Genomic DNA, 144179 nt, shown 5'->3' with positions numbered 1-144179 from the left:
TATAACGCCCTGAAATATAAAGACCACAAGAAAAACTACGGCAATATGCTGAAAATTGTATTCGAGCGACTGGGCATTGGTTGACAAGCCAACGAGATAAACAAAAATCGTTTATTTAAGCGACACGACGCTTAAACAAAAACAATTGGGGAGAAGTACAATTTTACAGTTTCATATTACAATCTCTTATCCTCTGCTGGCAAAGAAGGCTATTTTGTTTATTGCACAGAAGAAGCCGAAGCCGAAAGCCAGTATCGCAGGGTTAAAGATATATTGTTTTCTTATACATTCATTTTATGACTGAGAAGGAAGTCTCATTTGTTTCCATGGAAGGGAACATACTTTTTTATTATTATTATTAATCTCAAGAAGGAAAGGAGGCTATGGAATTAGTAACTTAACATAAAATTCCTTCTTCACATTCCATGAAGATTTTTCTTTTACAATAAAAAAATAACAAACAAACAAAAATAATAATAATAACAGTTAAAAAACTAAACAGAAATTAAAAAAAATAATATACAGGTTCAGGGTCCACTACTTCCTACAACTTTATTATATATTACAAAGAAGTATGCTAGGTTGCCGAGAAGCAGTGGATGAAAAAAAAAAAAAAAAAAAAAAGCACTAAAGCTATAACCTTCAATCTCTATTGCCTCGGCATGACATAAATTTTTTGTTTCAAATGAAGCATCTTTTGGTTCAGGATTTCGAAGGCAAAACAGCATATATCTACGTATACACAAGATGTAAAATTTCTTATTGAAAACTATAACACGCGATCTAGTGTGCAACAGGACTGGGTGGAGTCATCGCGGCCAGGCCTCGAGATTTTGACCCCTGCCCGCTTTGCCTCCGCCTGCCTCATGCTGCCGCGTTCCTTACAAAAAAAAAAAAAATGGATAAGGCGTCGGACTTCGCGTCTGAAGATTGCAGGTTCGAATGCTGTCACGCTCGGTTTTTTTCCAGTTCTGAAAAAGAAACATACCGTTTTAATGTAGCAATTGAGCAGTACGAAGCCGTCTGAATGTTTCTGTTGACCATTTTCTGCTTGGTGATGCTCTTGAGCTTGAAACACACACAACAAGACCGGTGTTAACTAGCGAAATGGTCGGCAGAGTGCCGTCACCGCGAGTTTTGACTGGCACTTGCACATCTATAACAACGTCGGAAAGTAACTCGTTCGGCTTTTGAGTCACATCAAGTATGTGTGTTAATTTTGACGCCACTAGCTCTGCAGGTTGTCATGCAATTCCTTTACCTCTCAGAAATGATTATGAAATAAAACTGAAGTACGTGACGAGTGTGACGTTACTAAACCATTAGGGAGCATGGAGAGATTCTGTATGGGATCACCCAACCCAAATGAGTTCTGTGTGACGTGCTAACTCGCAGGTATTCTCCGAGGCAGCCGGCTAGCTCAGTCGGTAGAGCATGATATTCTTAATCCCATGGTCGAGTGTTCGAGCCCCACGCTGGGCGGAACGGAATTTTGTTCCGCTGCAGATGTAAATTACCGTTTTTCTGATTAACGTGATGTAATGGAAATAGCAACTTTTAACTTTGCCTACGTCTCTGTCAGTCGCAAGAAAACTGTATTTGAAGGTAAAGGTGATTTTTTAGACATGTATGAAAGACATGTTCTGAAATGCAAGTGTTGTTGTTTGGAGAGCACATCGGTTACGTGTCAGATGTGTAGCCAAGCAGTAATGGATCGCCATAGCTGCAAATAGTAGTCGCTAATATGAAGTGTTGTCAGCTCAAGTCTGATGACCCAGACGACCGTAAGGACGAAGTACGCAAGAGTACCGCTAGGCCGCGCCTCTTAGCTCAGTGGTAGAGCACTGGTCTAGTAAACCAGGGGTTGTGGGTTCCCATCCTCAGAGGAGGAAGACGAATTTTGGAAATCAGTTGCGCGTCGTGGCCGTATAGCAAACAGTATCTGTGATGACGAACAATTAGCGACAAGCGTTTTATTAAGAATTACGCTCAGATGTGATTAAGGCGAATGGCGCAGATAAAGCATTTGCCAAAGCGGTACAGCATAAGGTGGGACGAGGCAGTCTGAATTACATTTTATAGATGAATTTCTCACATATCTCAGAGCCTCTCGCGGTCGTCGTCGTGTCGTCGTCGCCGCCGCGGCTTCTGCAGAAGTAGCAAATGGCCATGGTAGCAAATGCGGCGAGGGACGCCCTGCTTTCGATTCCGAATGCACAAAGTGTGTGGTCTTGCTTCCCAGTCTACATTTGGTCGGTCTCGTAAGAGGTTGAATGTAACGTTTGGGTGGGAAAGAGCAAGGGGCAGCGGCTGTGTGGAATGAAAACACTATTCCTCAGGGGTGTGAGCGTTACGAGATAAGTCGTATACAAGTTATACTTGGTCGCTAGTGACCGTGTGGCCGAATGGATCAGTCGCCTGCAGCGGCGGTGGCGAGCGGTTCGTCGTGCTGTGCTTCGCTCTGCGGCTGGCTTTGTTTACATCCGCTGTGTAAGTCTGTGCGTTTTCGCCGGCGCATCGCAGTAGTTAGATATTCTGTCAACGTTCGAAAATGCAGTAATGGCTCAACTTAGTAGAAAGGACACTCTGAAATTTACCTTTGATCGACGTTTTGCTCGACCTAAATCTTTCGAAATTGAGGATTGGTTAGAGGAAGTTGTTCAAGTTCCGTTTGAAGATACTGTTGGTTTTCACTTGTCAATTGTGAGTAGTGTGATGTACTTGAAGCTGAAAAACCCTGAGTTATGCGAACGAGTTGTCAATAATACCGGTGGTAAGCTTAAGTTTAAACACAGTGATGGAAATATTGGCGAAGTTACTGTCGATCATGTGGGACTTGGTATTCGAACAATTCGAATTTTTGAGCTACCCTTTGAAGTTCCTACAGATGCGATCAATCTTGTTATTGCACCCTTTGGGAAGGTCCTCAGTAATTTTGCAGAAAAATGGTCCGGTGCTCACAAATATCCGGTTTTGAACGGTGTCAGGCAGTTGAAGGTGGACTTATTACGACATATTCCGTCTTACATTAACGTTTGCGGTTATCGAGGTATCGTCATTTATGATGGTCAACCACGAACGTGTGCAGCTTGCAATTCTCCAGGTCATATTCGTTCTGAATGTATTCAAAGACGTGTTGTGCAGCTGCCGACAGGTGAACCGGTGAAGTCCGCGGAGATGACTATTTTGTCCACCACTTACGCTTCGGTGGCTCGCGACCAACCGACCGACCAACTACCCATGGATACCGAAGTAGACATTCGCCCCCAACCAACCCTTCCTCCAACGGCCGAGCAACTTGTTGACATTTCTGAGCGACAAGAGCAACACCTGAGTGTGAGTGACGTGGTTGATTCCGTAGCGCAGTCCCCGACTCTGTCAACAGAACAAAATTCCACCTCCTCAGAGACGCAGGTCAGGACTGTGACTGCTGAATGTCGTTCCCCACAACCCCACCATGAAATCTCGGATTCCGATGAGCGTTGTCCACCTGCTAAATCCCCGCGGAAGAACAAGAAACGCAGAATCGCCCGCCAGGGTGCGGAAGAGGCGGCGGCGTCGTTGCGGGGAAAGGTGCAGCAAATCATGGACAAAGTCAGTGCAAAATCACCAGAATCCTCCCGACAACAGGCGCTAACTTCTGCACACCTGCGGGATGAAGATCGTGCAATCACGCTAACTGAGCCCTCTCGCGATGCTACCGGCCAGGTGTCTCCCATGTGCAGTGACGATGTTGATCATTGTTTAAAAGAACAACGACAACATCATCCTCTTGCGTCCAAGAACCCCAGCACTATAGACTGGGCGGCGGAACCAGAGGTCGAACACATGGACGCTGATGCAACTGATATTCCAGTCACTTCCCGATTTCCCGAACAGCCTTCTACGGCAGTAGAACCGGCACATGATGATAAGTTACTGGATCCACGGCAGGCAAACAAAGAAGAGGACTCTGACTTCTTTTAAAACGGCGCCGATTCCTTCTTACTCTCGTAAGAGCGTGAATGACTGATCAGCAGGCGTATAAAATTGGTACATTAAATATAAATAAAATCCGCAGTTCCCTCAAACTCGACAACATCGTAGACCTCTTATACGCCGCCGACATTGATATCCTCTTGCTTCAGGAGGTCGCCGACATTGCTTTGAACCACATTCCCGGTTATAATGTGACGGCCAATCCGGGACACGGTTCCGATTTAGGCACCGCTATTCTCACGAAAGAAGGAATTATCGTCCAGAATGTAGAACGACTCATAAGTTGTAGGGGAATTGGCGTGACTATCAATAATGTTAGACTCCTAAATCTGTATGCACCATCCGGCTCAACTAATAGGCGACGCCGAGCGGACTTTTTCAAGGAAGAAATACTTCCGCTTTTTGCAACACAATATGACCACCTAATATTGGCGGGAGATTTTAACTGTGTACTTAACGCCAAAGATCAGACGCCGCATTTCAATAAATCGATTGAATTAGAACAGATCGTCAAGGATTTACGTTTAGTCGATACGTGGGAGCACAAGTTTGGTACAACACCTGGTTTTACTCACGTCACGAATCATTCAGCGAGTAGATTGGACCGCATTTACGTATCGGACACTCTCAGACAGCGAATTTTACAAACTGAGGTCTGGCCAACCAGTTTCTCCGACCATGCGGCTTACATTTGCACGCTGAATTTGGGGAAACAGGAAACCTACCGAGGCAAAGGACTATGGAAACTAAATGTTGCACATTTAGACGATCCTGAATGCAGAGAAGCCTTCACTCGAGCGTGGAATGAAAGTGAAGCCAAATTCAGTACGTACGGCTCGGCATTGCAATGGTGGCTCGAATGCGCTAAACCGAAAATTCGTAAATCCATGATACAATATTCCCGGAATAAGAACTGGTGGTTTAAGAGAACGATGGAGTTTTATTATCAATGTCTTCGAGACTTATATACTCTTGATGCCACTGTGATTGACAACTACCCCCGCATTAAAAGACTGCAAGCAAAAATATTACTTTTGAAACGAAAACAGATGGAAGGTTACAAAATTAGAGGTCGGGTTTCGACTATGGCAAAAGGCGAACAGCCATCCATTTATCACCTGATACGTGAAACTAAACGAGCACGGACAAAGATCTTAACTGAACTACAATCCGAAGACGGCACGATTCTAACTCGGCAACACGATATCAGAGACGCCGTTCAAACTTATTACACTGACTTGATGTCCAATAAACCTACCGACGACGAAGCCCTTGCAGAGTTCCGGAGCAGCTTAACGCACAGGCTTCGCCCTGCGGATGTAGCCGAACTCGTCACCGATGTAACGGAAGATGAACTGGAAGATGTGGTGTTCCACAGTCCAAAAAACAAATCTCCCGGATGTGACGGTCTCCCGGTGGAACTTTATCAAGTCTTCTGGCCACAACTGAAGACAAAGCTGACGGTGCTCTGCAACGAACTTCTCCAACCGGACATGCCCATTCCTCCGCCATTCAGTGAAGGACTTGTGGTCTTACTCCCGAAACGGACGAGCAATAACACCGTCGCAACTTTGCGACCCATTACGTTGCTCAACAGCGACTACAAAATTTTTGCTCGCATTCTCGCAACGAGAATGAAAACTGTGATGCATACCGTCATTGGATCACATCAAACGAGTGTTGGAAAGGACAGAGCTATATATCAGACATTATCAGACTATCGAGATGTGATTTCTGTTGCGGATGCTTGCAAAATCCGATGTGCTATCGTAACTTTAGATTTCGCACAGGCTTTCGACAGAGTGAACCATCCTTACCTTTTCCAGATAATGCAGACTCTGGGTTTTCCTCCGCAGTTCATCAGCATCATACAGAAATTGTTACGGAATAGTACATCCAAACTTGTCGTTAACGGTCAGCCAAGTCGCGCCGTCCCGATAAACAGTTCTGTTAGGCAGGGCTGCCCTATGTCGATGGCGCTGTTTGCCATTGCGATCGAACCGCTGCTAGTCACCTTGACGGAACGTTTACAAGGACTCCACATACACGGGCAGAAGATAGTGTGCCGAGCTTACGCTGATGATGTTACCTTCCTAGCTATGAATGTCAATGAGGTCGAGAGGGGTCTCCTGATCATCTCACAATATGAAAAGGCATCTGGTGCGAAACTGCATTGGACGAAATCAGGGATCATGAACGTTGGGCAAGGCATAGGCGCGATCGGTCATGGCCAGCTTAAAGAGATCACTAGGATGACGTGTCTCGGTGTCGATTTTCGGAACACCATCCGCCACACCATTGCCGCCAATTATAAGCAATTGCTCAACAAAATTCGTGCTTGTGCGAAGTTACATAGCGTCAGGAAATTGGACGAGCTTCAAAAGGTTGAATTGGCCAATATTTATATCACTGCCAAAATCAATTATGTGGCTCAAGTTTTGCCCATCCCCACCGATATAGCCAAATGCATGCTGTCCGCGCTTGGACACTTTGTATGTCGTGGCCAGATCTTTAAAGTTCGATATGACACCTTGACACTCCCAACGCGAGATGGCGGACTCAGTCTCACCGATGTACACAAAAAAGCGAAAGCTCTTTATTTCTGCAAAACTTACAAGCTATGGAAACAGTCACCGACCAGTCTGACCGCTCTTGTCCTGAATGAAATCGCACCGACTGATCTTCAACCGCCAATTGATGTGCACCATATACCGACTGCGCTCTACCACTTCAAGAGTTTTCTCTTAGAGTATAGTTATGTCCATACAACAGTCTCTGAAAAGAATTTGACGACAGTTAAGGCAATCTACAACTCCTTTGTGGCAACTAAATCACGGAATGTTATCGAAAAAAAATTTCCAAACTACAACTGGGACGCGACGTGGCAAAACATCCACAGCCCCTACTTACCTTCGCAAGTAAAGGCGACGTGGTACGCTGCCGTCAATAGAAAAATCCCGACGCAGTCCAGGCTTCATGCAATTCATTTGCAGGACTCGCCAATGTGTGTCACGTGTAATCTCATAGACAGCGAAGAACACCGTTTCGTCTGTGGTACCACGAAAGATATATGGGGTTACGCCCGACAGAAACTGTCGAGCATCAAGAGGACCTCACCATCTGCGATAACGCCAGCTGACTTTCTCAACCCTGAAGCAATCCCATTTCCCAGGACAAAGCGGAATGCTGTCAACTGGATAATAGGTCACACAGTGCACTATATTTTTAGTACTGGCGATAAGAACAAAGACGATTTCGTTCTATACCTGACCCTGCAGCACAGCATGATCGCACGCGAACGTAACTACAAGGCGACCTTTGCCAACTTTTTAAGCAAGACCATTGTGTGATATGCGATTCGACACTCGACCCGTCAGTCTTGCCATGACGGGAAACGTAATATTTAAAGAACGCCCGAAACTATACCACGAGACATGAATGCATGTTTAACCTTCTTTCGAAGTAAGGCGAAACCGACTATTCGCTACATCATTGAGGAGCAGCAGAGGACAATAACAGACGAAAGATGTGAAGACAACACTAGAGAAAAAAACAAACACTTTTCGTTTTCTCATATTTTGCACCAACAAAGGAGAAGATTCCTTTTTAATCACTTATTTCTTATTTATTTATTTATTAATCCTAACCAGAAAAGGTACTTTAGTTCGACACTGCTTAACATAGTTGATAGTGTCATCATTTTTTTTTTTTTTTGCCGTTAACGCCTCACTCACCTAGAAGAAATGGATTGAGTTCTGGTGGAAGAATGGATCCCTTCTGGAAGATCCTCATAAAAAAAAAAAAAAAAAAAAAAAAAGAGGAAAAAAAAAGTGGTTCAAACAAAATTATAAATAAAAAATAAAAAAATAAAAAAAATTAAAAAAATTTCACATATACAAATGGGTGACTGGTATGGGGGCGACATCGAGGCCAGGCCTCAGGATTCTTGACCCCTGCCCTCTTTGCCGCCGCCTGCCTGCCACTACTTCATTAAAAAAAAAAAAAAAAAAAAAAAAAAAAAAAAAAAAAAAAAAAAAAAAAAAAAAAGTGGCTAGGATACCTGGCTCAAAAAAAAAAAAAAAAAAAAAAAAAAAAAAAAAAAAAAAAAAAAAAAAAAAATGGATAAGGCGTAAACAAAAAAAAAAAAAAAAAAAGTCGGTAGAGCATTAGGCTTTTAACCTAAGGGTCCAGGGTTCAAGTCCCTGTTCGGGCGGAAATTTTAATACTTTGGTAGCGATTCCTCTGGTAGCGGTGGAAACACTACGGAAAAGAATGCAGCTAAAAAAAAAAAAAAAAAAAAAGATAAAAAAAAACAAAAAAAAAAAAAAAAAAAAAAAAATGGATAAGTCGTCGGACTTCGGATCTGAAGATTACAGGTTCGAATGCTGTCACGCTAGGTTTTTTTCCAGTTCTGAAAAAGAAACATACCGTTTTAATGTAGCAATTGAGCAGTACGAAACCGTCTGAATGTTTCTGTTGACCATTTTCTGCTTGGAGATGCTCTTGAGCTTGAAACACACACAACAAGACCGGTGTTAACTAGCGAAATGGTCGGCAGAGTGCCGTCACCGCGAGTTTTGACTGGCACTTGCACATCTAAAACAACGTCGGAAAGTAACTCGTTCGGCTTTTGAGTCACATCAAGTATGTGTGTTAATTTTGACGCCACTGGCTCTGCAGGTTGTCATGCAATTCCTTTACCTCTCAGAAATGATTATGAAATAAAACTGAAGTACGTGACGAGTGTAACGTTACTAAAACATTAGGGAGCATGGAGAGATTCTGTATGGGACCACCCAACCCAAACGAGTTCTGTGTGACGTGCGAACTCGCAGGTATTCTCCGAGGCAGCCGGCTAGCACAGTCGGTGGAGCATGATATTCTTAATCCCATGGTCGGGGGTTCGAGCCCCACGCTGGGCGGAACGGAATTTTGTTCGGCTGCAGATATAAATTACCGTTTTTCTGATTAACGTGATGTAATGGAAATAGCAACTTTTAACTTTGCCTACGTCTCTGTCAGTCGCAAGAAAACTGTATTTGAAGGTAAAGGTGATTTTTTAGACATGTATGAAAGACATGTTCTGAAATGCAAGTGTTGTTGTTTGGAGAGCACATCGGTTACGTGTCAGATGTGTAGCCAAGCAGTAATGGATCGCCATAGCTGCAAATAGTAGTCGCTAATATGAAGTGTTGTCAGCTCAAGTCTGATGACCCAGACGACCGTAAGGACGAAGTACGCAAGAGTACCGCTAGGCCGCGCCTCTTAGCTCAGTGGTAGAGCACTGGTCTAGTAAACCAGGGGTTGTGGGTTCCCATCCTCAGAGGAGGAAGACGAATTTTGGAAATCAGTTGCGCGTCGTGGCCGTATAGCAAACAGTATCTGTGATGACGAACAATTAGCGACAAGCGTTTTATGAAGAATTACGCTCAGATGTGATTAAGGCGAATGGCGCAGATAAAGCATTTGCCAAAGCGGTACAGCATAAGGTGGGACGAGGCAGTCTGAATTACATTTTATAGATGAATTTCTCACATATCTCAGAGCCTCTCGCGGTCGTCGTCGTCGTCGTCGTCGTCGTCGTCGTCGTCATCGTCGTCGCCGCCGCCGCCGCTTCTGCAGAAGTAGCAAATGGCCTCGGTAGCAAATGCGGCGAGTGACGCCCTGCCTTCGATTCCGAATGCACAAAGTGTGTGGTCTTGTTTCCCAGTCTATATTTGGTCGGTCTCGTAAGAGGTTGAATGTAACGTTTGGGTGGGAAAGAGCAAGGGGCAGAGGCTGTGTGGAACGAAAACACTATTCCTCAGGGGTGTGAGCGTTACGAGATGAGTCGTATACAAGTTATACTTGGTCGCTAGTGACCGTGTGGCCGAATGGATAAGGCGTCGGACTTCGCGTCTGAGGATTGCAGGTTCGAATGCTGTCACGCTCGGTTTTTTTCCAGTTCTGAAAAAGAAACATACCGTTTTAATGTAGCAATTGAGCAGTACGAAGCCGTCTGAATGTTTCTGTTGACCATTTTCTGCTTGGTGATGCTCTTGAGCTTGAAACACACACAACAAGACCGGTGTTAACTAGCGAAATGGTCGGCAGAGTGCCGTCACCGCGAGTTTTGACTGGCACTTGCACATCTATAACAACGTCGGAAAGTAACTCGTTCGGCTTTTGAGTCACATCAAGTATGTGTGTTAATTTTGACGCCACTAGCTCTGCAGGTTGTCATGCAATTCCTTTACCTCTCAGAAATGATTATGAAATAAAACTGAAGTACGTGACGAGTGTGACGTTACTAAACCATTAGGGAGCATGGAGAGATTCTGTATGGGATAACCCAACCCAAATGAGTTCTGTGTGACGTGCTAACTCGCAGGTATTCTCCGAGGCAGCCGGCTAGCTCAGTCGGTAGAGCATGATATTCTTAATCCCATGGTCGAGTGTTCGAGCCCCACGCTGGGCGGAACGGAATTTTGTTCCGCTGCAGATGTAAATTACCGTTTTTCTGATTAACGTGATGTAATGGAAATAGCAACTTTTAACTTTGCCTACGTCTCTGTCAGTCGCAAGAAAACTGTATTTGAAGGTAAAGGTGATTTTTTAGACATGTATGAAAGACATGTTCTGAAATGCAAGTGTTGTTGTTTGGAGAGCACATCGGTTACGTGTCAGATGTGTAGCCAAGCAGTAATGGATCGCCATAGCTGCAAATAGTAGTCGCTAGTATGAAGTGTTGTCAGCTCAAGTCTGAAGACCCAGACGACCGTAAGGACGAAGTACGCAAGAGTACCGCTAGGCCGCGCCTCTTAGCTCAGTGGTAGAGCACTGGTCTAGTAGACCAGGGGTTGTGGGTTCCCATCCTCAGAGGAGGAAGACGAATTTTGGAAATCAGTTGCGCGTCGTGGCCGTATAGCAAACAGTATCTGTGATGACGAACAATTAGCGACAAGCGTTTTATGAAGAATTACGCTCAGATGTGATTAAGGCGAATGGCGCAGATAAAGCATTTGCCAAAGCGGTACAGCATAAGGTGGGACGAGGCAGTCTGAATTACATTTTATAGATGAATTTCTCACATATCTCAGAGCCTCTCGCGGTCGTCGTCGTGTCGTCGTCGCCGCCGCCGCCGCTTCTGCAGAAGTAGCAAATGGCCATGGTAGCAAATGCGGCGAGGGACGCCCTGCCTTCGATTCCGAATGCACAAAGTGTGTGGTCTTGTTTCCCAGTCTATATTTGGTCGGTCTCGTAAGAGGTTGAATGTAACGTTTGGGTGGGAAAGAGCAAGGGGCAGCGGCTGTGTGGAACGAAAACACTATTCCTCAGGGGTGTGAGCGTTACGAGATAAGTCGTATACAAGTTATACTTGGTCGCTAGTGACCGTGTGGCCGAATGGATAAGTCGTCGGACTTCGGATCTGAAGATTACAGGTTCGAATGCTGTCACGCTCGGTTTTTATCCAGTTCTGAAAAAGAAACATACCGTTTTAATGTAGCAATTGAGCAGTACGAAACCGTCTGAATGTTTCTGTTGACCATTTTCTGCTTGGTGATGCTCTTGAGCTTGAAACACACACAACAAGACCGGTGTTAACTAGCGAAATGGTCGGCAGAGTGCCGTCACCGCGAGTTTTGACTGGCACTTGCACATCTATAACAACGTCGGAAAGTAACTCGTTCGGCTTTTGAGTCACATCAAGTATGTGTGTTAATTTTGACGCCACTAGCTCTGCAGGTTGTCATGCAATTCCTTTACCTCTCAGAAATGATTATGAAATAAAACTGAAGTACGTGACGAGTGTGACGTTACTAAACCATTAGGGAGCATGGAGAGATTCTGTATGGGATAACCCAACCCAAATGAGTTCTGTGTGACGTGCTAACTCGCAGGTATTCTCCGAGGCAGCCGGCTAGCACAGTCGGTAGAGCATGATATTCTTAATCCCATGGTCGGGGGTTCGAGCCCCACGCTGGGCGGAACGGAATTTTGTTCGGCTCCAGATGCAAATTACCGTTTTTCTGATTAACGTGATGTAATGGAAATAGCAACTTTTAACTTTGCCTACGTCTCTGTCAGTCGCAAGAAAACTGTATTTGAAGGTAAAGGTGATTTTTTAGACATGTATGAAAGACATGTTCTGAAATGCAAGTGTTGTTGTTTGGAGAGCACATCGGTTACGTGTCAGATGTGTAGCCAAGCAGTAATGGATCGCCATAGCTGCAAATAGTAGTCGCTAATATGAAGTGTTGTCAGCTCAAGTCTGATGACCCAGACGACCGTAAGGACGAAGTACGCAAGAGTACCGCTAGGCCGCGCCTCTTAGCTCAGTGGTAGAGCACTGGTCTAGTAAACCAGGGGTTGTGGGTTCCCATCCTCAGAGGAGGAAGACGAATTTTGGAAATCAGTTGCGCGTCGTGGCCGTATAGCAAACAGTATCTGTGATGACGAACAATTAGCGACAAGCGTTTTATGAAGAATTACGCTCAGATATGATTAAGGCGAATGGCGCAGATAAAGCATTTGCCAAAGCGGTACAGCATAAGGTGGGACGAGGCAGTCTGAATTACATTTTATAGATGAATTTCTCACATATCTCAGAGCCTCTCGCGGTCGTCGTTGTCGTCGTCGTCGTCGTCGTCGTCGTCGTCGTCGTCGTCGCCGCCGCCGCCGCCGCTTCTGCAGAAGCAGCAAATGGCCATGGTAGCAAATGCGGCGAGTGACGCCCTGCCTTCGATTCCGAATGCACAAAGTGTGTGGTCTTGTTTCCCAGTCTATATTTGGTCGGTCTCGTAAGAGGTTGAATGTAACGTTTGGGTGGGAAAGAGCAAGGGGCAGAGGCTGTGTGGAACGAAAACACTATTCCTCAGGGGTGTGAGCGTTACGAGATGAGTCGTATACAAGTTATGCTTGGTCGCTAGTGACCGTGTGGCCGAATGGATAAGGCGTCGGACTTCGCGTCTGAAGATTGCAGGTTCGAATGCTGTCACGCTCGGTTTTTTTCCAGTTCTGAAAAAGAAACATACCGTTTTAATGTAGCAATTGAGCAGTACGAAGCCGTCTGAATGTTTCTGTTGACCATTTTCTGCTTGGTGATGCTCTTGAGCTTGAAACACACACAACAAGACCGGTGTTAACTAGCGAAATGGTCGGCAGAGTGCCGTCACCGCGAGTTTTGACTGGCACTTGCACATCTATAACACCGTCGGAAAGTAACTCGTTCGGCTTTTGAGTCACATCAAGTATGTGTGTTAATTTTGACGCCACTAGCTCTGCAGGTTGTCATGCAATTCCTTTACCTCTCAGAAATGATTATGAAATAAAACTGAAGTACGTGACGAGTGTGACGTTACTAAACCATTAGGGAGCATGGAGAGATTCTGTATGGGATCACCCAACCCAAATGAGTTCTGTGTGACGTGCTAACTCGCAGGTATTCTCCGAGGCAGCCGGCTAGCTCAGTCGGTAGAGCATGATATTCTTAATCCCATGGTCGAGTGTTCGAGCCCCACGCTGGGCGGAACGGAATTTTGTTCCGCTGCAGATGTAAATTACCGTTTTTCTGATTAACGTGATGTAATGGAAATAGCAACTTTTAACTTTGCCTACGTCTCTGTCAGTCGCAAGAAAACTGTATTTGAAGGTAAAGGTGATTTTGTAGACATGTATGAAAGACATGTTCTGAAATGCAAGTGTTGTTGTTTGGAGAGCACATCGGTTACGTGTCAGATGTGTAGCCAAGCAGTAATGGATCGCCATAGCTGCAAATAGTAGTCGCTAATATGAAGTGTTGTCAGCTCAAGTCTGATGACCCAGACGACCGTAAGGACGAAGTACGCAAGAGTACCGCTAGGCCGCGCCTCTTAGCTCAGTGGTAGAGCACTGGTCTAGTAAACCAGGGGTTGTGGGTTCCCATCCTCAGAGGAGGAAGACGAATTTTGGAAATCAGTTGCGCGTCGTGGCCGTATAGCAAACAGTATCTGTGATGACGAACAATTAGCGACAAGCGTTTTATTAAGAATTACGCTCAGATGTGATTAAGGCGAATGGCGCAGATAAAGCATTTGCCAAAGCGGTACAGCATAAGGTCGGACGAGGCAGTCTGAATTACATTTTATAGATGAATTTCTCACATATCTCAGAGCCTCTCGCGGTCGTCGTCGTGTCGTCGTCGCCGCCGCGGCTTCTGCAGAAGTAGCAAATGGCCATGGTAGCAAATGCGGCGAGGGACGCCCTGCCTTCGATTCCGAATGCACAAAGTGTGTGGTCTTGTTTCCCAGTCTACATTTGGTCGGTCTCGTAAGAGGTTGAATGTAACGTTTGGGTGGGAAAGAGCAAGGGGCAGCGGCTGTGTGGAACGAAAACACTATTCCTCAGGGGTGTGAGCGTTACGAGATGAGTCGTATACAAGTTATACTTGGTCGCTAGTGACCGTGTGGCCGAATGGATAGGGCGTCGGACTTCGCGTCTGAAGATTGCAGGTTCGAATGCTGTCACGCTCGGTTTTTTTCCAGTTCTGAAAAAGAAACATACCGTTTTAATGTAGCAATTGAGCAGTACGAAGCCGTCTGAATGTTTCTGTTGACCATTTTCTGCTTGGTGATGCTCTTGAGCTTGAAACACACACAACAAGACCGGTGTTAACTAGCGAAATGGTCGGCAGAGTGCCGTCACCGCGAGTTTTGACTGGCACTTGCACATCTATAACACCGTCGGAAAGTAACTCGTTCGGCTTTTGAGTCACATCAAGTATGTGTGTTAATTTTGACGCCACTAGCTCTGCAGGTTGTCATGCAATTCCTTTACCTCTCAGAAATGATTATGAAATAAAACTGAAGTACGTGACGAGTGTGACGTTACTAAACCATTAGGGAGCATGGAGAGATTCTGTATGGGATCACCCAACCCAAATGAGTTCTGTGTGACGTGCTAACTCGCAGGTATTCTCCGAGGCAGCCGGCTAGCTCAGTCGGTAGAGCATGATATTCTTAATCCCATGGTCGAGTGTTCGAGCCCCACGCTGGGCGGAACGGAATTTTGTTCCGCTGCAGATGTAAATTACCGTTTTTCTGATTAACGTGATGTAATGGAAATAGCAACTTTTAACTTTGCCTACGTCTCTGTCAGTCGCAAGAAAACTGTATTTGAAGGTAAAGGTGATTTTGTAGACATGTATGAAAGACATGTTCTGAAATGCAAGTGTTGTTGTTTGGAGAGCACATCGGTTACGTGTCAGATGTGTAGCCAAGCAGTAATGGATCGCCATAGCTGCAAATAGTAGTCGCTAATATGAAGTGTTGTCAGCTCAAGTCTGATGACCCAGACGACCGTAAGGACGAAGTACGCAAGAGTACCGCTAGGCCGCGCCTCTTAGCTCAGTGGTAGAGCACTGGTCTAGTAAACCAGGGGTTGTGGGTTCCCATCCTCAGAGGAGGAAGACGAATTTTGGAAATCAGTTGCGCGTCGTGGCCGTATAGCAAACAGTATCTGTGATGACGAACAATTAGCGACAAGCGTTTTATTAAGAATTACGCTCAGATGTGATTAAGGCGAATGGCGCAGATAAAGCATTTGCCAAAGCGGTACAGCATAAGGTCGGACGAGGCAGTCTGAATTACATTTTATAGATGAATTTCTCACATATCTCAGAGCCTCTCGCGGTCGTCGTCGTGTCGTCGTCGCCGCCGCGGCTTCTGCAGAAGTAGCAAATGGCCATGGTAGCAAATGCGGCGAGGGACGCCCTGCCTTCGATTCCGAATGCACAAAGTGTGTGGTCTTGTTTCCCAGTCTACATTTGGTCGGTCTCGTAAGAGGTTGAATGTAACGTTTGGGTGGGAAAGAGCAAGGGGCAGCGGCTGTGTGGAACGAAAACACTATTCCTCAGGGGTGTGAGCGTTACGAGATAAGTCGTATACAAGTTATACTTGGTCGCTAGTGACCGTGTGGCCGAATGGATAAGTCGTCGGACTTCGGATCTGAAGATTACAGGTTCGAATGCTGTCACGCTCGGTTTTTTTCCAGTTCTGAAAAAGAAACATACCGTTTTAATGTAGCAATTGAGCAGTACGAAACCGTCTGAATGTTTCTGTTGACCATTTTCTGCTTGGAGATGCTCTTGAGCTTGAAACACACACAACAAGACCGGTGTTAACTAGCGAAATGGTCGGCAGAGTGCCGTCACCGCGAGTTTTGACTGGCACTTGCACATCTAAAACAACGTCGGAAAGTAACTCGTTCGGCTTTTGAGTCACATCAAGTATGTGTGTTAATTTTGACGCCACTGGCTCTGCAGGTTGTCATGCAATTCCTTTACCTCTCAGAAATGATTATGAAATAAAACTGAAGTACGTGACGAGTGTAACGTTACTAAAACATTAGGGAGCATGGAGAGATTCTGTATGGGACCACCCAACCCAAACGAGTTCTGTGTGACGTGCGAACTCGCAGGTATTCTCCGAGGCAGCCGGCTAGCACAGTCGGTGGAGCATGATATTCTTAATCCCATGGTCGGGGGTTCGAGCCCCACGCTGGGCGGAACGGAATTTTGTTCGGCTGCAGATGTAAATTACCGTTTTTCTGATTAACGTGATGTAATGGAAATAGCAACTTTTAACTTTGCCTACGTCTCTGTCAGTCGCAAGAAAACTGTATTTGAAGGTAAAGGTGATTTTTTAGACATGTATGAAAGACATGTTCTGAAATGCAAGTGTTGTTGTTTGGAGAGCACATCGGTTACGTGTCAGATGTGTAGCCAAGCAGTAATGGATCGCCATAGCTGCAAATAGTAGTCGCTAATATGAAGTGTTGTCAGCTCAAGTCTGATGACCCAGACGACCGTAAGGACGAAGTACGCAAGAGTACCGCTAGGCCGCGCCTCTTAGCTCAGTGGTAGAACACTGGTCTAGTAAACCAGGGGTTGTGGGTTCCCATCCTCAGAGGAGGAAGACGAATTTTGGAAATCAGTTGCGCGTCGTGGCCGTATAGCAAACAGTATCTGTGATGACGAACAATTAGCGACAAGCGTTTTATGAAGAATTACGCTCAGATGTGATTAAGGCGAATGGCGCAGATAAAGCATTTGCCAAAGCGGTACAGCATAAGGTGGGACGAGGCAGTCTGAATTACATTTTATAGATGAATTTCTCACATATCTCAGAGCCTCTCGCGGTCGTCGTCGTCGTCGTCGTCGTCGTCGTCGTCGTCGTCGTCGTCGCCGCCGCTTCTGCAGAAGTAGCAAATGGCCTCGGTAGCAAATGCGGCGAGTGACGCCCTGCCTTCGATTCCGAATGCACAAAGTGTGTGGTCTTGTTTCCCAGTCTATATTTGGTCGGTCTCGTAAGAGGTTGAATGTAACGTTTGGGTGGGAAAGAGCAAGGGGCAGAGGCTGTGTGGAACGAAAACACTATTCCTCAGGGGTGTGAGCGTTACGAGATGAGTCGTATACAAGTTATGCTTGGTCGCTAGTGACCGTGTGGCCGAATGGATAAGGCGTCGGACTTCGCGTCTGAAGATTGCAGGTTCGAATGCTGTCACGCTCGGTTTTTTTCCAGTTCTGAAAAAGAAACATACCGTTTTAATGTAGCAATTGAGCAGTACGAAGCCGTCTGAATGTTTCTGTTGACCATTTTCTGCTTGGTGATGCTCTTGAGCTTGAAACACACACAACAAGACCGGTGTTAACTAGCGAAATGGTCGGCAGAGTGCCGTCACCGCGAGTTTTGACTGGCACTTGCACATCTATAACACCGTCGGAAAGTAACTCGTTCGGCTTTTGAGTCACATCAAGTATGTGTGTTAATTTTGACGCCACTAGCTCTGCAGGTTGTCATGCAATTCCTTTACCTCTCAGAAATGATTATGAAATAAAACTGAAGTACGTGACGAGTGTGACGTTACTAAACCATTAGGGAGCATGGAGAGATTCTGTATGGGATCACCCAACCCAAATGAGTTCTGTGTGACGTGCTAACTCGCAGGTATTCTCCGAGGCAGCCAGCTAGCTCAGTCGGTAGAGCATGATATTCTTAATCCCATGGTCGAGTGTTCGAGCCCCACGCTGGGCGGAACGGAATTTTGTTCCGCTGCAGATGTAAATTACCGTTTTTCTGATTAACGTGATGTAATGGAAATAGCAACTTTTAACTTTGCCTACGTCTCTGTCAGTCGCAAGAAAACTGTATTTGAAGGTAAAGGTGATTTTGTAGACATGTATGAAAGACATGTTCTGAAATGCAAGTGTTGTTGTTTGGAGAGCACATCGGTTACGTGTCAGATGTGTAGCCAAGCAGTAATGGATCGCCATAGCTGCAAATAGTAGTCGCTAATATGAAGTGTTGTCAGCTCAAGTCTGATGACCCAGACGACCGTAAGGACGAAGTACGCAAGAGTACCGCTAGGCCGCGCCTCTTAGCTCAGTGGTAGAGCACTGGTCTAGTAAACCAGGGGTTGTGGGTTCCCATCCTCAGAGGAGGAAGACGAATTTTGGAAATCAGTTGCGCGTCGTGGCCGTATAGCAAACAGTATCTGTGATGACGAACAATTAGCGACAAGCGTTTTATTAAGAATTACGCTCAGATGTGATTAAGGCGAATGGCGCAGATAAAGCATTTGCCAAAGCGGTACAGCATAAGGTCGGACGAGGCAGTCTGAATTACATTTTATAGATGAATTTCTCACATATCTCAGAGCCTCTCGCGGTCGTCGTCGTGTCGTCGTCGCCGCCGCGGCTTCTGCAGAAGTAGCAAATGGCCATGGTAGCAAATGAGGCGAGGGACGCCCTGCCTTCGATTCCGAATGCACAAAGTGTGTGGTCTTGTTTCCCAGTCTACATTTGGTCGGTCTCGTAAGAGGTTGAATGTAACGTTTGGGTGGGAAAGAGCAAGGGGCAGCGGCTGTGTGGAACGAAAACACTATTCCTCAGGGGTGTGAGCGTTACGAGATGAGTCGTATACAAGTTATGCTTGGTCGCTAGTGACCGTGTGGCCGAAGGGATAAGGCGTCGGACTTCGCGTCTGAAGATTGCAGGTTCGAATGCTGTCACGCTCGGTTTTTTTCCAGTTCTGAAAAAGAAACATACCGTTTTAATGTAGCAATTGAGCAGTACGAAGCCGTCTGAATGTTTCTGTTGACCATTTTCTGCTTGGTGATGCTCTTGAGCTTGAAACACACACAACAAGACCGGTGTTAACTAGCGAAATGGTCGGCAGAGTGCCGTCACCGCGAGTTTTGACTGGCACTTGCACATCTATAACACCGTCGGAAAGTAACTCGTTCGGCTTTTGAGTCACATCAAGTATGTGTGTTAATTTTGACGCCACTAGCTCTGCAGGTTGTCATGCAATTCCTTTACCTCTCAGAAATGATTATGAAATAAAACTGAAGTACGTGACGAGTGTGACGTTACTAAACCATTAGGGAGCATGGCGAGATTCTGTATGGGATCACCCAACCCAAATGAGTTCTGTGTGACGTGCTAACTCGCAGGTATTCTCCGAGGCAGCCGGCTAGCTCAGTCGGTAGAGCATGATATTCTTAATCCCATGGTCGAGTGTTCGAGCCCCACGCTGGGCGGAACGGAATTTTGTTCCGCTGCAGATGTAAATTACCGTTTTTCTGATTAACGTGATGTAATGGAAATAGCAACTTTTAACTTTGCCTACGTCTCTGTCAGTCGCAAGAAAACTGTATTTGAAGGTAAAGGTGATTTTGTAGACATGTATGAAAGACATGTTCTGAAATGCAAGTGTTGTTGTTTGGAGAGCACATCGGTTACGTGTCAGATGTGTAGCCAAGCAGTAATGGATCGCCATAGCTGCAAATAGTAGTCGCTAATATGAAGTGTTGTCAGCTCAAGTCTGATGACCCAGACGACCGTAAGGACGAAGTACGCAAGAGTACCGCTAGGCCGCGCCTCTTAGCTCAGTGGTAGAGCACTGGTCTAGTAAACCAGGGGTTGTGGGTTCCCATCCTCAGAGGAGGAAGACGAATTTTGGAAATCAGTTGCGCGTCGTGGCCGTATAGCAAACAGTATCTGTGATGACGAACAATTAGCGACAAGCGTTTTATTAAGAATTACGCTCAGATGTGATTAAGGCGAATGGCGCAGATAAAGCATTTGCCAAAGCGGTACAGCATAAGGTCGGACGAGGCAGTCTGAATTACATTTTATAGATGAATTTCTCACATATCTCAGAGCCTCTCGCGGTCGTCGTCGTGTCGTCGTCGCCGCCGCGGCTTCTGCAGAAGTAGCAAATGGCCATGGTAGCAAATGCGGCGAGGGACGCCCTGCCTTCGATTCCGAATGCACAAAGTGTGTGGTCTTGTTTCCCAGTCTACATTTGGTCGGTCTCGTAAGAGGTTGAATGTAACGTTTGGGTGGGAAAGAGCAAGGGGCAGCGGCTGTGTGGAACGAAAACACTATTCCTCAGGGGTGTGAGCGTTACGAGATAAGTCGTATACAAGTTATACTTGGTCGCTAGTGACCGTGTGGCCGAATGGATAAGTCGTCGGACTTCGGATCTGAAGATTACAGGTTCGAATGCTGTCACGCTCGGTTTTTTTCCAGTTCTGAAAAAGAAACATACCGTTTTAATGTAGCAATTGAGCAGTACGAAACCGTCTGAATGTTTCTGTTGACCATTTTCTGCTTGGAGATGCTCTTGAGCTTGAAACACACACAACAAGACCGGTGTTAACTAGCGAAATGGTCGGCAGAGTGCCGTCACCGCGAGTTTTGACTGGCACTTGCACATCTAAAACTACGTCGGAAAGTAACTCGTTCGGCTTTTGAGTCACATCAAGTATGTGTGTTAATTTTGACGCCACTGGCTCTGCAGGTTGTCATGCAATTCCTTTACCTCTCAGAAATGATTATGAAATAAAACTGAAGTACGTGACGAGTGTAACGTTACTAAAACATTAGGGAGCATGGAGAGATTCTGTATGGGACCACCCAACCCAAACGAGTTCTGTGTGACGTGCGAACTCGCAGGTATTCTCCGAGGCAGCCGGCTAGCACAGTCGGTGGAGCATGATATTCTTAATCCCATGGTCGGGGGTTCGAGCCCCACGCTGGGCGGAACGGAATTTTGTTCGGCTGCAGATGTAAATTACCGTTTTTCTGATTAACGTGATGTAATGGAAATAGCAACTTTTAACTTTGCCTACGTCTCTGTCAGTCGCAAGAAAACTGTATTTGAAGGTAAAGGTGATTTTTTAGACATGTATGAAAGACATGTTCTGAAATGCAAGTGTTGTTGTTTGGAGAGCACATCGGTTACGTGTCAGATGTGTAGCCAAGCAGTAATGGATCGCCATAGCTGCAAATAGTAGTCGCTAATGTGAAGTGTTGTCAGCTCAAGTCTGATGACCCAGACGACCGTAAGGACGAAGTACGCAAGAGTACCGCTAGGCCGCGCCTCTTAGCTCAGTGGTAGAGCACTGGTCTAGTAAACCAGGGGTTGTGGGTTCCCATCCTCAGAGGAGGAAGACGAATTTTGGAAATCAGTTGCGCGTCGTGGCCGTATAGCAAACAGTATCTGTGATGACGAACAATTAGCGACAAGCGTTTTATGAAGAATTACGCTCAGATGTGATTAAGGCGAATGGCGCAGATAAAGCATTTGCCAAAGCGGTACAGCATAAGGTGGGACGAGGCAGTCTGAATTACATTTTATAGATGAATTTCTCACATATCTCAGAGCCTCTCGCGGTCGTCGTCGTCGTCGTCGTCGTCGTCGTCGTCGTCGTCGTCGTCGTCGTCGTCGTCGTCGTCGCCGCCGCCGCTTCTGCAGAAGTAGCAAATGGCCTCGGTAGCAAATGCGGCGAGTGACGCCCTGCCTTCGATTCCGAATGCACAAAGTGTGTGGTCTTGTTTCCCAGTCTATATTTGGTCGGTCTCGTAAGAGGTTGAATGTAACGTTTGGGTGGGAAAGAGCAAGGGGCAGAGGCTGTGTGGAACGAAAACACTATTCCTCAGGGGTGTGAGCGTTACGAGATGAGTCGTATACAAGTTATGCTTGGTCGCTAGTGACCGTGTGGCCGAATGGATAAGGCGTCGGACTTCGCGTCTGAAGATTGCAGGTTCGAATGCTGTCACTCTCGGTTTTTTTCCAGTTCTGAAAAAGAAACATACCGTTTTAATGTAGCAATTGAGCAGTACGAAGCCGTCTGAATGTTTCTGTTGACCATTTTCTGCTTGGTGATGCTCTTGAGCTTGAAACACACACAACAAGACCGGTGTTAACTAGCGAAATGGTCGGCAGAGTGCCGTCACCGCGAGTTTTGACTGGCACTTGCACATCTATAACAACGTCGGAAAGTAACTCGTTCGGCTTTTGAGTCACATCAAGTATGTGTGTTAATTTTGACGCCACTAGCTCTGCAGGTTGTCATGCAATTCCTTTACCTCTCAGAAATGATTATGAAATAAAACTGAAGTACGTGACGAGTGTGACGTTACTAAACCATTAGGGAGCATGGAGAGATTCTGTATGGGATCACCCAACCCAAATGAGTTCTGTGTGACGTGCTAACTCGCAGGTATTCTCCGAGGCAGCCGGCTAGCTCAGTCGGTAGAGCATGATATTCTTAATCCCATGGTCGAGTGTTCGAGCCCCACGCTGGGCGGAACGGAATTTTGTTCCGCTGCAGATGTAAATTACCGTTTTTCTGATTAACGTGATGTAATGGAAATAGCAACTTTTAACTTTGCCTACGTCTCTGTCAGTCGCAAGAAAACTGTATTTGAAGGTAAAGGTGATTTTTTAGACATGTATGAAAGACATGTTCTGAAATGCAAGTGTTGTTGTTTGGAGAGCACATCGGTTACGTGTCAGATGTGTAGCCAAGCAGTAATGGATCGCCATAGCTGCAAATAGTAGTCGCTAATATGAAGTGTTGTCAGCTCAAGTCTGATGACCCAGACGACCGTAAGGACGAAGTACGCAAGAGTACCGCTAGGCCGCGCCTCTTAGCTCAGTGGTAGAGCACTGGTCTAGTAAACCAGGGGTTGTGGGTTCCCATCCTCAGAGGAGGAAGACGAATTTTGGAAATCAGTTGCGCGTCGTGGCCGTATAGCAAACAGTATCTGTGATGACGAACAATTAGCGACAAGCGTTTTATTAAGAATTACGCTCAGATGTGATTAAGGCGAATGGCGCAGATAAAGCATTTGCCAAAGCGGTACAGCATAAGGTGGGACGAGGCAGTCTGAATTACATTTTATAGATGAATTTCTCACATATCTCAGAGCCTCTCGCGGTCGTCGTCGTGTCGTCGTCGTCGTCGTCGTCGTCGTCGTCGTCGCCGCCGCCGCTTCTGCAGAAGTAGCAAATGGCCATGGTAGCAAATGCGGCGAGGGACGCCCTGCCTTCGATTCCGAATGCACAAAGTGTGTGGTCTTGTTTCCCAGTCTATATTTGGTCGGTCTCGTAAGAGGTTGAATGTAACGTTTGGGTGGGAAAGAGCAAGGGGCAGCGGCTGTGTGGAACGAAAACACTATTCCTCAGGGGTGTGAGCGTTACGAGATAAGTCGTATACAAGTTATACTTGGTCGCTAGTGACCGTGTGGCCGAATGGATAAGTCTTCGGACTTCGGATCTGAAGATTACAGGTTCGAATGCTGTCACGCTCGGTTTTTTTCCAGTTCTGAAAAAGAAACATACCGTTTTAATGTAGCAATTGAGCAGTACGAAACCGTCTGAATGTTTCTGTTGACCATTTTCTGCTTGGAGATGCTCTTGAGCTTGAAACACACACAACAAGACCGGTGTTAACTAGCGAAATGGTCGGCAGAGTGCCGTCACCGCGAGTTTTGACTGGCACTTGCACATCTAAAACAACGTCGGAAAGTAACTCGTTCGGCTTTTGAGTCACATCAAGTATGTGTGTTAATTTTGACGCCACTGGCTCTGCAGGTTGTCATGCAATTCCTTTACCTCTCAGGAATGATTATGAAATAAAACTGAAGTACGTGACGAGTGTAACGTTACTAAAACATTAGGGAGCATGGAGAGATTCTGTATGGGACCACCCAACCCAAACGAGTTCTGTGTGACGTGCGAACCTGCAGGTATTCTCCGAGGCAGCCGGCTAGCACAGTCGGTAGAGCATGATATTCTTAATCCCATGGTCGGGGGTTCGAGCCCCACGCTGGGCGGAACGGAATTTTGTTCGGCTGCAGATGCAAATTACCGTTTTTCTGATTAACGTGATGTAATGGAAATAGCAACTTTTAACTTTGCCTACGTCTCTGTCAGTCGCAAGAAAACTGTATTTGAAGGTAAAGGTGATTTTTTAGACATGTATGAAAGACATGTTCTGAAATGCAAGTGTTGTTGTTTGGAGAGCACATCGGTTACGTGTCAGATGTGTAGCCAAGCAGTAATGGATCGCCATAGCTGCAAATAGTAGTCGCTAATATGAAGTGTTGTCAGCTCAAGTCTGATGACCCAGACGACCGTAAGGACGAAGTACGCAAGAGTACCGCTAGGCCGCGCCTCTTAGCTCAGTGGTAGAGCACTGGTCTAGTAAACCAGGGGTTGTGGGTTCCCATCCTCAGAGGAGGAAGACGAATTTTGGAAATCAGTTGCGCGTCGTGGCCGTATAGCAAACAGTATCTGTGATGACGAACAATTAGCGACAAGCGTTTTATGAAGAATTACGCTCAGATATGATTAAGGCGAATGGCGCAGATAAAGCATATGCCAAAGCGGTACAGCATAAGGTGGGACGAGGCAGTCTGAATTACATTTTATAGATGAATTTCTCACATATCTCAGAGCCTCTCGCGGTCGTCGTCGTCGTCGTCGTCGTCGCCGCCGCCGCCGCTTCTGCAGAAGTAGCAAATGGCCATGGTAGCAAATGCGGCGAGTGACGCCCTGCCTTCGATTCCGAATGCACAAAGTGTGTGGTCTTGTTTCCCAGTCTATATTTGGTCGGTCTCGTAAGAGGTTGAATGTAACGTTTGGGTGGGAAAGAGCAAGGGGCAGAGGCTGTGTGGAACGAAAACACTATTCCTCAGGGGTGTGAGCGTTACGAGATGAGTCGTATACAAGTTATGCTTGGTCGCTAGTGACCGTGTGGCCGAATGGATAAGGCGTCGGACTTCGCGTCTGAAGATTGCAGGTTCGAATGCTGTCACGCTCGGTTTTTTTCCAGTTCTGAAAAAGAAACATACCGTTTTAATGTAGCAATTGAGCAGTACGAAGCCGTCTGAATGTTTCTGTTGACCATTTTCTGCTTGGTGATGCTCTTGAGCTTGAAACACACACAACAAGACCGGTGTTAACTAGCGAAATGGTCGGCAGAGTGCCGTCACCGCGAGTTTTGCCTGGCACTTGCACATCTATAACAACGTCGGAAAGTAACTCGTTTGGCTTTTGAGTCACATCAAGTATGTGTGTTAATTTTGACGCCACTAGCTCTGCAGGTTGTCATGCAATTCCTTTACCTCTCAGAAATGATTATGAAATAAAACTGAAGTACGTGACGAGTGTGACGTTACTAAAACATTAGGGAGCATGGAGAGATTCTGTATGGGACCACCCAACCCAAACGAGTTCTGTGTGACGTGCTAACCCGCAGGTATTCACTGAGGCAGCCGGCTAGCTCAGTCTGTACAGCATGATAATCTTAATCCCAGGGTCGAGGGTTCGAGCCCCACGCTGGGCGGAACGGAATTTTGTTCCGCTGCAGATGTAAATTACCGTTTTTCTGATTAACGTGATGTAATGGAAATAGCAACTTTTAACTTTGCCTACGTCTCTGTCAGTCGCAAGAAAACTGTATTTGAAGGTAAAGGTGATTTTGTAGACATGTATGAAAGACATGTTCTGAAATGCAAGTGTTGTTGTTTGGAGAGCACATCGGTTACGTGTCAGATGTGTAGCCAAGCAGTAATGGATCGCCATAGCTGCAAATAGTAGTCGCTAATATGAAGTGTTGTCAGCTCAAGTCTGATGACCCAGACGACCGTAAGGACCAAGTACGCAAGAGTACCGCTAGGCCGCGCCTCTTTAGCCCAGTGGTAGAGCACTGGTCTAGTAAACCAGGGGTTGTGAGTTCCCATCCTCAGAGGAGGAAGACGAATTTTGGAAATCAGTTGCGCGTCGTGGCCGTATAGCAAACAGTATCTGTGATGACGAACAATTAGCGACAAGCGTTTTATTAAGAATTACGCTCAGATGTGATTAAGGCGAATGGCGCAGATAAAGCATTTGCCAAAGCGGTACAGCATAAGGTGGGACGAGGCAGTCTGAATTACATTTTATAGATGAATTTCTCACATATCTCAGAGCCTCTCGCGGTCGTCGTCGTGTCGTCGTCGCCGACCGCCGCTTCTGCAGAAGTAGCAAATGGCCATGGTAGCAAATGCGGCGAGGGACGCCCTGCCTTCGATTCCGAATGCACAAAGTGTGTGGTCTTGTTTCCCAGTCTATATTTGGTCTGTCTCGTAAGAGGTTGAATGTAACGTTTGGGTGGGAAAGAGCAAGGGGCAGCGGCTGTGTGGAACGAAAACACTATTCCTCAGGGGTGTGAGCGTTACGAGATGAGTCGTATACAAGTTATACTTGGTCGCTAGTGACCGTGTGGCCGAATGGATATGCATTCTGGCTTTAGCCGTCGCCGCGGTCGGACGTGCTTGTTGTTTACTCCGCGTACGTTAGCGCTATCGCCGGTGTTTGGTGTTTACGTGAAGTTAGCTGTAAATTTTCGCTGTTATTTTTTGAGTGGTGTCTCTGATAAGTGTTTTTATAGTGCTTTCGTCCGTTCCACGTCTCGTGCTTCGCCGCAATTTCGGTTGTTGCCGGAATTTCGTCGGAACCGACGACCATGTCTGACACCGTCAGGAAGAATACTTTAGTCTTCTCGTTCGAGAAAGAAACACGGCCGGTCCAACCCACTGCGCTGGAAATCCACGATTGGCTGACTGAGGTAATCGGTATAAATTCTGACTCTGTTCATACCACGCAATTAGATGCTGAAAAATACTGTGTTTTTGTTAAATTTCTGAACTCAGTGACAGTCGATAAGTTGCTTGCAAAATGGGGTAATTCCGTCGAATTTGTTCACCGAGACGGTTCAAAAAGTAATGTCTCTGTACGAAAAGCTGATATCATGTACACCAATGTCAGGATTTTGAATGTTCCAATTGAAATTGATAATCAGTTGATCAAGGACGCTCTATCTAAATATGGCGAAATTAAATCTATCTATAACGAAAGATGGTCGAAGCTATACAAGATACAGTGTTTTAATGGCATTAGATCCGTTGAAATGGAGGTGAAAGCCAACATTCCGTCTCATATATCCGTTGCAGGCCATAAAGCACATGTTGTGTATTCTGGTCAGGAGCGCACGTGCAATATTTGCAATGAGACAGGTCATTTCCGACAAGATTGTCTGCGCCGTGGTTTTGTTCTTCGGAACAATCTAACACAGCGTCAAAAACTGACCCTCAGCGATGTCTTACCAAATAGCACTTCCCTTCTTTCGGTTAACGATAGTGGTGCATGTACTTCTGCAGTGCCCGCCATAACTACTACGGAGTTCCCTCCCCTGAGCGTCATTACATCACACCCTTCTGTTCCCGATTGCGATCTCCAGAATAAGAAGCGACCGTTGGAAATGACCGATGACGGCTCGGACGGCGAGTCCGCCCGTAATTCGCCTTCCACCCGCAAGCAGAAGCAGTGTAATGCGGATGTGCTCGAGGAAACAAACAGTACATGTATTGACGTGACGACAGCCGCTAAGGCAACCCGGCCGCTGTCGGCGGCTGAACAGGTACAAACGGTCCACGGAGGGGACGCAGTAACGATTGTCGCGGAGACGGAAGAGGCGCACTCCGAAGCACAAGAGGTGACGGAGCGGAACCCAACTCAAGAATTTACAGACCCACAAACCGCCGACTCAGTCAGTGCTCTGGAGCTAGTGACGGAAGAACAAGGAAATGGCACTCGTAAAAAGGACGCTGTTGAGGCAGCTTCGGTCACAACGGTGGTAAAGATAGACAATCCGAATGACGGCGCGTTGAACCAAGATGTCCGAAGACGCCGACTCAAACCGCAACCTAATCTCAAAGCTTCCCGTAACCAAAGCAAACAACAACCAGCACAAGAGGAAGCGACGGCCAAGAACGTCTTGTATGAAATCATCACGGAAAGACCTAAGGAGGTACCTTCAAGTGACATTAGTGATGCAAAGCCCCTCGGTAAAACTAAAACCCGAGATGTTCGGAATCCTGCACCAAAATGAGGCTGTAAGATGAAAAAAAAAAAAAAACAAAGGACTTTGTTGAACCAGTTTCATTTCTAATTGTACTACTGTCTTAGTCATATTTCAGAGGAACCAGATGAAGTGTTTACCGAGCTTCAAATACTGACTATTTTTTTAGATGTTTGTTTAAGCAGAGTCGTTTCTCCCTTCTAGGAGCTGCACATCTCTTTTTTTTTATTAATATTTTGTTATCTTTTTAATCACTTATTTACTTTTTATGCAAACTAAATGTCCCAGGCATATACAATTACGACTATCAATATTAACAGGATTACATCCGTGACTAAAGTTACAGCGCTCAAGGATTATTTATATGAGTCAGGGACGGACATTGCTTTCCTACAGGAAGTAGTGCTGACTAATCTTACAGTGCCTGGATATTTGGCGATTTTAAATGTCTCACTTGACACCAACGTCGGTACAGCAATTTTAGTCAGGGAGGGGATTCCTGTCTCGGATATCGAGAGGTTGGACTCCGGCAGAGCGATAGGTATAAAAGTCTTTGGTTCTACCCTTATCAATCTATATGCCCCTTCTGGCACATCCAATAGAATGGAAAGAGCACAGTTCTATAAAGAAGAAATCATTTATTTATTACGGAAAAACCCAAAAGATCTTATAATAGGCGGTGATTTTAATTGTGTGATAAATAAGAAAGACCAGGTTCCGAATTTTAATACCTGCAGTGAACTGAAGCGTTTCGTCACTGTTTTACAGCTTAAAGATGCTTGGGAAATAATGTATCCCACATTTGTGGCATTTACATTCCTAGGTCCTCACTCACGTAGCAGGATCGACAGACTCTACATATCGCAGAGTCTAGTTAGCTCCTTCATTAAAGCAGAGACGATTCCAGTTTACTTTTCTGATCATAGCTCCGTGCTAGCTTCCATCCACCTTACTGCGCAACCCACTCGCCGTTTTAGAAGTTCATGGCACCTTAATACGTCACTGATGCAGGACGACGGATTAGAAGAAAGTTTGACAGAAGCGTGGGCATTGTGCCTCCGCTCTGCAGATAGACACGTCTCAGTACTAGACTGGTGGTGCAACAGGGCAAAGCCTAAACTGAGAAAAGTTCTCATCCAGTATAGTGTACAACGATCGAAAGACTTGAAAAATTCCATAGAATTTTATTATACCATGCTGCGAAATTTATATGAGCAGGCAAACACTTCCAACGTCCGTCTGGCAGATATCAAGCAAACTAAGGCCAAATTGCTCAGTCTTAAAAGACAGCAGATGGAGGGTCTGAAATTAAAATCCAAGGCTAAGACAGTCGTGGAGGATGAACACGCTTCCTTGTACCATCTACTGAAGCACGAAAGAAACAGGAGACGCACCTTCATTGATGGACTTCAGTCTGAAACTGGCGAGACACTCACGACTCAGAGAGACATCGTCAATGCAGTGCACAAATATTACGAAGACCTATACACTGCCAACCCGGTATGTGAAGAGTCCTTCGATGAGTTCCTTAGTTACATAGCTCCACAGGTCTCGGACGAGGAAAACGAAGACCTTCTCGTTGAGTGTACTAACGAAGATATCCACAGAATCATCTGCAAATCTCCTCTGAGGAAATCGCCGGGACCGGATGGTTTGCCTGTTGAATTTTATAAACGATACTGGCCACTGATTGGTGACATGTTTACCCGAATGACGAACGAGGTGCTTCAGGGAAAGCATTTACCTGCTGTTTTTAAAGAGAGCACAATAGTACTAATCCCAAAAAATGCTGCAAAAAGAAACCTCAACAACTTTCGTCCTATCTCCCTGTTAAACTCCGATTATAAAATCATCGGCAGAATTTTAAACAACAGACTCTCACAGTTGGCCAAAAAGATAGTAAGTCCATACCAGTCCTGTGTGCCTACCAAGAGCATTTTCAAAAGCATAGCTGAATATAGAGATATAATTGCAATCACTGCTGTGACCACCATAAAATGTGCTATCATGTTTATTGACTTCCAGAAAGCATTTGATCGTGTGGATCATAGATTCCTTAGTGCCACACTGAACAAAATAGGTTTTAATGAGCGAGTCGTAAGTGTGATCAGAAATGTTGCAACAGGCATCAGCGCTTGTATATCAGTTAACTGCCAGAGGACAAAGCAGATTCAGATCAGGCGCGGCGTTCCTCAAGGAAGCCCCCTTTCCATGTTCCTATTCGTGCTTTCATTAGAACCTTTCCTCCGCAGTGTTCATGCCACTCTAACTGGCATCACATTATCTGGTCACCGAACAGTCATAAACGCCTATGCCGATGATGTCGGAGTCGTCCTGCGAAATCCCGACGACATTTTGAAATTGGAAACGCTAATTAAAAAGTACTGTAGCGTCTCCGGAGCAGGTGTCAACGCAAACAAAAGCAAACTCCTAAACCTGCGGGGTTTTCAACATACCACCTTAGCCTGGGCCACAATGGTCACCCAATGCAAAGCACTAGGAATAACACTGACACCTTGTCCGTTAAAAATGGCAGCTATCAATTGGAGAAATACGTCGGGACAACTTCTTGGAACAACAAGGGAAAACCTCCACCGTAACATGAACCAAGTTCAGAGGGTGATTTTCATTAACCACTGCATTCTCTCCAGGAGTTACTTTACAGCACAGATCTTCCCACTACCGAAAATGATTGGAAAAAAGATAATGTCTACCATTGCCAGCTATCTTTGGAGAGGGGATATATTCAGAGTCGACGCAAAAACTGCGACCTTAGATCCCAGGAATGGAGGTTTGGGGTTAGTTGACATCAGAAATAAGGCGTCTGCGCTTTTTATAAAAAGGACCGCCACTATCCTTAGCGACCACGCTGATAGCATTACAACTAAATTATTTGAAGTTGTCAGGCCTGCCAGTTTACAGGCGCCGGTGAATGTGCAAAAAATAAATAACCGGCTCCAGTACGTTCGTGTATATTTTGTGGAATTCAGCTATCTCGGCGGTGTCATCATCAACTCACGACGGATCACGGCCCGCGATATTCTGTGCCATCGAAAGAAAATGGAGGGGAGAAACAAATTGGAATGTAAATACCCACACACTGATTGGGACGCCATATGGAAAAATATTAATATGCGTGGTCTACCATCGGACGTCAAGTCAGCGTGGTATAAAACAGTGAATGAGACCGTAAGCACCAATGAAAGGTTACATGCAATCGGCGTTAGCGACACGAACCTATGTCTCAAATGTAAATTGATCGACACGTTAGTGCACAGATTCACGTGCGGTGGCAATCTACAACTCTGTAATTGGATTAGGGAACAACTGGCTTTTCTTACGAGATCTTCGGTGGAAAATTTTCCCCCTGTTACATTCCTCAGGCCTCAGACTTGCTATTTTCCAGCAGCAAAAAACAACTCGGTCCATTGGTTAATGGGACACTATGTGAATTACGTAATTAATCACCTGGGAAATGGCAATTCCACTGATTTTTACATGTACTTGAAGTGTGCTTTTTATAACGCCCTGAAATATAAAGACCACAAGAAAAACTACGGCAATATGCTTAAAATTGTATTCGAGCGACTGGGCATTGGTTGACAAGCCAACGAGATAAACAAAAATCGTTTATTTAAGCGAAACGACGCTTAAACAAAAACAATTGGGGAGAAGTACAATTTTACAGTTTCATATTACAATCACTTATCCTCTGCTGGCAAAGAAGGCTATTTTGTTTATTGCACAGAAGAAGCCGAAGCCGAAAGCCAGTATCGCAGGGTTAAAGATAAATTGTTTTCTTATACATTCATTTTATGACTGAGAAGGAAGTCTCATTTGTTTCCATGGAAGGGAACATACTTTTTTATTATTATTATTAATCTCAAGAAGGAAAGCAGGCTATGGAATTAGTGCCTTAACATAAAATTCCTTCTTCACATTCCATGAAGATTTTTCTTTTACAATAAAAAAAATAACAAACAAACAAAAATAATAATAATAACAATAAAAAAACTAAACAGAAATTTAAAAAAATAATATACAGGTTCAGGGTCCACTACTTCCTACAACTTTATTATATATTACAAAGAAGTATGCTAGGTTGCCGAGAAGCAGTGGATGAGGGAAAAAAAAAAAAAAAAAAAAAAAAAAAGCACTAAAGCTATAACCTTCAATCTCTATTGCCTCGGCATGACATAAATTTTTTGTTTCAAATGAAGCTTTTTTTAGGTTCAGGATTTCGAAGGCAAAACAGCATATATCTACGTATACACAAGATGTAAAATTTCTTATTGAAAACTATGATAAAGACACGCCTCAGCAACAGGACTGGGTGGAGACATCGCGGCCAGGCCTCGAGATTTTGACCCCTGCCCGCTTTGCCTCCGCCTGCCTCATGCTGCTTATATTAAAAAAAAAAAAAAAAAAAAAAAAGTGGTTAAGGCGTTGGACTGCTAATCCAATGTAAAAAAAAAAAAAAAAATGGATAAGGCGTCGGACTTCGGGTCTGAAGATTACAGGTTCGAATGCTGTCACACTCGGTTTTTTCCAGTTCTGAAAAAGGAAACATACCGTTTTAATGTAGCAATTGAGCAGTACGAAACCGTCTGAATGTTTCTGTTGACCATTTTCTGCTTGGAGATGCTCTTGAGCTTGAAACACACACAACAAGACCGGTGTTAACTAGCGAAATGGTCGGCAGAGTGCCGTCACCGCGAGTTTTGACTGGCACTTGCACATCTAAAACAACGTCGGAAAGTAACTCGTTCGGCTTTTGAGTCACATCAAGTATGTGTGTTAATTTTGACGCCACTAGCTCTGCAGGTTGTCATGCAATTCCTTTACCTCTCAGAAATGATTATGAAATAAAACTGAAGTACGTGACGAGTGTGACGTTACTAAAACATTAGGGAGCATGGAGAGATTCTGTATGGGACCAACCAACCCAAACGAGTTCTGTGTGACGTGCTAACCCGCAGGTATTCACTGAGGCAGCCGGCTAGCTCAGTCTTTACAGCATGATAATCTTAATCCCAGGGTCGAGGGTTCGAGCCCCACGCTGGGCGGAACTGAATTTTGTTCCGTTGCAGATGTAAATTACCGTTTTTCTGATTAACGTGATGTAATGGAAATAGCAACTTTTAACTTTGCCTACGCCTCTGTCAGTCAAAAGGAAACTGTATTTGGAGGTAAAGGTGATTTTGTAGACATGTGTGAAAGACATGTTCTGTAAAGCAAGTGTTCTTGTTTGGAGAGCACATCGGTTACGTGTCAGATGTGTAGCCAAGCAGTAATGGATCGCCATAGCTGCAAATAGTAGTCGGTAATATGAAGTGTTGTCAGCTCAAGTCTGATGACCCAGACGACCGTTAGGACGAAGTACGCAAGAGTAACGCTAGGCCGCGTCTCTTAGCTCAGTGGTAGAGCACTGGTCTAGTAAACCAGTGGTTGTGGGTTCCCATCCTCAGAGGAGGAAGACGAATTTTGGAAATCCGTTGCGCGTCGTGGCCGTATCTCAAACAGTATCTGTGATGACGAACACTTAGCGACAAGCGTTTTATTAAGAATTACGCTCAGATGTGATTAAGGCGAATGGCGCAGATAAAGCATTTGCCAAAGCGGTACAGCATAAGGTGGGACGAGGCAGTCTGAATTACATTTTATAGATGAATTTCTCACATATCTCAGAGCCTCTCGCAGTCGTCGTCGTCGTCGTCGTCGTCGTCGTCGTCGTCGCCGCCGCCGCCGCCGCCGCATCTGCAGAAGTAGCAAATGGCCATGGTAGCAAATGCGGCGAGGGACGCCCTGCCTTCGATTCCGAATGCACAAAGTGTGTGGTCTTGTTTCCCAGTCTATATTTGGTCTGTCTCGTAAAAGGTTGAATGTAACGTTTGGGTGGGAAAGAGCAAGGGGCAGCGGCTGTGTGGAACGAAAACACTATTCCTCAGGGGGTGTGAGCGTTACGAGATGAGTCGTATACAAGTTATACTTGGTCGCTTGTGACCGTGTGGCCGAATGAATAATGCGTCGGACTTCGGATCTGAAGATTACAGGTTCGAATGCTGTCACGCTCGGTTTTTTTCCAGTTCTGAAAAAGAAACATACCGTTTTAATGTAGCAATTGAGCAGTACGAAACCGTCTGAATGTTTCTGTTGACCATTTTCTGCTTGGAGATGCTCTTGAGCTTGAAACACACACAACAAGACCGGTGTTAACTAGCGAAATGGTCGGCAGACTGCCGTCACCGCGAGTTTTGACTGGCACTTGCACATCTAAAACAACGTCGGAAAGTAACTCGTTCGGCTTTTGAGTCACATCAAGTATGTGTGTTAATTTTGACGCCACTAGCTCTGCAGGTTGTCATGCAATTCCTTTACGTCTCAGAAATGATTATGAAATAAAACTGAAGTACGTGACGAGTGTGACGTTACTAAAACATTAGGGAGCATGGAGAGATTCTGTATGGGACCACCCAACCCAAACGAGTTCAGTGTGACGTGCTAACTCGCAGATATTCTCCGAGGCAGCCGGCTTGCTCAGTCGGTAGAGCATGATATTCTTAATCCCAGGGTCGAGGGTTCGAGCCCCACGCTGGGCGGAACGGAATTTTGTTCCGCTGCAGATGTAAATTACCGTTTTTCTGATTAACGTGATGTAATGGAAATAGCAACTTTTAACTTTGCCTACGTCTCTGTCAGTCGCAAGAAAACTGTATTTGAAGGTAAAGGTGATTTTGTAGACATGTGTGAAAGACATGTTCTGAAATGCAAGTGTTGTTGTTTGGAGAGCACATCGGTTACGTGTCAGATGTGTAGCCAAGCAGTAATGGATCGCCATAGCTGCAAATAGTAGTCGGTAATATGAAGTGTTGTCAGCTCAAGTCTGATGACCCAGACGACCGTAAGGACGAAGTACGCAACAGTACCGCTAGGCCGCGATCCTTAGCTCAGTGGTAGAGCACTGGTCTAGTAAACCAGGGATTGTGAGTTCCCTTCCTCAGAGGAGGAAGACGAATTTTGGAAATCAGTTGCGCGTCGTGGCCGTATAGCAAACAGTATCTGTGATGACGAACAATTAGCGACAAGCGTTTTATTAAGAATTACGCTCAGATGTGATTAAGGCGAATGGCGCAGATAAAGCATTTGCCAAAGCGGTACAGCATAAGGTGGGACGAGGCAGTCTGAATTACATTTTATAGATGAATTTCTCACATATCTCAGAGCCTCTCGCGGTCGTCGTCGTCGTCGTCGTCGTCGTCGCCGCCGCTGCCGCTTCTGCAGAAGTAGCAAATGGCCATGGTAGCAAATGCGGCGAGGGACGCCCTGCCTTCGATTCCGAATGCACAAAGTGTGTGGTCTTGTTTCCCAGTCTATATTTGGTCTGTCTCGTAAAAGGTTGAATGTAACGTTTGGGTGGGAAAGAGCAAGGGGCAGCGGCTGTGTGGAACGAAAACACTATTCCTCAGGGGGTGTGAGCGTTACGAGATGAGTCGTATACAAGTTATACTTGGTCGCTTGTGACCGTGTGGCCGAATGAATAATGCGTCGGACTTCGGATCTGAAGATTACAGGTTCGAATGCTGTCACGCTCGGTTTTTTTCCAGTTCTGAAAAAGAAACATACCGTTTTAATGTAGCAATTGAGCAGTACGAAACCGTCTGAATGTTTCTGTTGACCATTTTCTGCTTGGAGATGCTCTTGAGCTTGAAACACACACAACAAGACCGGTGTTAACTAGCGAAATGGTCGGCAGACTGCCGTCACCGCGAGTTTTGACTGGCACTTGCACATCTAAAACAACGTCGGAAAGTAACTCGTTCGGCTTTTGAGTCACATCAAGTATGTGTGTTAATTTTGACGCCACTAGCTCTGCAGGTTGTCATGCAATTCCTTTACGTCTCAGAAATGATTATGAAATAAAACTGAAGTACGTGACGAGTGTGACGTTACTAAAACATTAGGGAGCATGGAGAGATTCTGTATGGGACCACCCAACCCAAACGAGTTCAGTGTGACGTGCTAACTCGCAGATATTCTCCGAGGCAGCCGGCTTGCTCAGTCGGTAGAGCATGATATTCTTAATCCCAGGGTCGAGGGTTCGAGCCCCACGCTGGGCGGAACGGAATTTTGTTCCGCTGCAGATGTAAATTACCGTTTTTCTGATTAACGTGATGTAATGGAAATAGCAACTTTTAACTTTGCCTACGTCTCTGTCAGTCGCAAGAAAACTGTATTTGAAGGTAAAGGTGATTTTGTAGACATGTGTGAAAGACATGTTCTGAAATGCAAGTGTTGTTGTTTGGAGAGCACATCGGTTACGTGTCAGATGTGTAGCCAAGCAGTAATGGATCGCCATAGCTGCAAATAGTAGTCGGTAATATGAAGTGTTGTCAGCTCAAGTCTGATGACCCAGACGACCGTAAGGACGAAGTACGCAACAGTACCGCTAGGCCGCGATCCTTAGCTCAGTGGTAGAGCACTGGTCTAGTAAACCAGGGATTGTGAGTTCCCTTCCTCAGAGGAGGAAGACGAATTTTGGAAATCAGTTGCGCGTCGTGGCCGTATAGCAAACAGTATCTGTGATGACGAACAATTAGCGACAAGCGTTTTATTAAGAATTACGCTCAGATGTGATTAAGGCGAATGGCGCAGATAAAGCATTTGCCAAAGCGGTACAGCATAAGGTGGGACGAGGCAGTCTGAATTACATTTTATAGATGAATTTCTCACATATCTCAGAGCCTCTCGCGGTCGTCGTCGTCGTCGTCGTCGTCGTCGCCGCCGCTGCCGCTTCTGCAGAAGTAGCAAATGGCCATGGTAGCAAATGCGGCGAGGGACGCCCTGCCTTCGATTCCGAATGCACAAAGTGTGTGGTCTTGTTTCCCAGTCTATATTTGGTCGGTCTCGTAAGAGGTTGAATGTAACGTTTGGGTGGGAATGAGCAAGGGGCAGCGGCTGTGTGGAACGAAAACACTATTCCTCAGGGGTGTGAGCGTTACGAGATGAGTCGTATACAAGTTATACTTGGTCGCTTGTGACCGTGTGGCCGAATGAATAAGGCGTCGGACTTCGGATCTGAAGATTACAGGTTCGAATGCTGTCACGCTCGGTTTTTTTCCAGTTCTGAAAAAGAAACATACCGTTTTAATGTAGCAATTGAGCAGTACGCAACCGTCTGAATGTTTCTGTTGACCATTTTCTGCTTGGAGATGCTCTTGAGCTTGAAACACACACAACAAGACCGGTGTTAACTAGCGAAATGGTCGGCAGAGTGCCGTCACCGCGAGTTTTGACTGGCACTTGCACATCTAAAACAACGTCGGAAAGTAACTCGTTCGGCTTTTGAGTCACATCAAGTATGTGTGTTAATTTTGACGCCACTAGCTCTGCAGGTTGTCATGCAATTCCTTTACCTCTCAGAAATGATTATGAAATAGAACTGAAGTACGTGACGAGTGTGACGTTAGGAAAACATTAGGCAGCATGGAGAGATTCAGTATGGGACCACCCAACCCAAACGAGTACTGTGTGACGTGCTAACCCGCAAGTATTCTCCGAGGCAGCCGGCTAGCTCAGTCGGTAGAGCATGATATGCTTAATCTCAGGGTCGAGGGTTCGAGCCCCACGCCCGGCGGAACGGAATTTTGTTCCGCTGCACATGTAAATTACCGTTTTTCTGATTAACGTGATGTAATGGAAATAGCAACTTTTAACTTTGCCTACGTCTCTGTCACTCGCAAGAAACCTGTATTTGAAGGTAAAGGTGATTTTGTAGACATGTGTGAAAGACATGTTCTGAAATGCAAGTGTAGTTGTTTGGAGAGCACATCGGTTACGTGTCAGATGTGTAGCTAAGCAAGAATGGATCGCCATAGCTGCAAATAGTAGTCGGTAATATGAAGTGTTGTCAGCTCAAGTCTGATGACCCAGACGACCGTAAGAACGAGGTACGCAAATGTACCGCTAGGCCGCGCCTCTTTAGCTCAGTTGTAGAGCACTGGTCTAGTGAACCAGGGGTCGTGAGTTCCCATCCTCAGAGGAGGAAGACGATTTTTGGAAATCAGTTGCGCGTCGTGGCCGTATAGCAAACAGTATCTGTGATGACGAACAATTAGCGACAAGCGTTTTATTAAGAATTACGCTCAGATGTGATTAAGGCGAATGGCGCAGATAAAGCATTTGCCAAAGCGGTACAGCATAAGGTGGGACGAGGCAGTCTGAATTACATTTTATAGATGAATTTCTCACATATCTCAGAGCCTCTCGCGGTCGTCGTCGTCGTCGTCGTCGTCGTCGTCGTCGTCGCCGCCGCCGCATCTGCAGAAGTAGCAAATGGCCATGGTAGCAAATGCGGCGAGGGACGCCCTGCCTTCGATTCCGAATGCACAAAGTGTGTGGTCTTGTTTCCCAGTCTATATTTGGTCGGTCTCGTAAGAGGTTGAATGTAACGTTTGGGTGGGAATGAGCAAGGGGCAGCGGCTGTGTGGAACGAAAACACTATTCCTCAGGGGTGTGAGCGTTACGAGATGAGTCGTATACAAGTTATACTTAGTCGCTAGTGACCGTGTGGCCGAATGAATACAGTCTGCCTGCGGCAGCGGTGGTGAGCGGACCTCCAGGGCCAGCGCGCTGCGGCAGGAAGTGTTTACGTCAGGCGGTGAGTCGCGTGCTTACAGCGTCTGCTTATTAGTATTCGTTCCGTTCTGTAGGATCTGATATGGAATTATGAATCCGACTAACAGGAAAGATACCTTGAAGTTTACCTTTGATAGGAACTTTTCGAAACCAAATTCGTTTGAAGTTGAAGCATGGTTAGAGGAAACAGCTAAGATTACTTTTGATGACATTGTAGGGATAAATTTCTCTATCGTGACTAGTGTTGTTTATGTGAAATTAACGTCCTCTGAACTGTGTGATAGAATTGTGGAGTCCAGTGGAGGTGTACTGAAGTTTAAACATAGCGATGGTACCGTCAGTGACGTCAGCATTACGCATGCTGGACTGGGCATCCGAACGGCACGTATTTTCGAACTCCCGTTTGAAATAACAGCCGCGCAAATAAATTCTGCATTGACACCTTACGGGAGGGTCATTAACAATTTTGCGGAGCGTTGGTCCAAAGCCCACAAATTTCCGGTGCTTAACGGCGTCAGGCAGGTTAAGATCGATATACAGAAGCACATACCTTCATATATTTACGTAGGTGGACATCGCGGAATTGTCATATATGATGGGCAGCCAAAAACGTGTGCCGGCTGTGGTGCGCCCGGCCACGTGCGCTCTGAATGTATACAAAGACGGGTGACGCAGATACCTGTCGGTGAAGCCGCTAGCCCCCCTGTGACGACGGCACTGCCACTGACATACGCTGTCGCGGCTTCTGGTCTTCCACCCGCGACCCCGCCTGTAGATGCCCCTCGTTTGAATGATGTTTTGGCCGATAACGTCAAAGAACCGAGTGCTGCCGCGGCACCGCCGCTACCACACTCAGAGATGGAGGTAACGACGGATGACTCCCCAGTGGTTGATGCCACTGGTACTGAGGATGAAGCAGACGCTGTGTTCCCGGAGGATCAACCCCAGAGTCAACAGTCCACTTCGGATGTTGATGATACTGCGAACCCTAACAGGAAGCCTTCCAAAAAGAAGCGGAGACTTGCACATCAAGGAGCCAATCAGCTCGCCCCACAGCTCCGCGACAAAGCGAAACGAATAAGCAGCCAAATGTGTCAGAACACTTCTGAACCCTCTGAAGTTGGTCTCCCTGCGTCTGGTCGAATGGACATTGATCCTGTAGTGTCTCCCCCTGTGAATCCACGACGGGTGGAAGATAGTGATACCTCGAGTAGAGTCGTTTTGCCGGATACCCACGCTCAAGGAAACGCAGGATCGCTTTTGTCAGAGGCCACTCTCACTGGGAATTGGGCACAGGAAATGGAAGTATTGGATGCGAGCAATGATGCGGCTGTCATGCGGACCATTGAGACGGAATCTTCGGCACCCCCCACAGAGCAGCATACACCAACCGTACCGGGAACTACAGGAACTCCGACTGACGCGCTTGGCCTCAATTTCGTTAGCCATCCTTCTAAGACTGTTTAATTAATAGTATGTGCCTTCTCCCATGAACGAGCCCCAAGCCTATAAAATTGCCACGTTAAACATCAATAAGATACAGTCGTACTGGCGGCTCCGTAATTTACAAGATTTTGTATACGCAGCGGATATCGATATTCTGTTACTTCAAGAAGTCGCTGCGATTGAACTTGACCGAATAACTGGTTATACTACTCTCTCCAATTCCGGGAGCGGTGCGAATTTAGGGACAGCGATTCTGTTAAAAGAAGGGATTGTAGCGACCGACGCAGAAAAACTGCCTGATCATAGAGGGATCGCTGTCACTTTCCATCGGACACGCATAATCAATGTTCACGCCCCGTCCGGCAGTAGCAATAGGCGTGCTAGGGCTGAGTTCTTCACAAGCGCCATAGTCCCACTTTTTAGGGGAACCTACGATCGTATAATTTTTGCGGGTGACTTCAATTGTGTCTTAAGTCCAAAAGACCAGACGCCTAATTTTAACAAATCTGGAGAACTAGAACTTATCGTCCAAGAAATGAACCTCATTGACACATGGGAGCATACGCACGGAGCGGCACCTGGGTTCACTCATGTCACGAACCACTCTGCAAGCCGGCTAGACAGAATCTATGTATCGGCGTGTATGAAGACTCAAGTCCTCCAATCCGAAGTTTGGCCCACAATTTTTTCCGATCATGCCGCATATATTTGTACTGTTAACATGGTCAAGCAAGGCACATTTCGCGGCAGAGGTTTCTGGAAACTTAACAATGCTCTCCTTAACGATGTTGACTGTCACCGTGTCTTTAACGAAACATGGGAGGCATGTGAACGACGGGTTGCACAGTATGCCTCCGTTACTGAATGGTGGATAACACATGCCAAACCAACTTTATCAAAAATGTTTAAACGCTACGCTCGGGACAAATCCTGGTGGCAACGGCAAACGTCTGAGTTTTATTTTACTTGTCTCAGGGAGCTTTACCAGTCCGATGTGACTGTACCTGAAAATTTTATGCAGATTAAAAAAATTAAGGCAAAATTATTAAAACTTCAGCGGCAGCAGGCAGAAGGCTTTCAAGTAAGGTCCAGGCCCCAGAATGTGATAGACGACGAAATGACATCCATGTTCCACGTCATTCGTGAAAATAAGAGGGGGCGGCGGAGATTAATAACTCGTCTTCAGTTGAGTGAAGGCGTTGCGCTCACGCGGCAACAAGACATACGGAACGCACTTCACAATCACTTGGCAGGTCTCCTGACAACGACACATACCGACGATGGAACTCACGATGAATTACTCAATAACTTGCAAAGGACTTTGGGTGCTGCTGAAGTCGAAACTCTCATGCGAGAAATTGATGAAGACGAATTGGATTCTGCGCTATCACGAAGTCCGAAAAATAAATCGCCGGGACCCGACGGTCTCACTGCCGAATTTTATCTTACTTTCTGCGACAAATTAAAGCCCAAGTTGTTGAGTATGTTTAATGAAATTTTACGGCCAGATTTTAATGTTCCTCAGGCTCTCGTGGAAGGCATCGTGGTTTTAATCCCTAAACGCCCAATGTGCAGTTCTGTTGACGATTTTCGGCCGCTTACTTTACTGAACAGTGACTACAAAATTTTAGCACGTATTATTTCTAATAGATTGAAAATGTTGATGAATACTGTCATTGGTCAGTACCAGACCAGTGTAGGTGTCGGTAGGACGATCTTCCAAAATTTGTCTCAATACAGGGACGTTATAGCCATTGCAGATGCGTGTAAGATACGGTGTGCGCTAGTTTCCCTTGACTTTTCAAAGGCATTCGACAGAGTAAACCATCAGTTTCTCATCCGGACGATGCATGCCATGGGATTTCCACTACGTTTTATCAATCTTATACATGAGCTCCTTCGTAAAGGAGTAACTCGACTCATGGTGAATGGCCAGCTGAGCGCATCAATTAATATTACTAATTCAGTGCGACAGGGATGCCCTATGTCGATGGCCTTGTTTGCCATTGCCATTGAGCCTTTGCTTGTCACCTTGACACAGCGTCTACAAGGATTAACCATCCACGGCATTAAGATTGTTTGTACTGCATATGCGGATGACGTCGGATTTTTGGTCATGGACGAAGGTGAAGTCAAGGAAGCCCTTCAGATCGTCAAAAACTACGAACTTGTTGCGGGTGCGAAGTTGAATGCCAGGAAATCTGGCATTATGAACATAGGACGCGGCATCTCGCTGCACCATCACGGTCAGTTGCAACTAATTTCTAAAATGAAATGCCTTGGTATTGAGTACAGGAGCAACATACAGCACACAATTGCGGTGAACTATAGGAATCTCCTGGCAAGTATGCGTGCTTGCATGCAGACCCACTACCTAAGAAGCCTTGATGAACTGCAGAAAGTCACCTTCGCTAATGTCTACCTCACCTCAAAGATTAACTACGTTGCACAAGTACTGCCCATGCCACAGGAGACAGCGAAGCGTATGATGTCCGCTCTAGGACATTTTGTCACACGTGGACACATTTTTAAAGTCAAGTACGATACGCTCACTCTCTCCACGACCGATGGAGGCTTAAATTTAACAGATGTTCGTTCCAAGTCACGAGCTTTGTACGTATGCACCACCTACAAACGGTGGAGGTCGTTACCGAACAGTCTAACGGCTCACTTGTTAACCGAAATAGCGCCGGCCTGCCTGCAGCCTCCTGTCTCTGTTCAACATATTCCGCCTGCGCTGACTCACTTTAAGAGCTTTTTCATTGAGTTCAGTTACGTACGGTCAACTCTCCCAGAAAATGAGCTTTCCGTGGTGAAGTTAGTTTATAATAAACTACTGGCAACCAAGAACAGGAACAACATCGAACACAAATACCCCAATCATCGCTGGCCAGTGATATGGAAAAACATACATAGCCGTGATTTACCAACGTCAGTGAAAGCCTCTTGGTACAGGGTCGTGAACCGTAAAATAAGTACCAATTCACGACTTCATGCTCTACATTTGGCTGACTCACCTTTGTGCCTAACGTGCAACTTGCCTGATACTGATGAACATCGTTTTCTGTGCACCACTGTCCAAACAGTTTGGCCATGCATTCGCCGAAAACTGGCTACGATTATGAGGACTTCCCAGCTTTGTATTAAACCTGAAGATTTCCTGTATCCGGATTCAGTGCCGTACCCGAACACCAAACGGAACTCTGTCAATTGGTTGAAGGGTCATTATGTTCATTATTTACAGACGCAAGAACCCAAGAGTGAGGCGGCGTTCTGTCTTTACCTGGCATTACAGTTTCACATAATTTCACAGACGAGACATTACAGGAAACGATATGCGAATTTTTTAGAAGTCGTTCTTCGATGAAAGAAGTATTTTTTTCTTTCCTTCATTCTACATTGCTTTGTTTTTTCTCTTTTCTTCTTCAAATGTCACAGTGACGTATACTGAACAGTGTTACGACAAGGACTATTTTATTTTTTATTTTCTTCTGTTTTTCTAGCGGACCAGAGTTCCTTTTTCATTTTCTATTAAAAAAAAAAAAAAAAAAATATTCTACTTTGTCACCATTGCGGGACTATGCAATAGGTTTAGAAGTATCTTTGGTTTGGAAATCGGAATAGTTCAGAAGAATAAGTAATTCAGAAATCATGGCAGATGAAGCCGACGCCGACGAAGGCGATTTATGGCGAGCGCAAGGCGGGGCTGAAGGGGAGGAAGGAGGCCCTAAAAAAAAAAAAAAAAAAAAAAAAAAAAAAAAAAAAAAAAAAAAAAAAAAAATGAATAAGGCGTTGGACTTCGGATCTGAAGATTACAGGTTCGAATGCTGTCACGCTCGGTTTTTTTCCAGTTCTGAAAAAGAAACATACCGTTTTAATGTAGCAATTGAGCAGTACGAAACCGTCTGAATGTTTCTGTTGACCATTTTCTGCTTGGAGATGCTCTTGAGCTTGAAACACACACAACAAGACCGGTGTTAACTAGCGAAATGGTCGGCAGAGTGCCGTCACCGCGAGTTTTGACTGGCACTTGCACATCTAAAACAACGTCGGAAAGTAACTCGTTCGGCTTTTGAGTCACATCAAGTATGTGTGTTAATTTTGACGCCACTAGCTCTGCAGGTTGTCGTGCAATTCCTTTACGTCTCAGAAATGATTATGAAATAAAACTGAAGTACGTGACGAGTGTGACGTTACTAAAACATTAGGGAGCATGGAGAGATTCTGTATGGGACCACCCAACCCAAACGAGTTCTGTGTGACGTGCTAACTCGCAGATATTCTCCGAGGCAGCCGGCTAGCTCAGTCGGTAGAGCATGATATTCTTAATCCCAGGGTCGAGGGTTCGAGCCCCACGCTGGGCGGAACGGAATTTTGTTCCGCTGCAGATGTAAATTACCGTTTTTCTGATTACCGTGATGTAATGGAAATAGCAACTTTTAACTTTGCCTACGTCTCTGTCAGTCGCAAGAAAACTGTATTTGAAGGTAAAGGTGATTTTGTAGACATGTGTGAAAGACATGTTCTGAAATGCAAGTGTTGTTGTTTGGAGAGCACATCGGTTACGTGTCAGATGTGTAGCCAAGCAGTAATGGATCGCCATAGCTGCAAATAGTAGTCGGTAATATGAAGTGTTGTCAGCTCAAGTCTGATGACCCAGACGACCGTAAGGACGAAGTACGCAAGAGTACCGCTAGGCCGCGACTCTTAGCTCAGTGGTAGAGCACTGGTCTAGTAAACCAGGGATTGTGAGTTCCCTTCCTCCGAGGAGGAAGACGAATTTTGGAAATCAGTTGCGCGTCGTGGCCGTATATCAAACAGTATCTGTGATGACGAACAATTAGCGACAAGCGTTTTATTAAGAATTACGCTCAGATGTGATTAAGGCGAATGGCGCAGATAAAGCATTTGCCAAAGCGGTACAGCATAAGGTGGGACGAGGCAGTCTGAATTACATTTTATAGATGAATTTCTCACATATCTCAGAGCCTCTCGCGGTCGTCGTCGTCGTCGTCGTCGTCGTCGCCGCCGCTGCCGCTTCTGCTGAAGTAGCAAATGGCCATGGTAGCAAATGCGGCGAGGGACGCCCTGCCTTCGATTCCGAATGCACAAAGTGTGTGGTCTTGTTTCCCAGTCTATATTTGGTCGGTCTCGTAAGAGGTTGAATGTAACGTTTGGGTGGGAAAGAGCAAGGGGCAGCGGCTGTGTGGAACGAAAACACTATTCCTCAGGGGTGTGAGCGTTACGAGATGAGTCGTATACAAGTTATACTTGGTCGCTTGTGATCGTGTGGCCGAATGAATAATGCGTCGGACTTCGGATCTGAAGATTACAGTTTCGAATGCTGTCACGCTCGGTTTTTTTCCAGTTCTGAAAAAGAAACATACCGTTTTAATGTAGCAATTGAGCAGTACGAAACCGTCTGAATGTTTCTGTTGAGCATTTTCTGCTTGGAGATGCTCTTGAGCTTGAAACACACACAACAAGACCGGTGTTAACTAGCGAAATGGTCGGCAGAGTGCCGTCACCGCGAGTTTTGACTGGCACTTGCACATCTAAAACAACGTCGGAAAGTAACTCGTTCGGCTTTTGAGTCACATCAAGTATGTGTGTTAATTTTGACGCCACTAGCTCTGCAGGTTGTCATGCAATTCCTTTACCTCTCAGAAATGATTATGAAATAAAAGTGAAGTACGTGACGAGTGTGTCGTTAGGAAAACATTAGGCATCATGGAGAGATTCTGTATGGGACCACCCAACCCAAACGAGTACTGTGTGACGTGCTAACTCGCAGATATTCTCCGAGGCAGCCGGCTAGCTCATTCGGTAGAGCATGATATTCTTAGTCCCAGGGTCGAGGGTTCGAGCCCCACGCTGGGCGGAACGGAATTTTGTTCCGCTGCAGATGTAAATTACCGTTTTTCTGATTAACGTGATGTAATGGAAATAGCAACTTTTAACTTTGCCTACGTCTCTGTCAGTCGCAAGAAAACTGTATTTTAAGGTAAAGGTGATTTTGTAGCCTTGTGTGAAAGACATGTTCTCAAATGCAAGTGTTGTTGTTTGGAGAGCACATCGGTTACGTGTCAGATGTGTAGCCAAGCAGTAATGGATCGCCATAGCTGCAAATAGTAGTCGGTAATAGGAAGTGTTGTCAGCTCAAGTCTGATGACCCAGACGACCGTAAGGACGAAGTACGCAAGAGTACCGCTAGGCCGCGACTCTTAGCTCAGTGGTAGAGCACTGGTCTAGTAAACCAGGGATTGTGAGTTCCCATCCTCAGAGGAGGAAGACGAGTTTTGGAAATCAGTTGCGCGTCGTGGCCGTATATCAAACAGTATCTGTGATGACGAACAATTAGCGACAAGCGTTTTATTAAGAATTACGCTCAGATGTGATTAAGGCGAATGGCGCAGATAAAGCATTTGCCAAAGCGGTACAGCATAAGGTGGGACGAGGCAGTCTCAATTACATTTTATAGATGAATTTCTCACATATCTCAGAGCCTCTCGCGGTCGTCGTCGTCGTCGTCGTCGTCGTCGTCGTCGTCGTCGTCGTCGTCGTCGCCGTCGCCGCCGCCGCTTCTGCAGAAGTAGCAAATGGCCATGGTAGCAAATGCGGCGAGGGACGCCCTGCCTTCGATTCCGAATGCACAAAGTGTGTGGTCTTGTTTCCCAGTCTATATTTGGTCGGTCTCGTAAGAGGTTGAATGTAACGTTAGGGTGGGAAAGAGCAAGGGGCAGCGGCTGTGTGGAACGAAAACACTATTCCTCAGGGTTGTGAGCGTTACGAGATGAGTCGTATACAAGTTATACTTGGTCGCTTGTGACCGAGTGGCCAAATGGATAAGGCGTCGGACTTCGGATCTGAAGATTACAGTTTCGAATGCTGTCACGCTCGGTTTTTTTCCAGTTCTGAAAAAGGAAACATACCGTTTTAATGTAGCAATTGAGCAGTACGAAACCGTCTGAATGTTTCTGTTGACCATTTTCTGCTTGGAGATGCTCTTGAGCTTGAAACACACACAACAAGACCGGTGTTAACTAGCGAAATGGTCGGCAGAGTGCCGTCACCGCGAGTTTTGACTGGCACTTGCACATCTAAAACAACGTCGGAAAGTAACTCGTTCGGCTTTTGAGTCACATCAAGTATGTGTGTTAATTTTGACGCCACTAGCTCTGCAGGTTGTCATGCAATTCCTTTACCTCTCAGAAATGATTATGAAATAAAACTGAAGTACGTGACGAGTGCGACGTTAGGAAAACATTAGGCAGCATGGAGAGATTCTGTATGGGACCACCCAACCCAAACGAGTACTGTGTGACGTGCTAACCCGCAGGTATTTTCCGAGGCAGCCGGCTAGCTCAGTCGTTAGAGCATGATATGCTTAACCTCAGGGTCGAGGGTTCGAGCCCCACGCTGGGCGGAACGGAATTTTGTTCCGCTGCAGATGTAAATTACCGTTTTTCTGATTAACGTGATGTAATGAAAATGGCAACTTTTAACTTTGCCTACGTCTCTGTCACTCGCAAGAAACCTGTATTTGAAGGTAAAGGTGATTTTGTAGACATGTGTGAAAGACATGTTCTGAAATGCAAGTGTTGTTGTTTGCAGAGCACATCGGTTACGTGTCAGATGTGTAGCCAAGCAATAATGGATCGCCATAGCTGCAAATAGTAGTCGGTAATATGAAGTGTTGTCAGCTCAAGTCTGATGACCCAGACGACCGTAAGAACGAAGTACGCAAGTGTACCGCTAGGCCGCGCCTCTTTAGCTCAGTGGTACAGCACTGGTCTAGTGAACCAGGGGTCGTGAGTTCCCATCCTCAGAGGAGGAAGACGATTTTTGGAAATCAGTTGCGCGTCGTGGCCGTATCTCAAACAGTATCTGTGATGACGAACAATTAGCGACAAGCGTTTTATTAAGAATTACGCTCAGATGTGATTAAGGCGAATGGCGCAGATAAAGCATTTGCCAAAGCGGTACAGCATAAGGTGGGACGAGGCAGTCTGAATTACATTTTATAGATGAATTTCTCACATATCTCAGAGCCTCTCGCGGTCGTCGTCGTCGTCGTCGTCGTCGTCGTCGTCGCCGCCGCCGCTTCTTCAGAAGTAGCAAATGGCCATGGTAGCAAATGCGGCGAGGGACGCCCTGCCTTCGATTCCGAATGCACAAAGTGTGTGGTCTTGTTTCCCAGTCTATATTTGGTCGGTCTCGTAAGAGGTTGAATGTAACGTATGGGTGGGAAAGAGCAAGGGGCAGCGGCTGTGTGGAACGAAAACACTATTCTTCAGGGGTGTGAGCGTTACGGGATGAGTCGTATACAAGTTATACTTGGTCGCTTGTGACCGTGTGGCCGAATGGATAAGGCGTCGGACTTCGGATCTGAAGATTACAGTTTCGAATGCTGTCACGCTCGGTTTTTTTCCAGTTCTGAAAAAGGAAACATACCGTTTTAATGTAGCAATTGAGCAGTACGAAACCGTCTGAATGTTTCTGTTGACCATTTTCTGCTTGGAGATGCTCTTGAGCTTGAAACACACACAACAAGACCGGTGTTAACTAGCGAAATGGTCGGCAGAGTGCCGTCACCGCGAGTTTTGACTGGCACTTGCACATCTAAAACAACGTCGGAAAGTAACTCGTTCGGCTTTTGAGTCACATCAAGTATGTGTGTTAATTTTGACGCCACTAGCTCTGCAGGCTGTCATGCAATTCCTTTACCTCTCAGAAATGATTATGAAATAAAACTGAAGTACGTGACGAGTGTGACGTTAGGAAAACATTAGGCAGCATGGAGAGATTCTGTATGGGACCACCCAACCCAAACGATTACTGTGTGACGTGCTAACCCGCAGGTATTCTCCGAGGCAGCCGGCTAGCTCAGTCGGTAGAGCATGATATGCTTAATCTCAGGGTCGAGGGTTCGAGCCCCACGCCGGGCGGAACGGAATTTTGTTCCGCTGCAGATGTAAATTACCGTTTTTCTGATTAACGTGATGTAATGGAAATAGCAACTTTAAACTTTGCCTACGTCTCTGTCACTCGCAAGAAACCTGTATTTGAAGGTAAAGGTGATTTTGTAGACATGTGTGAAAGACATGTTCTGAAATGCAAGTGTTGTTGTTTGGAGAGCACATCGGTTACGTGTCAGATGTGTAGCCAAGCAATAATGGATCGCCATAGCTGCAAATAGTAGTCGGTAATATGAAGTGTTGTCAGCTCAAGTCTGATGACCCAGACGACCGTAAGAACGAAGTACGCAAGTGTACCGCTAGGCCGTGCCTCTTTAGCTCAGTGGTAGAGCCCTGGTCTAGTGAACCAGGGGTTGTGAGTTCCCATCCTCAGAGGAGGAAGACGAGTTTTGGAAATCAGTTGCGCGTCGTGGCCGTATAGCAAACAGTATCTGTGATGACGAACAATTAGCGACAAGCGTTTTATTAAGAATTACGCTCAGATGTGATTAAGGCGAATGGCGCAGATAAAGCATTTGCCAAAGCGGTACAGCATAAGGTGGGACGAGGCAGTCTGAATTAGATTTTATAGATGAATTTCTCACATATCTCAGAGCCTCTCGCGGTCGTCGTCGTCGTCGTCGTCGTCGTCGTCGTCGCCGCCGCCGCTTCTGCAGAAGTAGCAAATGGCCATGGTAGCAAATGCGGCGAGGGACGCCCTGCCTTCGATTCCGAATGCACAAAGTGTGTGGTCTTGTTTCCCAGTCTATATTTGGTCGGTCTCGTAAGAGGTTGAATGTAACGTTTGGGTGGGAAAGAGCAAGGGGCAGCGGCTGTGTGGAACGAAAACACTATTCTTCAGGGGTGTGAGCGTTACGGGATGAGTCGTATACAAGTTATACTTGGTCGCTTGTGACCGTGTGGCCGAATGGATAAGGCGTCGGACTTCGGATCTGAAGATTACAGTTTCGAATGCTGTCACGCTCGGTTTTTTTCCAGTTCTGAAAAAGGAAACATACCGTTTTAATGTAGCAATTGAGCAGTACGAAACCGTCTGAATGTTTCTATTGACCATTTTCTGCTTGGAGATGCTCTTGAGCTTGAAACACACACAACAAGACCGGTGTTAACTAGCGAAATGGTCGGCAGAGTGCCGTCACCGCGAGTTTTGACTGGCACTTGCACATCTAAAACAACGTCGGAAAGTAACTCGTTCGGCTTTTGAGTCACATCAAGTATGTGTGTTAATTTTGACGCCACTAGCTCTGCAGGTTGTCATGCAATTCCTTTACCTCTCAGAAATGATTATGAAATAAAACTGAAGTACGTGACGAGTGTGACGTTAGGAAAACATTAGGCAGCATGGAGAGATTCTGTATGGGACCACCCAACCCAAACGAGTACTGTGTGACGTGCTAACCCGCAGGTATTCTCCGAGGCAGCCGGCTAGCTCAGTCGTTAGAGCATGATGTGCTTAACCTCAGGGTCGAGGGTTCGAGCCCCACGCTGGGCGGAACGGAATTTTGTTCCGCTGCAGATGTAAATTACCGTTTTTCTGATTAACGTGATGTAATGAAAATGGCAACTTTTAACTTTGCCTACGTCTCTGTCAGTCGCAAGAAAACTGTATTTGAAGGTAAAGGTGATTTTGTAGACATGTGTGAAAGACATGTTCTGAAATGCAAGTGTTGTTGTTTGGAGAGCACATCGGTTATATGTCAGATGTGTAGCCAAGCAGTAATGGATCGCCATAGCTGCAAATAGTAGTCGGTAATATGAAGTGTTGTCAGCTCAAGTCTGATGATCCAGACGACCGTAAGGACGAAGTACGCAAGAGTACCGCTAGACCGCGCCTCTTTAGCTCAGTGGTAGAGCACTGGTCTAGTAAACCAGCGGTCGTGAGTTCCCATCCTCAGAGGAGGAAGACGAATTTTGGAAATCAGTTGCGCGTCGTGGCCGTATAGCAAACAGTATCTGTGATGACGAACAATTAGCGACAAGCGTTTTATTAAGAATTACGCTCAGATGTGATTAAGGCGAATGGCGCAGATAAAGCATTTGCCAAAGCGGTACAGCATAAGGTGGGACGAGGCAGTCTGAATTACATTTTATAGATGAATTTCTCACATATCTCAGAGCCTCTCGCGGTCGTCGTCGTCGTCGTCGTCGTCGTCGTCGCCGCCGCTGCCGCTTCTGCTGAAGTAGCAAATGGCCATGGTAGCAAATGCGGCGAGGGACGCCCTGCCTTCGATTCCGAATGCACAAAGTGTGTGGTCTTGTTTCCCAGTCTATATTTGGTCGGTCTCGTAAGAGGTTGAATGTAACGTTTGGGTGGGAAAGAGCAAGGGGCAGCGGCTGTGTGGAACGAAAACACTATTCCTCAGGGGTGTGAGCGTTACGAGATGAGTCGTATACAAGTTATACTTGGTCGCTTGTGATCGTGTGGCCGAATGAATAATGCGTCGGACTTCGGATCTGAAGATTACAGTTTCGAATGCTGTCACGCTCGGTTTTTTTCCAGTTCTGAAAAAGAAACATACCGTTTTAATGTAGCAATTGAGCAGTACGAAACCGTCTGAATGTTTCTGTTGAGCATTTTCTGCTTGGAGATGCTCTTGAGCTTGAAACACACACAACAAGACCGGTGTTAACTAGCGAAATGGTCGGCAGAGTGCCGTCACCGCGAGTTTTGACTGGCACTTGCACATCTAAAACAACGTCGGAAAGTAACTCGTTCGGCTTTTGAGTCACATCAAGTATGTGTGTTAATTTTGACGCCACTAGCTCTGCAGGTTGTCATGCAATTCCTTTACCTCTCAGAAATGATTATGAAATAAAAGTGAAGTACGTGACGAGTGTGTCGTTAGGAAAACATTAGGCATCATGGAGAGATTCTGTATGGGACCACCCAACCCAAACGAGTACTGTGTGACGTGCTAACTCGCAGATATTCTCCGAGGCAGCCGGCTAGCTCATTCGGTAGAGCATGATATTCTTAGTCCCAGGGTCGAGGGTTCGAGCCCCACGCTGGGCGGAACGGAATTTTGTTCCGCTGCAGATGTAAATTACCGTTTTTCTGATTAACGTGATGTAATGGAAATAGCAACTTTTAACTTTGCCTACGTCTCTGTCAGTCGCAAGAAAACTGTATTTTAAGGTAAAGGTGATTTTGTAGCCTTGTGTGAAAGACATGTTCTCAAATGCAAGTGTTGTTGTTTGGAGAGCACATCGGTTACGTGTCAGATGTGTAGCCAAGCAGTAATGGATCGCCATAGCTGCAAATAGTAGTCGGTAATAGGAAGTGTTGTCAGCTCAAGTCTGATGACCCAGACGACCGTAAGGACGAAGTACGCAAGAGTACCGCTAGGCCGCGACTCTTAGCTCAGTGGTAGAGCACTGGTCTAGTAAACCAGGGATTGTGAGTTCCCATCCTCAGAGGAGGAAGACGAGTTTTGGAAATCAGTTGCGCGTCGTGGCCGTATATCAAACAGTATCTGTGATGACGAACAATTAGCGACAAGCGTTTTATTAAGAATTACGCTCAGATGTGATTAAGGCGAATGGCGCAGATAAAGCATTTGCCAAAGCGGTACAGCATAAGGTGGGACGAGGCAGTCTGAATTACATTTTATAGATGAATTTCTCACATATCTCAGAGCCTCTCGCGGTCGTCGTCGTCGTCGTCGTCGTCGTCGTCGTCGTCGTCGTCGTCGTCGTCGTCGTCGCCGCCGCCGCCGCCGCTTCTGCAGAAGTAGCAAATGGCCATGGTAGCAAATGCGGCGAGGGACGCCCTGCCTTCGATTCCGAATGCACAAAGTGTGTGGTCTTGTTTCCCAGTCTATATTTGGTCGGTCTCGTAAGAGGTTGAATGTAACGTTAGGGTGGGAAAGAGCAAGGGGCAGCGGCTGTGTGGAACGAAAACACTATTCCTCAGGGTTGTGAGCGTTACGAGATGAGTCGTATACAAGTTATACTTGGTCGCTTGTGACCGAGTGGCCAAATGGATAAGGCGTCGGACTTCGGATCTGAAGATTACAGTTTCGAATGCTGTCACGCTCGGTTTTTTTCCAGTTCTGAAAAAGGAAACATACCGTTTTAATGTAGCAATTGAGCAGTACGAAACCGTCTGAATGTTTCTGTTGACCATTTTCTGCTTGGAGATGCTCTTGAGCTTGAAACACACACAACAAGACCGGTGTTAACTAGCGAAATGGTCGGCAGAGTGCCGTCACCGCGAGTTTTGACTGGCACTTGCACATCTAAAACAACGTCGGAAAGTAACTCGTTCGGCTTTTGAGTCACATCAAGTATGTGTGTTAATTTTGACGCCACTAGCTCTGCAGGTTGTCATGCAATTCCTTTACCTCTCAGAAATGATTATGAAATAAAACTGAAGTACGTGACGAGTGCGACGTTAGGAAAACATTAGGCAGCATGGAGAGATTCTGTATGGGACCACCCAACCCAAACGAGTACTGTGTGACGTGCTAACCCGCAGGTATTTTCCGAGGCAGCCGGCTAGCTCAGTCGTTAGAGCATGATATGCTTAACCTCAGGGTCGAGGGTTCGAGCCCCACGCTGGGCGGAACGGAATTTTGTTCCGCTGCAGATGTAAATTACCGTTTTTCTGATTAACGTGATGTAATGAAAATGGCAACTTTTAACTTTGCCTACGTCTCTGTCACTCGCAAGAAACCTGTATTTGAAGGTAAAGGTGATTTTGTAGACATGTGTGAAAGACATGTTCTGAAATGCAAGTGTTGTTGTTTGCAGAGCACATCGGTTACGTGTCAGATGTGTAGCCAAGCAATAATGGATCGCCATAGCTGCAAATAGTAGTCGGTAATATGAAGTGTTGTCAGCTCAAGTCTGATGACCCAGACGACCGTAAGAACGAAGTACGCAAGTGTACCGCTAGGCCGCGCCTCTTTAGCTCAGTGGTACAGCACTGGTCTAGTGAACCAGGGGTCGTGAGTTCCCATCCTCAGAGGAGGAAGACGATTTTTGGAAATCAGTTGCGCGTCGTGGCCGTATCTCAAACAGTATCTGTGATGACGAACAATTAGCGACAAGCGTTTTATTAAGAATTACGCTCAGATGTGATTAAGGCGAATGGCGCAGATAAAGCATTTGCCAAAGCGGTACAGCATAAGGTGGGACGAGGCAGTCTGAATTACATTTTATAGATGAATTTCTCACATATCTCAGAGCCTCTCGCGGTCGTCGTCGTCGTCGTCGTCGTCGTCGTCGTCGTCGTCGCCGCCGCCGCTTCTTCAGAAGTAGCAAATGGCCATGGTAGCAAATGCGGCGAGGGACGCCCTGCCTTCGATTCCGAATGCACAAAGTGTGTGGTCTTGTTTCCCAGTCTATATTTGGTCGGTCTCGTAAGAGGTTGAATGTAACGTATGGGTGGGAAAGAGCAAGGGGCAGCGGCTGTGTGGAACGAAAACACTATTCTTCAGGGGTGTGAGCGTTACGGGATGAGTCGTATACAAGTTATACTTGGTCGCTTGTGACCGTGTGGCCGAATGGATAAGGCGTCGGACTTCGGATCTGAAGATTACAGTTTCGAATGCTGTCACGCTCGGTTTTTTTCCAGTTCTGAAAAAGGAAACATACCGTTTTAATGTAGCAATTGAGCAGTACGAAACCGTCTGAATGTTTCTGTTGACCATTTTCTGCTTGGAGATGCTCTTGAGCTTGAAACACACACAACAAGACCGGTGTTAACTAGCGAAATGGTCGGCAGAGTGCCGTCACCGCGAGTTTTGACTGGCACTTGCACATCTAAAACAACGTCGGAAAGTAACTCGTTCGGCTTTTGAGTCACATCAAGTATGTGTGTTAATTTTGACGCCACTAGCTCTGCAGGCTGTCATGCAATTCCTTTACCTCTCAGAAATGATTATGAAATAAAACTGAAGTACGTGACGAGTGTGACGTTAGGAAAACATTAGGCAGCATGGAGAGATTCTGTATGGGACCACCCAACCCAAACGATTACTGTGTGACGTGCTAACCCGCAGGTATTCTCCGAGGCAGCCGGCTAGCTCAGTCGGTAGAGCATGATATGCTTAATCTCAGGGTCGAGGGTTCGAGCCCCACGCCGGGCGGAACGGAATTTTGTTCCGCTGCAGATGTAAATTACCGTTTTTCTGATTAACGTGATGTAATGGAAATAGCAACTTTAAACTTTGCCTACGTCTCTGTCACTCGCAAGAAACCTGTATTTGAAGGTAAAGGTGATTTTGTAGACATGTGTGAAAGACATGTTCTGAAATGCAAGTGTTGTTGTTTGGAGAGCACATCGGTTACGTGTCAGATGTGTAGCCAAGCAATAATGGATCGCCATAGCTGCAAATAGTAGTCGGTAATATGAAGTGTTGTCAGCTCAAGTCTGATGACCCAGACGACCGTAAGAACGAAGTACGCAAGTGTACCGCTAGGCCGTGCCTCTTTAGCTCAGTGGTAGAGCCCTGGTCTAGTGAATCAGGGGTTGTGAGTTCCCATCCTCAGAGGAGGAAGACGAGTTTTGGAAATCAGTTGCGCGTCGTGGCCGTATAGCAAACAGTATCTGTGATGACGAACAATTAGCGACAAGCGTTTTATTAAGAATTACGCTCAGATGTGATTAAGGCGAATGGCGCAGATAAAGCATTTGCCAAAGCGGTACAGCATAAGGTGGGACGAGGCAGTCTGAATTAGATTTTATAGATGAATTTCTCACATATCTCAGAGCCTCTCGCGGTCGTCGTCGTCGTCGTCGTCGTCGTCGTCGTCGCCGCCGCCGCTTCTGCAGAAGTAGCAAATGGCCATGGTAGCAAATGCGGCGAGGGACGCCCTGCCTTCGATTCCGAATGCACAAAGTGTGTGGTCTTGTTTCCCAGTCTATATTTGGTCGGTCTCGTAAGAGGTTGAATGTAACGTTTGGGTGGGAAAGAGCAAGGGGCAGCGGCTGTGTGGAACGAAAACACTATTCTTCAGGGGTGTGAGCGTTACGGGATGAGTCGTATACAAGTTATACTTGGTCGCTTGTGACCGTGTGGCCGAATGGATAAGGCGTCGGACTTCGGATCTGAAGATTACAGTTTCGAATGCTGTCACGCTCGGTTTTTTTCCAGTTCTGAAAAAGGAAACATACCGTTTTAATGTAGCAATTGAGCAGTACGAAACCGTCTGAATGTTTCTATTGACCATTTTCTGCTTGGAGATGCTCTTGAGCTTGAAACACACACAACAAGACCGGTGTTAACTAGCGAAATGGTCGGCAGAGTGCCGTCACCGCGAGTTTTGACTGGCACTTGCACATCTAAAACAACGTCGGAAAGTAACTCGTTCGGCTTTTGAGTCACATCAAGTATGTGTGTTAATTTTGACGCCACTAGCTCTGCAGGTTGTCATGCAATTCCTTTACCTCTCAGAAATGATTATGAAATAAAACTGAAGTACGTGACGAGTGTGACGTTAGGAAAACATTAGGCAGCATGGAGAGATTCTGTATGGGACCACCCAACCCAAACGAGTACTGTGTGACGTGCTAACCCGCAGGTATTCTCCGAGGCAGCCGGCTAGCTCAGTCGTTAGAGCATGATGTGCTTAACCTCAGGGTCGAGGGTTCGAGCCCCACGCTGGGCGGAACGGAATTTTGTTCCGCTGCAGATGTAAATTACCGTTTTTCTGATTAACGTGATGTAATGAAAATGGCAACTTTTAACTTTGCCTACGTCTCTGTCAGTCGCAAGAAAACTGTATTTGAAGGTAAAGGTGATTTTGTAGACATGTGTGAAAGACATGTTCTGAAATGCAAGTGTTGTTGTTTGGAGAGCACATCGGTTATATGTCAGATGTGTAGCCAAGCAGTAATGGATCGCCATAGCTGCAAATAGTAGTCGGTAATATGAAGTGTTGTCAGCTCAAGTCTGATGATCCAGACGACCGTAAGGACGAAGTACGCAAGAGTACCGCTAGACCGCGCCTCTTTAGCTCAGTGGTAGAGCACTGGTCTAGTAAACCAGCGGTCGTGAGTTCCCATCCTCAGAGGAGGAAGACGAATTTTGGAAATCAGTTGCGCGTCGTGGCCGTATAGCAAACAGTATCTGTGATGACGAACAATTAGCGAGAAGCTTTTTATTAAGAATTACGCTCAGATGTGATTAAGGCGAATGGCGCAGATAAAGCATTTGCCAAAGCGGTACAGCATAAGGTGGGACGAGGCAGTCTGAATTAGATTTTATAGATGAATTTCTCACATATCTCAGAGCCTCTCGCGGTCGTCGTCGTCGTCGTCGTCGCCGCCGCTTCTTCAGAAGTAGCAAATGGCCATGGTAGCAAATGCGGCGAGGGACGCCCTGCCTTCGATTCCGAATGCACAAAGTGTGTGGTCTTGTTTCCCAGTCTATATTTGGTCGGTCTCGTAAGAGGTTGAATGTAACGTTTGGGTGGGAAAGAGCAAGGGGCAGCGGCTGTGTGGAACGAAAACACTATTCTTCAGGGGTGTGAGCGTTACGGGATGAGTCGTATACAAGTTATACTTGGTCGCTTGTGACCGTGTGGCCGAATGGATAAGGCGTCGGACTTCGGATCTGAAGATTACAGTTTCGAATGCTGTCACGCTCGGTTTTTTTCCAGTTCTGAAAAAGAAACATACCGTTTTAATGTAGCAATTGAGCAGTACGAAGCCGTCTGAATGTTTCTGTTGACCATTTTCTGCTTGGAGATGCTCTTGAGCTTGAAACACACACAACAAGACCGGTGTTAACTAGCGAAATGGTCGGCAGAGTGCCGTCACCGCGAGTTTTGACTGGCACTTGCACATCTAAAACAACGTCGGAAAGTAACTCGTTCGGCTTTTGAGTCACATCAAGTATGTGTGTTAATTTTGACGCCACTAGCTCTGCAGGTTGTCATGCAATTCCTTTACCTCTCAGAAATGATTATGAAATAAAACTGAAGTACGTGACGAGTGCGACGTTAGGAAAACATTAGGCAGCATGGAGAGATTCTGTATGGGACCACCCAACCCAAACGAGTACTGTGTGACGTGCTAACCCGCAGGTATTTTCCGAGGCAGCCGGCTAGCTCAGTCGTTAGAGCATGATATGCTTAACCTCAGGGTCGAGGGTTCGAGCCCCACGCTGGGCGGAACGGAATTTTGTTCCGCTGCAGATGTAAATTACCGTTTTTCTGATTAACGTGATGTAATGAAAATGGCAACTTTTAACTTTGCCTACGTCTCTGTCACTCGCAAGAAACCTGTATTTGAAGGTAAAGGTGATTTTGTAGACATGTGTGAAAGACATGTTCTGAAATGCAAGTGTTGTTGTTTGCAGAGCACATCGGTTACGTGTCAGATGTGTAGCCAAGCAATAATGGATCGCCATAGCTGCAAATAGTAGTCGGTAATATGAAGTGTTGTCAGCTCAAGTCTGATGACCCAGACGACCGTAAGAACGAAGTACGCAAGTGTACCGCTAGGCCGCGCCTCTTTAGCTCAGTGGTACAGCACTGGTCTAGTGAACCAGGGGTCGTGAGTTCCCATCCTCAGAGGAGGAAGACGATTTTTGGAAATCAGTTGCGCGTCGTGGCCGTATCTCAAACAGTATCTGTGATGACGAACAATTAGCGACAAGCGTTTTATTAAGAATTACGCTCAGATGTGATTAAGGCGAATGGCGCAGATAAAGCATTTGCCAAAGCGGTACAGCATAAGGTGGGACGAGGCAGTCTGAATTACATTTTATAGATGAATTTCTCACATATCTCAGAGCCTCTCGCGGTCGTCGTCGTCGTCGTCGTCGTCGTCGTCGTCGTCGTCGCCGCCGCCGCTTCTTCAGAAGTAGCAAATGGCCATGGTAGCAAATGCGGCGAGGGACGCCCTGCCTTCGATTCCGAATGCACAAAGTGTGTGGTCTTGTTTCCCAGTCTATATTTGGTCGGTCTCGTAAGAGGTTGAATGTAACGTATGGGTGGGAAAGAGCAAGGGGCAGCGGCTGTGTGGAACGAAAACACTATTCTTCAGGGGTGTGAGCGTTACGGGATGAGTCGTATACAAGTTATACTTGGTCGCTTGTGACCGTGTGGCCGAATGGATAAGGCGTCGGACTTCGGATCTGAAGATTACAGTTTCGAATGCTGTCACGCTCGGTTTTTTTCCAGTTCTGAAAAAGGAAACATACCGTTTTAATGTAGCAATTGAGCAGTACGAAACCGTCTGAATGTTTCTGTTGACCATTTTCTGCTTGGAGATGCTCTTGAGCTTGAAACACACACAACAAGACCGGTGTTAACTAGCGAAATGGTCGGCAGAGTGCCGTCACCGCGAGTTTTGACTGGCACTTGCACATCTAAAACAACGTCGGAAAGTAACTCGTTCGGCTTTTGAGTCACATCAAGTATGTGTGTTAATTTTGACGCCACTAGCTCTGCAGGCTGTCATGCAATTCCTTTACCTCTCAGAAATGATTATGAAATAAAACTGAAGTACGTGACGAGTGTGACGTTAGGAAAACATTAGGCAGCATGGAGAGATTCTGTATGGGACCACCCAACCCAAACGATTACTGTGTGACGTGCTAACCCGCAGGTATTCTCCGAGGCAGCCGGCTAGCTCAGTCGGTAGAGCATGATATGCTTAATCTCAGGGTCGAGGGTTCGAGCCCCACGCCGGGCGGAACGGAATTTTGTTCCGCTGCAGATGTAAATTACCGTTTTTCTGATTAACGTGATGTAATGGAAATAGCAACTTTAAACTTTGCCTACGTCTCTGTCACTCGCAAGAAACCTGTATTTGAAGGTAAAGGTGATTTTGTAGACATGTGTGAAAGACATGTTCTGAAATGCAAGTGTTGTTGTTTGGAGAGCACATCGGTTACGTGTCAGATGTGTAGCCAAGCAATAATGGATCGCCATAGCTGCAAATAGTAGTCGGTAATATGAAGTGTTGTCAGCTCAAGTCTGATGACCCAGACGACCGTAAGAACGAAGTACGCAAGTGTACCGCTAGGCCGTGCCTCTTTAGCTCAGTGGTAGAGCCCTGGTCTAGTGAATCAGGGGTTGTGAGTTCCCATCCTCAGAGGAGGAAGACGAGTTTTGGAAATCAGTTGCGCGTCGTGGCCGTATAGCAAACAGTATCTGTGATGACGAACAATTAGCGACAAGCGTTTTATTAAGAATTACGCTCAGATGTGATTAAGGCGAATGGCGCAGATAAAGCATTTGCCAAAGCGGTACAGCATAAGGTGGGACGAGGCAGTCTGAATTAGATTTTATAGATGAATTTCTCACATATCTCAGAGCCTCTCGCGGTCGTCGTCGTCGTCGTCGTCGTCGTCGTCGTCGTCGCCGCCGCCGCTTCTGCAGAAGTAGCAAATGGCCATGGTAGCAAATGCGGCGAGGGACGCCCTGCCTTCGATTCCGAATGCACAAAGTGTGTGGTCTTGTTTCCCAGTCTATATTTGGTCGGTCTCGTAAGAGGTTGAATGTAACGTTTGGGTGGGAAAGAGCAAGGGGCAGCGGCTGTGTGGAACGAAAACACTATTCTTCAGGGGTGTGAGCGTTACGGGATGAGTCGTATACAAGTTATACTTGGTCGCTTGTGACCGTGTGGCCGAATGGATAAGGCGTCGGACTTCGGATCTGAAGATTACAGTTTCGAATGCTGTCACGCTCGGTTTTTTTCCAGTTCTGAAAAAGGAAACATACCGTTTTAATGTAGCAATTGAGCAGTACGAAACCGTCTGAATGTTTCTATTGACCATTTTCTGCTTGGAGATGCTCTTGAGCTTGAAACACACACAACAAGACCGGTGTTAACTAGCGAAATGGTCGGCAGAGTGCCGTCACCGCGAGTTTTGACTGGCACTTGCACATCTAAAACAACGTCGGAAAGTAACTCGTTCGGCTTTTGAGTCACATCAAGTATGTGTGTTAATTTTGACGCCACTAGCTCTGCAGGTTGTCATGCAATTCCTTTACCTCTCAGAAATGATTATGAAATAAAACTGAAGTACGTGACGAGTGTGACGTTAGGAAAACATTAGGCAGCATGGAGAGATTCTGTATGGGACCACCCAACCCAAACGAGTACTGTGTGACGTGCTAACCCGCAGGTATTCTCCGAGGCAGCCGGCTAGCTCAGTCGTTAGAGCATGATGTGCTTAACCTCAGGGTCGAGGGTTCGAGCCCCACGCTGGGCGGAACGGAATTTTGTTCCGCTGCAGATGTAAATTACCGTTTTTCTGATTAACGTGATGTAATGAAAATGGCAACTTTTAACTTTGCCTACGTCTCTGTCAGTCGCAAGAAAACTGTATTTGAAGGTAAAGGTGATTTTGTAGACATGTGTGAAAGACATGTTCTGAAATGCAAGTGTTGTTGTTTGGAGAGCACATCGGTTATATGTCAGATGTGTAGCCAAGCAGTAATGGATCGCCATAGCTGCAAATAGTAGTCGGTAATATGAAGTGTTGTCAGCTCAAGTCTGATGATCCAGACGACCGTAAGGACGAAGTACGCAAGAGTACCGCTAGACCGCGCCTCTTTAGCTCAGTGGTAGAGCACTGGTCTAGTAAACCAGCGGTCGTGAGTTCCCATCCTCAGAGGAGGAAGACGAATTTTGGAAATCAGTTGCGCGTCGTGGCCGTATAGCAAACAGTATCTGTGATGACGAACAATTAGCGAGAAGCTTTTTATTAAGAATTACGCTCAGATGTGATTAAGGCGAATGGCGCAGATAAAGCATTTGCCAAAGCGGTACAGCATAAGGTGGGACGAGGCAGTCTGAATTAGATTTTATAGATGAATTTCTCACATATCTCAGAGCCTCTCGCGGTCGTCGTCGTCGTCGTCGTCGCCGCCGCTTCTTCAGAAGTAGCAAATGGCCATGGTAGCAAATGCGGCGAGGGACGCCCTGCCTTCGATTCCGAATGCACAAAGTGTGTGGTCTTGTTTCCCAGTCTATATTTGGTCGGTCTCGTAAGAGGTTGAATGTAACGTTTGGGTGGGAAAGAGCAAGGGGCAGCGGCTGTGTGGAACGAAAACACTATTCTTCAGGGGTGTGAGCGTTACGGGATGAGTCGTATACAAGTTATACTTGGTCGCTTGTGACCGTGTGGCCGAATGGATAAGGCGTCGGACTTCGGATCTGAAGATTACAGTATCGAAAGCTTTCACGCTCGGTTTTTTTCCAGTTCTGAAAAAGGAAACATACCGTTTTAATGTAGCAATTGAGCAGTACGAAACCGTCTGAATGTTTCTATTGACCATTTTCTGCTTGGAGATGCTCTTGAGCTTGAAACACACACAACAAGACCGGTGTTAACTAGCGAAATGGTCGGCAGAGTGCCGTCACCGCGAGTTTTGACTGGCACTTGCACATCTAAAACAACGTCGGAAAGTAACTCGTTCGGCTTTTGAGTCACATCAAGTATGTGTGTTAATTTTGACGCCACTAGCTCTGCAGGTTGTCATGCAATTCCTTTACCTCTCAGAAATGATTATGAAATAAAACTGAAGTACGTGACGAGTGTGACGTTAGGAAAACATTAGGCAGCATGGAGAGATTCTGTATGGGACCACCCAACCCAAACGAGTACTGTGTGACGTGCTAACCCGCAGGTATTCTCCGAGGCAGCCGGCTAGCTCAGTCGTTAGAGCATGAGGTGCTTAACCTCAGGGTCGAGGGTTCGAGCCCCACGCTGGGCGGAACGGAATTTTGTTCCGCTGCAGATGTAAATTACCGTTTTTCTGATTAACGTGATGTAATGAAAATGGCAACTTTTAACTTTGCCTACGTCTCTGTCAGTCGCAAGAAAACTGTATTTGAAGGTAAAGGTGATTTTGTAGACATGTGTGAAAGACATGTTCTGAAATGCAAGTGTTGTTGTTTGGAGAGCACATCGGTTATATGTCAGATGTGTAGCCAAGCAGTAATGGATCGCCATAGCTGCAAATAGTAGTCGGTAATATGAAGTGTTGTCAGCTCAAGTCTGATGATCCAGACGACCGTAAGGACGAAGTACGCAAGAGTACCGCTAGACCGCGCCTCTTTAGCTCAGTGGTAGAGCACTGGTCTAGTAAACCAGCGGTCGTGAGTTCCCATCCTCAGAGGAGGAAGACGAATTTTGGAAATCAGTTGCGCGTCGTGGCCGTATAGCAAACAGTATCTGTGATGACGAACAATTAGCGACAAGCGTTTTATTAAGAATTACGCTCAGATGTGATTAAGGCGAATGGCGCAGATAAAGCATTTGCCAAAGCGGTACAGCATAAGGTGGGACGAGGCAGTCTGAATTACATTTTATAGATGAATTTCTCACATATCTCAGAGCCTCCCGCGGTCGTCGTCGTCGTCGTCGTCGTCGTCGTCGCCGCCGCTTCTGCAGAAGTAGCAAATGGCCATGGTAGCAAATGCGGCGAGGGACGCCCTGCCTTCGATTCCGAATGCACAAAGTGTGTGGTCTTGTTTCCCAGTCTATATTTGGTCGGTCTCGTAAGAGGTTGAATGTAACGTATGGGTGGGAAAGAGCAAGGGGCAGCGGCTGTGTGGAACGAAAACACTATTCTTCAGGGGTGTGAGCGTTACGGGATGAGTCGTATACAAGTTATACTTGGTCGCTTGTGACCGTGTGGCCGAATGGATAAGGCGTCGGACTTCGGATCTGAAGATTACAGTTTCGAATGCTGTCACGCTCGGTTTTTTTCCAGTTCTGAAAAAGGAAACATACCGTTTTAATGTAGCAATTGAGCAGTACGAAACCGTCTGAATGTTTCTGTTGACCATTTTCTGCTTGGAGATGCTCTTGAGCTAGAAACACACACAACAAGACCGGTGTTAACTAGCGAAATGGTCGGCAGAGTGCCGTCACCGCGAGTTTTGACTGGCACTTGCACATCTAAAACAACGTCGGAAAGTAACTCGTTCGGCTTTTGAGTCACATCAAGTATGTGTGTTAATTTTGACGCCACTAGCTCTGCAGGCTGTCATGCAATTCCTTTACCTCTCAGAAATGATTATGAAATAAAACTGAAGTACGTGACGAGTGTGACGTTAGGAAAACATTAGGCAGCATGGAGAGATTCAGTATGGGACCACCCAACCCAAACGAGTACTGTGTGACGTGCTAACCCGCAGGTATTCTCCGAGGCAGCCGGCTAGCTCAGTCGGTAGAGCATGATATGCTTAATCTCAGGGTCGAGGGTTCGAGCGCCACGCCGGGCGGAACGGAATTTTGTTCCGCTGCAGATGTAAATTACCGTTTTTCTGATTAACGTGATGTAATGGAAATAGCAACTTTAAACTTTGCCTACGTCTCTGTCACTCGCAAGAAACCTGTATTTGAAGGTAAAGGTGATTTTGTAGACATGTGTGAAAGACATGTTCTGAAATGCAAGTGTTGTTGTTTGGAGAGCACATCGGTTACGTGTCAGATGTGTAGCCAAGCAATAATGGATCGCCATAGCTGCAAATAGTAGTCGGTAATATGAAGTGTTGTCAGCTCAAGTCTGATGACCCAGACGACCGTAAGAACGAAGTACGCAAGTGTACCGCTAGGCCGTGCCTCTTTAGCTCAGTGGTAGAGCCCTGGTCTAGTGAACCAGGGGTTGTGAGTTCCCATCCTCAGAGGAGGAAGACGAGTTTTGGAAATCAGTTGCGCGTCGTGGCCGTATAGCAAACAGTATCTGTGATGACGAACAATTAGCGACAAGCGTTTTATTAAGAATTACGCTCAGATGTGATTAAGGCGAATGGCGCAGATAAAGCATTTGCCAAAGCGTTACAGCATAAGGTGGGACGAGGCAGTCTGAATTAGATTTTATAGATGAATTTCTCACATATCTCAGAGCCTCTCGCGGTCGTCGTCGTCGTCGTCGTCGTCGTCGTCGTCGCCGCCGACGCCACTTCTTCAGAAGTAGCAAATGGCCATGGTAGCAAATGCGGCGAGGGACGCCCAGCCTTCGATTCCGAATGCACAAAGTGTGTGGTCTTGTTTCCCAGTCTATATTTGGTCGGTCTCGTAAGAGGTTGAATGTAACGTTTGGGTGGGAAAGAGCAAGGGGCAGCGGCTGTGTGGAACGAAAACACTATTCTTCAGGGGTGTGAGCTTTACGGGATGAGTCGTATACAAGTTATACTTGGTCGCTTGTGACCGTGTGGCCGAATGGATAAGGCGTCGGACTTCGGATCTGAAGATTACAGTTTCGAAAGCTTTCACGCTCGGTTTTTTTCCAGTTCTGAAAAAGGAAACATACCGTTTTAATGTAGCAATTGAGCAGTACGAAACCGTCTGAATGTTTCTATTGACCATTTTCTGCTTGGAGATGCTCTTGAGCTTGAAACACACACAACAAGACCGGTGTTAACTAGCGAAATGGTCGGCAGAGTGCCGTCACCGCGAGTTTTGACTGGCACTAGCACATCTAAAACAACGTCGGAAAGTAACTCGTTCGGCTTTTGAGTCACATCAAGTATGTGTGTTAATTTTGACGCCACTAGCTCTGCAGGTTGTCATGCAATTCCTTTACCTCTCAGAAATGATTATGAAATAAAACTGAAGTACGTGACGAGTGTGACGTTAGGAAAACATTAGGCAGCATGGAGAGATTCTGTATGGGACCACCCAACCCAAACGAGTACTGTGTGACGTGCTAACCCGCAGGTATTTTCCGAGGCAGCCGGCTAGCTCAGTCGTTAGAGCATGATATGCTTAACCTCAGGGTCGAGGGTTCGAGCCCCACGCTGGGCGGAACGGAATTTTGTTCCGCTGCAGATGTAAATTACCGTTTTTCTGATTAACGTGATGTAATGAAAATGGCAACTTTTAACTTTGCCTACGTCTCTGTCAGTCGCAAGAAAACTGTATTTGAAGGTAAAGGTGATTTTGTAGACATGTGTGAAAGACATGTTCTGAAATACAAGTGTTGTTGTTTGGAGAGCACATCGGTTACGTGTCAGATGTGTAGCCAAGCAGTAATGGATCGCCATAGCTGCAAATAGTAGTCGGTAATATGAAGTGTTGTCAGCTAAAGTCTGATGACCCAGACGACCGTAAGAACGAAGTACGCAAGTGTACCGCTAGGCTGTGCCTCTTTAGCTCAGTGGTAGAGCCCTGGTCTAGTGAACCAGGGGTTGTGAGTTCCCATCCTCAGAGGAGGAAGACGAATTTTGGAAATCAGTTGCGCGTCGTGGCCGTATAGCAAACAGTATCTGTGATGACGAACAATTAGCGACAAGCGTTTTATTAAGAATTACGCTCAGATGTGATTAAGGCGAATGGCGCAGATAAAGCATTTGCCAAAGCGGTACAGCATAAGGTGGGACGAGGCAGTCTGAATTACATTTTATAGATGAATTTCTCACATATCTCAGAGCCTCTCGCGGTCGTCGTCGTCGTCGTCGTCGTCGTCGTCGTCGTCGTCGCCGCCGCCGCTTCTGCAGAAGTAGCAAATGGCCATGGTAGCAAATGCGGCGAGGGACGCCCTGCCTTCGATTCCGAATGCACAAATTGTGTGGTCTTGTTTCCCAGTCTATATTTGGTCGGTCTCGTAAGAGGTTGAATGTAACGTTTGGGTGGGAAAGAGCAAGGGGCAGCGGCTGTGTGGAACGAAAACACTATTCTTCAGGGGTGTGAGCGTTACGGGATGAGTCGTATACAAGTTATACTTGGTCGCTTGTGACCGTGTGGCCGAATGGATAAGGCGTCGGACTTCGGATCTGAAGATTACAGTTTCGAATGCTGTCACGCTCGGTTTTTTTCCAGTTCTGAAAAAGGAAACATACCGTTTTAATGTAGCAATTGAGCAGTACGAAACCGTCTGAATGTTTCTATTGACCATTTTCTGCTTGGAGATGCTCTTGAGCTTGAAACACACACAACAAGACCGGTGTTAACTAGCGAAATGGTCGGCAGAGTGCCGTCACCGCGAGTTTTGACTGGCACTTGCACATCTAAAACAACGTCGGAAAGTAACTCGTTCGGCTTTTGAGTCACATCAAGTATGTGTGTTAATTTTGACGCCACTAGCTCTGCAGGTTGTCATGCAATTCCTTTACCTCTCAGAAATGATTATGAAATAAAACTGAAGTACGTGACGAGTGTGACGTTAGGAAAACATTAGGCAGCATGGAGAGATTCTGTATGGGACCACCCAACCCAAACGAGTACTGTGTGAGGTGCTAACCCGCAGGTATTCTCCGAGGCAGCCGGCTAGCTCAGTCGTTAGAGCATGATATGCTTAACCTCAGGGTTGAGGGTTCGAGCCCCACGCTGGGCGGAACGGAATTTTGTTCCGCTGCAGATGTAAATTACCGTTTTTCTGATTAACGTGATGTAATGAAAATGGCAACTTTTAACTTTGCCTACGTCTCTGTCAGTCGCAAGAAAACTGTATTTGAAGGTAAAGGTGATTTTGTAGACATGTGTGAAAGACATGTTCTGAAATACAAGTGTTGTTGTTTGGAGAGCACATCGGTTACGTGTCAGATGTGTAGCCAAGCAGTAATGGATCGCCATAGCTGCAAATAGTAGTCGGTAATATGAAGTGTTGTCAGCTAAAGTCTGATGACCCAGACGACCGTAAGAACGAAGTACTCAAGAGTACCGCTAGGCCGCGCCTCTTTAGCTCAGTGGTAGAGCACTGGTCTAGTAAACCAGGGGTCGTGAGTTCCCATCCTCAGAGGAGGAAGACGAATTTTGGAAATCAGTTGCGCGTCGTGGCCGTATAGCAAACAGTATCTGTGATGACGAACAATTAGCGAGAAGCTTTTTATTAAGAATTACGCTCAGATGTGATTAAGGCGAATGGCGCAGATAAAGCATTTGCCAAAGCGGTACAGCATAAGGTGGGACGAGGCAGTCTGAATTACATTTTATAGATGAATTTCTCACATATCTCAGAGCCTCTCGCGGTTGTCGTCGTCGTCGTCGCCGCCGACGCCACTTCTGCAGAAGTAGCAAATGGCCATGGTAGCAAATGCGGCGAGGGACGCCCTGCCTTCGATTCCGAATGCACAAAGTGTGTGGTCTTGTTTCCCAGTCTATATTTGGTCGGTCTCGTAAGAGGTTGAATGTAACGTATGGGTGGGAAAGAGCAAGGGGCAGCGGCTGTGTGGAACAAAACACTATTCCTCAGGGGTGTGAGCGTTACGAGATGAGTCGTATACAAGTTATACTTGGTTGCTAGTGACCGTGTGGCCGAATCGATAAGGCGTCGGACTTCGGATCTGAAGATTACAGGTTCGAATGCTGTCACGCTCGGTTTTTTTCCAGTTCTGAAAAAGAAACATACCGTTTTAATGTAGCAATTGAGCAGTACGAAACCGTCTGAATGTTTCTGTTGACCATTTTCTGCTTGGAGATGCTCTTGAGCTTGAAACACACACAACAAGACCGGTGTTAACTAGCGAAATGGTCGGCAGAGTGCCGTCACCGCGAGTTTTGACTGGCACTTGCACATCTAAAACAACGTCGGAAAGTAACTCGTTCGGCTTTTGAGTCACATCAAGTATGTGTGTTAATTTTGACGCCACTAGCTCTGCAGGTTGTCATGCAATTCCTTTACCTCTCAGAAATGATTATGAAATAAAACTGAAGTACGTGACGAGTGTGACGTTAGGAAAACATTAGGCAGCATGGAGAGATTCTGTATGGGACCACCCAACCCAAACGAGTACTGTGTGACGTGCTAACCCGCAGGTATTTTCCGAGGCAGCCGGCTAGCTCAGTCGTTAGAGCATGATATGCTTAACCTCAGGGTCGAGGGTTCGAGCCCCACGCTGGGCGGAACGGAATTTTGTTCCGCTGCAGATGTAAATTACCGTTTTTCTGATTAACGTGATGTAATGAAAATGGCAACTTTTAACTTTGCCTACGTCTCTGTCAGTCGCAAGAAAACTGTATTTGAAGGTAAAGGTGATTTTGTAGACATGTGTGAAAGACATGTTCTGAAATACAAGTGTTGTTGTTTGGAGAGCACATCGGTTACGTGTCAGATGTGTAGCCAAGCAGTAATGGATCGCCATAGCTGCAAATAGTAGTCGGTAATATGAAGTGTTGTCAGCTAAAGTCTGATGACCCAGACGACCGTAAGAACGAAGTACGCAAGTGTACCGCTAGGCTGTGCCTCTTTAGCTCAGTGGTAGAGCCCTGGTCTAGTGAACCTGGGGTTGTGAGTTCCCATCCTCAGAGGAGGAAGACGAATTTTGGAAATCAGTTGCGCGTCGTGGCCGTATAGCAAACAGTATCTGTGATGACGAACAATTAGCGACAAGCGTTTTATTAAGAATTACGCTCAGATGTGATTAAGGCGAATGGCGCAGATAAAGCATTTGCCAAAGCGGTACAGCATAAGGTGGGACGAGGCAGTCTGAATTACATTTTATAGATGAATTTCTCACATATCTCAGAGCCTCTCGCGGTTGTCGTCGTCGTCGTCGCCGCCGACGCCACTTCTGCAGAAGTAGCAAATGGCCATGGTAGCAAATGCGGCGAGGGACGCCCTGCCTTCGATTCCGAATGCACAAAGTGTGTGGTCTTGTTTCCCAGTCTATATTTGGTCGGTCTCGTAAGAGGTTGAATGTAACGTATGGGTGGGAAAGAGCAAGGGGCAGAGGCTGTGTGGAACAAAACACTATTCCTCAGGGGTGTGAGCGTTACGAGATGAGTCGTATACAAGTTATACTTGGTTGCTAGTGACCGTGTGGCCGAATCGATAAGGCGTCGGACTTCGGATCTGAAGATTACAGGTTCGAATGCTGTCACGCTCGGTTTTTTTCCAGTTCTGAAAAAGAAACATACCGTTTTAATGTAGCAATTGAGCAGTACGAAACCGTCTGAATGTTTCTGTTGAGCATTTTCTGCTTGGAGATGCTCTTGAGCTTGAAACACACACAACAAGACCGGTGTTAACTAGCGAAATGGTCGGCAGAGTGCCGTCACCGCGAGTTTTGACTGGCACTTGCACATCTAAAACAACGTCGGAAAGTAACTCGTTCGGCTTTTGAGTCACATCAAGTATGTGTGTTAATTTTGACGCCCCTAGCTCTGCAGGTTGTCATGCAATTCCTTTACCTCTCAGAAATGATTATGAAATAAAACTGAAGTACGTGACGAGTGTGACGTTACTAAAACATTAGGCAGCATGGAGAGATTCTGTATGGGACCACCCAACCCAAACGAGTTCTGTGTGACGTGCTAACCCGCAGGTATTCACTGAGGCAGCCGGCTAGCTCAGTCGGTAGAGCATGATATTCTTAATCTCAGGGTCGAGGGTTCGAGCCCCACGCTGGGAGGAACGGAATTTTGTTCCGCTGCAGATGTAAATTACCGTTTTTCTGATTAACGTGATGTAATGGAAATAGCAACTTTTAACTGTGCCTACGTCTCTGTCAGTCGCAAGAAAACTGTATTTGAAGGTAAAGGTGATTTTGTAGACATGTGTGAAAGACATGTTCTGAAATGCAAGTGTTGTTGTTTGGAGAGCACATCGGTTATATGTCAGATGTGTAGCCAAGCAGTAATGGATCGCCATAGCTGCAAATAGTAGTCGGTAATATGAAGTGTTGTCAGCTCAAGTCTGATGATCCAGACGACCGTAAGGACGAAGTACGCAAGAGTACCGCTAGACCGCGCCTCTTTAGCTCAGTGGTAGAGCACTGGTCTAGTAAACCAGCGGTCGTGAGTTCCCATCCTCAGAGGAGGAAGACGAATTTTGGAAATCAGTTGCGCGTCGTGGCCGTATAGCAAACAGTATCTGTGATGACGAACAATTAGCGACAAGCGTTTTATTAAGAATTACGCTCAGATGTGATTAAGGCGAATGGCGCAGATAAAGCATTTGCCAAAGCGGTACAGCATAAGGTGGGACGAGGCAGTCTGAATTACATTTTATAGATGAATTTCTCACATATCTCAGAGCCTCTCGCGGTCGTCGTCGTCGTCGTCGTCGTCGTCGTCGTCGCCGCCGCTTCTGCAGAAGTAGCAAATGGCCATGGTAGCAAATGCGGCGAGGGACGCCCTGCCTTCGATTCCGAATGCACAAAGTGTGTGGTCTTGTTTCCCAGTCTATATTTGGTCGGTCTCGTAAGAGGTTGAATGTAACGTATGGGTGGGAAAGAGCAAGGGGCAGCGGCTGTGTGGAACGAAAACACTATTCTTCAGGGGTGTGAGCGTTACGGGATGAGTCGTATACAAGTTATACTTGGTCGCTTGTGACCGTGTGGCCGAATGGATAAGGCGTCGGACTTCGGATCTGAAGATTACAGTTTCGAATGCTGTCACGCTCGGTTTTTTTCCAGTTCTGAAAAAGGAAACATACCGTTTTAATGTAGCAATTGAGCAGTACGAAACCGTCTGAATGTTTCTGTTGACCATTTTCTGCTTGGAGATGCTCTTGAGCTTGAAACACACACAACAAGACCGGTGTTAACTAGCGAAATGGTCGGCAGAGTGCCGTCACCGCGAGTTTTGACTGGCACTTGCACATCTAAAACAACGTCGGAAAGTAACTCGTTCGGCTTTTGAGTCACATCAAGTATGTGTGTTAATTTTGACGCCACTAGCTCTGCAGGTTGTCATGCAATTCCTTTACCTCTCAGAAATGATTATGAAATAAAACTGAAGTACGTGACGAGTGTGACGTTAGGAAAACATTAGGCAGCATGGAGAGATTCTGTATGGGACCACCCAACCCAAACGAGTACTGTGTGACGTGCTAACCCGCAGGTATTCTCCGAGGCAGCCGGCTAGCTCAGTCGGTAGAGCGTGATATGCTTAATCTCAGGGTCGAGGGTTCGAGCCCCACGCCCGGCGGAACGGAATTTTGTTCCGCTGCAGATGTAAATTACCGTTTTTCTGATTAACGTGATGTAATGAAAATGGCAACTTTTAACTTTGCCTACGTCTCTGTCAGTCGCAAGAAAACTGTATTTGAAGGTAAAGGTGATTTTGTAGACATGTGTGAAAGACATGTTCTGAAATACAAGTGTTTTTGTTTGGAGAGCACATCGGTTACGTGTCAGATGTGTAGCCAAGCAGTAATGGATCGCCATAGCTGCAAATAGTAGTCGGTAATATGAAGTGTTGTCAGCTCAAGTCTGATGACCCAGACGACCGTAAGAACGAAGTACGCAAGAGTACCACTTGGCCGCGCCTCTTTAGCACAGTAGTAGAGCACTGGTCTAGTAAACCAGGGGTCGTCAGTTCCCATCCTCAGAGGAGGAAGACGAATTTTGGAAATCAGTTGCGCGTCGTGGCCGTATAGCAAACAGTATCTGTGATGACGAACAATTAGCGACAAGCGTTTTATTAAGAATTACGCTCAGATGTGATTAAGGCGAATGGCGCAGATAAAGCATTTGCCAAAGCGGTACAGCATAAGGTGGGACGAGGCAGTCTGAATTACATTTTATAGATGAATTTCTCACATATCTCAGAGCCTCTCGCGGTCGTCGTCGTCGTCGTCGTCGTCGTCGCCGCCGCCGCTTCTGCAGAAGTAGCAAATGGCCATGGTAGCAAATGCGGCGAGGGACGCCCTGCCTTCGATTCCGAATGCACAAAGTGTGTGGTCTTGTTTCCCAGTCTATATTTGGTCGGTCTCGTAAGAGGTTGAATGTAACGTTTGGGTGGGAAAGAGCAAGGGGCAGCGGCTGTGTGGAACGAAAACACTATTCCTCAGGGGTGTGAGCGTTACGAGATGAGTCGTATACAAGTTATACTTGGTCGCTTGTGACCGAGTGGCCAAATGGATAAGGCGTCGGACTTCGGATCTGAAGATTACAGTTTCGAATGCTGTCACGCTCGGTTTTTTTCCAGTTCTGAAAAAGGAAACATACCGTATTAATGTAGCAATTGAGCAGTACGAAACCGTCTGAATGTTTCTGTTGACCATTTTCTGCTTGGAGATGCTCTTGAGCTTGAAACACACACAACAAGACCGGTGTTAACTAGCGAAATGGTCGGCAGAGTGCCGTCACCGCGAGTTTTGACTGGCACTTGCACATCTAAAACAACGTCGGAAAGTAACTCGTTCGGCTTTTGAGTCACATCAAGTATGTGTGTTAATTTTGACGCCACTAGCTCTGCAGGTTGTCATGCAATTCCTTTACCTCTCAGAAATGATTATGAAATAAAACTGAAGTACGTGACGAGTGTGACGTTAGGAAAACATTAGGCAGCATGGAGAGATTCTGTATGGGACCACCCAACCCAAACGAGTACTGTGTGACGTGCTAACCCGCAGGTATTCTCCGAGGCAGCCGGCTAGCTCAGTCGGTAGAGCATGATATGCTTAATCTCAGGGTCGAGGGTTCGAGCCCCACGCCCGGCGGAACGGAATTTTGTTCCGCTGCAGATGTAAATTACCGTTTTTCTGATTAACGTGATGTAATGGAAATAGCAACTTTAAACTTTGCCTACGTCTCTGTCACTCGCAAGAAACCTGTATTTGAAGGTAAAGGTGATTTTGCAGACATGTGTGAAAGACATGTTCTGAAATGCAAGTGTTGTTGTTTGGAGAGCACATCGGTTACGTGTCAGATGTGTAGCCAAGCAATAATGGATCGCCATAGCTGCAAATAGTAGTCGGTAATATGAAGTGTTGTCAGCTCAAGTCTGATGACCCAGACGACCGTAAGAACGAAGTACGCAAGTGTACCGCTAGGCTGCGCCTCTTTAGCTCAGTGGTAGAGCCCTGGTCTAGTGAACCAGGGGTTGTGAGTTCCCATCCTCAGAGGAGGAAGACGAATTTTGGAAATCAGTTGCGCGTCGTGGCCGTATAGCAAACAGTATCTGTGATGACGAACAATTAGCGAGAAGCGTTTTATTAAGAATTACGCTCAGATGTGATTAAGGCGAATGGCGCAGATAAAGCATTTGCCAAAGCGGTACAGCATAAGGTGGGACGAGGCAGTCTGAATTACATTTTATAGATGAATTTCTCACATATCTCAGAGCCTCTCACGGTCGTCGTCGTCGTCGTCGTCGTCGTCGTCGTCGTCGCCGCCGCCGCCGCTTCTGCAGAAGTAGCAAATGGCCATGGTAGCAAATGCGGCGAGGGACGCCCTGCCTTCGATTCCGAATGCACAAAGTGTGTGGTCTTGTTTCCCAGTCTATATTTGGTCGGTCTCGTAAGAGGTTGAATGTAACGTATGGGTGGGAAAGAGCAAGGGGCAGCGGCTGTGTGGAAGAAAACACTATTCTTCAGGGGTGTGAGCGTTACGGGATGCGTCGTACACAAGTTATACTTGGTCGCTTGTGACCGTGTGGCCGAATGGATAAGGCGTCGGACTTCGGATCTGAAGATTACAGTTTCGAATGCTGTCACGCTCGGTTTTTTTCCAGTTCTGAAAAAGGAAACATACCGTTTTAATGTAGCAATTGAGCAGTACGAAACCGTCTGAATGTTTCTGTTGACCATTTTCTGCTTGGAGATGCTCTTGAGCTTGAAACACACACAACAAGACCGGTGTTAACTAGCGAAATGGTCGGCAGAGTGCCGTCACCGCGAGTTTTGACTGGCACTTGCACATCTAAAACAACGTCGGAAAGTAACTCGTTCGGCTTTTGAGTCACATCAAGTATGTGTGTTACTTTTGACGCCACTAGCTCTGCAGGTTGTCATGCAATTCCTTTACCTCTCAGAAATGATTATGAAATAAAACTGAAGTACGTGACGAGGGTGACGTTAGGAAAACATTAGGCAGCATGGAGAGATTCTGTATGGGACCACCCAACCCAAACGAGTACTGTGTGACGTGCTAACCCGCAGGTATTCTCCGAGGCAACCGGCTAGCTCAGTCGGTAGAGCATGATATGCTTAACCTCAGGGTCGAGGGTTCGAGCCCCACGCTGGGCGGAACGGAATTTTGTTCCGCTGCAGATGTAAATTACCGTTTTTCTGATTAACGTGATGTAATGAAAATGGCAACTTTTAACTTTGCCTACGTCTCTGTCAGTCGCAAGAAAACTGTATTTGAAGGTAAAGGTGATTTTGTAGACATGTGTGAAAGACATGTTCTGAAATACAAGTGTTGTTGTTTGGAGAGCACATCGGTTACGTGTCAGATGTGTAGCCAAGCAGTAATGGATCGCCATAGCTGCAAATAGTAGTTGGTAATATGAAGTGTTGTCAGCTCAAGTCTGATGACCCAGACGACCGTAAGAACGAAGTACGCAAGAGTACCGCTAGGCCGCGCCTCTTTAGCTCAGTGGTAGAGCACTGGTCTAGTAAACCAGGGGTCGTGAGTTCCCATCCTCAGAGGAGGAAGACGAATTTTGGAAATCAGTTGCGCGTCGTGGCCGTATAGCAAACAGTATCTGTGATGACGAACAATTAGCGAGAAGCTTTTTATTAAGAATTACGCTCAGATGTGATTAAGGCGAATGGCGCAGATAAAGCATTTGCCAAAGCGGTACAGCATAAGGTGGGACGAGGCAGTCTGAATTACATTTTATAGATGAATTTCTCACATATCTCAGAGCCTCTCGCGGTTGTCGTCGTCGTCGTCGCCGCCGACGCCACTTCTGCAGAAGTAGCAAATGGCCATGGTAGCAAATGCGGCGAGGGATGCCCTGCCTTCGATTCCGAATGCACAAAGTGTGTGGTCTTGTTTCCCAGTCTATATTTGGTCGGTCTCGTAAGAGGTTGAATGTAACGTATGGGTGGGAAAGAGCAAGGGGCAGCGGCTGTGTGGAACAAAACACTATTCCTCAGGGGTGTGAGCGTTACGAGATGAGTCGTATACAAGTTATACTTGGTTGCTAGTGACCGTGTGGCCGAATCGATAAGGCGTCGGAATTCGGATCTGAAGATTACAGGTTCGAATGCTGTCACGCTCGGTTTTTTTCCAGTTCTGAAAAAGAAACATACCGTTTTAATGTAGCAATTGAGCAGTACGAAACCGTCTGAATGTTTCTGTTGACCATTTTCTGCTTGGAGATGCTCTTGAGCTTGAAACACACACAACAAGACCGGTGTTAACTAGCGAAATGGTCGGCAGAGTGCCGTCACCGCGAGTTTTGACTGGCACTTGCACATCTAAAACAACGTCGGAAAGTAACTCGTTCGGCTTTTGAGTCACATCAAGTATGTGTGTTACTTTTGACGCCACTAGCTCTGCAGGTTGTCATGCAATTCCTTTACCTCTCAGAAATGATTATGAAATAAAACTGAAGTACGTGACGAGTGTGACGTTAGGAAAACATTAGGCAGCATGGAGAGATTCTGTATGGGACCACCCAACCCAAACGAGTACTGTGTGACGTGCTAACCCGCAGGTATTCTCCGAGGCAGCCGGCTAGCTCAGTCGGTAGAGCGTGATATGCTAAATCTCAGGGTCGAGGGTTCGAGCCCCACGCCCGGCGGAACGGAATTTTGTTCCGCTGCAGATGTAAATTACCGTTTTTCTGATTAACGTGATGTAATGGAAATAGCAACTTTAAACTTTGCCTACGTCTCTGTCACTCGCAAGAAACCTGTATTTGAAGGTAAAGGTGATTTTGTAGACATGTGTGAAAGACATGTTCTGAAATGCAAGTGTTGTTGTTTGGAGAGCACATCGGTTACGTGTCAGATGTGTAGCCAAGCAATAATGGATCGCCATAGCTGCAAATAGTAGTCGGTAATATGAAGTGTTGTCAGCTCAAGTCTGATGACCCAGACGACCGTAAGAACGAAGTACGCAAGTGTACCGCTAGGCCGCGCCTCTTTAGCTCAGTGGTAGAGCACTGGTCTAGTGAACCAGGGGTCGTGAGTTCCCATCCTCAGGGGAGGAAGACGATTTTTGGAAATCAGTTGCGCGTCGTGGCCGTATATCAAACAGTATCTGTGATGACGAACAATTAGCGACAAGCGTTTTATTAAGAATTACGCTCAGATGTGATTAAGGCGAATGGCGCAGATAAAGCATTTGCCAAAGCGGTACAGCATAAGGTGGGACGAGGCAGTCTGAATTACATTTTATAGATGAATTTCTCACATATCTCAGAGCCTCTCGCGGTCGTCGTCGTCGTCGTCGTCGCCGCCGCCGCTTCTGCAGAAGTAGCAAATGGCCATGGTAGCAAATGCGGCGAGGGACGCCCTGCCTTCGATTCCGAATGCACAAAGTGTGTGGTCTTGTTTCCCAGTCTATATTTGGTCGGTCTCGTAAGAGGTTGAATGTAACGTATGGGTGGGAAAGAGCAAGGGGCAGCGGCTGTGTGGAAGAAAACACTATTCTTCAGGGGTGTGAGCGTTACGGGATGAGTCGTACACAAGTTATACTTGGTCGCTTGTGACCGTGTGGCCGAATGGATAAGGCGTCGGACTTCGGATCTGAAGATTACAGTTTCGAATGCTGTCACGCTCGGTTTTTTTCCAGTTCTGAAAAAGGAAACATACCGTTTTAATGTAGCAATTGAGCAGTACGAAACCGTCTGAATGTTTCTGTTGACCATTTTCTGCTTGGAGATGCTCTTGAGCTTGAAACACACACAACAAGACCGGTGTTAACTAGCGAAATGGTCGGCAGAGTGCCGTCACCGCGAGTTTTGACTGGCACTTGCACATCTAAAACAACGTCGGAAAGTAACTCGTTCGGCTTTTGAGTCACATCAAGTATGTGTGTTACTTTTGACGCCACTAGCTCTGCAGGTTGTCATGCAATTCCTTTACCTCTCAGAAATGATTATGAAATAAAACTGAAGTACGTGACGAGGGTGACGTTAGGAAAACATTAGGCAGCATGGAGAGATTCTGTATGGGACCACCCAACCCAAACGAGTACTGTGTGACGTGCTAACCCGCAGGTATTCTCCGAGGCAACCGGCTAGCTCAGTCGGTAGAGCATGATATGCTTAACCTCAGGGTCGAGGGTTCGAGCCCCACGCTGGGCGGAACGGAATTTTGTTCCGCTGCAGATGTAAATTACCGTTTTTCTGATTAACGTGATGTAATGAAAATGGCAACTTTTAACTTTGCCTACGTCTCTGTCAGTCGCAAGAAAACTGTATTTGAAGGTAAAGGTGATTTTGTAGACATGTGTGAAAGACATGTTCTGAAATACAAGTGTTGTTGTTTGGAGAGCACATCGGTTACGTGTCAGATGTGTAGCCAAGCAGTAATGGATCGCCATAGCTGCAAATAGTAGTTGGTAATATGAAGTGTTGTCAGCTCAAGTCTGATGACCCAGACGACCGTAAGAACGAAGTACGCAAGAGTACCGCTAGGCCGCGCCTCTTTAGCTCAGTGGTAGAGCACTGGTCTAGTAAACCAGGGGTCGTGAGTTCCCATCCTCAGAGGAGGAAGACGAATTTTGGAAATCAGTTGCGCGTCGTGGCCGTATAGCAAACAGTATCTGCGATGACGAACAATTAGCGAGAAGCTTTTTATTAAGAATTACGCTCAGATGTGATTAAGGCGAATGGCGCAGATAAAGCATTTGCCAAAGCGGTACAACATAAGGTGGGACGAGGCAGTCTGAATTACATTTTATAGATGAATTTCTCACATATCTCAGAGCCTCTCGCGGTTGTCGTCGTCGTCGTCGCCGCCGACGCCACTTCTGCAGAAGTAGCAAATGGCCATGGTAGCAAATGCGGCGAGGGACGCCCTGCCTTCGATTCCGAATGCACAAAGTGTGTGGTCTTGTTTCCCAGTCTATATTTGGTCGGTCTCGTAAGAGGTTGAATGTAACGTATGGGTGGGAAAGAGCAAGGGGCAGCGGCTGTGTGGAACGAAAACACTATTCTTCAGGGGTGTGAGCGTTACGGGATGAGTCGTATACAAGTTATACTTGATCGCTTGTGACCGTGTGGCCGAATGGATAAGGCGTCGGACTTCGGATCTGAAGATTACAGTTTCGAATGCTGTCACGCTCGGTTTTTTTCCAGTTCTGAAAAAGGAAACATACCGTTTTAATGTAGCAATTGAGCAGTACGAAACTGTCTGAATGTTTCTGTTGACCATTTTCTGCTTGGAGATGCTCTTGAGCTTGAAACACACACAACAAGACCGGTGTTAACTAGCGAAATGGTCGGCAGAGTGCCGTCACCGCGAGTTTTGACTGGCACTTGCACATCTAAAACAACGTCGGAAAGTAACTCGTTCGGCTTTTGAGTCACATCAAGTATGTGTGTTAATTTTGACGCCACTAGCTCTGCAGGTTGTCATGCAATTCCTTTACCTCTCAGAAATGATTATGAAATAAAACTGAAGTACGTGACGAGTGTGACGTTACAAAAACATTAGGCAGCATGGAGAGATTCTGTATGGGACCACCCAACCCAAACGAGTACTGTGTGACGTGCTAACCCGCAGGTATTCTCCGAGGCAGCCGGCTAGCTCAGTCGGTAGAGCATGATATGCTTAACCTCAGGGTCGAGGGTTCGAGCCCCATGCTGGGCGGAACGGAATTTTGTTCCGCTGCAGATGTAAATTACCGTTTTTCTGATTAACGTGATGTAATGAAAATGGCAACTTTTAACTTTGTCTACGTCTCTGTCAGTCGCAAGAAAACTGTATTTGAAGGTAAAGGTGATTTTGTAGACATGTGTGAAAGACATGTTCTGAAATACAAGTGTTTTTGTTTGGAGAGCACATCGGTTACGTGTCAGATGTGTAGCCAAGCAGTAATGGATCGCCATAGCTGCAAATAGTAGTCGCTAATATGAAGTGTTGTCAGCTCAAGTCTGATGACCCAGACGACCGTAAGGACGAAGTACGCAAGAGTACCACTAGGCCGCGCCTCTTTAGCACAGTAGTAGAGCACTGGTCTAGTAAACCAGGGGTCGTCAGTTCCCATCCTCAGAGGAGGAAGACGAATTTTGGAAATCAGTTGCGCGTCGTGGCCGTATAGCAAACAGTATCTGTGATGACGAACAATTAGCGACAAGCGTTTTATTAAGAATTACGCTCAGATGTGATTAAGGCGAATGGCGCAGATAAAGCATTTGCCAAAGTGGTACAGCATAAGGTGGGACGAGGCAGTCTGAATTACATTTTATAGATGAATTTCTCACATATCTCAGAGCCTCTCGCGGTCGTCGTCGTCGTCGTCGTCGTCGCCGCCGCCGCTTCTGCAGAAGTAGCAAATGGCCATGGTAGCAAATGCGGCGAGGGACGCCCTGCCTTCGATTCCGAATGCACAAAGTGTGTGGTCTTGTTTCCCAGTCTATATTTGGTCGGTCTCGTAAGATGTTGAATGTAACGTTTGGGTGGGAAAGAGCAAGGGGCAGCGGCTGTGTGGAACGAAAACACTATTCCTCAGGGGTGTGAGCGTTACGAGATGAGTCGTATACAAGTTATACTTGGTCGCTTGTGACCGAGTGGCCAAATGGATAAGGCGTCGGACTTCGGATCTGAAGATTACAGTTTCGAATGCTGTCACGCTCGGTTTTTTTCCAGTTCTGAAAAAGGAAACATACCGTATTAATGTAGCAATTGAGCAGTACGAAACCGTCTGAATGTTTCTGTTGACCATTTTCTGCTTGGAGATGCTCTTGAGCTTGAAACACACACAACAAGACCGGTGTTAACTAGCGAAATGGTCGGCAGAGTGCCGTCACCGCGAGTTTTGACTGGCACTTGCACATCTAAAACAACGTCGGAAAGTAACTCGTTCGGCTTTTGAGTCACATCAAGTATGTGTGTTACTTTTGACGCCACTAGCTCTGCAGGTTGTCATGCAATTCCTTTACCTCTCAGAAATGATTATGAAATAAAACTGAAGTACGTGACGAGTGTGACGTTAGGAAAACATTAGGCAGCATGGAGAGATTCTGTATGGGACCACCCAACCCAAACGAGTACTGTGTGACGTGCTAACCCGCAGGTATTCTCCGAGGCAGCCGGCTAGCTCAGTCGGTAGAGCGTGATATGCTTAATCTCAGGATCGAGGGTTCGAGCCCCACGCCCGGCGGAACGGAATTTTGTTCCGCTGCAGATGTAAATTACCGTTTTTCTGATTAACGTGATGTAATGGAAATAGCAACTTTAAACTTTGCCTACGTCTCTGTCACTCGCAAGAAACCTGTATTTGAAGGTAAAGGTGATTTTGTAGACATGTGTGAAAGACATGTTCTGAAATGCAAGTGTTGTTGTTTGGAGAGCACATCGGTTACGTGTCAGATGTGTAGCCAAGCAATAATGGATCGCCATAGCTGCAAATAGTAGTCGGTAATATGAAGTGTTGTCAGCTCAAGTCTGATGACCCAGACGACCGTAAGAACGAAGTACGCAAGTGTACCGCTAGGCCGCGCCTCTTTAGCTCAGTGGTAGAGCACTGGTCTAGTGAACCAGGGGTCGTGAGTTCCCATCCTCAGGGGAGGAAGACGATTTTTGGAAATCAGTTGCGCGTCGTGGCCGTATATCAAACAGTATCTGTGATGACGAACAATTAGCGAGAAGCGTTTTATTAAGAATTACGCTCAGATGTGATTAAGGCGAATGGCGCAGATAAAGCATTTGCCAAAGCGGTACAGCATAAGGTGGGACGAGGCAGTCTGAATTACATTTTATAGATGAATTTCTCACATATCTCAGAGCCTCTCGCGGTCGTCGTCGTCGTCGTCGCCGCCGCCGCTTCTGCAGAAGTAGCAAATGGCCATGGTAGCAAATGCGGCGAGGGACGCCCTGCCTTCGATTCCGAATGCACAAAGTGTGTGGTCTTGTTTCCCAGTCTATATTTGGTCGGTCTCGTAAGAGGTTGAATGTAACGTTTGGGTGGGAAAGAGCAAGGAGCAGCGGCTGTGTGGAACGAAAACACTATTCCTCAGGGGTGTGAGCGTTACGAGATGAGTCGTATACAAGTTATACTTGGTCGCTTGTGACCGTGTGGCCAAATGGATAAGGCGTCGGACTTCGGATCTGAAGATTACAATTTCGAATGCTGTCACGCTCGGTTTTTTTCCAGTTCTGAAAAAGGAAACATACCGTTTTAATGTAGCAATTGAGCAGTACGAAACCGTCTGAATGTTTCTGTTGACCATTTTCTGCTTGGAGATGCTCTTGAGCTTGAAACACACACAACAAGACCGGTGTTAACTAGCGAAATGGTCGGCAGAGTGCCGTCACCGCGAGTTTTGACTGGCACTTGCACATCTAAAACAACGTCGGAAAGTAACTCGTTCGGCTTTTGAGTCACATCAAGTATGTGTGTTAATTTTGACGCCACTAGCTCTGCAGGTTGTCATGCAATTCCTTTACCTCTCAGAAATGATTATGAAATAAAACTGAAGTACGTGACGAGTGTGACGTTAGGAAAACATTAGGCAGCATGGAGAGATTCAGTATGGGACCACCCAACCCAAACGAGTACTGTGTGACGTGCTAACCCGCAGGTATTCTGCGAGGCAGCCGGCTAGCTCAGTCGGTAGAGCATGATATGCTTAATCTCAGGGTCGAGGGTTCGAGCCCCACGCCCGGCGGAACGGAATTTTGTTCCGCTGCAGATGTAAATTACCGTTTTTCTGATTAACGTGATGTAATGGAAATAGCAACTTTAAACTTTGCCTACGTCTCTGTCACTCGCAAGAAACCTGTATTTGAAGGTAAAGGTGATTTTGCAGACATGTGTGAAAGACATGTTCTGAAATGCAAGTGTTGTTGTTTGGAGAGCACATCGGTTACGTGTCAGATGTGTAGCCAAGCAATAATGGATCGCCATAGCTGCAAATAGTAGTCGGTAATATGAAGTGTTGTCAGCTCAAGTCTGATGACCCAGACGACCGTAAGAACGAAGTACGCAAGTGTACCGCTAGGCTGCGCCTCTTTAGCTCAGTGGTAGAGCCCTGGTCTAGTGAACCAGGGGTTGTGAGTTCCCATCCTCAGAGGAGGAAGACGAATTTTGGAAATCAGTTGCGCGTCGTGGCCGTATAGCAAACAGTATCTGTGATGACGAACAATTAGCGACAAGCGTTTTATTAAGAATTACGCTCAGATGTGATTAAGGCGAATGGCGCAGATAAAGCATTTGCCAAAGCGGTACAGCATAAGGTGGGACGAGGCAGTCTGAATTAGATTTTATAGATGAATTTCTCACATATCTCAGAGCCTCTCACGGTCGTCGTCGTCGTCGTCGTCGTCGTCGTCGTCGTCGTCGTCGTCGTCGCCGCCGCCGCTTCTGCAGAAGTAGCAAATGGCCATGGTAGCAAATGCGGCGAGGGACGCCCTGCCTTCGATTCCGAATGCACAAAGTGTGTGGTCTTGTTTCCCAGTCTATATTTGGTCGGTCTCGTAAGAGGTTGAATGTAACGTATGGGTGGGAAAGAGCAAGGGGCAGCGGCTGTGTGGAAGAAAACACTATTCTTCAGGGGTGTGAGCGTTACGGGATGAGTCGTACACAAGTTATACTTGGTCGCTTGTGACCGTGTGGCCGAATGGATAAGGCGTCGGACTTCGGATCTGAAGATTACAGTTTCGAATGCTGTCACGCTCGGTTTTTTTCCAGTTCTGAAAAAGGAAACATACCGTTTTAATGTAGCAATTGAGCAGTACGAAACCGTCTGAATGTTTCTGTTGACCATTTTCTGCTTGGAGATGCTCTTGAGCTTGAAACACACACAACAAGACCGGTGTTAACTAGCGAAATGGTCGGCAGAGTGCCGTCACCGCGAGTTTTGACTGGCACTTGCACATCTAAAACAACGTCGGAAAGTAACTCGTTCGGCTTTTGAGTCACATCAAGTATGTGTGTTACTTTTGACGCCACTAGCTCTGCAGGTTGTCATGCAATTCCTTTACCTCTCAGAAATGATTATGAAATAAAACTGAAGTACGTGACGAGGGTGACGTTAGGAAAACATTAGGCAGCATGGAGAGATTCTGTATGGGACCACCCAACCCAAACGAGTACTGTGTGACGTGCTAACCCGCAGGTATTCTCCGAGGCAACCGGCTAGCTCAGTCGGTAGAGCATGATATGCTTAACCTCAGGGTCGAGGGTTCGAGCCCCACGCTGGGCGGAACGGAATTTTGTTCCGCTGCAGATGTAAATTACCGTTTTTCTGATTAACGTGATGTAATGAAAATGGCAACTTTTAACTTTGCCTACGTCTCTGTCAGTCGCAAGAAAACTGTATTTGAAGGTAAAGGTGATTTTGTAGACATGTGTGAAAGACATGTTCTGAAATACAAGTGTTGTTGTATGGAGAGCACATCGGTTACGTGTCAGATGTGTAGCCAAGCAGTAATGGATCGCCATAGCTGCAAATAGTAGTTGGTAATATGAAGTGTTGTCAGCTCAAGTCTGATGACCCAGACGACCGTAAGAACGAAGTACGCAAGAGTACCGCTAGGCCGCGCCTCTTTAGCTCAGTGGTAGAGCACTGGTCTAGTAAACCAGGGGTCGTGAGTTCCCATCCTCAGAGGAGGAAGACGAATTTTGGAAATCATTGCGCGTCGTGGCCGTATAGCAAACAGTATCTGTGATGACGAACAATTAGCGAGAAGCGTTTTATTAAGAATTACGCTCAGATGTGATTAAGGCGAATGGCGCAGATAAAGCATTTGCCAAAGCGGTACAGCATAAGGTGGGACGAGGCAGTCTGAATTACATTTTATAGATGAATTTCTCACATATCTCAGAGCCTCTCGCGGTTGTCGTCGTCGTCGTCGCCGCCGACGCCACTTCTGCAGAAGTAGCAAATGGCCATGGTAGCAAATGCGGCGAGGGACGCCCTGCCTTCGATTCCGAATGCACAAAGTGTGTGGTCTTGTTTCCCAGTCTATATTTGGTCGGTCTCGTAAGAGGTTGAATGTAACGTATGGGTGGGAAAGAGCAAGGGGCAGCGGCTGTGTGGAACAAAACACTATTCCTCAGGGGTGTGAGCGTTACGAGATGAGTCGTATACAAGTTATACTTGGTTGCTAGTGACCGTGTGGCCGAATCGATAAGGCGTCGGACTTCGGATCTGAAGATTACAGGTTCGAATGCTGTCACGCTCGGTTTTTTTCCAGTTCTGAAAAAGAAACATACCGTTTTAATGTAGCAATTGAGCAGTACGAAACCGTCTGAATGTTTCTGTTGACCATTTTCTGCTTGGAGATGCTCTTGAGCTTGAAACACACACAACAAGACCGGTGTTAACTAGCGAAATGGTCGGCAGAGTGCCGTCACCGCGAGTTTTGACTGGCACTTGCACATCTAAAACAACGTCGGAAAGTAACTCGTTCGGCTTTTGAGTCACATCAAGTATGTGTGTTACTTTTGACGCCACTAGCTCTGCAGGTTGTCATGCAATTCCTTTACCTCTCAGAAATGATTATGAAATAAAACTGAAGTACGTGACGAGTGTGACGTTAGGAAAACATTAGGCAGCATGGAGAGATTCTGTATGGGACCACCCAACCCAAACGAGTACTGTGTGACGTGCTAACCCGCAGGTATTCTCCGAGGCAGCCGGCTAGCTCAGTCGGTAGAGCGTGATATGCTTAATCTCAGGGTCGAGGGTTCGAGCCCCACGCCCGGCGGAACGGAATTTTGTTCCGCTGCAGATGTAAATTACCGTTTTTCTGATTAACGTGATGTAATGGAAATAGCAACTTTAAACTTTGCCTACGTCTCTGTCACTCGCAAGAAACCTGTATTTGAAGGTAAAGGTGATTTTGTAGACATGTGTGAAAGACATGTTCTGAAATGCAAGTGTTGTTGTTTGGAGAGCACATCGGTTACGTGTCAGATGTGTAGCCAAGCAATAATGGATCGCCATAGCTGCAAATAGTAGTCGGTAATATGAAGTGTTGTCAGCTCAAGTCTGATGACCCAGACGACCGTAAGAACGAAGTACGCAAGTGTACCGCTAGGCCGCGCCTCTTTAGCTCAGTGGTAGAGCACTGGTCTAGTGAACCAGGGGTCGTGAGTTCCCATCCTCAGGGGAGGAAGACGATTTTTGGAAATCAGTTGCGCGTCGTGGCCGTATATCAAACAGTATCTGTGATGACGAACAATTAGCGACAAGCGTTTTATTAAGAATTACGCTCAGATGTGATTAAGGCGAATGGCGCAGATAAAGCATTTGCCAAAGCGGTACAGCATAAGGTGGGACGAGGCAGTCTGAATTACATTTTATAGATGAATTTCTCACATATCTCAGAGCCTCTCGCGGTCGTCGTCGTCGTCGTCGCCGCCGCCGCTTCTGCAGAAGTAGCAAATGGCCATGGTAGCAAATGCGGCGAGGGACGCCCTGCCTTCGATTCCGAATGCACAAAGTGTGTGGTCTTGTTTCCCAGTCTATATTTGGTCGGTCTCGTAAGAGGTTGAATGTAACGTTTGGGTGGGAAAGAGCAAGGAGCAGCGGCTGTGTGGAACGAAAACACTATTCCTCAGGGGTGTGAGCGTTACGAGATGAGTCGTATACAAGTTATACTTGGTCGCTTGTGACCGTGTGGCCAAATGGATAAGGCGTCGGACTTCGGATCTGAAGATTACAATTTCGAATGCTGTCACGCTCGGTTTTTTTCCAGTTCTGAAAAAGGAAACATACCGTTTTAATGTAGCAATTGAGCAGTACGAAACCGTCTGAATGTTTCTGTTGACCATTTTCTGCTTGGAGATGCTCTTGAGCCTTAAACACACACAACAAGACCGGTGTTAACTAGCGAAATGGTCGGCAGAGTGCCGTCACCGCGAGTTTTGACTGGCACTTGCACATCTAAAACAACGTCGGAAAGTAACTCGTTCGGCTTTTGAGTCACATCAAGTATGTGTGTTAATTTTGACGCCACTAGCTCTGCAGGTTGTCATGCAATTCCTTTACCTCTCAGAAATGATTATGAAATAAAACTGAAGTACGTGACGAGTGTGACGTTAGGAAAACATTAGGCAGCATGGAGAGATTCTGTATGGGACCACCCAACCCAAACGAGTACTGTGTGACGTGCTAACCCGCAGGTATTCTCCGAGGCAGCCGGCTAGCTCAGTCGGTAGAGCATGATATGCTTAATCTCAGGGTCGAGGGTTCGAGCCTCACGCCCGGCGGAACGGAATTTTGTTCCGCTGCAGATGTAAATTACCGTTTTTCTGATTAACGTGATGTAATGGAAATAGCAACTTTAAACTTTGCCTACGTCTCTGTCACTCGCAAGAAACCTGTATTTGAAGGTAAAGGTGATTTTGCAGACATGTGTGAAAGACATGTTCTGAAATGCAAGTGTTGTTGTTTGGAGAGCACATCGGTTACGTGTCAGATGTGTAGCCAAGCAATAATGGATCGCCATAGCTGCAAATAGTAGTCGGTAATATGAAGTGTTGTCAGCTCAAGTCTGATGACCCAGACGACCGTAAGAACGAAGTACGCAAGTGTACCGCTAGGCTGCGCCTCTTTAGCTCAGTGGTAGAGCCCTGGTCTAGTGAACCAGGGGTTGTGAGTTCCCATCCTCAGAGGAGGAAGACGAATTTTGGAAATCAGTTGCGCGTCGTGGCCGTATATCAAACAGTATCTGTGATGACGAACAATTAGCGACAAGCGTTTTATTAAGAATTACGCTCAGATGTGATTAAGGCGAATGGCGCAGATAAAGCATTTGCCAAAGCGGTACAGCATAAGGTGGGACGAGGCAGTCTGAATTAGATTTTATAGATGAATTTCTCACATATCTCAGAGCCTCTCACGGTCGTCGTCGTCGTCGTCGTCGTCGTCGTCGTCGTCGTCGTCGTCGTCGTCGCCGCCGCCGCCGCTTCTGCAGAAGTAGCAAATGGCCATGGTAGCAAATGCGGCGAGGGACGCCCTGCCTTCGATTCCGAATGCACAAAGTGTGTGGTCTTGTTTCCCAGTCTATATTTGGTCGGTCTCGTAAGAGGTTGAATGTAACGTATGGGTGGGAAAGAGCAAGGGGCAGCGGCTGTGTGGAAGAAAACACTATTCTTCAGGGGTGTGAGCGTTACGGGATGAGTCGTACACAAGTTATACTTGGTCGCTTGTGACCGTGTGGCCGAATGGATAAGGCGTCGGACTTCGGATCTGAAGATTACAGTTTCGAATGCTGTCACGCTCGGTTTTTTTCCAGTTCTGAAAAAGGAAACATACCGTTTTAATGTAGCAATTGAGCAGTACGAAACCGTCTGAATGTTTCTGTTGACCATTTTCTGCTTGGAGATGCTCTTGAGCTTGAAACACACACAACAAGACCGGTGTTAACTAGCGAAATGGTCGGCAGAGTGCCGTCACCGCGAGTTTTGACTGGCACTTGCACATCTAAAACAACGTCGGAAAGTAACTCGTTCGGCTTTTGAGTCACATCAAGTATGTGTGTTACTTTTGACGCCACTAGCTCTGCAGGTTGTCATGCAATTCCTTTACCTCTCAGAAATGATTATGAAATAAAACTAAAGTACGTGACGAGGGTGACGTTAGGAAAACATTAGGCAGCATGGAGAGATTCTGTATGGGACCACCCAACCCAAACGAGTACTGTGTGACGTGCTAACCCGCAGGTATTCTCCGAGGCAACCGGCTAGCTCAGTCGGTAGAGCATGATATGCTTAACCTCAGGGTCGAGGGTTCGAGCCCCACGCTGGGCGGAACGGAATTTTGTTCCGCTGCAGATGTAAATTACCGTTTTTCTGATTAACGTGATGTAATGAAAATGGCAACTTTTAACTTTGCCTACGTCTCTGTCAGTCGCAAGAAAACTGTATTTGAAGGTAAAGGTGATTTTGTAGACATGTGTGAAAGACATGTTCTGAAATACAAGTGTTGTTTGGAGAGCACATCGGTTACGTGTCAGATGTGTAGCCAAGCAGTAATGGATCGCCATAGCTGCAAATAGTAGTTGGTAATATGAAGTGTTGTCAGCTCAAGTCTGATGACCCAGACGACCGTAAGAACGAAGTACGCAAGAGTACCGCTAGGCCGCGCCTCTTTAGCTCAGTGGTAGAGCACTGGTCTAGTAAACCAGGGGTCGTGAGTTCCCATCCTCAGAGGAGGAAGACGAATTTTGGAAATCAGTTGCGCGTCGTGGCCGTATAGCAAACAGTATCTGTGATGACGAACAATTAGCGACAAGCGTTTTATTAAGAATTACGCTCAGATGTGATTAAGGCGAATGGCGCAGATAAAGCATTTGCCAAAGCGGTACAGCATAAGGTGGGACGAGGCAGTCTGAATTACATTTTATAGATGAATTTCTCACATATCTCAGAGCCTCTCGCGGTCGTCGTCGTCGTCGTCGTCGCCGCCGCCGCTTCTGCAGAAGTAGCAAATGGCCATGGTAGCAAATGCGGCGAGGGACGCCCTGCCTTCGATTCCGAATGCACAAAGTGTGTGGTCTTGTTTCCCAGTCTATATTTGGTCGGTCTCGTAAGAGGTTGAATGTAACGTTTGGGTGGGAAAGAGCAAGGAGCAGCGGCTGTGTGGAACGAAAACACTATTCCTCAGGGGTGTGAGCGTTACGAGATGAGTCGTATACAAGTTATACTTGGTCGCTTGTGACCGTGTGGCCAAATGGATAAGGCGTCGGACTTCGGATCTGAAGATTACAATTTCGAATGCTGTCACGCTCGGTTTTTTTCCAGTTCTGAAAAAGGAAACATACCGTTTTAATGTAGCAATTGAGCAGTACGAAACCGTCTGAATGTTTCTGTTGACCATTTTCTGCTTGGAGATGCTCTTGAGCTTGAAACACACACAACAAGACCGGTGTTAACTAGCGAAATGGTCGGCAGAGTGCCGTCACCGCGAGTTTTGACTGGCACTTGCACATCTAAAACAACGTCGGAAAGTAACTCGTTCGGCTTTTGAGTCACATCAAGTATGTGTGTTAATTTTGACGCCACTAGCTCTGCAGGTTGTCATGCAATTCCTTTACCTCTCAGAAATGATTATGAAATAAAACTGAAGTACGTGACGAGTGTGACGTTAGGAAAACATTAGGCAGCATGGAGAGATTCTGTATGGGACCACCCAACCCAAACGAGTACTGTGTGACGTGCTAACCCGCAGGTATTCTCCGAGGCAGCCGGCTAGCTCAGTCGGTAGAGCATGATATGCTTAATCTCAGGGTCGAGGGTTCGAGCCCCACGCCCGGCGGAACGGAATTTTGTTCCGCTGCAGATGTAAATTACCGTTTTTCTGATTAACGTGATGTAATGGAAATAGCAACTTTAAACTTTGCCTACGTCTCTGTCACTCGCAAGAAACCTGTATTTGAAGGTAAAGGTGATTTTGCAGACATGTGTGAAAGACATGTTCTGAAATGCAAGTGTTGTTGTTTGGAGAGCACATCGGTTACGTGTCAGATGTGTAGCCAAGCAATAATGGATCGCCATAGCTGCAAATAGTAGTCGGTAATATGAAGTGTTGTCAGCTCAAGTCTGATGACCCAGACGACCGTAAGAACGAAGTACGCAAGTGTACCGCTAGGCTGCGCCTCTTTAGCTCAGTGGTAGAGCCCTGGTCTAGTGAACCAGGGGTTGTGAGTTCCCATCCTCAGAGGAGGAAGACGAATTTTGGAAATCAGTTGCGCGTCGTGGCCGTATAGCAAACAGTATCTGTGATGACGAACAATTAGCGACAAGCGTTTTATTAAGAATTACGCTCAGATGTGATTAAGGCGAATGGCGCAGATAAAGCATTTGCCAAAGCGGTACAGCATAAGGTGGGACGAGGCAGTCTGAATTAGATTTTATAGATGAATTTCTCACATATCTCAGAGCCTCTCACGGTCGTCGTCGTCGTCGTCGTCGTCGTCGTCGTCGTCGTCGTCGTCGTCGTCGTCGTCGCCGCCGCCGCCGCTTCTGCAGAAGTAGCAAATGGCCATGGTAGCAAATGCGGCGAGGGACGCCCTGCCTTCGATTCCGAATGCACAAAGTGTGTGGTCTTGTTTCCCAGTCTATATTTGGTCGGTCTCGTAAGAGGTTGAATGTAACGTATGGGTGGGAAAGAGCAAGGGGCAGCGGCTGTGTGGAAGAAAACACTATTCTTCAGGGGTGTGAGCGTTACGGGATGAGTCGTACACAAGTTATACTTGGTCGCTTGTGACCGTGTGGCCGAATGGATAAGGCGTCGGACTTCGGATCTGAAGATTACAGTTTCGAATGCTGTCACGCTCGGTTTTTTTCCAGTTCTGAAAAAGGAAACATACCGTTTTAATGTAGCAATTGAGCAGTACGAAACCGTCTGAATGTTTCTGTTGACCATTTTCTGCTTGGAGATGCTCTTGAGCTTGAAACACACACAACAAGACCGGTGTTAACTAGCGAAATGGTCGGCAGAGTGCCGTCACCGCGAGTTTTGACTGGCACTTGCACATCTAAAACAACGTCGGAAAGTAACTCGTTCGGCTTTTGAGTCACATCAAGTATGTGTGTTACTTTTGACGCCACTAGCTCTGCAGGTTGTCATGCAATTCCTTTACCTCTCAGAAATGATTATGAAATAAAACTAAAGTACGTGACGAGGGTGACGTTAGGAAAACATTAGGCAGCATGGAGAGATTCTGTATGGGACCACCCAACCCAAACGAGTACTGTGTGACGTGCTAACCCGCAGGTATTCTCCGAGGCAACCGGCTAGCTCAGTCGGTAGAGCATGATATGCTTAACCTCAGGGTCGAGGGTTCGAGCCCCACGCTGGGCGGAACGGAATTTTGTTCCGCTGCAGATGTAAATTACCGTTTTTCTGATTAACGTGATGTAATGAAAATGGCAACTTTTAACTTTGCCTACGTCTCTGTCAGTCGCAAGAAAACTGTATTTGAAGGTAAAGGTGATTTTGTAGACATGTGTGAAAGACATGTTCTGAAATACAAGTGTTGTTGTTTGGAGAGCACATCGGTTACGTGTCAGATGTGTAGCCAAGCAGTAATGGATCGCCATAGCTGCAAATAGTAGTTGGTAATATGAAGTGTTGTCAGCTCAAGTCTGATGACCCAGACGACCGTAAGAACGAAGTACGCAAGAGTACCGCTAGGCCGCGCCTCTTTAGCTCAGTGGTAGAGCACTGGTCTAGTAAACCAGGGGTCGTGAGTTCCCATCCTCAGAGGAGGAAGACGAATTTTGGAAATCAGTTGCGCGTCGTGGCCGTATAGCAAACAGTATCTGTGATGACGAACAATTAGCGAGAAGCTTTTTATTAAGAATTACGCTCAGATGTGATTAAGGCGAATGGCGCAGATAAAGCATTTGCCAAAGCGGTACAGCATAAGGTGGGACGAGGCAGTCTGAATTACATTTTATAGATGAATTTCTCACATATCTCAGAGCCTCTCGCGGTTGTCGTCGTCGTCGTCGCCGCCGACGCCACTTCTGCAGAAGTAGCAAATGGCCATGGTAGCAAATGCGGCGAGGGACGCCCTGCCTTCGATTCCGAATGCACAAAGTGTGTGGTCTTGTTTCCCAGTCTATATTTGGTCGGTCTCGTAAGAGGTTGAATGTAACGTATGGGTGGGAAAGAGCAAGGGGCAGCGGCTGTGTGGAACAAAACACTATTCCTCAGGGGTGTGAGCGTTACGAGATGAGTCGTATACAAGTTATACTTGGTTGCTAGTGACCGTGTGGCCGAATCGATAAGGCGTCGGACTTCGGATCTGAAGATTACAGGTTCGAATGCTGTCACGCTCGGTTTTTTTCCAGTTCTGAAAAAGAAACATACCGTTTTAATGTAGCAATTGAGCAGTACGAAACCGTCTGAATGTTTCTGTTGACCATTTTCTGCTTGGAGATGCTCTTGAGCTTGAAACACACACAACAAGACCGGTGTTAACTAGCGAAATGGTCGGCAGAGTGCCGTCACCGCGAGTTTTGACTGGCACTTGCACATCTAAAACAACGTCGGAAAGTAACTCGTTCGGCTTTTGAGTCACATCAAGTATGTGTGTTAATTTTGACGCCACTAGCTCTGCAGGTTGTCATGCAATTCCTTTACCTCTCAGAAATGATTATGAAATAAAACTGAAGTACGTGACGAGTGTGACGTTAGGAAAACATTAGGCAGCATGGAGAGATTCTGTATGGGACCACCCAACCCAAACGAGTACTGTGTGACGTGCTAACCCGCAGGTATTTTCCGAGGCAGCCGGCTAGCTCAGTCGTTAGAGCATGATATGCTTAACCTCAGGGTCGAGGGTTCGAGCCCCACGCTGGGCGGAACGGAATTTTGTTCCGCTGCAGATGTAAATTACCGTTTTTCTGATTAACGTGATGTAATGAAAATGGCAACTTTTAACTTTGCCTACGTCTCTGTCAGTCGCAAGAAAACTGTATTTGAAGGTAAAGGTGATTTTGTAGACATGTGTGAAAGACATGTTCTGAAATACAAGTGTTGTTGTTTGGAGAGCACATCGGTTACGTGTCAGATGTGTAGCCAAGCAGTAATGGATCGCCATAGCTGCAAATAGTAGTCGGTAATATGAAGTGTTGTCAGCTAAAGTCTGATGACCCAGACGACCGTAAGAACGAAGTACGCAAGTGTACCGCTAGGCTGTGCCTCTTTAGCTCAGTGGTAGAGCCCTGGTCTAGTGAACCAGGGGTTGTGAGTTCCCATCCTCAGAGGAGGAAGACGAATTTTGGAAATCAGTTGCGCGTCGTGGCCGTATAGCAAACAGTATCTGTGATGACGAACAATTAGCGACAAGCGTTTTATTAAGAATTACGCTCAGATGTGATTAAGGCGAATGGCGCAGATAAAGCATTTGCCAAAGCGGTACAGCATAAGGTGGGACGAGGCAGTCTGAATTACATTTTATAGATGAATTTCTCACATATCTCAGAGCCTCTCGCGGTTGTCGTCGTCGTCGTCGCCGCCGACGCCACTTCTGCAGAAGTAGCAAATGGCCATGGTAGCAAATGCGGCGAGGGACGCCCTGCCTTCGATTCCGAATGCACAAAGTGTGTGGTCTTGTTTCCCAGTCTATATTTGGTCGGTCTCGTAAGAGGTTGAATGTAACGTATGGGTGGGAAAGAGCAAGGGGCAGAGGCTGTGTGGAACAAAACACTATTCCTCAGGGGTGTGAGCGTTACGAGATGAGTCGTATACAAGTTATACTTGGTTGCTAGTGACCGTGTGGCCGAATCGATAAGGCGTCGGACTTCGGATCTGAAGATTACAGGTTCGAATGCTGTCACGCTCGGTTTTTTTCCAGTTCTGAAAAAGAAACATACCGTTTTAATGTAGCAATTGAGCAGTACGAAACCGTCTGAATGTTTCTGTTGACCATTTTCTGCTTGGAGATGCTCTTGAGCTTGAAACACACACAACAAGACCGGTGATAACTAGCGAAATGGTCGGCAGAGTGCCGTCACCGCGAGTTTTGACTGGCACTTGCACATCTAAAACAACGTCGGAAAGTAACTCGTTCGGCTTTTGAGTCACATCAAGTATGTGTGTTAATTTTGACGCCCCTAGCTCTGCAGGTTGTCATGCAATTCCTTTACCTCTCAGAAATGATTATGAAATAAAACTGAAGTACGTGACGAGTGTGACGTTACTAAAACATTAGGCAGCATGGAGAGATTCTGTATGGGACCACCCAACCCAAACGAGTTCTGTGTGACGTGCTAACCCGCAGGTATTCACTGAGGCAGCCGGCTAGCTCAGTCGGTAGAGCATGATATTCTTAATCTCAGGGTCGAGGGTTCGAGCCCCACGCTGGGAGGAACGGAATTTTGTTCCGCTGCAGATGTAAATTACCGTTTTTCTGATTAACGTGATGTAATGGAAATAGCAACTTTTAACTGTGCCTACGTCTCTGTCAGTCGCAAGAAAACTGTATTTGAAGGTAAAGGTGATTTTGTAGACATGTGTGAAAGACATGTTCTGAAATGCAAGTGTTGTTGTTTGGAGAGCACATCGGTTATATGTCAGATGTGTAGCCAAGCAGTAATGGATCGCCATAGCTGCAAATAGTAGTCGGTAATATGAAGTGTTGTCAGCTCAAGTCTGATGATCCAGACGACCGTAAGGACGAAGTACGCAAGAGTACCGCTAGACCGCGCCTCTTTAGCCCAGTGGTAGAGCACTGGTCTAGTAAACCATTGGTCGTGAGTTCCCATCCTCAGAGGAGGAAGACGAATTTTGGAAATCAGTTGCGCGTCGTGGCCGTATAGCAAACAGTATCTGTGATGACGAACAATTAGCGACAAGCGTTTTATTAAGAATTACGCTCAGATGTGATTAAGGCGAATGGCGCAGATAAAGCATTTGCCAAAGCGGTACAGCGGCAGACATTCTTCGGCGGACCTCGGAAGAGTTCCGCCCTTCGATACCTTGCAGAGTACTGCTACGTATCGAAGTGTTAGGGCTTCGCAGAAGTCGCAGTCGCAGTCGCAGTCGCAGTCGCAGTCGCAGTCGCAGTTCCGGAACCGCCAGCAGCAGCAGCAGCAGCAGCAGCAGTTTCCAGTGCCGCCAGTTTTGCAGTAGCAGTCGTCGCCGGACCCAGCCGCAGCTTCCGGACCCCGCCGCCGCCGCCGCCGCCGCAGCTTCCGGCCCCCGCCGCCGCCGCCGCCGCCGCCGCCGCCGCAGCTTCCGGCCCCCGCCGCCGCCGCCGCCGCCGCCGCCGCCAGGACCCAGTGCTTCGTCTTCCTCTCCTGCTTTCGTTGTCGTCGCTATTCTCGTCTTCGTCTTTGCCTTCATCCTTTCGCTCCTCGACGTCTCTCATCTGTCATCTGTAATCTGTTCCTGACTTTGTCCCTTGTCTGTCCCCATTCTTCTTTTCTGTGTTTCCAGTTTTCCTTACTGCCATCATGACCACCCCCACCACCACCGCCACTACCACCGCCATCGTCTATACGACGCCCTCCCTCGCTGCCACTACTCTTACTTGGTGTGCTCAGTCGCCCCCGTCCTACTATATCCCGCCCCTCCTCACCCTTCCCACCCCAGCTCCCTTTGTCGCCCCATCCCCTGCTCCTTCTCCCCAAGCCTCCACACACGACCCCTTTCCCCCACTCCCCCACACCACTCATGCGGCCCCTGCCAGGGTTGTGTCTCGTCGGGCTACGACCCATGCCGCACCATCGCCGGCGCCAGCACCACCACCTGCAGCAGCGCCACAACCAGCAGCAGCACCAACAGCAGCACCAACAGCAGCACCAGCACCAGCACCGACACCGGGACCTGCCGCTTCCCGTCATCTCCCCGTCACTCCTGTGCCCCACACCTCCTCCCATCCTGTCCCCGCTGTTAAGCGTCCCAGTGGCACCCCCGCCTCCTCTGCACCCAAGAAGTCCCAGCATCTTCCCCCTCCCCCACCCCTAGATGCCATGGATGTCTCCCCTCCAGCCCCCTCTACTTCCTCTTCTAACTCCCCCTCCTACAAGTATCTCCTCTCCCGTCCTGATCCCTCTCTCCTGGAGGCCCGCAACCTGACCTTGCTCCTCCGCCAATACTTCCCTGCAGCCCCCATCTCCCTTCTTACCCCCCGTAGGGACTCTGTCTTGATCACCTCCCCAAGCCCTACCCTACACTCCGACATCCTCTCCCGAATTCCTCTCACCCGATTTGGACCTAATGCCTCCCTTGCCCCTGCTCCTTCCCCTTCCTCCCCCCGTCAACCCCAACCCCCACGTCGCCCGCCGACCCTCACCGCCGTGATCACTCGGCTTAGCCCGACGATCACGGAGGAAGAGGTGCTGGCGGAGTTGAAGGCCCACCCGTACCTGGAGGTGCGAGCTGTTCGCCGCATTTTCAACTCTGCGGGCCCCACTCGCCTTATGCGAGTTTTCTCCGAACACGCTCCCTCCATCGACCATCTCCTTAAGGAGGGTGCCCTCCTCTTCCACCGCCGGTATAAGGTTGACCCCTCCCGCTCCCCACCACAATCCATTCGCTGCCAGAGGTGTCTGCGTTATAACGCACACCCAACATCAGAGTGCCGCGAGGCCCCAGTCTGCCCGCATTGTAAGCAAGCGCACTTCCTCCGGCAGTGCCCCAACCTTCAGTCTCCTCCCTCCTGCAATACCTGCAACCTCCAACACCCTACCTACTCCCAGAAATGCAAGGCTCGACCTCCTCCATCCGCTCCTGAACTCACTGTTCCTCTCCGCCCTTTGGATGACCCCACCCCTCCTGGCAATTCCCTCCGTCCTCCCCCCACCGCAGAGGACATCATCAGGTTCGTCACAATAGTGCTCCAGAACGTCCATCCCTTTCAGCGTCCCCACACCCTCCACCAGATTTCCCTCGCTGCCCGTTCCGTGTTCCACCTCAACACCTACGCCACCTATTCCCACAACCAGGCCCATTTCACCTTCTCCCGTCTCGACACCCTCGTTTAAATTCCCATTATGGCACGACAGCACCGTATCCTGTTCAATAACATCCGCTCCCTTCCCACCAACAAGCACCTCCTTATGCATACCCTTACGACCCACCGTGTGGATGCCTTCCTTCTGAACGAAACCTTTCTTCAGCCCCACCACACCGTCCACACCTCGCCCTACCTCCTTCACCGGTCTGACAATCCACTCCAGATAGCGCGTGGCGGAGTTGCCATTGGCCACCACCGCCAGATCCCTGTCCGGCTCCAACCCCTCCTTCCTGACCCCACAGAACACTTGATCCTTAGTCTCTTCTTCCCCGGCCTTACCCTTACCTGTGCCACCATCTATGTCCGCCCCGCTGCACCTATTCCTTTCGACTTCCTTTCCCACATCGACCGTACCTTCTCCTCCTACGTGATCGCCGCCGACCTTAACATCCATAGTCGTTCTGCCGCCCAGTTACGGCGGTGGCATCGGTTCCTTGCCACCCTCCAAGGCGACGTCCTTCCAATTCCCCAACACACCCGCCCTGAATCCAATACCACTCCCGATGTCGTCCTAGCCTCCCCCACCCTGCTTGGCCGCATAGCGGTGGACGTCCTTGATCCCATTGGCAGTGACCATCTCCCTGTCCTCCTCACTGTATCAGACGGTCGTCGCCCCCGTCCCGACCCGCGCCATGACCCTCCCCCGAAATATGTCCATGACTACTCCCGTGCCAACTGGAATGCCTACCGGGACTCCCTTGCTCTCCAGGTCGATAGCCACCCCCTCACCTACCACCAACCTGATGACGTTACCCGTGCTGCCTCCTTTCTCCAGCAGACCTTGTCTGAGGCCGTGGAGGCCCACGTCCCTACCATTGCCATCCATCCGCACCGCCCCACCTTACCCCCACAGGCCGTCCTTCTCCTGCGTGAATCCCGCCGGCTCTACCGTGCCTTCCTTCACACACGTGACCAGGACACACTACGACGCCACCGGCAACTACAGCGACACATCAGGAACTTACTCACGGCAAAGAAACGCCGGGACTGGCGACAGACATGCACCCGTCTTAATGCCACCTTACCTATCAACTCGTCCAAGTACTGGTCAGCCTTCCGCCGCCTTACCGGATCTAAACCCTCTCCCTACTACCCTCTCCTTCATGATGACCACCCCTTCCCTGATGCCCTTAGTAAGGCCAACCATTTCGCCTCCTACCTCTCCGATATCCTTACCATCCCTGACGATCCCCAGTTCGATTATTCCCTCTTTCCTGATGTCCGTGATCGAACTGATACCTCTGTCCCCCCGCTTGCTCCTGGCTTCCAGTACTTGGACAACATCACACACACAGAACTAAATACCCCAATCACCACTCAAGATATCATTGCTACACTTCGCCCTAAACGCAACACTGCTCCCGGTCACGATCGTGTTACTTACCGTCACCTCCGTGAAGCTCCTGCCTCCTTCCTCTCCACATTGGCCAGGCTCTACAATGTGGTCCTGTCCACCGGCTACTACCCCGACCTGTGGAAAACCTCCCGGATCCTGATGTTCCTCAAGCCCGACAAACCGCCTTCCGCTGTCTCCTCCTACCGTCCCATCAGCCTTACCTCGGTCTTCAGCAAGGTCCTGGAATCCATTCTTACCCGCCGCCTACACAAGCACCTTCACCAACACCGCCTCCTCCCCCCTACCCAATGTGGCTTTCGGCCGTCCTTCTCAGCCGATGACCTCCTCCTTCACCTCACTCACCTCCTCTCCGAACAACTCAATTCCCGTCGTTCCGCCATCTTCCTTTCCCTCGACCTCGAACGCGCATATGACCGTGTGTGGCATTCCGGTCTCCTTTTCAAGCTCCAAACCTTTGCTCTTCCTCTCAACTATGTCCGTCTGGTCGCTTCCTTCCTTTCCCACCGTCCTTCCTATGTCACCATCCACAACACTGATTCCTACACCTTCTACCCCTCCGCCGGTGTGCCCCAAGGTTCCGTCCTTTCCCCTCTTCTCTACCTCCTTTACACGGCAGACATGCCTCCACCTGCACCTCCCCTACACCTTCTCCAGTACGCCGATGACACTGCCTTCCTTGCCCTCGCTCCCACCCTGCAACGCTCCCAGCACCTTCTCCAATCCTATCTTGACCGGTTCACCACTTGGTGTAACCAGTGGTTGCTCAAGGTCAATCCTTCCAAGACCCAGGCGATCATTGTAGGCAAAACCACTCGTTCCTTCCGTCTCCTTGATTTCTCTCTTACTATTTATGGCCGTCCCATCACCCTCACACCTACTCTCAAGTACCTTGGTGTCACCCTCGACCGTCGCCTCTCCTGGAACCCACATCTCCGGACGATCCAAGCCAAGGCACGCTCCCGCCTCCGCCTCCTTAAGCTCCTTTCTGGCCGTACATGGGGTCTGGACCCTTCCACCATCCTCTACACCTACAAGTCCCTCATCCGTCCTATCCTTTGCTATGCTCATCCCGCCTGGATCTCTGCCCCTCCTACCTTCTACAAGTCCATTCAGATCCTAGAACGCCATGCGCTCCGCCTCGCCTATCGCATCCGTCTCCCTTCCCCCACGCGGATCCTCTATGACCTGATTCCCTTCCCGCACCTCCTCCTTTTCCTCGAACGGTTACGGATCCTCTACACCTCCCGCAAGCTTGATCCTCCACACCCTCTTGTCTCTCCCATCCTCTCCCACCCCAACCCGCTGCCGCGCCTGCATTCCTATATCCCACCTGCTCTCCATCTTTACACCCTCCACACCCTCTCCCTCGGTGGCTTCCGTCAACTCCCCCTCCCTGATGATGCCCTCCTCCCCTCCATCTCCCCTTCCTACCAACTTTGAGCCTTACCTTCCCTCTCCTCTCCTTTTCCTGTGGGCACCCTCTCTCCCTTCTCTCCCTCCCTCCCCCCCCCTTTCTCCTTGGGCTTCCACTCCCCCTACCCTCCCCCTTCTCCTCCATCCCTCTCCTCCACTGGCATCTTCCCCTCCCCCTCTCTCTCCTCTTCCCCACACCTTTTCCCCTTGGCAGGCCACGACTCTGCTGTCTTCCATCAGTTACTTTCATCGTCCTACGCCGAAGACCATCGCATGTGTTTGTGCCTCGACTCTCCTGCAGTGTGTTTGTGTTTCGTCGTTTGTGCTCCGCTGGTTCACGTGTGGCCATCTGCCATCTGCGTTTGTGCACCGTGTTTCTCCGCTTTTATCCATTGTGCTACGCACGTGACCGACTCCGTTTTAACTCTGTTTTGTCTACTGTTTGTACCCCGCCGTCTTGATTGTTTTTATATCTCACTCATCTCTGTTCTGTGTATACTCTGAGGCCGAAGAGCGGCATACTTGGTCCGCTGCCGGCCTACCTGTTTGTCACAGGTATTAAAATCACAATAAAGGAAAAAAAAAAAAAAAAAAAAAAGCGGTACAGCATAAGGTGGGACGAGGCAGTCTGAATTACATTTTATAGATGAATTTCTCACATATCTCAGAGCCTCTCACGGTCGTCGTCGTCGTCGTCGTCGTCGTCGTCGTCGTCGTCGTCGTCGCCGCCGCCGCCGCTTCTGCAGAAGTAGCAAATGGCCATGGTAGCAAATGCGGCGAGGGACGCCCTGCCTTCGATTCCGAATGCACAAAGTGTGTGGTCTTGTTTCCCAGTCTATATTTGGTCGGTCTCGTAAGAGGTTGAATGTAACGTATGGGTGGGAAAGAGCAAGGGGCAGCGGCTGTGTGGAAGAAAACACTATTCTTCAGGGGTGTGAGCGTTACGGGATGAGTCGTACACAAGTTATACTTGGTCGCTTGTGACCGTGTGGCCGAATGGATAAGGCGTCGGACTTCGGATCTGAAGATTACAGTTTCGAATGCTGTCACGCTCGGTTTTTTTCCAGTTCTGAAAAAGGAAACATACCGTTTTAATGTAGCAATTGAGCAGTACGAAACCGTCTGAATGTTTCTGTTGACCATTTTCTGCTTGGAGATGCTCTTGAGCTTGAAACACACACAACAAGACCGGTGTTAACTAGCGAAATGGTCGGCAGAGTGCCGTCACCGCGAGTTTTGACTGGCACTTGCACATCTAAAACAACGTCGGAAAGTAACTCGTTCGGCTTTTGAGTCACATCAAGTATGTGTGTTACTTTTGACGCCACTAGCTCTGCAGGTTGTCATGCAATTCCTTTACCTCTCAGAAATGATTATGAAATAAAACTGAAGTACGTGACGAGGGTGACGTTAGGAAAACATTAGGCAGCATGGAGAGATTCTGTATGGGACCACCCAACCCAAACGAGTACTGTGTGACGTGCTAACCCGCAGGTATTCTCCGAGGCAACCGGCTAGCTCAGTCGGTAGAGCATGATATGCTTAACCTCAGGGTCGAGGGTTCGAGCCCCACGCTGGGCGGAACGGAATTTTGTTCCGCTGCAGATGTAAATTACCGTTTTTCTGATTAACGTGATGTAATGAAAATGGCAACTTTTAACTTTGCCTACGTCTCTGTCAGTCGCAAGAAAACTGTATTTGAAGGTAAAGGTGATTTTGTAGACATGTGTGAAAGACATGTTCTGAAATACAAGTGTTGTTGTTTGGAGAGCACATCGGTTACGTGTCAGATGTGTAGCCAAGCAGTAATGGATCGCCATAGCTGCAAATAGTAGTTGGTAATATGAAGTGTTGTCAGCTCAAGTCTGATGACCCAGACGACCGTAAGAACGAAGTACGCAAGAGTACCGCTAGGCCGCGCCTCTTTAGCTCAGTGGTAGAGCACTGGTCTAGTAAACCAGGGGTCGTGAGTTCCCATCCTCAGAGGAGGAAGACGAATTTTGGAAATCAGTTGCGCGTCGTGGCCGTATAGCAAACAGTATCTGTGATGACGAACAATTAGCGAGAAGCGTTTTATTAAGAATTACGCTCAGATGTGATTAAGGCGAATGGCGCAGATAAAGCATTTGCCAAAGCGGTACAGCATAAGGTGGGACGAGGCAGTCTGAATTACATTTTATAGATGAATTTCTCACATATCTCAGAGCCTCTCGCGGTTGTCGTCGTCGTCGTCGCCGCCGACGCCACTTCTGCAGAAGTAGCAAATGGCCATGGTAGCAAATGCGGCGAGGGACGCCCTGCCTTCGATTCCGAATGCACAAAGTGTGTGGTCTTGTTTCCCAGTCTATATTTGGTCGGTCTCGTAAGAGGTTGAATGTAACGTATGGGTGGGAAAGAGCAAGGGGCAGCGGCTGTGTGGAACAAAACACTATTCCTCAGGGGTGTGAGCGTTACGAGATGAGTCGTATACAAGTTATACTTGGTTGCTAGTGACCGTGTGGCCGAATCGATAAGGCGTCGGACTTCGGATCTGAAGATTACAGGTTCGAATGCTGTCACGCTCGGTTTTTTTCCAGTTCTGAAAAAGAAACATACCGTTTTAATGTAGCAATTGAGCAGTACGAAACCGTCTGAATGTTTCTGTTGACCATTTTCTGCTTGGAGATGCTCTTGAGCTTGAAACACACACAACAAGACCGGTGTTAACTAGCGAAATGGTCGGCAGAGTGCCGTCACCGCGAGTTTTGACTGGCACTTGCACATCTAAAACAACGTCGGAAAGTAACTCGTTCGGCTTTTGAGTCACATCAAGTATGTGTGTTACTTTTGACGCCACTAGCTCTGCAGGTTGTCATGCAATTCCTTTACCTCTCAGAAATGATTATGAAATAAAACTGAAGTACGTGACGAGTGTGACGTTAGGAAAACATTAGGCAGCATGGAGAGATTCTGTATGGGACCACCCAACCCAAACGAGTACTGTGTGACGTGCTAACCCGCAGGTATTCTCCGAGGCAGCCGGCTAGCTCAGTCGGTAGAGCGTGATATGCTTAATCTCAGGGTCGAGGGTTCGAGCCCCACGCCCGGCGGAACGGAATTTTGTTCCGCTGCAGATGTAAATTACCGTTTTTCTGATTAACGTGATGTAATGGAAATAGCAACTTTAAACTTTGCCTACGTCTCTGTCACTCGCAAGAAACCTGTATTTGAAGGTAAAGGTGATTTTGTAGACATGTGTGAAAGACATGTTCTGAAATGCAAGTGTTGTTGTTTGGAGAGCACATCGGTTACGTGTCAGATGTGTAGCCAAGCAATAATGGATCGCCATAGCTGCAAATAGTAGTCGGTAATATGAAGTGTTGTCAGCTCAAGTCTGATGACCCAGACGACCGTAAGAACGAAGTACGCAAGTGTACCGCTAGGCCGCGCCTCTTTAGCTCAGTGGTAGAGCACTGGTCTAGTGAACCAGGGGTCGTGAGTTCCCATCCTCAGGGGAGGAAGACGATTTTTGGAAATCAGTTGCGCGTCGTGGCCGTATATCAAACAGTATCTGTGATGACGAACAATTAGCGACAAGCGTTTTATTAAGAATTACGCTCAGATGTGATTAAGGCGAATGGCGCAGATAAAGCATTTGCCAAAGCGGTACAGCATAAGGTGGGACGAGGCAGTCTGAATTACATTTTATAGATGAATTTCTCACATATCTCAGAGCCTCTCGCGGTCGTCGTCGTCGTCGTCGCCGCCGCCGCTTCTGCAGAAGTAGCAAATGGCCATGGTAGCAAATGCGGCGAGGGACGCCCTGCCTTCGATTCCGAATGCACAAAGTGTGTGGTCTTGTTTCCCAGTCTATATTTGGTCGGTCTCGTAAGAGGTTGAATGTAACGTTTGGGTGGGAAAGAGCAAGGAGCAGCGGCTGTGTGGAACGAAAACACTATTCCTCAGGGGTGTGAGCGTTACGAGATGAGTCGTATACAAGTTATACTTGGTCGCTTGTGACCGTGTGGCCAAATGGATAAGGCGTCGGACTTCGGATCTGAAGATTACAATTTCGAATGCTGTCACGCTCGGTTTTTTTCCAGTTCTGAAAAAGGAAACATACCGTTTTAATGTAGCAATTGAGCAGTACGAAACCGTCTGAATGTTTCTGTTGACCATTTTCTGCTTGGAGATGCTCTTGAGCTTGAAACACACACAACAAGACCGGTGTTAACTAGCGAAATGGTCGGCAGAGTGCCGTCACCGCGAGTTTTGACTGGCACTTGCACATCTAAAACAACGTCGGAAAGTAACTCGTTCGGCTTTTGAGTCACATCAAGTATGTGTGTTAATTTTGACGCCACTAGCTCTGCAGGTTGTCATGCAATTCCTTTACCTCTCAGAAATGATTATGAAATAAAACTGAAGTACGTGACGAGTGTGACGTTAGGAAAACATTAGGCAGCATGGAGAGATTCTGTATGGGACCACCCAACCCAAACGAGTACTGTGTGACGTGCTAACCCGCAGGTATTCTCCGAGGCAGCCGGCTAGCTCAGTCGGTAGAGCATGATATGCTTAATCTCAGGGTCGAGGGTTCGAGCCCCACGCCCGGCGGAACGGAATTTTGTTCCGCTGCAGATGTAAATTACCGTTTTTCTGATTAACGTGATGTAATGGAAATAGCAACTTTAAACTTTGCCTACGTCTCTGTCACTCGCAAGAAACCTGTATTTGAAGGTAAAGGTGATTTTGCAGACATGTGTGAAAGACATGTTCTGAAATGCAAGTGTTGTTGTTTGGAGAGCACATCGGTTACGTGTCAGATGTGTAGCCAAGCAATAATGGATCGCCATAGCTGCAAATAGTAGTCGGTAATATGAAGTGTTGTCAGCTCAAGTCTGATGACCCAGACGACCGTAAGAACGAAGTACGCAAGTGTACCGCTAGGCTGCGCCTCTTTAGCTCAGTGGTAGAGCCCTGGTCTAGTGAACCAGGGGTTGTGAGTTCCCATCCTCAGAGGAGGAAGACGAATTTTGGAAATCAGTTGCGCGTCGTGGCCGTATAGCAAACAGTATCTGTGATGACGAACAATTAGCGACAAGCGTTTTATTAAGAATTACGCTCAGATGTGATTAAGGCGAATGGCGCAGATAAAGCATTTGCCAAAGCGGTACAGCATAAGGTGGGACGAGGCAGTCTGAATTAGATTTTATAGATGAATTTCTCACATATCTCAGAGCCTCTCACGGTCGTCGTCGTCGTCGTCGTCGTCGTCGTCGTCGTCGTCGCCGCCGCCGCCGCTTCTGCAGAAGTAGCAAATGGCCATGGTAGCAAATGCGGCGAGGGACGCCCTGCCTTCGATTCCGAATGCACAAAGTGTGTGGTCTTGTTTCCCAGTCTATATTTGGTCGGTCTCGTAAGAGGTTGAATGTAACGTATGGGTGGGAAAGAGCAAGGGGCAGCGGCTGTGTGGAAGAAAACACTATTCTTCAGGGGTGTGAGCGTTACGGGATGAGTCGTACACAAGTTATACTTGGTCGCTTGTGACCGTGTGGCCGAATGGATAAGGCGTCGGACTTCGGATCTGAAGATTACAGTTTCGAATGCTGTCACGCTCGGTTTTTTTCCAGTTCTGAAAAAGGAAACATACCGTTTTAATGTAGCAATTGAGCAGTACGAAACCGTCTGAATGTTTCTGTTGACCATTTTCTGCTTGGAGATGCTCTTGAGCTTGAAACACACACAACAAGACCGGTGTTAACTAGCGAAATGGTCGGCAGAGTGCCGTCACCGCGAGTTTTGACTGGCACTTGCACATCTAAAACAACGTCGGAAAGTAACTCGTTCGGCTTTTGAGTCACATCAAGTATGTGTGTTACTTTTGACGCCACTAGCTCTGCAGGTTGTCATGCAATTCCTTTACCTCTCAGAAATGATTATGAAATAAAACTAAAGTACGTGACGAGGGTGACGTTAGGAAAACATTAGGCAGCATGGAGAGATTCTGTATGGGACCACCCAACCCAAACAAGTTCTGTGTGACGTGCTAACCCTTCAGGTATTCACTGAGGCAGCCGGCTAGCTCAGTCGGTAGAGCATGATATTCTTAATCTCAGGGTCGAGGGTTCGAGCCCCACGCTGGGAGGAACGGAATTTTGTTCCGCTGCAGATGTAAATTACCGTTTTTCTGATTAACGTGATGTAATGGAAATAGCAACTTTTAACTGTGCCTACGTCTCTGTCAGTCGCAAGAAAACTGTATTTGAAGGTAAAGGTGATTTTGTAGACATGTGTGAAAGACATGTTCTGAAATGCAAGTGTTGTTGTTTGGAGAGCACATCGGTTATATGTCAGATGTGTAGCCAAGCAGTAATGGATCGCCATAGCTGCAAATAGTAGTCGGTAATATGAAGTGTTGTCAGCTCAAGTCTGATGATCCAGACGACCGTAAGGACGAAGTACGCAAGAGTACCGCTAGACCGCGCCTCTTTAGCTCAGTGGTAGAGCACTGGTCTAGTAAACCAGCGGTCGTGAGTTCCCATCCTCAGAGGAGGAAGACGAATTTTGGAAATCAGTTGCGCGTCGTGGCCGTATAGCAAACAGTATCTGTGATGACGAACAATTAGCGACAAGCGTTTTATTAAGAATTACGCTCAGATGTGATTAAGGCGAATGGCGCAGATAAAGCATTTGCCAAAGCGGTACAGCATAAGATGGGACGAGGCAGTCTGAATTACATTTTATAGATGAATTTCTCACATATCTCAGAGCCTCTCGCGGTCGTCGACGTCGTCGTCGTCGTCGTCGTCGTCGCCGCCGCTTCTGCAGAAGTAGCAAATGGCCATGGTAGCAAATGCGGCGAGGGACGCCCTGCCTTCGATTCCGAATGCACAAAGTGTGTGGTCTTGTTTCCCAGTCTATATTTGGTCGGTCTCGTAAGAGGTTGAATGTAACGTATGGGTGGGAAAGAGCAAGGGGCAGCGGCTGTGTGGAACGAAAACACTATTCTTCAGGGGTGTGAGCGTTACGAGATGAGTCGTATACAAGTTATACTTGGTTGCTAGTGACCGTGTGGCCGAATCGATAAGGCGTCGGACTTCGGATCTGAAGATTACAGGTTCGAATGCTGTCACGCTCGGTTTTTTTCCAGTTCTGAAAAAGAAACATACCGTTTTAATGTAGCAATTGAGCAGTACGAAACCGTCTGAATGTTTCTGTTGACCATTTTCTGCTTGGAGATGCTCTTGAGCTTGAAACACACACAACAAGACCGGTGTTAACTAGCGAAATGGTCGGCAGAGTGCCGTCACCGCGAGTTTTGACTGGCACTTGCACATCTAAAACAACGTCGGAAAGTAACTCGTTCGGCTTTTGAGTCACATCAAGTATGTGTGTTAATTTTGACGCCACTAGCTCTGCAGGTTGTCATGCAATTCCTTTACCTCTCAGAAATAATTATGAAATAAAACTGAAGTACGTGACGAGTGTGACGTTAGGAAAACATTAGGCAGCATGGAGAGATTCTGTATGGGACCACCCAACCCAAACGAGTACTGTGTGACGTGCTAACCCGCAGGTATTTTCCGAGGCAGCCGGCTAGCTCAGTCGTTAGAGCATGATATGCTTAACCTCAGGGTCGAGGGTTCGAGCCCCACGCTGGGCGGAACGGAATTTTGTTCCGCTGCAGATGTAAATTACCGTTTTTCTGATTAACGTGATGTAATGAAAATGGCAACTTTTAACTTTGCCTACGTCTCTGTCAGTCGCAAGAAAACTGTATTTGAAGGTAAAGGTGATTTTGTAGACATGTGTGAAAGACATGTTCTGAAATACAAGTGTTGTTGTTTGGAGAGCACATCGGTTACGTGTCAGATGTGTAGCCAAGCAGTAATGGATCGCCATAGCTGCAAATAGTAGTCGGTAATATGAAGTGTTGTCAGCTAAAGTCTGATGACCCAGACGACCGTAAGAACGAAGTACGCAAGTGTACCGCTAGGCTGTGCCTCTTTAGCTCAGTGGTAGAGCCCTGGTCTAGTGAACCAGGGGTTGTGAGTTCCCATCCTCAGAGGAGGAAGACGAATTTTGGAAATCAGTTGCGCGTCGTGGCCGTATAGCAAACAGTATCTGTGATGACGAACAATTAGCGACAAGCGTTTTATTAAGAATTACGCTCAGATGTGATTAAGGCGAATGGCGCAGATAAAGCATTTGCCAAAGCGGTACAGCATAAGGTGGGACGAGGCAGTCTGAATTACATTTTATAGATGAATTTCTCACATATCTCAGAGCCTCTCGCGGTTGTCGTCGTCGTCGTCGCCGCCGACGCCACTTCTGCAGAAGTAGCAAATGGCCATGGTAGCAAATGCGGCGAGGGACGCCCTGCCTTCGATTCCGAATGCACAAAGTGTGTGGTCTTGTTTCCCAGTCTATATTTGGTCGGTCTCGTAAGAGGTTGAATGTAACGTATGGGTGGGAAAGAGCAAGGGGCAGAGGCTGTGTGGAACAAAACACTATTCCTCAGGGGTGTGAGCGTTACAAGATGAGTCGTATACAAGTTATACTTGGTTGCTAGTGACCGTGTGGCCGAATCGATAAGGCGTCGGACTTCGGATCTGAAGATTACAGGTTCGAATGCTGTCACGCTCGGTTTTTTTCCAGTTCTGAAAAAGAAACATACCGTTTTAATGTAGCAATTGAGCAGTACGAAACCGTCTGAATGTTTCTGTTGACCATTTTCTGCTTGGAGATGCTCTTGAGCTTGAAACACACACAACAAGACCGGTGATAACTAGCGAAATGGTCGGCAGAGTGCCGTCACCGCGAGTTTTGACTGGCACTTGCACATCTAAAACAACGTCGGAAAGTAACTCGTTCGGCTTTTGAGTCACATCAAGTATGTGTGTTAATTTTGACGCCCCTAGCTCTGCAGGTTGTCATGCAATTCCTTTACCTCTCAGAAATGATTATGAAATAAAACTGAAGTACGTGACGAGTGTGACGTTACTAAAACATTAGGCAGCATGGAGAGATTCTGTATGGGACCACCCAACACAAACGAGTTCTGTGTGACGTGCTAACCCGCAGGTATTCACTGAGGCAGCCGGCTAGCTCAGTCGGTAGAGCATGATATTCTTAATCTCAGGGTCGAGGGTTCGAGCCCCACGCTGGGAGGAACGGAATTTTGTTCCGCTGCAGATGTAAATTACCGTTTTTCTGATTAACGTGATGTAATGGAAATAGCAACTTTTAACTGTGCCTACGTCTCTGTCAGTCGCAAGAAAACTGTATTTGAAGGTAAAGGTGATTTTGTAGACATGTGTGAAAGACATGTTCTGAAATGCAAGTGTTGTTGTTTGGAGAGCACATCGGTTACGTGTCAGATGTGTAGCCAAGCAATAATGGATCGCCATAGCTGCAAATAGTAGTCGGTAATATGAAGTGTTGTCAGCTCAAGTCTGATGACCCAGACGACCGTAAGAACGAAGTACGCAAGTGTACCGCTAGGCCGCGCCTCTTTAGCTCAGTGGTAGAGCACTGGTCTCGTGAACCAGGGGTCGTGAGTTCCCATCCTCAGGGGAGGAAGACGATTTTTGGAAATCAGTTGCGCGTCGTGGCCGTATATCAAACAGTGTCTGTGATGACGAACAATTAGCGACAAGCGTTTTATTAAGAATTACGCTCAGATGTGATTAAGGCGAATGGCGCAGATAAAGCATTTGCCAAAGCGGTACAGCATAAGGTGGGACGAGGCAGTCTGAATTACATTTTATAGATGAATTTCTCACATATCTCAGAGCCTCTCGCGGTTGTCGTCGTCGTCGCCGCCGCCGCCGCTTCTGCAGAAGTAGCAAATGGCCATGGTAGCAAATGCGGCGAGGGACGCCCTGCCTTCGATTCCGAATGCACAAAGTGTGTGGTCTTGTTTCCCAGTCTATATTTGGTCGGTCTCGTAAGAGGTTGAATGTAACGTTTGGGTGGGAAAGAGCAAGGGGCAGCGGCTGTGTGGAACGAAAACACTATTCTTCAGGGGTGTGAGCTTTACGGGATGAGTCGTATACAAGTTATACTTGGTTGCTAGTGACCGTGTGGCCGAATCGATAAGGCGTCGGACTTCGGATCTGAAGATTACAGGTTCGAATGCTGTCACGCTCGGTTTTTTTCCAGTTCTGAAAAAGGAAACATACCGTTTTAATGTAGCAATTGAGCAGTACGAAACCGTCTGAATGTTTCTGTTGACCATTTTCTGCTTGGAGATGCTCTTGAGCTTGAAACACACACAACAAGACCGGTGTTAACTAGCGAAATGGTCGGCAGAGTGCCGTCACCGCGAGTTTTGACTGGCACTTGCACATCTAAAACAACGTCGGAAAGTAACTCGTTCGGCTTTTGAGTCACATCAAGTATGTGTGTTAATTTTGACGCCCCTAGCTCTGCAGGTTGTCATGCAATTCCTTTACCTCTCAGAAATGATTATGAAATAAAACTGAAGTAAGTGACGAGTGTGACGTTACTAAAACATTAGGCAGCATGGAGAGATTCTGTATGGGACCACCCAACCCAAACAAGTTCTGTGTGACGTGCTAACCCTTCAGGTATTCACTGAGGCAGCCGGCTAGCTCAGTCGGTAGAGCATGATATTCTTAATCTCAGGGTCGAGGGTTCGAGCCCCACGCTGGGAGGAACGGAATTTTGTTCCGCTGCAGATGTAAATTACCGTTTTTCTGATTAACGTGATGTAATGGAAATAGCAACTTTTAACTGTGCCTACGTCTCTGTCAGTCGCAAGAAAACTGTATTTGAAGGTAAAGGTGATTTTGTAGACATGTGTGAAAGACATGTTCTGAAATGCAAGTGTTGTTGTTTGGAGAGCACATCGGTTATATGTCAGATGTGTAGCCAAGCAGTAATGGATCGCCATAGCTGCAAATAGTAGTCGGTAATATGAAGTGTTGTCAGCTCAAGTCTGATGATCCAGACGACCGTAAGGACGAAGTACGCAAGAGTACCGCTAGACCGCGCCTCTTTAGCTCAGTAGTAGAGCACTGGTCTAGTAAACCAGCGGTCGTGAGTTCCCATCCTCAGAGGAGGAAGACGAATTTTGGAAATCAGTTGCGCGTCGTGGCCGTATAGCAAACAGTATCTGTGATGACGAACAATTAGCGACAAGCGTTTTATTAAGAATTACGCTCAGATGTGATTAAGGCGAATGGCGCAGATAAAGCATTTGCCAAAGCGGTACAGCATAAGATGGGACGAGGCAGTCTGAATTACATTTTATAGATGAATTTCTCACATATCTCAGAGCCTCTCGCGGTCGTCGACGTCGTCGTCGTCGTCGTCGTCGTCGTCGCCGCCGCTTCTGCAGAAGTAGCAAATGGCCATGGTAGCAAATGCGGCGAGGGACGCCCTGCCTTCGATTCCGAATGCACAAAGTGTGTGGTCTTGTTTCCCAGTCTATATTTGGTCGGTCTCGTAAGAGGTTGAATGTAACGTATGGGTGGGAAAGAGCAAGGGGCAGCGGCTGTGTGGAACGAAAACACTATTCTTCAGGGGTGTGAGCGTTACGGGATGAGTCGTATACAAGTTATACTTGGTCGCTTGTGACCGTGTGGCCGAATGGATAAGGCGTCGGACTTCGGATTTGAAGATTACAGTTTCGAATGCTGTCACGCTCGGTTTTTTTCCAGTTCTGAAAAAGGAAACATACCGTTTTAATGTAGCAATTGAGCAGTACGAAACCGTCTGAATGTTTCTGTTGACCATTTTCTGCTTGGAGATGCTCTTGAGCTTGAAACACACACAACAAGACCGGTGTTAACTAGCGAAATGGTCGGCAGAGTGCCGTCACCGCGAGTTTTGACTGGCACTTGCACATCTAAAACAACGTCGGAAAGTAACTCGTTCGGCTTTTGAGTCACATCAAGTATGTGTGTTAATTTTGACGCCACTAGCTCTGCAGGTTGACATGCAATTCCTTTACCTCTCAGAAATGATTATGAAATAAAACTGAAGTACGTGACGAGTGTGACGTTAGGAAAACATTAGGCAGCATGGAGAGATTCTGTATGGGACCACCCAACCCAAACGAGTACTGTGTGACGTGCTAACCCGCAGGTATTCACTGAGGCAGCCGGCTAGCTCAGTCGGTAGAGCATGATATGCTTAACCTCAGGGTCCAGGGTTCGAGCCCCACGCTGGGCGGAACGGAATTTTGTTCCGCTGCAGATGTAAATTACCGTTTTTCTGATTAACGTGATGTAATGAAAATGGCAACTTTTAACTTTGCCTACGTCTCTGTCAGTCGCAAGAAAACTGTATTTGAAGGTAAAGGTGATTTTGTAGACATGTGTGAAAGACATGTTCTGAAATACAAGTGTTTTTGTTTGGAGAGCACATCGGTTACGTGTCAGATGTGTAGCCAAGCAGTAATGGATCGCCATAGCTGCAAATAGTAGTCGGTAATATGAAGTGTTGTCAGCTCAAGTCTGATGACCCAGACGACCGTAAGAACGAAGTACGCAAGAGTACCACTAGGCCGCGCGTCTTTAGCTCAGTGGTAGAGCACTGGTCTAGTAAACCAGGGGTCGTCAGTTCCCATACTCAGAGGAGGAAGACGAATTTTGGAAATCAGTTGCGCGTCGTGGCCGTATAGCAAACAGTATCTGTGATGACGAACAATTAGCGACAAGCGTTTTATTAAGAATTACGCTCAGATGTGATTAAGGCGAATGGCGCAGATAAAGCATTTGCCAAAGCGGTACAGCATAAGGTGGGACGAGGCAGTCTGAATTACATTTTATAGATGAATTTCTCACATATCTCAGAGCCTCTCGCGGTCGTCGTCGTCGTCGTCGTCGCCGCCGCCGCCGCTTCTGCAGAAGTAGCAAATGGCCATGGTAGCAAATGCGGCGAGGGATGCCCTGCCTTCGATTCCGAATGCACAAAGTGTGTGGTCTTGTTTCCCAGTCTATATTTGGTCGGTCTCGTAAGAGGTTGTGTGTAACGTTTGGGTGGGAAAGAGCAAGGGGCAGCGGCTGTGTGGAACGAAAACACTAGTCCTCAGGGGTGTGAGCGTTACGAGATGAGTCGTATACAAGTTATACTTGGTCGCTTGTGACCGTGTGGCCGAATGGATAAGGCGTCGGACTTCGTATCTGAAGATTACAGGTTGGAATGCTGTCACGCTCGGTTTTTTTCCAGTTCTGAAAAAGAAACATACCGTTTTAATGTAGCAATTGAGCAGTACGAAACCGTCTGAATGTTTCTGTTGACCATTTTCTGCTTGGAGATGCTCTTGAGCTTGAAACACACACAACAAGACCGCTGTTAACTAGCGAAATGGTCGGCAGAGTGCCGTCACCGCGAGTTTTGACTGGCACTTGCACATCTAAACAACGGCCGAATGCAACTTGTTCGGCTTTTGAGTCACATCAAGTATGTGTGTTAATTTTGACGCCACTAGCTCTGCAGGTTGTCATGCAATTCCTTTACCTCTCAGAAATGATTATGAAATAAAACTGAAGTACGTGACGAGTGTGACGTTAGGAAAACATTAGGCAGCATGGAGAGATTCTGTATGGGACCACCCAACCCAAACGAGTACTGTGTGACGTGCTAACCCGTAGGTATTCTCCGAGGCAGCCGGGTAGCTCAGTCGGTAGAGCATGATATTCTTAATCTCAGGGTCGAGGGTTCGAGCCCCACGCTGGGCGGAACGGTATTTTGTTCCGCTGCAGATGTAAACTACCGTTTTTCTGATTAACGTGATGTAATGGAAATAGCAACTTTTAACTTTGCCTACATCTCTGTCAGTCGCAAGAAAACTGTATTTGAAGGTAAAGGTGATTTTGTAGACATGTGTGAAAGACATGTTCTGAAATGCAAGTGTTGTTGTTTGGAGAGCACATCGGATACGTGTCAGATGTGTAGCCAAGCAGTAATGGATCGCCATAGCTGCAAGTAGTAGTCGGTAATATGAAGTGTTGTCAGCTCAAGTCTGATGATCCAGACGACCGTAAGGACGAAGTACACAAGAGTACCGCTAGGCCGCGCCTCTTTAGCTCAGTGGTAAGGCACTGGTCTAGTAAACCAGGGGTCGTGAGTTCCCATCCTCAGAGGAGGAAGACGAATTTTGGAAATCCGTTGCGCGTCGTGGCCGTATAGCAAACAGTATCTGTGATGACGAACAATTAGCGACAAGCGTTTTATTAAGAATTACGCTCAGATGTGATTAAGGCGAATGGCGCAGATAAAGCATTTGCCAAAGCGGTACAGCATAAGGTGGGACGAGGCAGTCTGAATTACATTTTATAGATGAATTTCTCACATATCTCAGAGCCTCTCGCGGTCGTCGTCGTCGTCGTCGCCGCCGCCGCTTCTGCAGAAGTAGCAAATGGCCATGGTAGCAAATGCGGCGAGGGACGCCCTGCCTTCGATTCCGAATGCACAAAGTGTGTGGTCTTGTTTCCCAGTCTATATTTGGTCGGTCTCGTAAGAGGTTGAATGTAACGTATGGGTGGGAAAGAGCAAGGGGCAGCGGCTGTGTGGAAGAAAACACTATTCTTCAGGGGTGTGAGCGTTACGGGATGAGTCGTACACAAGTTATACTTGGTCGCTTGTGACCGTGTGGCCGAATGGATAAGGCGTCGGACTTCGGATCTGAAGATTACAGTTTCGAATGCTGTCACGCTCGGTTTTTTTCCAGTTCTGAAAAAGGAAACATACCGTTTTAATGTAGCAATTGAGCAGTACGAAACCGTCTGAATGTTTCTGTTGACCATTTTCTGCTTGGAGATGCTCTTGAGCTTGAAACACACACAACAAGACCGGTGTTAACTAGCGAAATGGTCGGCAGAGTGCCGTCACCACGAGTTTTGACTGGCACTTGCACATCTAAAACAACGTCGGAAAGTAACTCGTTCGGCTTTTGAGTCACATCAAGTATGTGTGTTACTTTTGACGCCACTAGCTCTGCAGGTTGTCATGCAATTCCTTTACCTCTCAGAAATGATTATGAAATAAAACTGAAGTACGTGACGAGGGTGACGTTAGGAAAACATTAGGCAGCATGGAGAGATTCTGTATGGGACCACCCAACCCAAACGAGTACTGTGTGACGTGCTAACCCGCAGGTATTCTCCGAGGCAACCGGCTAGCACAATCGGTAGAGCATGATATGCTTAACCTCAGGGTCGAGGGTTCGAGCCCCACGCTGGGCGGAACGGAATTTTGTTCCGCTGCAGATGTAAATTACCGTTTTTCTGATTAACGTGATGTAATGAAAATGGCAACTTTTAACTTTGCCTACGTCTCTGTCAGTCGCAAGAAAACTGTATTTGAAGGTAAAGGTGATTTTGTAGACATGTGTGAAAGACATGTTCTGAAATACAAGTGTTGTTGTTTGGAGAGCACATCGGTTACCTGTCAGATGTGTAGCCAAGCAGTAATGGATCGCCATAGCTGCAAATAGTAGTTGGTAATATGAAGTGTTGTCAGCTCAAGTCTGATGACCCAGACGACCGTAAGAACGAAGTACGCAAGAGTACCGCTAGGCCGCGCCTCTTTAGCTCAGTGGTAGAGCACTGGTCTAGTAAACCTGGGGTCGTGAGTTCCCATCCTCAGAGGAGGAAGACGAATTTTGGAAATCAGTTGCGCGTCGTGGCCGTATAGCAAACAGTATCTGTGATGACGAACAATTAGCGAGAAGCTTTTTATTAAGAATTACGCTCAGATGTGATTAAGGCGAATGGCGCAGATAAAGCATTTGCCAAAGCGGTACAGCATAAGGTGGGACGAGGCAGTCTGAATTACATTTTATAGATGAATTTCTCACATATCTCAGAGCCTCTCGCGGTCGTCGTCGTCGTCGTCGTCGCCGCCGCCGCCGCCACTTCTGCAGAAGTAGCAAATGGCCATGGTAGCAAATGCGGCGAGGGACGCCCTGCCTTCGATTCCGAATGCACAAAGTGTGTGGTCTTGTTTCCCAGTCTATATTTGGTCGGTCTCGTAAGAGGTTGAATGTAACGTATGGGTGGGAAAGAGCAAGGGGCAGCGGCTGTGTGGAACAAAACACTATTCCTCAGGGGTGTGAGCGTTACGAGATGAGTCGTATACAAGTTATACTTGGTTGCTAGTGACCGTGTGGCCGAATCGATAAGGCGTCGGACTTCGGATCTGAAGATTACAGGTTCGAATGCTGTCACGCTCGGTTTTTTTCCAGTTCTGAAAAAGAAACATACCGTTTTAATGTAGCAATTGAGCAGTACGAAACCGTCTGAATGTTTCTGTTGACCATTTTCTGCTTGGAGATGCTCTTGAGCTTGAAACACACACAACAAGACCGGTGTTAACTAGCGAAATGGTCGGCAGAGTGCCGTCACCGCGAGTTTTGACTGGCACTTGCACATCTAAAACAACGTCGGAAAGTAACTCGTTCGGCTTTTGAGTCACATCAAGTATGTGTGTTAATTTTGACGCCCCTAGCTCTGCAGGTTGTCATGCAATTCCTTTACCTCTCAGAAATGATTATGAAATAAAACTGAAGTAAGTGACGAGTGTGACGTTACTAAAACATTAGGCAGCATGGAGAGATTCTGTATGGGACCACCCAACCCAAACAAGTTCTGTGTGACGTGCTAACCCTTCAGGTATTCACTGAGGCAGCCGGCTAGCTCAGTCGGTAGAGCATGATATTCTTAATCTCAGGGTCGAGGGTTCGAGCCCCACGCTGGGAGGAACGGAATTTTGTTCCGCTGCAGATGTAAATTACCGTTTTTCTGATTAACGTGATGTAATGGAAATAGCAACTTTTAACTGTGCCTACGTCTCTGTCAGTCGCAAGAAAACTGTATTTGAAGGTAAAGGTGATTTTGTAGACATGTGTGAAAGACATGTTCTGAAATGCAAGTGTTGTTGTTTGGAGAGCACATCGGTTATATGTCAGATGTGTAGCCAAGCAGTAATGGATCGCCATAGCTGCAAATAGTAGTCGGTAATATGAAGTGTTGTCAGCTCAAGTCTGATGATCCAGACGACCGTAAGGACGAAGTACGCAAGAGTACCGCTAGACCGCGCCTCTTTAGCTCAGTAGTAGAGCACTGGTCTAGTAAACCTGGGGTCGTGAGTTCCCATCCTCAGAGGAGGAAGACGAATTTTGGAAATCAGTTGCGCGTCGTGGCCGTATAGCAAACAGTATCTGTGATGACGAACAATTAGCGAGAAGCTTTTTATTAAGAATTACGCTCAGATGTGATTAAGGCGAATGGCGCAGATAAAGCATTTGCCAAAGCGGTACAGCATAAGGTGGGACGAGGCAGTCTGAATTACATTTTATAGATGAATTTCTCACATATCTCAGAGCCTCTCGCGGTCGTCGACGTCGTCGTCGTCGTCGTCGTCGTCGCCGCCGCTTCTGCAGAAGTAGCAAATGGCCATGGTAGCAAATGCGGCGAGGGACGCCCTGCCTTCGATTCCGAATGCACAAAGTGTGTGGTCTTGTTTCCCAGTCTATATTTGGTCGGTCTCGTAAGAGGTTGAATGTAACGTATGGGTGGGAAAGAGCAAGGGGCAGCGGCTGTGTGGAACGAAAACACTATTCTTCAGGGGTGTGAGCGTTACGGGATGAGTCGTATACAAGTTATACTTGGTCGCTTGTGACCGTGTGGCCGAATGGATAAGGCGTCGGACTTCGGATTTGAAGATTACAGTTTCGAATGCTGTCACGCTCGGTTTTTTTCCAGTTCTGAAAAAGGAAACATACCGTTTTAATGTAGCAATTGAGCAGTACGAAACCGTCTGAATGTTTCTGTTGACCATTTTCTGCTTGGAGATGCTCTTGAGCTTGAAACACACACAACAAGACCGCTGTTAACTAGCGAAATGGTCGGCAGAGTGCCGTCACCGCGAGTTTTGACTGGCACTTGCACATCTAAAACAACGTCGGAAAGTAACTCGTTCGGCTTTTGAGTCACATCAAGTATGTGTGTTAATTTTGACGCCACTAGCTCTGCAGGTTGACATGCAATTCCTTTACCTCTCAGAAATGATTATGAAATAAAACTGAAGTACGTGACGAGTGTGACGTTAGGAAAACATTAGGCAGCATGGAGAGATTCTGTATGGGACCACCCAACCCAAACGAGTACTGTGTGACGTGCTAACCCGCAGGTATTCACTGAGGCAGCCGGCTAGCTCAGTCGGTAGAGCATGATATGCTTAACCTCAGGGTCCAGGGTTCGAGCCCCACGCTGGGCGGAACGGAATTTTGTTCCGCTGCAGATGTAAATTACCGTTTTTCTGATTAACGTGATGTAATGAAAATGGCAACTTTTAACTTTGCCTACGTCTCTGTCAGTCGCAAGAAAACTGTATTTGAAGGTAAAGGTGATTTTGTAGACATGTGTGAAAGACATGTTCTGAAATACAAGTGTTTTTGTTTGGAGAGCACATCGGTTACGTGTCAGATGTGTAGCCAAGCAGTAATGGATCGCCATAGCTGCAAATAGTAGTCGGTAATATGAAGTGTTGTCAGCTCAAGTCTGATGACCCAGACGACCGTAAGAACGAAGTACGCAAGAGTACCGCTAGGCCGCGCCTCTTTAGCTCAGTGGTAGAGCACTGGTCTAGTAAACCTGGGGTCGTGAGTTCCCATCCTCAGAGGAGGAAGACGAATTTTGGAAATCAGTTGCGCGTCGTGGCCGTATAGCAAACAGTATCTGTGATGACGAACAATTAGCGAGAAGCTTTTTATTAAGAATTACGCTCAGATGTGATTAAGGCGAATGGCGCAGATAAAGCATTTGCCAAAGCGGTACAGCATAAGGTGGGACGAGGCAGTCTGAATTACATTTTATAGATGAATTTCTCACATATCTCAGAGCCTCTCGCGGTCGTCGTCGTCGTCGTCGTCGCCGCCGCCGCCGCCACTTCTGCAGAAGTAGCAAATGGCCATGGTAGCAAATGCGGCGAGGGACGCCCTGCCTTCGATTCCGAATGCACAAAGTGTGTGGTCTTGTTTCCCAGTCTATATTTGGTCGGTCTCGTAAGAGGTTGAATGTAACGTATGGGTGGGAAAGAGCAAGGGGCAGCGGCTGTGTGGAACAAAACACTATTCCTCAGGGGTGTGAGCGTTACGAGATGAGTCGTATACAAGTTATACTTGGTTGCTAGTGACCGTGTGGCCGAATCGATAAGGCGTCGGACTTCGGATCTGAAGATTACAGGTTCGAATGCTGTCACGCTCGGTTTTTTTCCAGTTCTGAAAAAGAAACATACCGTTTTAATGTAGCAATTGAGCAGTACGAAACCGTCTGAATGTTTCTGTTGACCATTTTCTGCTTGGAGATGCTCTTGAGCTTGAAACACACACAACAAGACCGGTGTTAACTAGCGAAATGGTCGGCAGAGTGCCGTCACCGCGAGTTTTGACTGGCACTTGCACATCTAAAACAACGTCGGAAAGTAACTCGTTCGGCTTTTGAGTCACATCAAGTATGTGTGTTAATTTTGACGCCCCTAGCTCTGCAGGTTGTCATGCAATTCCTTTACCTCTCAGAAATGATTATGAAATAAAACTGAAGTAAGTGACGAGTGTGACGTTACTAAAACATTAGGCAGCATGGAGAGATTCTGTATGGGACCACCCAACCCAAACAAGTTCTGTGTGACGTGCTAACCCTTCAGGTATTCACTGAGGCAGCCGGCTAGCTCAGTCGGTAGAGCATGATATTCTTAATCTCAGGGTCGAGGGTTCGAGCCCCACGCTGGGAGGAACGGAATTTTGTTCCGCTGCAGATGTAAATTACCGTTTTTCTGATTAACGTGATGTAATGGAAATAGCAACTTTTAACTGTGCCTACGTCTCTGTCAGTCGCAAGAAAACTGTATTTGAAGGTAAAGGTGATTTTGTAGACATGTGTGAAAGACATGTTCTGAAATGCAAGTGTTGTTGTTTGGAGAGCACATCGGTTATATGTCAGATGTGTAGCCAAGCAGTAATGGATCGCCATAGCTGCAAATAGTAGTCGGTAATATGAAGTGTTGTCAGCTCAAGTCTGATGATCCAGACGACCGTAAGGACGAAGTACGCAAGAGTACCGCTAGACCGCGCCTCTTTAGCTCAGTAGTAGAGCACTGGTCTAGTAAACCTGGGGTCGTGAGTTCCCATCCTCAGAGGAGGAAGACGAATTTTGGAAATCAGTTGCGCGTCGTGGCCGTATAGCAAACAGTATCTGTGATGACGAACAATTAGCGAGAAGCTTTTTATTAAGAATTACGCTCAGATGTGATTAAGGCGAATGGCGCAGATAAAGCATTTGCCAAAGCGGTACAGCATAAGGTGGGACGAGGCAGTCTGAATTACATTTTATAGATGAATTTCTCACATATCTCAGAGCCTCTCGCGGTCGTCGACGTCGTCGTCGTCGTCGTCGTCGTCGCCGCCGCTTCTGCAGAAGTAGCAAATGGCCATGGTAGCAAATGCGGCGAGGGACGCCCTGCCTTCGATTCCGAATGCACAAAGTGTGTGGTCTTGTTTCCCAGTCTATATTTGGTCGGTCTCGTAAGAGGTTGAATGTAACGTATGGGTGGGAAAGAGCAAGGGGCAGCGGCTGTGTGGAACGAAAACACTATTCTTCAGGGGTGTGAGCGTTACGGGATGAGTCGTATACAAGTTATACTTGGTCGCTTGTGACCGTGTGGCCGAATGGATAAGGCGTCGGACTTCGGATTTGAAGATTACAGTTTCGAATGCTGTCACGCTCGGTTTTTTTCCAGTTCTGAAAAAGGAAACATACCGTTTTAATGTAGCAATTGAGCAGTACGAAACCGTCTGAATGTTTCTGTTGACCATTTTCTGCTTGGAGATGCTCTTGAGCTTGAAACACACACAACAAGACCGGTGTTAACTAGCGAAATGGTCGGCAGAGTGCCGTCACCGCGAGTTTTGACTGGCACTTGCACATCTAAAACAACGTCGGAAAGTAACTCGTTCGGCTTTTGAGTCACATCAAGTATGTGTGTTAATTTTGACGCCACTAGCTCTGCAGGTTGACATGCAATTCCTTTACCTCTCAGAAATGATTATGAAATAAAACTGAAGTACGTGACGAGTGTGACGTTAGGAAAACATTAGGCAGCATGGAGAGATTCTGTATGGGACCACCCAACCCAAACGAGTACTGTGTGACGTGCTAACCCGCAGGTATTCACTGAGACAGCCGGCTAGCTCAGTCGGTAGAGCATGATATGCTTAACCTAAGGGTCCAGGGTTCGAGCCCCACGCTGGGCGGAACGGAATTTTGTTCCGCTGCAGATGTAAATTACCGTTTTTCTGATTAACGTGATGTAATGAAAATGGCAACTTTTAACTTTGCCTACGTCTCTGTCAGTCGCAAGAAAACTGTATTTGAAGGTAAAGGTGATTTTGTAGACATGTGTGAAAGACATGTTCTGAAATACAAGTGTTTTTGTTTGGAGAGCACATCGGTTACGTGTCAGATGTGTAGCCAAGCAGTAATGGATCGCCATAGCTGCAAATAGTAGTCGGTAATATGAAGTGTTGTCAGCTCAAGTCTGATGACCCAGACGACCGTAAGAACGAAGTACGCAAGAGTACCACTAGGCCGCGCCTCTTTAGCTCAGTGGTAGAGCACTGGTCTAGTAAACCAGGGGTCGTCAGTTCCCATACTCAGAGGAGGAAGACGAATTTTGGAAATCAGTTGCGCGTCGTGGCCGTATAGCAAACAGTATCTGTGATGACGAACAATTAGCGACAAGCGTTTTATTAAGAATTACGCTCAGATGTGATTAAGGCGAATGGCGCAGATAAAGCATTTGCCAAAGCGGTACAGCATAAGGTGGGACGAGGCAGTCTGAATTACATTTTATAGATGAATTTCTCACATATCTCAGAGCCTCTCGCGGTCGTCGTCGTCGTCGTCGCCGCCGCCGCCGCTTCTGCAGAAGTAGCAAATGGCCATGGTAGCAAATGCGGCGAGGGACGCCCTGCCTTCGATTCCGAATGCACAAAGTGTGTGGTCTTGTTTCCCAGTCTATATTTGGTCGGTCTCGTAAGAGGTTGTGTGTAACGTTTGGGTGGGAAAGAGCAAGGGGCAGCGGCTGTGTGGAACGAAAACACTAGTCCTCAGGGGTGTGAGCGTTACGAGATGAGTCGTATACAAGTTATACTTGGTCGCTTGTGACCGTGTGGCCGAATGGATAAGGCGTCGGACTTCGTATCTGAAGATTACAGGTTGGAATGCTGTCACGCTCGGTTTTTTTCCAGTTCTGAAAAAGAAACATACCGTTTTAATGTAGCAATTGAGCAGTACGAAACCGTCTGAATGTTTCTGTTGACCATTTTCTGCTTGGAGATGCTCTTGAGCTTGAAACACACACAACAAGACCGCTGTTAACTAGCGAAATGGTCGGCAGAGTGCCGTCACCGCGAGTTTTGACTGGCACTTGCACATCTAAACAACGGCCGAATGCAACTTGTTCGGCTTTTGAGTCACATCAAGTATGTGTGTTAATTTTGACGCCACTAGCTCTGCAGGTTGTCATGCAATTCCTTTACCTCTCAGAAATGATTATGAAATAAAACTGAAGTACGTGACGAGTGTGACGTTAGGAAAACATTAGGCAGCATGGAGAGATTCTGTATGGGACCACCCAACCCAAACGAGTACTGTGTGACGTGCTAACCCGTAGGTATTCTCCGAGGCAGCCGGGTAGCTCAGTCGGTAGAGCATGATATTCTTAATCTCAGGGTCGAGGGTTCGAGCCCCACGCTGGGCGGAACGGTATTTTGTTCCGCTGCAGATGTAAACTACCGTTTTTCTGATTAACGTGATGTAATGGAAATAGCAACTTTTAACTTTGCCTACATCTCTGTCAGTCGCAAGAAAACTGTATTTGAAGGTAAAGGTGATTTTGTAGACATGTGTGAAAGACATGTTCTGAAATGCAAGTGTTGTTGTTTGGAGAGCACATCGGATACGTGTCAGATGTGTAGCCAAGCAGTAATGGATCGCCATAGCTGCAAGTAGTAGTCGGTAATATGAAGTGTTGTCAGCTCAAGTCTGATGATCCAGACGACCGTAAGGACGAAGTACACAAGAGTACCGCTAGGCCGCGCCTCTTTAGCTCAGTGGTAAGGCACTGGTCTAGTAAACCAGGGGTCGTGAGTTCCCATCCTCAGAGGAGGAAGACGAATTTTGGAAATCCGTTGCGCGTCGTGGCCGTATAGCAAACAGTATCTGTGATGACGAACAATTAGCGACAAGCGTTTTATTAAGAATTACGCTCAGATGTGATTAAGGCGAATGGCGCAGATAAAGCATTTGCCAAAGCGGTACAGCATAAGGTGGGACGAGGCAGTCTGAATTACATTTTATAGATGAATTTCTCACATATCTCAGAGCCTCTCGCGGTCGTCGTCGTCGTCGTCGTCGTCGTCGTCGTCGCCGCCGCTTCTGCAGAAGTAGCAAATGGCCATGGTAGCAAATGCGGCGAGGGACGCCCTGCCTTCGATTCCGAATGCACAAAGTGTGTGGTCTTGTTTCCCAGTCTATATTTGGTCGGTCTCGTAAGAGGTTGAATGTAACGTATGGGTGGGAAAGAGCAAGGGGCAGCGGCTGTGTGGAACGAAAACACTATTCTTCAGGGGTGTGAGCGTTACGGGATGAGTCGTATACAAGTTATACTTGGTCGCTTGTGACCGTGTGGCCGAATGGATAAGGCGTCGGACTTCGGATCTGAAGATTACAGTTTCGAATGCTGTCACGCTCGGTTTTTTTCCAGTTCTGAAAAAGGAAACATACCGTTTTAATGTAGCAATTGAGCAGTACGAAACCGTCTGAATGTTTCTGTTGACCATTTTCTGCTTGGAGATGCTCTTGAGCTTGAAACACACACAACAAGACCGGTGTTAACTAGCGAAATGGTCGGCAGAGTGCCGTCACCGCGAGGTTTGACTGGCACTTGCACATCTAAAACAACGTCGGAAAGTAACTCGTTCGGCTTTTGAGTCACATCAAGTATGTGTGTTAATTTTGACGCCACTAGCTCTGCAGGTTGTCATGCAATTCCTTTACCTCTCAGAAATGATTATGAAATAAAACTGAAGTACGTGACGAGTGTGACGTTAGGAAAACATTAGGCAGCATGGAGAGATTCTGTATGGGACCACCCAACCCAAACGAGTACTGTGTGACGTGCTAACCCGCAGGTATTCTCCGAGGCAGCCGGCTAGCTCAGTCGGTAGAGCATGATATGCTTAACCTCAGGGTCGAGGGTTCGAGACCCACGCTGGGCGGAACGGAATTTTGTTCCGCTGCAGATGTAAATTACCGTTTTTCTGATTAACGTGATGTAATGAAAATGGCAACTTTTAACTTTGCCTACGTCTCTGTCAGTCGCAAGAAAACTGTATTTGAAGGTAAAGGTGATTTTGTAGACATGTGTGAAAGACATGTTCTGAAATACAAGTGCTTTTGTTTGGAGAGCACATCGGTTACCTGTCAGATGTGTAGCCAAGCAGTAATGGATCGCCATAGCTGCAAATAGTAGTCGGTAATATGAAGTGTTGTCAGCTCAAGTCTGATGACCCAGACGACCGTAAGAACGAAGTACGCAAGAGTACGACTAGGCCGCGCCTCTTTAGCTCAGTGGTAGAGCACTGGTCTAGTAAACCAGGGGTCTTCAGTTCCCATCCTCAGAGGAGGAAGACGAATTTTGGAAATCAGTTGCGCGTCGTGGCCGTATAGCAAACAGTATCTGTGATGACGAACAATTAGCGACAAGCGTTTTATTAAGAATTACGCTCAGATGTGATTAAGGCGAATGGCGCAGATAAAGCATTTGCCAAAGCGGTACAGCATAAGGTGGGACGAGGCAGTCTGAATTACATTTTATAGATGAATTTCTCACATATCTCAGAGCCTCTCGCGGTCGTCGTCGTCGTCGTCGCCGCCGCCGCCGCTTCTGCAGAAGTAGCAAATGGCCATGGTAGCAAATGCGGCGAGGGACGCCCTGCCTTCGATTCCGAATGCACAAAGTGTGTGGTCTTGTTTCCCAGTCTATATTTGGTCGGTCTCGTAAGAGGTTGTGTGTAACGTTTGGGTGGGAAAGAGCAAGGGGCAGCGGCTGTGTGGAACGAAAACACTAGTCCTCAGGGGTGTGAGCGTTACGAGATGAGTCGTATACAAGTTATACTTGGTCGCTTGTGACCGTGTGGCCGAATGGATAAGGCGTCGGACTTCGGATCTGAAGATTACAGTTTCGAATGCTGTCACGCTCGGTTTTTTTCCAGTTCTGAAAAAGAAACATACCGTTTTAATGTAGCAATTGAGCAGTACGAAACCGTCTGAATGTTTCTGTTGACCATTTTCTGCTTGGAGATGCTCTTGAGCTTGAAACACACACAACAAGACCGGTGTTAACTAGCGAAATGGTCGGCAGAGTGCCGTCACCGCGAGTTTTGACTGGCACTTGCACATCTAAACAACGGCCGAAAGCAACTTGTTCGGCTTTTGAGTCACATCAAGTATGTGTGTTAATTTTGACGCCACTAGCTCTGCAGGTTGTCATGCAATTCCTTTACCTCTCAGAAATGATTATGAAATAAAACTGAAGTACGTGACGAGTGTGACGTTAGGAAAACATTAGGCAGCATGGAGAGATTCTGTATGGGACCACCCAACCCAAACGAGTACTGTGTGACGTGCTAACCCGTAGGTATTCTCCGAGGCAGCCGGGTAGCTCAGTCGGTAGAGCATGATATTCTTAATCTCAGGGTCGAGGGTTCGAGCCCCACGCTGGGCGGAACGGTATTTTGTTCCGCTGCAGATGTAAACTACCGTTTTTCTGATTAACGTGATGTAATGGAAATAGCAACTTTTAACTTTGCCTACATCTCTGTCAGTCGCAAGAAAACTGTATTTGAAGGTAAAGGTGATTTTGTAGACATGTGTGAAAGACATGTTCTGAAATGCAAGTGTTGTTGTTTGGAGAGCACATCGGATACGTGTCAGATGTGTAGCCAAGCAGTAATGGATCGCCATAGCTGCAAGTAGTAGTCGGTAATATGAAGTGTTGTCAGCTCAAGTCTGATGATCCAGACGACCGTAAGGACGAAGTACACAAGAGTACCGCTAGGCCGCGCCTCTTTAGCTCAGTAGTAGAGCACTGGTCTAGTAAACCAGCGGTCGTGAGTTCCCATCCTCAGAGGAGGAAGACGAATTTTGGAAATCAGTTGCGCGTCGTGGCCGTATAGCAAACAGTATCTGTGATGACGAACAATTAGCGACAAGCGTTTTATTAAGAATTACGCTCAGATGTGATTAAGGCGAATGGCGCAGATAAAGCATTTGCCAAAGCGGTACAGCATAAGATGGGACGAGGCAGTCTGAATTACATTTTATAGATGAATTTCTCACATATCTCAGAGCCTCTCGCGGTCGTCGACGTCGTCGTCGTCGTCGTCGTCGTCGCCGCCGCTTCTGCAGAAGTAGCAAATGGCCATGGTAGCAAATGCGGCGAGGGACGCCCTGCCTTCGATTCCGAATGCACAAAGTGTGTGGTCTTGTTTCCCAGTCTATATTTGGTCGGTCTCGTAAGAGGTTGAATGTAACGTATGGGTGGGAAAGAGCAAGGGGCAGCGGCTGTGTGGAACGAAAACACTATTCTTCAGGGGTGTGAGCGTTACGGGATGAGTCGTATACAAGTTATACTTGGTCGCTTGTGACCGTGTGGCCGAATGGATAAGGCGTCGGACTTCGGATTTGAAGATTACAGTTTCGAATGCTGTCACGCTCGGTTTTTTTCCAGTTCTGAAAAAGGAAACATACCGTTTTAATGTAGCAATTGAGCAGTACGAAACCGTCTGAATGTTTCTGTTGACCATTTTCTGCTTGGAGATGCTCTTGAGCTTGAAACACACACAACAAGACCGGTGTTAACTAGCGAAATGGTCGGCAGAGTGCCGTCACCGCGAGTTTTGACTGGCACTTCCACATCTAAAACAACGTCGGAAAGTAACTCGTTCGGCTTTTGAGTCACATCAAGTATGTGTGTTAATTTTGACGCCACTAGCTCTGCAGGTTGACATGCAATTCCTTTACCTCTCAGAAATGATTATGAAATAAAACTGAAGTACGTGACGAGTGTGACGTTAGGAAAACATTAGGCAGCATGGAGAGATTCTGTATGGGACCACCCAACCCAAACGAGTACTGTGTGACGTGCTAACCCGCAGGTATTCACTGAGGCAGCCGGCTAGCTCAGTCGGTAGAGCATGATATGCTTAACCTCAGGGTCCAGGGTTCGAGCCCCACGCTGGGCGGAACGGAATTTTGTTCCGCTGCAGATGTAAATTACCGTTTTTCTGATTAACGTGATGTAATGAAAATGGCAACTTTTAACTTTGCCTACGTCTCTGTCAGTCGCAAGAAAACTGTATTTGAAGGTAAAGGTGATTTTGTAGACATGTGTGAAAGACATGTTCTGAAATACAAGTGTTTTTGTTTGGAGAGCACATCGGTTACGTGTCAGATGTGTAGCCAAGCAGTAATGGATCGCCATAGCTGCAAATAGTAGTCGGTAATATGAAGTGTTGTCAGCTCAAGTCTGATGACCCAGACGACCGTAAGAACGAAGTACGCAAGAGTACCACTAGGCCGCGCCTCTTTAGCTCAGTGGTAGAGCACTGGTCTAGTAAACCAGGGGTCGTCAGTTCCCATACTCAGAGGAGGAAGACGAATTTTGGAAATCAGTTGCGCGTCGTGGCCGTATAGCAAACAGTATCTGTGATGACGAACAATTAGCGACAAGCGTTTTATTAAGAATTACGCTCAGATGTGATTAAGGCGAATGGCGCAGATAAAGCATTTGCCAAAGCGGTACAGCATAAGGTGGGACGAGGCAGTCTGAATTACATTTTATAGATGAATTTCTCACATATCTCAGAGCCTCTCGCGGTCGTCGTCGTCGTCGTCGTCGCCGCCGCCGCCGCTTCTGCAGAAGTAGCAAATGGCCATGGTAGCAAATGCGGCGAGGGACGCCCTGCCTTCGATTCCGAATGCACAAAGTGTGTGGTCTTGTTTCCCAGTCTATATTTGGTCGGTCTCGTAAGAGGTTGAATGTAACGTATGGGTGGGAAAGAGCAAGGGGCAGCGGCTGTGTGGAACGAAAACACTATTCTTCAGGGGTGTGAGCGTTACGGGATGAGTCGTATACAAGTTATACTTGGTCGCTTGTGACCGTGTGGCCGAATGGATAAGGCGTCGGACTTCGGATTTGAAGATTACAGTTTCGAATGCTGTCACGCTCGGTTTTTTTCCAGTTCTGAAAAAGGAAACATACCGTTTTAATGTAGCAATTGAGCAGTACGAAACCGTCTGAATGTTTCTGTTGACCATTTTCTGCTTGGAGATGCTCTTGAGCTTGAAACACACACAACAAGACCGGTGTTAACTAGCGAAATGGTCGGCAGAGTGCCGTCACCGCGAGTTTTGACTGGCACTTCCACATCTAAAACAACGTCGGAAAGTAACTCGTTCGGCTTTTGAGTCACATCAAGTATGTGTGTTAATTTTGACGCCACTAGCTCTGCAGGTTGACATGCAATTCCTTTACCTCTCAGAAATGATTATGAAATAAAACTGAAGTACGTGACGAGTGTGACGTTAGGAAAACATTAGGCAGCATGGAGAGATTCTGTATGGGACCACCCAACCCAAACGAGTACTGTGTGACGTGCTAACCCGCAGGTATTCACTGAGGCAGCCGGCTAGCTCAGTCGGTAGAGCATGATATGCTTAACCTCAGGGTCCAGGGTTCGAGCCCCACGCTGGGCGGAACGGAATTTTGTTCCGCTGCAGATGTAAATTACCGTTTTTCTGATTAACGTGATGTAATGAAAATGGCAACTTTTAACTTTGCCTACGTCTCTGTCAGTCGCAAGAAAACTGTATTTGAAGGTAAAGGTGATTTTGTAGACATGTGTGAAAGACATGTTCTGAAATACAAGTGTTTTTGTTTGGAGAGCACATCGGTTACGTGTCAGATGTGTAGCCAAGCAGTAATGGATCGCCATAGCTGCAAATAGTAGTCGGTAATATGAAGTGTTGTCAGCTCAAGTCTGATGACCCAGACGACCGTAAGAACGAAGTACGCAAGAGTACCACTAGGCCGCGCCTCTTTAGCTCAGTGGTAGAGCACTGGTCTAGTAAACCAGGGGTCGTCAGTTCCCATACTCAGAGGAGGAAGACGAATTTTGGAAATCAGTTGCGCGTCGTGGCCGTATAGCAAACAGTATCTGTGATGACGAACAATTAGCGACAAGCGTTTTATTAAGAATTACGCTCAGATGTGATTAAGGCGAATGGCGCAGATAAAGCATTTGCCAAAGCGGTACAGCATAAGGTGGGACGAGGCAGTCTGAATTACATTTTATAGATGAATTTCTCACATATCTCAGAGCCTCTCGCGGTCGTCGTCGTCGTCGTCGCCGCCGCCGCCGCTTCTGCAGAAGTAGCAAATGGCCATGGTAGCAAATGCGGCGAGGGACGCCCTGCCTTCGATTCCGAATGCACAAAGTGTGTGGTCTTGTTTCCCAGTCTATATTTGGTCGGTCTCGTAAGAGGTTGTGTGTAACGTTTGGGTGGGAAAGAGCAAGGGGCAGCGGCTGTGTGGAACGAAAACACTAGTCCTCAGGGGTGTGAGCGTTACGAGATGAGTCGTATACAAGTTATACTTGGTCGCTTGTGACCGTGTGGCCGAATGGATAAGGCGTCGGACTTCGTATCTGAAGATTACAGGTTGGAATGCTGTCACGCTCGGTTTTTTTCCAGTTCTGAAAAAGAAACATACCGTTTTAATGTAGCAATTGAGCAGTACGAAACCGTCTGAATGTTTCTGTTGACCATTTTCTGCTTGGAGATGCTCTTGAGCTTGAAACACACACAACAAGACCGCTGTTAACTAGCGAAATGGTCGGCAGAGTGCCGTCACCGCGAGTTTTGACTGGCACTTGCACATCTAAACAACGGCCGAAAGCAACTTGTTCGGCTTTTGAGTCACATCAAGTATGTGTGTTAATTTTGACGCCACTAGCTCTGCAGGTTGTCATGCAATTCCTTTACCTCTCAGAAATGATTATGAAATAAAACTGAAGTACGTGACGAGTGTGACGTTAGGAAAACATTAGGCAGCATGGAGAGATTCTGTATGGGACCACCCAACCCAAACGAGTACTGTGTGACGTGCTAACCCGTAGGTATTCTCCGAGGCAGCCGGGTAGCTCAGTCGGTAGAGCATGATATTCTTAATCTCAGGGTCGAGGGTTCGAGCCCCACGCTGGGCGGAACGGTATTTTGTTCCGCTGCAGATGTAAACTACCGTTTTTCTGATTAACGTGATGTAATGGAAATAGCAACTTTTAACTTTGCCTACATCTCTGTCAGTCGCAAGAAAACTGTATTTGAAGGTAAAGGTGATTTTGTAGACATGTGTGAAAGACATGTTCTGAAATGCAAGTGTTGTTGTTTGGAGAGCACATCGGATACGTGTCAGATGTGTAGCCAAGCAGTAATGGATCGCCATAGCTGCAAGTAGTAGTCGGTAATATGAAGTGTTGTCAGCTCAAGTCTGATGATCCAGACGACCGTAAGGACGAAGTACACAAGAGTACCGCTAGGCCGCGCCTCTTTAGCTCAGTAGTAGAGCACTGGTCTAGTAAACCAGCGGTCGTGAGTTCCCATCCTCAGAGGAGGAAGACGAATTTTGGAAATCAGTTGCGCGTCGTGGCCGTATAGCAAACAGTATCTGTGATGACGAACAATTAGCGACAAGCGTTTTATTAAGAATTACGCTCAGATGTGATTAAGGCGAATGGCGCAGATAAAGCATTTGCCAAAGCGGTACAGCATAAGATGGGACGAGGCAGTCTGAATTACATTTTATAGATGAATTTCTCACATATCTCAGAGCCTCTCGCGGTCGTCGACGTCGTCGTCGTCGTCGTCGTCGTCGCCGCCGCTTCTGCAGAAGTAGCAAATGGCCATGGTAGCAAATGCGGCGAGGGACGCCCTGCCTTCGATTCCGAATGCACAAAGTGTGTGGTCTTGTTTCCCAGTCTATATTTGGTCGGTCTCGTAAGAGGTTGAATGTAACGTATGGGTGGGAAAGAGCAAGGGGCAGCGGCTGTGTGGAACGAAAACACTATTCTTCAGGGGTGTGAGCGTTACGGGATGAGTCGTATACAAGTTATACTTGGTCGCTTGTGACCGTGTGGCCGAATGGATAAGGCGTCGGACTTCGGATTTGAAGATTACAGTTTCGAATGCTGTCACGCTCGGTTTTTTTCCAGTTCTGAAAAAGGAAACATACCGTTTTAATGTAGCAATTGAGCAGTACGAAACCGTCTGAATGTTTCTGTTGACCATTTTCTGCTTGGAGATGCTCTTGAGCTTGAAACACACACAACAAGACCGGTGTTAACTAGCGAAATGGTCGGCAGAGTGCCGTCACCGCGAGTTTTGACTGGCACTTCCACATCTAAAACAACGTCGGAAAGTAACTCGTTCGGCTTTTGAGTCACATCAAGTATGTGTGTTAATTTTGACGCCACTAGCTCTGCAGGTTGACATGCAATTCCTTTACCTCTCAGAAATGATTATGAAATAAAACTGAAGTACGTGACGAGTGTGACGTTAGGAAAACATTAGGCAGCATGGAGAGATTCTGTATGGGACCACCCAACCCAAACGAGTACTGTGTGACGTGCTAACCCGCAGGTATTCACTGAGGCAGCCGGCTAGCTCAGTCGGTAGAGCATGATATGCTTAACCTCAGGGTCCAGGGTTCGAGCCCCACGCTGGGCGGAACGGAATTTTGTTCCGCTGCAGATGTAAATTACCGTTTTTCTGATTAACGTGATGTAATGAAAATGGCAACTTTTAACTTTGCCTACGTCTCTGTCAGTCGCAAGAAAACTGTATTTGAAGGTAAAGGTGATTTTGTAGACATGTGTGAAAGACATGTTCTGAAATACAAGTGTTTTTGTTTGGAGAGCACATCGGTTACGTGTCAGATGTGTAGCCAAGCAGTAATGGATCGCCATAGCTGCAAATAGTAGTCGGTAATATGAAGTGTTGTCAGCTCAAGTCTGATGACCCAGACGACCGTAAGAACGAAGTACGCAAGAGTACCACTAGGCCGCGCCTCTTTAGCTCAGTGGTAGAGCACTGGTCTAGTAAACCAGGGGTCGTCAGTTCCCATCCTCAGAGGAGGAAGACGAATTTTGGAAATCAGTTGCGCGTCGTGGCCGTATAGCAAACAGTATCTGTGATGACGAACAATTAGCGACAAGCGTTTTATTAAGAATTACGCTCAGATGTGATTAAGGCGAATGGCGCAGATAAAGCATTTGCCAAAGCGGTACAGCATAAGGTGGGACGAGGCAGTCTGAATTACATTTTATAGATGAATTTCTCACATATCTCAGAGCCTCTCGCGGTCGTCGTCGTCGTCGTCGCCGCCGCCGCCGCTTCTGCAGAAGTAGCAAATGGCCATGGTAGCAAATGCGGCGAGGGACGCCCTGCCTTCGATTCCGAATGCACAAAGTGTGTGGTCTTGTTTCCCAGTCTATATTTGGTCGGTCTCGTAAGAGGTTGTGTGTAACGTTTGGGTGGGAAAGAGCAAGGGGCAGCGGCTGTGTGGAACGAAAACACTAGTCCTCAGGGGTGTGAGCGTTACGAGATGAGTCGTATACAAGTTATACTTGGTCGCTAGTGACCGTGTGGCCGAATGGATAAGGCGTCGGACTTCGGATCTGAAGATTACAGTTTCGAATGCTGTCACGCTCGGTTTTTTTCCAGTTCTGAAAAAGAAACATACCGTTTTAATGTAGCAATTGAGCAGTACGAAACCGTCTGAATGTTTCTGTTGACCATTTTCTGCTTGGAGATGCTCTTGAGCTTGAAACACACACAACAAGACCGGTGTTAACTAGCGAAATGGTCGGCAGAGTGCCGTCACCGCGAGTTTTGACTGGCACTTGCACATCTAAACAACGGCCGAATGCAACTTGTTCGGCTTTTGAGTCACATCAAGTATGTGTGTTAATTTTGACGCCACTAGCTCTGCAGGTTGTCATGCAATTCCTTTACCTCTCAGAAATGATTATGAAATAAAACTGAAGTACGTGACGAGTGTGACGTTAGGAAAACATTAGGCAGCATGGAGAGATTCTGTATGGGACCACCCAACCCAAACGAGTACTGTGTGACGTGCTAACCCGTAGGTATTCTCCGAGGCAGCCGGGTAGCTCAGTCGGTAGAGCATGATATTCTTAATCTCAGGGTCGAGGGTTCGAGCCCCACGCTGGGCGGAACGGTATTTTGTTCCGCTGCAGATGTAAACTACCGTTTTTCTGATTAACGTGATGTAATGGAAATAGCAACTTTTAACTTTGCCTACATCTCTGTCAGTCGCAAGAAAACTGTATTTGAAGGTAAAGGTGATTTTGTAGACATGTGTGAAAGACATGTTCTGAAATGCAAGTGTTGTTGTTTGGAGAGCACATCGGATACGTGTCAGATGTGTAGCCAAGCAGTAATGGATCGCCATAGCTGCAAGTAGTAGTCGGTAATATGAAGTGTTGTCAGCTCAAGTCTGATGATCCAGACGACCGTAAGGACGAAGTACACAAGAGTACCGCTAGGCCGCGCCTCTTTAGCTCAGTGGTAAGGCACTGGTCTAGTAAACCAGGGGTCGTGAGTTCCCATCCTCAGAGGAGGAAGACGAATTTTGGAAATCCGTTGCGCGTCGTGGCCGTATAGCAAACAGTATCTGTGATGACGAACAATTAGCGACAAGCGTTTTATTAAGAATTACGCTCAGATGTGATTAAGGCGAATGGCGCAGATAAAGCATTTGCCAAAGCGGTACAGCATAAGGTGGGACGAGGCAGTCTGAATTACATTTTATAGATGAATTTCTCACATATCTCAGAGCCTCTCGCGGTCGTCGTCGTCGTCGTCGTCGCCGCCGCCGCTTCTTCAGAAGTAGCAAATGGCCATGGTAGCAAATGCGGCGAGGGACGCCCTGCCTTCGATTCCGAATGCACAAAGTGTGTGGTCTTGTTTCCCAGTCTATATTTGGTCGGTCTCGTAAGAGGTTGAATGTAACGTATGGGTGGGAAAGAGCAAGGGGCAGCGGCTGTGTGGAACAAAACACTATTCCTCAGGGGTGTGAGCGTTACGAGATGAGTCGTATACAAGTTATACTTGGTCGCTTGTGACCGTGTGGCCAAATCGATAAGGCGTCGGACTTCGGATCTGAAGATTACAGGTTCGAATGCTGTCACACTCGGTTTTTTTCCAGTTCTGAAAAAGAAACATACCGTTTTAATGTAGCAATTGAGCAGTACGAAACCGTCTGAATGTTTCTGTTGACCATTTTCTGCTTGGAGATGCTCTTGAGCTTGAAACACACACAACAAGACCGGTGTTAACTAGCGAAATGGTCGGCAGAGTGCCGTCACCGCGAGTTTTGACTGGCACTTGCACATCTAAAACAACGTCGGAAAGTAACTCGTTCGGCTTTTGAGTCACATCAAGTATGTGTGTTAATTTTGACGCCCCTAGCTCTGCAGGTTGTCATGCAATTCCTTTACCTCTCAGAAATGATTATGAAATAAAACTGAAGTACGTGACGAGTGTGACGTTAGGAAAACATTAGGCAGCATGGAGAGATTCTGTATGGGACCACCCAACCCAAACGAGTACTGTGTGACGTGCTAACCCGCAGGTATTCACTGAGGCAGCCGGCTAGCTCAGTCGGTAGAGCATGATATGCTTAACCTCAGGGTCCAGGGTTCGAGCCCCACGCTGGGCGGAACGGAATTTTGTTCCGCTGCAGATGTAAATTACCGTTTTTCTGATTAACGTGATGTAATGAAAATGGCAACTTTTAACTTTGCCTACGTCTCTGTCAGTCGCAAGAAAACTGTATTTGAAGGTAAAGGTGATTTTGTAGACATGTGTGAAAGACATGTTCTGAAATACAAGTGTTTTTGTTTGGAGAGCACATCGGTTACGTGTCAGATGTGTAGCCAAGCAGTAATGGATCGCCATAGCTGCAAATAGTAGTCGGTAATATGAAGTGTTGTCAGCTCAAGTCTGATGACCCAGACGACCGTAAGAACGAAGTACGCAAGAGTACCACTAGGCCGCGCCTCTTTAGCTCAGTGGTAGAGCACTGGTCTAGTAAACCAGGGGTCGTCAGTTCCCATCCTCAGAGGAGGAAGACGAATTTTGGAAATCAGTTGCGCGTCGTGGCCGTATAGCAAACAGTATCTGTGATGACGAACAATTAGCGACAAGCGTTTTATTAAGAATTACGCTCAGATGTGATTAAGGCGAATGGCGCAGATAAAGCATTTGCCAAAGCGGTACAGCATAAGGTGGGACGAGGCAGTCTGAATTACATTTTATAGATGAATTTCTCACATATCTCAGAGCCTCTCGCGGTCGTCGTCGTCGTCGTCGTCGCCGCCGCCGCCGCTTCTGCAGAAGTAGCAAATGGCCATGGTAGCAAATGCGGCGAGGGACGCCCTGCCTTCGATTCCGAATGCACAAAGTGTGTGGTCTTGTTTCCCAGTCTATATTTGGTCGGTCTCGTAAGAGGTTGTGTGTAACGTTTGGGTGGGAAAGAGCAAGGGGCAGCGGCTGTGTGGAACGAAAACACTAGTCCTCAGGGGTGTGAGCGTTACGAGATGAGTCGTATACAAGTTATACTTGGTCGCTTGTGACCGTGTGGCCGAATGGATAAGGCGTCGGACTTCGGATCTGAAGATTACAGTTTCGAATGCTGTCACGCTCGGTTTTTTTCCAGTTCTGAAAAAGAAACATACCGTTTTAATGTAGCAATTGAGCAGTACGAAACCGTCTGAATGTTTCTGTTGACCATTTTCTGCTTGGAGATGCTCTTGAGCTTGAAACACACACAACAAGACCGGTGTTAACTAGCGAAATGGTCGGCAGAGTGCCGTCACCGCGAGTTTTGACTGGCACTTGCACATCTAAACAACGGCCGAAAGCAACTTGTTCGGCTTTTGAGTCACATCAAGTATGTGTGTTAATTTTGACGCCACTAGCTCTGCAGGTTGTCATGCAATTCCTTTACCTCTCAGAAATGATTATGAAATAAAACTGAAGTACGTGACGAGTGTGACCCGCAGGTATTCACTGAGGCAGCCGGCTAGCTCAGTCGGTAGAGCATGATATTCTTAATCTCAGGGTCGAGGGTTCGAGCCCTACGCTGGGAGGAACGGAATTTTGTTCCGCTGCAGATGTAAATTACCGTTTTTCTGATTAAGGTGATGTAATGGAAATAGCAACTTTTAACTGTGCCTACGTCTCTGTCAGTCGCAAGAAAACTGTATTTGAAGGTAAAGGTGATTTTGTAGACATGTGTGAAAGACATGTTCTGAAATGCAAGTGTTGTTGTTTGGAGAGCACATCGGTTATATGTCAGATGTGTAGCCAAGCAGTAATGGATCGCCATAGCTGCAAATAGTAGTCGGTAATATGAAGTGTTGTCAGCTCAAGTCTGATGATCCAGACGACCGTAAGGACGAAGTACGAAAGAGTACCGCTAGACCGCGCCTCTTTAGCTCAGTGGTAGAGCACTGGTCTAGTAAACCAGCGGTCGTGAGTTCCCATCCTCAGAGGAGGAAGACGAATTTTGGAAATCAGTTGCGCGTCGTGGCCGTATAGCAAACAGTATCTGTGATGACGAACAATTAGCGACAAGCGTTTTATTAAGAATTACGCTCAGATGTGATTAAGGCGAATGGCGCAGATAAAGCATTTGCCAAAGCGGTACAGCATAAGATGGGACGAGGCAGTCTGAATTACATTTTATAGATGAATTTCTCACATATCTCAGAGCCTCTCGCGGTCGTCGTCGTCGTCGTCGTCGTCGCCGCCGCTTCTGCAGAAGTAGCAAATGGCCATGGTAGCAAATGCGGCGAGGGACGCCCTGCCTTCGATTCCGAATGCACAAAGTGTGTGGTCTTGTTTCCCAGTCTATATTTGGTCGGTCTCGTAAGAGGTTGAATGTAACGTATGGGTGGGAAAGAGCAAGGGGCAGCGGCTGTGTGGAACGAAAACACTATTCTTCAGGGGTGTGAGCGTTACGGGATGAGTCGTATACAAGTTATACTTGGTCGCTTGTGACCGTGTGGCCGAATGGATAAGGCGTCGGACTTCGGATCTGAAGATTACAGTTTCGAATGCTGTCACGCTCGGTTTTTTTCCAGTTCTGAAAATGAAACATACCGTTTTAATGTAGCAATTGAGCAGTACGAAACCGTCTGGATGTTTCTGTTGACCATTTTCTGCTTGGAGATGCTCTTGAGCTTGAAACACACACAACAAGACCGGTGTTAACTAGCGAAATGGTCGGCAGAGTGCCGTCACCGCGAGTTTTGACTGGCACTTGCACATCTAAACAACGGCCGAAAGCAACTTGTTCGGCTTTTGAGTCACATCAAGTATGTGTGTTAATTTTGACGCCACTAGCTCTGCAGGTTGTCATGCAATTCCTTTACCTCTCAGAAATGATTATGAAATAAAACTGAAGTACGTGACGAGTGTGACGTTAGGAAAACATTAGGCAGCATGGAGAGATTCTGTATGGGACCACCCAACCCAAACGAGTACTGTGTGACGTGCTAACCCGTAGGTATTCTCCGAGGCAGCCGGGTAGCTCAGTCGGTAGAGCATGATATTCTTAATCTCAGGGTCGAGGGTTCGAGCCCCACGCTGGGCGGAACGGTATTTTGTTCCGCTGCAGATGTAAACTACCGTTTTTCTGATTAACGTGATGTAATGGAAATAGCAACTTTTAACTTTGCCTACATCTCTGTCAGTCGCAAGAAAACTGTATTTGAAGGTAAAGGTGATTTTGTAGACATGTGTGAAAGACATGTTCTGAAATGCAAGTGTTGTTGTTTGGAGAGCACATCGGATACGTGTCAGATGTGTAGCCAAGCAGTAATGGATCGCCATAGCTGCAAGTAGTAGTCGGTAATATGAAGTGTTGTCAGCTCAAGTCTGATGATCCAGACGACCGTAAGGACGAAGTACACAAGAGTACCGCTAGGCCGCGCCTCTTTAGCTCAGTGGTAAGGCACTGGTCTAGTAAACCAGGGGTCGTGAGTTCCCATCCTCAGAAGAGGAAGACGAATTTTGGAAATCCGTTGCGCGTCGTGGCCGTATAGCAAACAGTATCTGTGATGACGAACAATTAGCGACAAGCGTTTTATTAAGAATTACGCTCAGATGTGATTAAGGCGAATGGCGCAGATAAAGCATTTGCCAAAGCGGTACAGCATAAGGTGGGACGAGGCAGTCTGAATTACATTTTATAGATGAATTTCTCACATATCTCAGAGCCTCTCGCGGTCGTCGTCGTCGTCGTCGTCGCCGCCGCCGCCGCTTCTGCAGAAGTAGCAAATGGCCATGGTAGCAAATGCGGCGAGGGACGCCCTGCCTTCGATTCCGAATGCACAAAGTGTGTGGTCTTGTTTCCCAGTCTATATTTGGTCGGTCTCGGAAGAGGTTGTGTGTAACGTTTGGGTGGGAAAGAGCAAGGGGCAGCGGCTGTGTGGAACGAAAACACTAGTCCTCAGGGGTGTGAGCGTTACGAGATGAGTCGTATACAAGTTATACTTGGTCGCTTGTGACCGTGTGGCCGAATGGATAAGGCGTCGGACTTCGGATCTGAAGATTACAGTTTCGAATGCTGTCACGCTCGGTTTTTTTCCAGTTCTGAAAAAGAAACATACCGTTTTAATGTAGCAATTGAGCAGTACGAAACCGTCTGGATGTTTCTGTTGACCATTTTCTGCTTGGAGATGCTCTTGAGCTTGAAACACACACAACAAGACCGGTGTTAACTAGCGAAATGGTCGGCAGAGTGCCGTCACCGCGAGTTTTGACTGGCACTTGCACATCTAAACAACGGCCGAAAGCAACTTGTTCGGCTTTTGAGTCACATCAAGTATGTGTGTTAATTTTGACGCCACTAGCTCTGCAGGTTGTCATGCAATTCCTTTACCTCTCAGAAATGATTATGAAATAAAACTGAAGTACGTGACGAGTGTGACGTTAGGAAAACATTAGGCAGCATGGAGAGATTCTGTATGGGACCACCCAACCCAAACGAGTACTGTGTGACGTGCTAACCCGTAGGTATTCTCCGAGGCAGCCGGGTAGCTCAGTCGGTAGAGCATGATATTCTTAATCTCAGGGTCGAGGGTTCGAGCCCCACGCTGGGCGGAACGGTATTTTGTTCCGCTGCAGATGTAAACTACCGTTTTTCTGATTAACGTGATGTAATGGAAATAGCAACTTTTAACTTTGCCTACATCTCTGTCAGTCGCAAGAAAACTGTATTTGAAGGTAAAGGTGATTTTGTAGACATGTGTGAAAGACATGTTCTGAAATGCAAGTGTTGTTGTTTGGAGAGCACATCGGATACGTGTCAGATGTGTAGCCAAGCAGTAATGGATCGCCATAGCTGCAAGTAGTAGTCGGTAATATGAAGTGTTGTCAGCTCAAGTCTGATGATCCAGACGACCGTAAGGACGAAGTACACAAGAGTACCGCTAGGCCGCGCCTCTTTAGCTCAGTGGTAAGGCACTGGTCTAGTAAACCAGGGGTCGTGAGTTCCCATCCTCAGAAGAGGAAGACGAATTTTGGAAATCCGTTGCGCGTCGTGGCCGTATAGCAAACAGTATCTGTGATGACGAACAATTAGCGACAAGCGTTTTATTAAGAATTACGCTCAGATGTGATTAAGGCGAATGGCGCAGATAAAGCATTTGCCAAAGCGGTACAGCATAAGGTGGGACGAGGCAGTCTGAATTACATTTTATAGATGAATTTCTCACATATCTCAGAGCCTCTCGCGGTCGTCGTCGTCGTCGTCGTCGTCGCCGCCGCCGCTTCTGCAGAAGTAGCAAATGGCCATGGTAGCAAATGCGGCGAGGGACGCCCTGCCTTCGATTCCGAATGCACAAAGTGTGTGGTCTTGTTTCCCAGTCTATATTTGGTCGGTCTCGTAAGAGGTTGTGTGTAACGTTTGGGTGGGAAAGAGCAAGGGGCAGCGGCTGTGTGGAACGAAAACACTAGTCCTCAGGGGTGTGAGCGTTACGAGATGAGTCGTATACAAGTTATACTTGGTCGCTTGTGACCGTGTGGCCGAATGGATAAGGCGTCGGACTTTGGATCTGAAGATTACAGTTTCGAATGCTGTCACGCTCGGTTTTTTTCCAGTTCTGAAAAAGAAACATACCGTTTTAATGTAGCAATTGAGCAGTACGAAACCGTCTGAATGTTTCTGTTGACCATTTTCTGCTTGGAGATGCTCTTGAGCTTGAAACACACACAACAAGACCGGTGTTAACTAGCGAAATGGTCGGCAGAGTGCCGTCACCGCGAGTTTTGACTGGCACTTGCACATCTAAACAACGGCCGAAAGCAACTTGTTCGGCTTTTGAGTCACATCAAGTATGTGTGTTAATTTTGACGCCACTAGCTCTGCAGGTTGTCATGCAATTCCTTTACCTCTCAGAAATGATTATGAAATAAAACTGAAGTACGTGACGAGTGTGACGTTAGGAAAACATTAGGCAGCATGGAGAGATTCTGTATGGGACCACCCAACCCAAACGAGTACTGTGTGACGTGCTAACCCGTAGGTATTCTCCGAGGCAGCCGGGTAGCTCAGTCGGTAGAGCATGAAATTCTTAATCTCAGGGTCGAGGGTTCGAGCCCCACGCTGGGCGGAACGGTATTTTGTTCCGCTGCAGATGTAAACTACCGTTTTTCTGATTAACGTGATGTAATGGAAATAGCAACTTTTAACTTTGCCTACATCTCTGTCAGTCGCAAAAAAACTGTATTTGAAGGTAAAGGTGATTTTGTAGACATGTGTGAAAGACATGTTCTGAAATGCAAGTGTTGTTGTTTGGAGAGCACATCGGATACGTGTCAGATGTGTAGCCAAGCAGTAATGGATCGCCATAGCTGCAAGTAGTAGTCGGTAATATGAAGTGTTGTCAGCTCAAGTCTGATGATCCAGACGACCGTAAGGACGAAGTACACAAGAGTACGGCTAGGCCGCGCCTCTTTAGCTCAGTGGTAAGGCACTGGTCTAGTAAACCAGGGGTCGTGAGTTCCCATCCTCAGAGGAGGAAGACGAATTTTGGAAATCCGTTGCGCGTCGTGGCCGTATAGCAAACAGTATCTGTGATGACGAACAATTAGCGACAAGCGTTTTATTAAGAATTACGCTCAGATGTGATTAAGGCGAATGGCGCAGATAAAGCATTTGCCAAAGCGGTACAGCATAAGGTGGGACGAGGCAGTCTGAATTACATTTTATAGATGAATTTCTCACATATCTCAGAGCCTCTCGCGGTCGTCGTCGTCGTCGCCGCCGCCGCTTCTGCAGAAGTAGCAAATGGCCATGGTAGCAAATGCGGCGAGGGACGCCCTGCCTTCGATTCCGAATGCACAAAGTGTGTGGTCTTGTTTCCCAGTCTATATTTGGTCGGTCTCGTAAGAGGTTGAATGTAACGTATGGGTGGGAAAGAGCAAGGGGCAGCGGCTGTGTGGAACAAAACACTATTCCTCAGGGGTGTGAGCGTTACGAGATGAGTCGTATACAAGTTATACTTGGTCGCTAGTGACCGTGTGGCCGAATGGATAAGGCGTCGGACTTCGGATCTGAAGATTACAGGTTCGAATGCTGTCACGCTCGGTTTTTTTCCAGTTCTGAAAAAGAAACATACCGTTTTAATGTAGCAATTGAGCAGTACGAAACCGTCTGAATGTTTCTGTTGACCATTTTCTGCTTGGAGATGCTCTTGAGCTTGAAACACACACAACAAGACCGGTGTTAACTAGCGAAATGGTCGGCAGAGTGCCGTCACCGCGAGTTTTGACTGGCACTTCCACATCTAAAACAACGTCGGAAAGTAACTCGTTCGGCTTTTGAGTCACATCAAGTATGTGTGTTAATTTTGACGCCACTAGCTCTGCAGGTTGTCATGCAATTCCTTTACCTCTCAGAAATGATTATGAAATAAAACTGAAGTACGTGACGAGTGTGACGTTACTAAAACATTAGGCAGCATGGAGAGATTCTGTATGGGACCACTCAACCCAAACGAGTTCTGTGTGACGTGCTAACCCGCAGGTACTCACTGAAGCAGCCGGCTAGCTCAGTCGGTAGAGCATGATATTCTTAATCTCAGGGTCGAGGGTTCAACCCCCACGCTGGGAGGAACGGAATTTTGTTCCGCTGCAGATGTAAATTACCGTTTTTCTGATTAACGTGATGTAATGGAAATAGCAACTTTTAACTGTGCCTACGTCTCTGTCAGTCGCAAGATAACTGTATTTGAAGGTAAAGGTGATTTTGTAGACATGTGTGAAAGACATGTTCTGAAATGCAAGTGTTGTTGTTTGGAGAGCACATCGGTTACGTGTCAGATGTGTAGCCAAGCAGTAATGGACCGCCATTGCTGCAAATAGTAGTCGGTAATATGAAGTGTTGTCAGCTCAAGTCTGATGACCCAGACGACCGTAAGGACGAAGTACGCAAGAGTACCGCTAAGCCGCGCCTCTTTAGCTCAGTGGTAAAGCACTGGTCTAATAAACCAGGGGTTGTGAGTTCCCATCCTCAGAGGAGGAAGACGAATTTTGGAAATCAGTTGCGCGTCGTGGCCGTATAGCAAACAGTATCTGTGATGACGAACAATTAGCGACAAGCGTTTTATTAAGAATTACGCTCAGATGTGATTAAGGCGAATGGCGCAGATAAAGCATTTGCCAAAGCGGTACAGCATAAGGTGGGACGAGGCAGTCTGAATTACATTTTATAGATGAATTTCTCACATATCTCAGTGCCTCTCGCGGTCGTCGTCGTCGTCGTTGTCGCCGCCGCCGCCGCCGCCGCCGCTTCTGCAGAAGTAGCAAATGGCCATGGTAGCAAATGCGGCGAGGGACGCCCTGCCTTCGATTCCGAATGCACAAAGTGTGTGGTCTTGTTTCCCAGTCTATATTTGGTCGGTCTCGTAAGAGGTTGAATGTAACGTATGGGTGGGAAAGAGCAAGGGGCAGCGGCTGTGTGGAACAAAACACTATTCCTCAGGGGTGTGGGCGTTACGAGATGAGTCGTATACAAGTTATCCTTGGTCGCTAGTGACCGTGTGGCCGAATGGATAAGACGTCGGACTTCGGATCTGAAGATTACAGGTTCGAATGCTGTCACACTCGGTTTTTTTCCAGTTCTGAAAAAGAAACATACCGTTTTAATGTAGCAATTGAGCAGTACGAAACCGTCTGAATGTTTCTGTTGACCATTTTCTGCTTGGAGATGCTCTTGAGCTTGAAACACACACAACAAGACCGGTGTTAACTAGCGAAATGGTCGGCAGAGTGCCGTCACCGCGAGTTTTGACTGGCACTTGCACATCTAAAACAACGTCGGAAAGTAACTCGTTCGGCTTTTGAGTCACATCAAGTATGTGTGTTAATTTTGACGCCACTAGCTCTGCAGGTTGTCATGCAATTCCTTTACCTCTCAGAAATGATTATGAAATAAAACTGAAGTACGTGGCGAGTGTGACGTTACTAAAGCATTAGGCAGCATGGAGAGATTCTGTATGGGACCACCCAACCCAAACGAGTTCTGTGTGACGTGCTAACCCGCAGGTATTCACTGAGGCAGCCGGCTAGCTCAGTCGGTAGAGCATGATATTCTTAATCTCAGGGTCGAGGGTTCGAGCCCCACGCTGAGAGGAACGGAATTTTGTTCCGCTGCAGATGTAAATTACCGTTTTTCTGATTAACGTGATGTAATGGAAATAGCAACTTTTAACTGTGCCTACGTCTCTGTCAGTCGCA

General features: G+C 47.0%; 1 protein-coding gene across 1 annotated transcript; it reads left to right on the top strand.

Annotated features, from left to right (window-relative positions):
- Positions 1 to 39687: 39687 nt before the first annotated feature.
- LOC126356727 (osteocalcin 2-like) lies at positions 39688 to 100964 on the top strand. Its single transcript, XM_050007436.1, has 2 exons — positions 39688 to 39948; positions 100881 to 100964. The coding sequence occupies exons 1-2, from the start codon at positions 39688 to 39690 to the stop codon at positions 100962 to 100964; spliced, it is 345 nt and encodes a 114-aa protein (XP_049863393.1).
- The last annotated feature ends 43215 nt before the right edge of the window (positions 100965 to 144179 follow it).

Source organism: Schistocerca gregaria, chromosome 1 (genome assembly GCF_023897955.1).
Source record: "Schistocerca gregaria isolate iqSchGreg1 chromosome 1, iqSchGreg1.2, whole genome shotgun sequence".
In the NCBI taxonomy this organism is placed as follows: Eukaryota; Metazoa; Arthropoda; class Insecta; order Orthoptera; family Acrididae; genus Schistocerca; species Schistocerca gregaria.
Note: the sequence above shows the minus strand (reverse complement) of the source record. Positions and strands in the feature narration are given on the sequence as shown.

Excerpts from the sequence above, each read along its gene's own strand:
- LOC126356727 (XM_050007436.1), top strand. The coding sequence starts at position 39,688 with ATGGAGGTAACGACGGATGACTCCCCAGTGGTTGATGCCACTGGTACT. Across the intron at positions 39,949-100,880 it reads ACACTTCTGAACCCTCTGAA|AGCCTCTCACGGTCGTCGTC; the intron begins GTTGGTCTCCCT and ends CACATATCTCAG.